The following is a 104,954-nucleotide window of genomic DNA, read 5'->3' on the forward strand; positions in this document are numbered from 1 at the left end:
GCCTAGGGTCTGGTGGTGTGACCTACTGGCAGGTGCTTCTGAGCTGCCGTTTGAAGGCTCTGCAGACCAGGACGGGAGGAAAAAACCCAGGAGCTCAGAGCTGTTGAAAAGAGCACTGGACTGAGAGTCAAAAAATCTGGGCTCTGCTGTTAAACCATTCCACAGTATTGTGAGGACTAAATTAAAATGAAGTTGGTGAACGGTGCTTTGTAGATTCCGAACATTGTAGCAGATGTTACCAATTTGATTGGTTTGACCATGCTGTCTTGTATCTTGAAAAATTATTTACCAAATTAAGCATAACAATAATGGGAAAACAAATTATATTTAATCTCAACACAGCTTAGTCAGAACCTCGATGTAATGTGGATCTGATACATTTCTAGCACAAAACAAGGAAACCTGGCAGTTAATACCGCCCCCCCCCCAAAAAAAGTGCAATTTCTGGTAGTTTTTTGGAATATCAAAAATTGAATACAGATTTTCATTTTCCGTTTTAAGGATCCTCAAGATTCCGGGGGATATAAATTAGAAACAACAGGGTAATTTTCGGTGCCCTTTCCAGCTCTGTCATCCTGTGGTTCCTAGAGGGAAAGATCTCAGATTTAATTCTGTCCTGTGAGTTAAAGACCTTTCCCTAGGAACCTTTATCCATGCTGAAGGGACAGAACCAGGGAAGGGCCTAGATGAAGGCCCAGCAAAAAGACGTAGCCTTTCCTCTGAGCAGTGTTCCATCAAAAGGCTGTCTTCCTCAACTTTGACTTTACCGCTTACCTTCCTATTACCAGCTCACGTTTCTGCTCAGAATATGATATAGGAATGAGCTTATCAGATCTCCAAGAATCACCCTCTTTGTGTGAACACTGCATTACCTAAACACTTACTTAACGTCACTTTCAAGACCCATCTGAAATATGAAGCCTTAAGGACACCTCAGCAGAGATATTTACATTCCACTTGGTGCTCCTAGGGTTTGTTGTTGTTGTTGTTGTTGTTGTTGTTGTTTTTGCACTTATAACATTATTATTTTCCTGGTTTATATGTGATTCTCCTCTGCTAGCTTATTAGCTTCAGCTTTGTATTCCCAACATATAATATACCTATGATAGGTGCTTATTAAATATTTCTTGACTAACGAATAAAGCAGTTGGTCTCATTTTTAGTTTAATTATTTGCTTATGGTCCATTTTTTCAACTAAATTGTAAGCTCTATCAAAGACATGACCATATTGGTTCTCATTGGGAAGTCAATAATTTCTTGATGAAGGAATGCATTAATAAGTAAGTGTAAAGAATCTGATGAATATTTATCAAGTACTTAGTATACATAGACCTACACTGGGCAAGGAAGAGATAAAGAAGTTTATAAAACATTGTTCCTGCACTCAAGAAGCTTAAGGAATAATTGAAGAACTGGAAAAATGAATACAAAGATAAGTAACACGACCAAAGAACACATACTAGGTGTTTAATGAGTGAAGTAGAGAAACACCATAGGAGCAGAAACAAGAGCACTTGCTAAGGGCCAACTGTGTGTGGCACTGGAGGAATGTTTACATCAAATTCAGATACCTGTTTTATAGGGGAGGAATCTTATTCAGCAAAAATTCATCTGGGGACCAGACTGTGAAAGCCTCAAATCCACTTCAGGAAATAACCTACAGGCAATTGGAAACAATGAAAGCATTGCAAGGAGGTAAAATATATTCAAAGTGTTGTTTTTAAGATTAAGTTTTCACCAGATTAATCTTTCAGAAGAGGTTGGAGATTAGGAGCAAAGAAACTAATTAGGAATAAATGATGGCAGTCCAAACATAGGTGAGGAGATTCTAGATTAGTGTGCTGACAAAGAAAGGGAGTATTCTGAGAAAAACACAAAAGAATCTATAGGATTAAGTTACTCTCTGTAGAAGAATCTTCACCATCCCTGAGGGCATGACCCATGATCTGTCTTGTTCATTACTCTTTTCCCCAATACTTGGCACAAAGGCCATTAAGTCAATTAAGTAAAAAAATGATGGAATACAGGGACACCTGGCTGGCTTAACCGGAAGAGAGTGTGACTCTTGTTTTCGGGGTCATGAGCTCCAGCCCCAAGTTAGGTATAGAGATTACTTAAATAAAACTATTTGTTGGGGGGCCTGGGTAGCTCAGTGCGCTAAAGCCTCTGCCTTTGGCTCTGCTCAGCAGGGAGCCTGCTTCCTCCTCTCTGCCTGCATGTCTGCCTACTTGTAATCTCTGTCTGTCAAATAAATAAATAAAATCTTTAAAAAAAAAAAACTATTTGTTAAATGATGGACTACAAAGAAGAATGACCCTAAAGATGAGTCCAGGGATGAAAGCATGATGACAGAATTGGAGAAGGCCAGTGGATCTTTTAGTTTTGGACATGTTCAGTAAGTGGATGAAAATATATTCAAGGGGGCACCCCAGTGACTCAGTGGGTGGAGCATCTGCTTCCACTCAGGTCATGATCCCAGGGTCCCAGGGATGGAGCCCTGCACTGGGTTCCCTGCTCAGGGGGAGCCTGCTTTTCCCTTCTCCGTGGACTCCAACTAGTGCTCTCTCTCCCCCTCTCTCTTTCTCTCTAATAAATAAATAAGATCTTTAAAAACACATGTATGTGTGACTATATATACATATATGTATATATATTCAAATAAACAAATCCAGGCAGCGACCAAAAATTCAGGTTAAGACACAGGAGAAAGTTCAACACATGAAAAATAAAACTGCAGGTTCCTGAGATTCTGACTCTAAGTCTGGGGTGGGCCTATGAATATGTATTGTTAACAGCACCCAAGTGAACCTAACACTTTGAGAAACACTCATCGTTTTGTAGGGAATGCCTGAGAAATATGTAAAATGGTCTCTTTCTTCCAAGTAGCTTATTGAAGAGAATTCTTAGCTGAGAAGCCTCCTAGGAAAAAAATCATCAGTGCCTAGTATTACCTCTTTGGAAACTAGGTTCAGTAAAATCTAAATTTAAAAAAAGAAATGGAGGGGAAAGGAGATGTGATGCAATGGAATTTCCCTTTCATATCAGTTAAATCTATAAAGACTGTTCTCAAAGTACACAGCCCTTATTCTTTTCTACAGGCAAAATGTTCTGGAAAAGCAGACGAGAAAAGAGGAAGCATGGCAAAACACACACACATACACACACACACACACACACCAAGAAATTCAGACGTCAGGAAAAGAAGCAAATAGAAGACAAGAAAACATTATGAAAATGAAAGTAATGTAAAATAAAAACTAAGCCTTAACAATTGAAAGAACTCCATCACATTGCTAATTAACCCTATAAATGACAAAAATGACAAGACAAAATCCAAGTCTTTTATGAAAATGCTGCTACCGAAGTAAAATCCAGAGGAGTTAAGATGGAATGGAATCACCAAGAAGATTAAACTTCGAGACATATTTCCAAAGGGGGGGGCCTGGCTGGCTGAGTCAGAAGAACATATGACTCTTGATCTTGGGGTTGTGAGTTTGAGCCCCACGTTGGGTGTAGAGACTACTTAAAAATAAAATCATAAATAAATAAATAAATAAAATCGATCAATCAATCAGTACAAAGTAACTTATCCAAGTATAATCTGTTAGGGCAGTAAGACGGCTGGTTTCTACGTCCAGCTAGTCCTGCCCTTTGCTAACCAATCTCTCAAAAAGATCCTTTCTAAAAAGCTTTATCTGCCTGATTCACCAGAAGAGTTTGCCACCTGTTTGCCCTTTTTGCCATCCAAGCAAATCTCTTAGTGAATAATAGTTTCCTGTTTTTTCTTTTTAATTTAATGGGATTGCCTGTTTAAAAAAAAAGAAAAGAGAGATGTGAAATAAACATGGCATTTAAAAGCTGAACTGATGGGAGAAAGGAGAAAGAGAAAATATATTTTTTTGTTAGTGTGAATGGACAGGAGAAAAATAGAAAGGTTTCTATAATGCAATAGCACAATAATACATTTAGAAGAAAATAATCCATCATCTGCTGGTAAAATGAAAAGCTCCAATTTATGAATTAAAACCAGAGATAGGCGCGTCAGGGTGGCTCAGTGGGTTGATGCCTCTGCCTTCAGCTCGGGTCATGATCTCAAGGTCCTGGGATCGAGTCCCGCATCAGGCTCTCTGCTCTGCCTTTCTCTCTGCCTGCTCATGATCTCTCTCTCTCTGTCAAGTGAATAAATAAAATCTTTAAAAGAAATAAAAAATAAAACCAGAGATAGACAGTTACCTGTAGAGAACTATAATTTCTTAAGAGTTACTGTTCGCAAATGACTTTTTTTCTGAAAACGTGTATCACACTGTTTTCTTTGCTAGAATGGCATTGTCAGCTTTGATTCTGTTCTTCCAGTCTTCTGTGTAAAATTGTAAGCACTTTTTAAGGAAGATAAGCTAATAGCACTGATACCTTGGTAAGTCAATCAACATATTAAAAGAAGTTCATTTCCTGGGGCACCTGGGTGGCTCAGTGGGTTAAAGCATCTGCCTTTGGCTCAGGTTATGATTCCAGGGTCCTGGGATCAAGCCCCGCATCTGGCTCTCTGCTCTGCAGGGAGCCTGCTTCCCTTCCTCTCTCTGCCTGCTTCTCTGCCTACTTGTGATCTCTGTCTGTCAAATAAATAAAATCTTAAAAAGAAGAAGAAGAAGAAGTTCATTTCCTTTATTAAAGCACCTCTTTGGCAAGCTACTGCTAGCAATTTTAGTCAAGGCAGTTGTAAAAATATGTCCTGGGCCAATCACAAGTACTCTAACAACAAAAGATTATAGGCAGACCTGTGTGAAGGTGAGTGCAACTTACTGAATAGAGTTAGTTTCAAAAAAAAAAAATTGCCCGAGACTGGGGAAAACCATCTTGGACTAGAAAAACTTTTACTTCAGGTGCCTGGGTGGCTCAGTCAGTTGAGCCTTCAGCTCAGGTCATGATCCCCAGGGTCTTGGGGTCAAGCCCCTCATCGGGGCTCCCTGCTCCAGCTCTCTGTCGCTCTGTCTCTCTCATTCAAGTAAATTAAAAAAAAAAAAAAAAAACCCTTAAAAAAATTTGCTCACCTGATATATGGCAATATGTATGTATTTTATGAATATATGGGTAGGTTTAGATCTACTTGAAAGTAATAAAACTAAACAAAATGAGGTCTATTGAATTCTAATGAATTCAAAAGAGAACAATTGGAGTCATCTTGAGGTGGAAACCAGGTAATAAAGGGCAAAAAAGGAAGAAAAAAAAACCACTTTGTGTTGAAATTAAAGCATGTAACATAGTCAATCTTTTGCTCTGTGGGTTTAACCACTCATGCATGCAATGTAGCATAACTAAACAATCTGGGAAAGCGTATATAGCTAGAATCAAGCACTGTTTAAAAGAACAAATTATTGGGGCCCCGTGTGGCTCAGTGGGTTAAAGCCTCTGCCTTCGGCTCAGGTCATGATCCCAGGGTCCTGGGATTGAGCCCCACATAGGGCTCTCTGCCCAGCAGGGGGCCTGCTCCCCACCCTACCCCGACCCCCCACCTGCCTCTCTGCCTACTTGTGATCTCTTTCTCTGTCAAATAAATAAATAAAATCTTAAAAAAAAATACAGCAAATTGTTCACTGTGACTTGCATCAAGACTCCTTCCTGAAAGAATAAATGAAACAAGATGGGATCCGGAGGGAGACAAACCATAAGAGACTCTTAATCTTCTCACAAAACAAACTGAGGGTTGCTTGGGGGGAACGCGCGGGGTGGGGGTGGTGTTATGGACATTGGGGAGGGTATGTGCTATGGTGAGTGCTGTGAAGTGTGTAAACCTGGCGATTCACAGACCTGTATCCCTGGGGCTAATAATACATTATATGTTAATAAAAAAAAATTAAAAATTTAAAAAAAAAGAATTTGAAAAAAAAAATAAAATAACCTCCTACCTAGACTGCAACTTTCTGCCTAGTACCCTGGGCATTTGGGCAAGTCATACTGTGATATCCACTGCAACACATGCTCCTATCATCTACTAAATTCTGTTAAAAAAACTAAGAATGCTAAAGTAGCTCTGGATTGTGAAATTGTGTAACCAACCTAGAATAGTATTTGGTTATAATCATTGTAATGAGATTTATACCAGGTTGCAAGAGAAGTTAGTGTGGGAACCTATTGTTAACCTTATTTTTTAAATTTTTTAAAAATTTTATTTATTTATTTGACAGACAGAAATCAAAAGTAGCCATGGGGCGCGTGGGGAAGCAGGCTCCCCGCTGAGCAGAGAGCCCAACTCGGGGCTCTATCCCGGGACCCTGAGATCATGACCTGAGCAGAAGGCAGAGGCTTTAACCCACTGAGCCACCCAGGTGCCCCTACTGTAAACCTTTAAAGGTGAGGTCAAATAAAACAAGGATTCATTCTGACCTATTTCCTCTTATTTCCTGAGTCCACATGGTATTTCTTACATTTTTAATTTGCTCTATTCAGGTAACAACAGGTATTTCTTACCTCAGCCTGAGTCCTCCCACCCAGAGCCTCAGGCACATATCTACCATTAAACCAGTTCATAAACTGCCTTTGCATTTATCAATTCATTGTGAGATAATAGAAACTGGTATTATCTCATCTCCAGTTGGGAAAAATGAGGTCAAAGCAGTAAAGTTGCTGGCCAAAATTCTAGCACTCCACCCAGTGTTCAAGGACTGAGGGTTGCCCAATCTGGGTAATCTCTGTCCAACAGTAGTTCGACAGATAGAAGAGCATATGTTAGTTCTGAGTCATTACACCAAAGTCACAAGTAAAAATTGAGTATCACACACCACGCCTCCTTCTTTCTTCCTTCACTGTTTGATACGAACTCATTCTCAAATACTTGGTTTATACCAAGATATAATCAGTGTTAATAATACATCTGAAGAAATTACGAGTTGAATCCCATCCTAAAAATTGAATTCTGTATTGATATCCACTGCAGTGTCAACAAAAGTGTATTACTTTCCATTGTTACCATAACAAATTACCAGAAATGTAATAGCTCGAAACAATAGAATCTAGGCTTGCTGGTTTCACTGTTGAATCTCACAAGATTCAAATCAAGGTCTCAGGGGAGCTGCTTTCCTTTCTGAAGGCTCTGGGGGATAATCTGCCCCTGTGCTCCTTCAGATTGTTGGCAGAATTGAATTTTGTGGGTCACAGGACTGAAGTCTGTTCTCAGCTTCTATGCACCTGCATTCCTTGGCCGGTGGCCCCTTACCCCTCTCACCAGCAACAGTGAGTCAAGACCTTCTCACACTGCATCTTTCTGATTCTTCTGCCTTCCTGCTCCACTTTTATTTATTTTTTTAAAGATTTTTTTTTTTTATTTATTTGACAGAGAGACAGTGAGCAACAGCATGAGCGAGGAGAAGGTGAGAGGGAGAAGCAGGCTCCCATGTAGCTCGGAGCCTGATGTGGGACTCCATCCTGGGACTCCGGGATCATGACCTGAGCTGAAGGCAGTTGCTTAACCAACTGAGCCACCCAGGCACCCCCTGCTCCACTTTTAAAGGGCCTATGGTATTACATTGGACCCACCCAAACAATCTGGGAAAAATGTCTCTAAAAGTTAGCCAATTACATCTACAAAATATCTTTGTCTTGTAACATAACATATTGACATGTTCCAGGGATTAGGGTATGACATCTTTGGCAGGGCTTTTCATCTGCCACCTGGGTGGCTCATTTGGTGAAGAGTCTGCCTTCTGCTCAGGTCATGATCCCAGGAGGCTCCCTGTCCAGTGAGGAATCTGCTTCTCCCTCTCCCTCTGCCGCTCCCTTCTTTATCTCTCTCAGTCTTTCCCAAATGAGTAAATAACATCTCTACAACACTACAGTCTTGGGGTGCTTGGGTGGCTCAGTGGGTTGAGCCTCTGCCTTCAGCTCAGGTCATGGTCTCAGGGTCCTAGGATCGAGCCCCACATCGGGCTCTCTGCTCAGCAGGGAGCCTGCTTCCCCCTATTCCTCTTCCTGGCTCTCTGCCTACTTGTGATTTCTCTTTGTCTGTCAAACAAATAAATAAAATCTTAAAAAAAACAAAAACAAACCCTGCAGTCTTTAGTTAATAATATTGTTTCAATATTCACTTCATCAATTATGACAAATGTAGCATACTAATGCATTATGTTAATAATAGGAGAAACTGCTGGCAGGAGGGCAGATATGGAATTTATGTGTACTCTTTGCTTAATATTTCTGCAAACTTAAAACTGCTCTAAATAATGAAGTCCATCAATTTAAAAAAAGATGAAAATTTTAAAAATGAAATTTTCAGAGGTTTGAAGAATAAAGGAAAACTAAAGGGAGAAAATAGAGGAAGAAATGTTTTTTTGTTTGTTTGTTTTAAAGATTTTATTTATTTGACAGACAGATCACAAGTAGGCAGAGAGGCAGGCAGAGAGAGAGGAAGGGAAACAGGCCCCCTGCTGAGCAGAGAGCCCAATGCAGGGCTCAATCCCAGGACCCTAGGACCATGACCCAAGCCGAAGGCAGAGGCTTTAATTCACTGAGCCATCTAGTCGCCCCTCTTTCTAAGATTCTTATGTTGAAGTCCTAACCCCCAATATGATGCTACTAGGAGGTGGCTCTTGGGGGCTGATTAGGTCAGGAGGGGAGAGCCTTAGTAAATGGGATTAGTGCCCTTATAAGAGACACGAGAGCTTGCTGCCTTTACCTGTCCTCACTGCCATGTGAGTATACAAGGAGACGACCATCTCCAAGCCATGAAGTGAGTGCTCCCCAGATAGGCAATCTACCAGCGTCTGGATCTTGGACTTCGAAGTCTTCAGAGCCGTGAGAAATAAATGTTGTTTAAGCCACCCAGTCTGTGGAGATGGTTATGGCAGCCAGGCTGACAAAGGCAGATGTATTATAAGCAACACTAGATGTTAATAGAAAAAAATGCCTACACTGTTCTGAGGGAAAACTTTTTTAGGCCTAAAATTTTAAAACCAAACTATGAGTCAAGTTTGAGGGCAGAACAAAGTTATCTTCATACATAAAAGTACTTAAAATGGTTCCCACCTATATCCCAATTCCTGACCCAGTCACCTGGTTGCTGAGTACAGTCCGCTAAGGCCTCGTTCTCCAGACGATCGCCCTTGGGTGGCTGGAGCTGGGAGTCCGCTTTCTAGCCTGCTTCTCTCCTTCAACCCACCTCCCAGGCCGATAGCGAACAGCCGAGCACTGACACAAGGCTACCCAAAACTCCAGCCTCCTTGGGACCAACCTTGCTGAGTGGTTAGGGAGCCTTGGCCCCCCGGAGAACTAGACTGCGATAGTCTCCACGTGAAACCTCGTTCTGGCCCAGCTTCTACCCCAAGCCCTATCTTGCTTCCCTTGCTCCCCCTTCCCCGGGGAAAACCCTCATTAAATCACTCTCCTAAGAATTCCCATCTCAGGCTCGTTTCTAGGGAGTACGATCAAATCCCCTACACATTCCTCGAAAAAGACTGCTTGAGAATGATCTCCAACTTACAAAATAACAAAAAAAAATCCAAGGGACCTCTACTTCTTCTTCTTCTTCTTTTTTTTAAAGGAGATTTTATTTATTTATTTGACAGAGAGAGAGACAGAGAGAGGGGGAACACAAGCAGAAGGTGTGGGAGAGGAAGAAGCAGGATTCCCACTCAGCAATGAGCCTGATGCCTTGATCCCAGGTCCTTGGGATCCGAAGGCCGATGCTTAACGACTGAGCCACACAGGTGCCGACGGGACCTCCACTCCTGACCAATATGGAGTAACAAGGACTAAGTTTTCCCTCCCACATGAAACCACTGAAAAATAGGCTCACTGTGTGAAACTGTACTTTGAGACATTGGATAGCAGGTAACACAGAACCGTGAACCCTGCAAAAAAGGGGGAAGAAATGAGGCGAGCCCTAGAATTACTCCAGCTGAGTGCTTGAAAAACATCTCCAGTCCACGCCACCAGGAAAGGGGACCCAGGAAGTGCCAGATGGTCTCTCTCGTTTGAGGAAACGTAACTGGAAGTCTGAGAAGTGGCTAAGAATGCAGTGGCTAGAGTTTTTAGGGCAGAGCTGCAGAAAGGAAAGAGCTATACAGAGACAGAGTTCCAGAGACCTAAAGAGTATCTTTAGGAGTGCCTGGGTGGCTTAGTGGGTTGAGCCTCTGCTTTCTGCTCAGGTCCTGATCTCAGGATCGTGGGATCGAGTCCCAGGCCCAGCTCTCTGCTCAGCAGGGAGCCTGCTTCCCCCCTCTCTTTCTCTCTCTGCCTGCCTCTTTGCCTACTTGTGACCTCTGTCTGTCAAATAAATAAAATCTTAAAAAATTAAAAAAAATAGTATCTTTAAATCTTCACTGAATACTGATTCATGACTGCATGTGAAGAGAAAGCCTGAAGTTGGGGAAAGAACCACCCAAAGGGGCAGGAGGAATCATTCCCAAAGTTCGTCCTGAGCTAGGAAAAGTCACTGAAATGTGAGGACTGTTTTGTTGCCCCAACTAGTGCAAATTACTCTAGCTAACTCACAGGAATTTCATTATGGTCTTTAATTCCTAGCAAGCACTGAAAAAAATTTAAAAAACTAGACATATACATATTAGACAAAGAGACAGTGCTATCATTATTTAATAAACAGTGCTAGAAGCATTCTCCATTTAGAAAAATTATAAATTAAACCTCAGTTTGTGGCATGCAAAAACATATATTCCAAATAAACTAGAGTTTTAAATATAAAAGAATAATGTTCAAGTAATATTTCTGAGCTTTCTTATTGAGCCTAATATAATCTTTTCCACATCTTTATGAAATCAGTATGCTATAACATTTAGATCATAGTGGAGTGGGATGCAGGCTTAGGAATAAGACTGTGTCTGTCATTCCCCACCTCCAGCCCTCATTCTCTTTTAGCACTGAAACCTAAGATCATGTCCTTTATTCATATCTCTTTTGTTTGCCCCTGTAAGGGCCTTTTCAATCTGAGTTATTTTTTTTCTTTTATTCTGGGAAATGAATCTTCACATCATATTATTTCATCATATAGTTCTTCCTTTTTCTTTCCTTTTGAGATTTCAATTAATTGGATTTGGCACTTTTGTTTCTCTTCACTCTACTTTTTAGTAATACACACACACATATACATAAACATACAGATAATTTAAATTTGTGTATCTATTTGTATACACACATTATATATATATTTATATATGTAAAGTGTATATGTTTTGTATATATCTATAATTTACATATTTATATAATTTATATATTTATATTTTTCATTTTTTAATTTTCTAGTAGAGTTTCTCAATCTTATTTCACTAATTTGCATTCATGTGCCTTCACGTGCTATTAGCCTATCAATTATTATGTTTTCTACCAAATAGTTTCATTTGTTTTGTTTTCATTTTTTAAAAGATTTTATTTATTTATTTGACAGAGAGAAAGAGAGCACAAGCAAGAGGAGCAGCAGAGGGAGAGGGAGAAACAGGCTCTCGACTGAGTAGGGAGCCAATGCCAGGCTTGATTCCAGGACTCTGGGATCATGACACTAGAGCCCAAGGCAGATGCTTAACCAACTGAGCCACCCAGGTGCCCATGTTTTTGTTTTAGTTTTTTAAACATTTATTTATTTATTTGAGAGACAGAGAGAGAAACTACATAACGGGGAGGAGAAAAGGAAACGGAAAGAGAATCCAAAGCACGGGAAATCCATGACCTGAGTCAGACACTTAACTAACTGCGCCATCCAGGTGCCCTCCACCTGTTTTGTTTTGTTTTTTAAGATTTTATTTATTTATTTGACAGACAGAGATCACAAGTAGGCAGACAGGCAGGCAGAAAAAGAGAGGAGGAAGCAGGCTCCCTCCCAAGCGGAGAGCCGGATGTGGGGCTCGATCCTGGGCCCCTGGGATCATGACCTGAGCTGAAAGAGGAGGCTTTAACCCACTGAGCCACCCAGGCGCCTCATTTTTTTTTTTTTTTTAATTTGTTCCATGGGCCCCTGACTGGCTAAGTCAGAAGAGTACATGACCTTTGATCTCTTGATCTCAGGGCTGAGAGTTTAAGCCCCATGTTTTACTTAATAAAAGTGAAATAGTAATGATTTTTGGTTCCTGAGAGACATATGATTAGCAGATAATATCCAATCATAAATTATTTACTCATTTGTAGGAGATTCAGTGGGTCAGTCTTCCTCTATTCTTCAGAAAAAAAAATTTATTCATTTAACAACCATTTATTGGATACTTCCCAGGTATCAACAACTGTATCTAGTTCTAGAGACATGATCGTTACAGAAGTTCCCCTCCTCCTAAGCTTTATTTGCTAATAAATATATTAAGTCAGTAGATAGACTGTGAAACAAAGTTCACTGTTGGTGTTATGCCCAAATTCTGAGACCCCCCAAAGACGACCACCAGAGTCCAGAGTCAAAGCCAAACAGCAATGGTCGTTTATTACGAGTTCAAACCTGGACCTCCGCGCACTGGTTGCCGGTGACACTAAGAGGTCCCGAGCTCAGGATCACAACACTTTTTATACACTATTTTCGGGGAGGCAGGGACTTAGCATACATCATAGTATCTTGTAACAAATCGCCACATACCGCAGGAAAATCAAAATGGAACTCTGTAATATGACTGGCGCGCTACAGAGCGGGGAATAGATTATTGGTTAGGTCAAAGGGCTGTCGTTCTTAAAACTGCTTGGTTGGCACCACTAGGGGATGTGTCACCTCAGGATTGGCCGGGGTCTCCCTGTCAAGCCGCGGGGGGCCAGATGGTTATTATCTCTTGGACCCAGAGCTGGGTGGGGGGGTCCGGGAGCAGTCATTTTGTCACGTCCAATTCTGGGTGGGGGTTTCTCTGGTGCCAGATGACTGTTATCTCTCGGCCCAGAGACGGGTGGGGGTCCGGGAGCGGCCACTCTGCCAGGTTCAATTTTGGGCAGGGGTTGTGTGGTTACAGAGTGCTTATAGAAAGTCTGCTGGTATTTTTCCATCTCTTCATAAGATAGCAAGCAAAGGTACAGAAGCAGAAATAGCAGTAATGGTTATAATTTAGGCATCTCATTGGAAGTGATACTTTGATTAAATTGGTCAAAACCATCTCTGAGACTAATGTTTGACCAGAGACCTGAATGAAAAAAGGAAGTGGGCCAAAGGAACTGTAGGGGAGGATCATTCTAGGCAGAGATTATCATACATATATGCAAAGGGCCTTTGTAGGGGGAATGCTTGGTACTTGAAGCTCAAAAACCAATGTGGGGGACACCTGGGTGGCTCAGTGGGTTAAAGCTTCTGCCTTCAGCTCAGGTCATGATCCCAGGATCCTGGGATTGAGCCCAGCATTGGGCTCTCTGCTTGGCAGGGAGCCTGCTTCCTCCTCTCTCTCTGCCTGCCTCTCTGCCTACTCTGATCTCTGTCTGTCAAATAAATAAATAAAATCTTAAAAAACAAACAAACAACAACTATAAAAATACCCAATGTGGGGGTGCCTGGGTGGCTCAGTGGGTTAAGCTCTGCTTTTGGCTCTGGTCGTGATCCCAGAGTCCCCAGACTCTCTGCCTACTTGTGATCTCTCTCTCTCTCTCTCTGTTAAATAAACAAAAATCTTTAAAACACACAAAAAAACTAATGAGCTAGAACACCCTGTGGAAGGTGTGGGGGGAAGGGAGGGAAAGAGAAAGAAAATATAAAGTCAGAAAGGTGGTGTTGGGGCACCTGAGTGGCTCAGTTGGTTAAGTGCCTGCCTTTGGCTTGGGTCATGATCTTGGACTCCTGGAATTGAGCCCCATGTTGGGCTCCCTGCTCAGTGGGGAGCCTGCTTCTCCTTCTTCCTCTGCTCCTCACCTGACCCCATGCTCTGTCTCTCTCCCTCAAATGAATAAGGTAAGTGGCACCTGGGTGGTTCAGTGGGTTAAGCCTCTGCCTTCAGCTCAGATCATGATCTCAGGGTCCTGGGATCGAGCTCCACATGGGGCTCTCTGCTCAGTGGGGAGCCTGCTTCCCCCCCCCCCCCCGCCTGCCTCTCTGCCTACTTGTGATCTCTCTTTGTCAAATAAATAAATAAATAATCTAAAAAAAAAAGAAATTAGTAAGTAAAATCTTGAAAGAAAGAAAGAAAGGTAGGTAGGTGGTGTTACAGGCTAAATTGTAACACCGCCCCCCCCATCGCCCGCCCCACACTCATCTACTGCAGACCTTAAGCTCCAGTCCCTCTGAATGTGACTACCTTTGGAGATAGGGTCTTTAAAGAGGTGAGTAAATCAAAATTAAGGTCTTTAAGATAGGCTGTAATTCAATCTGACCAGTATTTTTGTAAGCAGAGGAAATTTGGACAACAGAGGGATACCTGGGGCATGCACAGACCAAAGACCATGTGAGGACACAGCAAGAAGGTGGCCATCTGCCCGCCAAAGAGGTAGGCCTGAAGAGAAACCAACCCAGTCAACATCTGGATTCCAGACTTCCAGCTCCCATAACCATGCGAAAACAAACACCTGTTGTTTAAACCACCCAGTCTGTAGTATTTTGTTATAGCAGCCCTAGAAAACTAATACAGGAAGCCAGGAGCCATTTTTAACTGTCAGCTGTTGCAATTTGAATTGAAATTTTATTCACAGAAACTATATAAAATGATATGTCCTTGTTTTAGTGGTGCACTTAGTGAGACTTTCTTGAGAATAATATTAAAACTCTGTAGGGGCCGAGGGCAGGCTGCCCCCAAATATGTCACTTTGACATATTGATTATTTTAAATAAAAGTTACTTAAGAGATAAGTTATGCCAAAAGGACACTCAGACCTTCCTCTATCGCTCTGAATGCAGGAAATTAATTTCCCACGTGAAAGGTACTCTCCCTGTACCAGGAGGTGGAGAGTCCTTCTTACCAGAGATAGGAAACAGAGAACTCAGAAGGTTGTATTAATAACTCTTATTATTATGTTTTTTAGAAGCTTTTTAAAAAAGATTTTATTTTTAATAATCTCTACACCTAATATGGGTCTTGAATTTATAACCTCAAGATCAAGGGTCACATGCTCTACCAAATGAGCCATCCAAGCACCCCAACTCTTGTCACTCTTTACTAATTTACCACCCCAGCCCAAATTCTGTTTACAATTTCTTACTAGGCAAAACTCCCTAAGTGAAGGTTTTTTTTTCTTTTTTTTTTTAATCCTGTCAATTCCTCACAGATTAATTGTTTTTCTGACTAAAAAGTATAAAAACTGCTTGCCTTGGTCATTTCTTTGGGGCTTGATGTCATTACTGGGCCTCTGGGTACACCTATTAAAACGTTTTTTTTCTCCTGTTAATCTGTTTCATGTAAATTTTATAATGTTCAGTCCAGCTGGAAGACCTTGGGAGTAGAGAAGCATTTTTCCTTCTCTTCAACTCATGGTTTGTTTCCATTTTTTCCCTGTGAGAAAAGAAAACATAACCAGTAGTGTGGTGAGAATTGGCTAAAGGTCCCGAAGTAATGACAGAGATTCGCAGAGACTCACAGAGAAAAAGATGGATGTATTTAACAACAAGAACAATACAAATTTAACTCCTATGTTTCAAAAATTAAAGTAAAAAGGCCAATATAAAAAGGCAAACCATAAACTGTGGGTAAATTTTTGTAGTAACTAAGAATGACAAAACATAGACAGTCTGGGGACGCCTGGGTGGCTCAGTTGGTTAAGCAGCTGCCTTCGGCTCAGGTCATGATCCCAGGGTCCCGGGATCGAGTCCCACATCGGGTTCCAAGGAGCCTGCTTCTCCCTCTGCCTCTGCCTCTCTGTCTGCCTGTGCTCGCTCACTCTCTCTCCGTCTCTGACAAATAAATAAAAATCTTTAAAAAAAATGACATAGACAGTCTGTAATCTACAGTGATTGTGTTTTGAATACCATCATCCATTTACCTTACCTCTGGTGACATGGGGAGAGCTGTGTCCATTCTCATTTTCAATCCTTGTGATTCTGGAGAGAACCCAAACCCCAAAACTCCAAGTTTAACATAAAAACCAGACTTAAGCCAGTCAGCAAGTCACATTCTTAGCGTCACTCCCTTCCCTCCAATAAGTATGATTCGTTCAGGAATGGATGCATTACTGAAGAAAGAGGAGATTTTGCTGGGACATCTGGGAAGGAGAGCTTGTTGTTGTTTTTTTTTTTTCTTGATGGCTCTGAAGTCAAAGAGGTCATAGAGAATGAAACTGTTGGCACCATGTTAGTACCATCTTGTTATCATGTGGAATTGAAGAATTAGACCAGTATAGGGGAATGTAGTATTAATACATGGAGAGAAAGGAAATTCTGACCAAAGCATTTCAGTCTTGAATCCAGCCATGCCTGGTATCAGCACTAACCCCAACTATTTATTTACACAGACAATAAATCCCTTAGTGGTCATTGCTCTTAACGTTGAAATTGTCTATCTTTCAACTAGATTGTTGGGTTCTTGATTGCAATGACACTCATTTCTGATCTATTCCTAGCATCTGGCAAAGGGCCTGGTATATTGAGGACAAGGTACATATATTTTTACTAAGTGGATATTAAATTAAGATGCTGTCATTAAAAAAAAAGATACTGTCATATTTTATTTTTTTATAAACATAAAATGTATTTTTATCCCCAGGGGAATATTTTAAAGTTGCCTTAAAGACTACTGCAACTTCCTACGTGATTTTGACTTTTCACAACATCATGAAGATATTTTCTAGTCTAAGGTAAATGCATGACTCACAGAGAACTCACTAATATCCTCTTAGTATCACGACTCCATATTTTTGGTGGGCGATACATTTGATACATTTCCAAACACCCCCATAGCAACTAAAGTTTTAAAAATACACTCAAAATCATATTTTTATCCTTGTCAGCTCATATACTATATATCATCTCAGATCGGAAGTCCTGGTTTGCCTTCCTCCTACTTAGGAAGGAACACAATCTCTAGAGTTTCATTAATAAGTGAACATTATTCATTTGTTCATTCTTGCCTTCATGTGTTCACTGTATTATTAATCTACTGCTGCTATAATCTACTACTGCTAATACCCACAAATTTAAAGACTTATAACAAGACCACTTGGGGTACCTGGATGGCACAGTGGGTTAAATGTCTGTGGGTGAATTAAGCTGCTCTATAATGATTGGCTGGGACACCAACAACCCATTCTCACTATTCTATCCTGAGCATTAACTCAAAGTTAACCATATAATATGAAATCCTTAGGTTCAGGATATCACAGGGTAGGCAATATCAGGAGAAATTAGTGATAAGACTGGAATAAAAATCAAATGTGAATTTAATGAAGGTGAGACTGTATTCAAAAGTATTATTGTGGGGTTCCTGGCCAGTTCAGTTGGTAGAGCACATAATTCTTGATCTCAGGGTCTTGAGTTTAAGCCCCACATGGGACATCTGACCCATTTTATTTAGTTAGTTAGTTAGTTTTTTAAAAATTTTACTTAAAAAAAGGAAGAAAAGGATTTTACTTAATTATTTTATTTTATTTTATTTATTTTTTTTTTAAAGATTTTATTTATTTATTTGTCATAGAGAGAGAAGCGAAAGCAAGCACAGGCAGACAGAGGCAGGCAGAGGCAGAGGGAGAAGCAGGCTCCCCGCCAAGCAAGGAGCCCGATGTGGGACTCGATCCCAGGACGCTGGGATCATGACCTGAGCCGAAGGCAGCCGCTTAACCAACTGAGCCACCCAGGCGTCCCTACTTAATTATTTTAGAGAAAGAGTGCACAGGAGCAGGGTTAGAAGGAGGAGTGGCGAAGACGATGGGAGAGGGACAAGTAGATGCAGCGCTGAGCACGGAGCCCTATGTGCGGCTTGTTTCATGACCTTGAGATCACGACCTGAGCCAAAATCAAGAATCGGATGCTCAACCAAATGAACCACCCAGGCATCACTAGCCTACTTTAAAAAAAAAGAAAAAGAAAAAGAAAAAGTGTTATTGCAAGAGAAAGAAACAGACTACTGCAAGTACGGGAGGGTGATTATTGCAACATGGGGAATGTTTTGACCACAAGGTGTGCAAAGGACACTCCAGACTTAGGAAGAAGAGAAGAGTAAACAAAGCTAGAAGGGACTAGCTGTGGGGACATGGGGTGAATGGGCGATGTCAAATACAATCATGAAAACTTCACTAAAAAGGCATCAGGAGGTTTCGGCCCCACCACTCACGGTCAGCTGCAGACCCAACAGGAGGAGAAAACTTGATTGTTAAGACCTGACCATTCACAGACTTGACCTTGCACGTGCATACTACCCTACTACTCCAGCCAGAAGAGATGCTTTCCTTCCCGGTTCCCCTTCCCTTGCGACAGCTCAGTCAATGAGAAGCAGCCACACTTTGAGCTCCCATTTTATTCCAATGGATTTTTCATTTATAACAGTCTTCCCATCTTAAGCCCTTTCTCCTTAAAAAAAAAAAAAAGTGCATTGAGTGCCCGAGTGGTGGCTCAGTTGGTTAAGATACTGCCTTTGGCTTGGGTTATGGTCCTGGAGTCCCAGGTTTGAGTCCTTCATGGAGCGCCCTGCTCAACAGGCAGTATGTTTCTCCCTCCTACCCTTTCCCCTCTCATGTTCTCTCTTTCTCAAATAAATAAATCAAATCTTAAAAAAAAAAAAAGAAAAGAAAAGAAAAGAAAAAGAGAAAAAGGTGCCTCTCTTTTATTCCCTGGAATAAACCTTGGGTAAAGTGTTGCTACAGATTGTTTGTTCCAGATTGTATTTTCCAAATAAACCCATCTTTGGATGGTAGTAACTGGCAGTTTTGATTTTGAAGGTTGACAGTGGCACATTCAAGTAGTAGATCAGAGAATAAGCTATTTTATCCTCAAGGGAATGTATACTGGTCAGGCTGAGGATGGCCCAAAGTTTAGGAGCCTGGGGTAAGGAGACAGAGTAACAGGGGAAAAAATTGTTTTTAAGTTATGTTTTAATTACCTAATGGGAGGCCCTGAAAGATACAAGACTCAAAAGGGCACTAAAGGATTAGGGCTTTATACACCATCATGAGCCAAGGAAAGGTTTAGGGGTTGGGGCTTCAAAGACAGGAGGGTGAGTCACAGGAAGTTGAGAAAAAGTGTTTGATAAACAAAGGTTGTCCTGCCAGGCAGGTAATAGCTCTAGTAATAGCTCTCTTCCTGGTACAGACCCCCTTTCTTATATAAATTACCTTTATAATGTAGCTTTCTCTTACAGAAAGGTATTTCAGTTTTCAGAGCTCTCCTGGGCGGGAAATAATCAGTTCAAAATAATCCTTCTGCCCAAATAGCACATTTTGAGATGGCATATTCTGCCCTTCAAATTGTTAAATTGTTTTTATCAAAATAAATCTCAGAAAGTCTTATCTTTTAGGGATGGATAAATACGATAAAGTCTGGAAGAAAGGTGATCCCTCATTCTGGTAAGTAAAAGCTTTGCATGTCAGTGAAGATATGATTATTTCATACTTTCCAAAGGAAAAAGGAACTTCTTCCAACCTACATAAGCATTTTTGGTTGTGAGGAGGGAATGATTTTTAAATGTGGACATCCTGATGGCAGTAGGCAGAAAGAGAATGAACTAAGATGTTCTATTAATATCAAGGGAATGTGTGTGGGTGTCTATGATCCCGCTGTGAGTTAAAGGACTGCTAACTTGGGGAGGGTAGAGGCCATCGGGTGAGTCAGGTGTAGTCTTGGACTTCCGTCACAGCATGCTGAAAGGACTGGCACACCTGGGGAGCAATGGTTCCATGTCCGGAAAGGCAAGCCAAGGGGATCTCAGGCTGCTGCTTTCCCCACTTCACTGAGCACACAGCACCCACAGCAAAGCTGGCACTTTGAGAGAAACATGCACTGTTCCTAACCCCAGCTCAGAAGTGTTGCCTGGGAAGAGAAACTTGTTCCTCATCTCCTCCTCAGGAGGAGCTGGAAGCTCCCAATCTGTTTCCAAAGGAGCTGACTGCATTTCTTAACAGGGCTTGCAGAAGTTCAAGCCTAAGGGCTTGAACAGTGGAGGTTGTGGTGAAAGGCACCTGGAAAGAGATTCGTGCATTTAATGAGGATACAGACTAGGCTTGTGGGCTGGCTAGTTTGTGAGAGAGAACAGAACAATTGGACAGCTGGGAGGAATTCTCTTGGAGACAGAAAAAGATATGGAACACTAACTTCAGAAACTATGCCTTTAAAGGAGGCACAATTTGGGACACCTGGGTGGCTCAGTTGGTTCAACACTGGACTCTTGATTATGACTCAGGGTCCTGAGATTGATTCCTGTATCAGGCTTTGCATTGAGTGTGGAGCCTTCTTGAGATCTCTCTCTCCCTCTCTCTCTGCTCCTCCCTTCCACAGTCACGATGTGTGTGCTCTCTCTCTCTGGCTCTCTCTCTCAAAACAATAAATAAAAGAGACACAATTTTATTGGATTACTTTGCAGAATAATTTAAGCTCATGGGCAGACCAAAAAAAAAAAAAAAAATCAAATAATTATAGAGTAATTGGCCAGAAATTAGTGTTTAGCAGCTGCATGTGGCAGGGAAAGAAAGGAAGAATGCAGGTGATTGTAGGCTGTACCTCCTCCAGGAGCAGTATGAGAGGTTCAACACTGTGTGTATGTGTGCATTGAGGGGTGGAGTGGGGACTAGACTTCCCTAAAATGATCTCGCTAATCATTGAACAAATCAAGGGAGAGGTGCTTGCTAGACTAGGGTTGCTGCTAGCAACCTGGTCCAGCACCGTGACTGAACTTCATGCCCTTCTAAAGGTAAAAAAAATAGGGTACAAATACATGACAAGTGGGCAGAAGGAGAAATAATAGCTGAGTATCAAAGAATGCATAAGTGGGTTATGAAATGAGAGAAATCCAGCATTGTATTAATGTCTTGAGAGAGAGGCTCAGGGCAAGAAAATAGTATTATCTCTTAGCATGATTATACCAAATGTCCCGAAAGTCGAAGCTATGTTTGAGGCTACCCCTACTTTTGGAACCTGACCACGTCAGGTGAAAGTCTACAAACCTGAGTCTGGGAGACATTATAACTAGAGCAACTGTTAATGACTACATTGAACTCTAATAGTGAGCTCGTATCTTTTGACTAGTATTTTCAAGGCAACATCTACTACAAAGGACATCATTTGGCAGAGAATTTCAGAGAACCGCTTCCTCTGGAGACCTTAAGCTATGTGGTCTGTTGCTCCCAGCAGGATCAAATGCTTGCAAGGGTTTCTGGTTATAAAGGAAACAATGTAATGGTTGTGCCCAACATGCTACAATGTGTTATGCACGGGCACACACACACACACACACACACACACACACACACAATATCATCCTTATTTGGGGGGTTGGAAAGCTATTAATTAGAATAGAGGGAAACAATGGGCTCCTTGAGAAGATGATAACAGTGGGCATCTGAGATCCCCTAAGGAAGGGCCCCACCCTGACACCTGAAGGCCTTAGGGCATACTCAAACTAAATTACAAATGGTTTTGACTACCACTCATTTAACCTTTGCATGGGGTCCCCAACATTTTGGGACAGAAAATTTGTATGCTAACCACAGCCAGCCATTAGTATGTAATGGCAACAACCTACACGGTGTCTTCTACAATGGCCCACAAGTTAGAAAAGAGCCTTTGGGGAGATAGATGCCAGTCTAGGTATCCTGGGACAAGCAGAATTTGCTTTTAATGAAAAGCAGCAAAGGAAAAAAAAAAGCAACAGTCAGAGGGAAAGGATTAACTAGAATTCGCAAACTAGAGGATGTTTTCTTCTTGGAAATAAGTGGAGGATAGGAATCACCCTGGAGATACAATGAAGCATTAGCAGAGCAGGTCAGGCAGACTCAAAAAAATAATGCTGGATAACACTAGAACATAGCTTTGGGAAAGGGCCTATAAACTGATCCAAAAGGTCCTCTTGACTAATTTAATACAGCAAAAAGCTGGAGTGGATGTGGGGAAATGAATCCTAGTCTGGGGTTTAATGGGTGCACTTGTGCAAATCTTAGGACCTCCAAGCTTATGGAAGTTCTCTAGAGGCACCTGTAATTTACATGGATATGTCATGACGGCTCATGCCCCCAAACAGGTTGAAATAAAACATATCCTGCAGGATAATTAGTAGGGATGAGGTAGTTTTGGAATGTTGGTGAGGTCAAGAAGCTATTGCCAAGAAAGAATTCTTAAGATGTCTTTGGTACAATGAGGTGATTTTGTTAAGCTGCTGCACTGAGGGGTATGAGGAATGGCTGATTCTGTACTATGGGGTTGGGGGAGATAAGGAAAACGGGAGGTTTTCAAAAGGACTTTGACATGATAAAGAAGATCCTCAGGATACTGGAGGCCTTGCTATTATCAGGCTTAGGCTGTTTTCCCTATAGCAAAGCATTAAGAAAGCTGGAAGTTTCCTGGAGGAATGTCATGCATATCCTGGAGAGAGGGGTTCCGGCTGTCAGCCTGTGCTCTGTCCTCAGCTTGCCTTCTGTTCCCTCATGAGGAATAGGAAAACTGCTATAGAAAATGTAAAAATGGGTCCATATTAAGATGGACAAACTAATGCTTCAGGAAAGCTCAACTTTAAAATGAATGAATTTTTCTCTGCCTTATTCTTGAAGCCCCCCCTCCCCCTTCACTTGCTTTTCTGTAGAATCCTTTGTTCCAGGTACTTGGTATTAATGTTGATACTTAGTAAGGAGACTCAGATGGCTGGTGGCGCCAGTCAGGAGACCATCGCAAAGACACAAGGAGCCTGGTGGGCAGCATGTACCAGATCCTGTTAAAACTCCCCAGGGAAACCTGGGTGGCTCAGTTGGTTAAGCGTCTGCCTTTGGCTCAGGTCATGATCCCAGGGCTCCTTGCTCAGTGGGGAGCCTGCTTCTCCTTCTCCCTATGTCCCTTTCCCCAGCACACTTTCTGCCAAATAAATAAAATCTTAAAAAAAAAAAAAAACCCAAAAAGCAAAAAAAAAAATCTACCCAGATCCTGTATTGTCCGGGAAAATCCTTCAGCCTTTTAGCTTAGGCTAGCTTTCCATCTTACAGGCATCAGCTTGCTCCGGTCTCCTTTGCCTGGCACAGTGACAAACTATCTTTTTTTTTATATCCAAACATTGACTTCATATTACATATGTGAGCTCCGGATAGAGAGGCCGGTTTCACAACGGTAGGAACTATTTGAATTACTACATATATCCTACTGTTGGAGGAAGGTGGTCCTCACTGTATTTACATACGAAAACTCGTCTCAGTGTAAGTCTGTGAGATGAGGGTGATTGACTTTTTCTTAATTAAATTGAATTAACCCATGTGAAGCTGAATAAGGAAAACCTCATTTAAAAGGGATTCAGGAGGGTCACCTGCCTTCAGCTCAAGTCATAATCTCAGTGTCTTGGGATCGAGTGCCGCATCGGGCTCCTTGCTCTGTGGAGAGCCAGCTTCTCCCTCTGCCTCTGCCTGCCATGCTGCCTGTCTGTGCTCGCTCTCTCTCTCTCTCTCTCTCTCTCTTACTCTAACAAATAAATTAATAAATGCAATCTTAAAAAAAATCTGTTAGGTGGCAAGGATAGATTCTGCTGGAAACACAAAGCAGGTACCTCTTACTGATTTGTTTGGTAATGAACCCAAATCACATATGACCATGTTATTAGGGTATAATGTGGCTATTGTTGGGAAGATGTAACTACCTCAATTAATACTGACTGATGGTATTGGGAGATTGAGTCAAAGCCTACTCAAATTGTAATATCTATGGAAAATGGCCAGAAGAAGGAAGGAATTAGACCTAGGAACCCATCAGTGGATATCCATGCTAAACAGTTCTGCACAGGTTTAGGCGTGGAAATCAACTAGTACAAGAATATGAAAATGTTTATAATAGCTTTGTAGGACAAAATAGATAATTCTTTTCTTCTTTTTTTTAAAGATTTTATTTATTTATTTGACACAGAGAGACACAGCGGGAGAGGGAACACAAGCAGGGGGAGTGGAAGAGGGAGAAGCAGGCAGGCTCCCTCCAGGCAGGGAGCATGATCCCAGGACCCCAGGGTCACGACCTGAGCTGAAGGCAGATGCTTAATGACTGAGCCACCTAGATGTTTCTTTAAATCTATCCCTGATCCACTATCCCCATCCCCAAATGTTGGGCATATTTGTATTGGTTCTATTGCTAGATCTGTCCTATAAATGCTACACCCAATATAACTGTTCTGATAGGTATGGCTCATTTTGCTGTCAGGAATATGTGCTAAACAAACAAACAAATAAACAAACCACCCAGGGCATGGTCTGTGATACTGTTTCAACCTTCAAGTATGTATTTTGTCTTCATCTGTGGCTCCTGGCTCATAGCTCACAAGACCCTTGTTATTTCCCAAGAGGTTAGAGCAGTCAGGGGATCTTGTGTTATGATTATTTGTTTTTTGTCTTTGGTTCCTGAAACAGTTTTAGAATAGTGAATTTTATTGTTGTTGTTGTTATTCATAACAAACCCTTTCAATCAGACGTGAGTTTATGTTAATGAGGTGATGTTTGGAAAGCCCCTAGGTGACCTAAGGGTAGGAACTGTTGTCAGGGGAATCCACCAGTGTGATTAGAGGGTTGGAACTTTTTTTGGGGGGGGTTGTTATTTATTTGATAGAGAGAGGGCGCACAGGCAGGGGGAATAGCAGGCAGAGGGAGATGGAGAAGCAGGCTTCTCGCAGGGCAAGGAGCCCAATATGGGACTCAATCCTGGGACCCTGGGATCATGACCTGGGCCGAAGGCAGACGCTTAACTGACTGAGAGCCACCCAGGTGCCCTAGAGGGTGAAATTTTAAGCCTCACCCTCCAACCTCCAAGGGAGAGAACAGGGGGTTGCATCCTTTAATGGCCAGTGATTTAATCAGCTGTGCCTCTGTAAGAAAGTCTCCATGAAAATGTTAAGGAATGAGGTTCAGAGAGCAGGTTGGTGAAAAAGAATGCATCCGTATGTCAGGAAGATGGTGTATCCCAAACTCCGTGGGTACAAAAGCTCCTGAGATAAGGCCCCTTCAAGACCCCACCCTATGTATCTTCATCTAGCTATTCATTCATATCCTTTAGTATCCTTTGCCATCAACTGTCAGTCTAGCAAGTACATGATTTTCTCAGTTCTGCGAGCTGCTCTAGCAAATTAATTGAACCCGAGGTGGGAGTTGTGAGAACCTCTGACTTATAGCCAAAGCCCTTAACCTGTGGGATCTGATGCTACAGTACGTAGATAGTGTCAGCGCTGACTTGAACTGTAGGGTGCGCAGCTGGTGTTGCAGAATTGCTCGGTGTGGGAAAAACTCCCACATACTTGATGACTGGAAGGGGGGTTGTACCGACAATACAGGAGTATTTTGTGAGTAGTAAGAAAACAGTGTTTTCTTTACACAAACAAACAAGCAGATAACAATAACAGGCCTGGAAAGGGGGCAGAAGGACCAGTATGAGAGTTGCTAAAATGTATTACCAAAAATGTCCATTTGCAGGGTGTCTGGAGGGCTCAGTTGGTAGAGCATGTAACTCTTGATCTTGGGGTCATGGGTTCAATCCCCATGTTGGGGCTAGCGTTTACTTAAAAAATAAATTAGAAACCATTTAGGGGAGACCAGGTGGCTCGGTGGGTTAAAGCCTCTGCCTTTCACTCAGGTCATGGTCCCAGGGTCCTGGGATCAGGCTCTACATGGGGCTCTCCGCTCAGTGGGGAGACTGCTTCCCCCCAACCCCGCCCCTGCCTGCCTCTCTGCCTACTTGTGATCTCTGTCAAGTAAATAAATAAAATCTTAAAAAAAAAAAAAGAAAAAGAAAAGAAATTTTTTAAAATGTCCATCTTCCAACAGAAATTTTGAGGCATGCAAAGAAACAGGAAATCGTGATGCGGGCCTGTAACAGAAACTGACTATGAGACCTACTAGATGTCAGATGTAATAGAAAAACACTTCAAAGTGGCATTGTAAATATGTGTTGAAGGAAAGCATGATGAAAGAAGGAGGGCACGACAACAATGTTGCATAAAATAGAGAATATCAGTCAATAGAATGTAAAAGAAAAATGAAATGCAAATTCTGGTTGAAATTGAAGTTGAGGGGCGCCTGGGTGGCTCAGTGGGTTAAAGCCTCTGCCTTCAGCTCGGGTCATAATCCCAGGGTCCTGGGATGGAGCCCCACATCGGGCTCTCTGCTCAGCAGGGAGCCTGCTTCCTCCTCTCTCTCTGCCTGCCTCTCTGCCTACTTGTGATCTCTGTCAAATAAATAAATAAAATCTTAAAAAAAAATTGAAGTTGAAAAGTTGAAAGAGTAATTAAAAGATATAATAATAATTAAAAAAAATTGACTACAGGGACTCAAGAAATTTGAATGGTAGAATAAAGAATTAGCAAAGTTACAGATTCTTGGTTCATAACCCTCCTGGGATCTTCCCTGGTGTAATCTGAAACCGGCCCTCATGTTGGAGGGCAGGGAGAGATGAAGAATGAGTGGTACTTGGCAGTTCAAGAAGCAAAGGGAACTTAGCTATAAGGTTTATACTGGGCAGTAGAGAGATGAATGGATCTCCCTACCTGCCCTCCAAATCTTAAGTTGTTAAAGAGGCCCTAACTCTTTCAGTCACATATGCAATGCAGGTGTTTTCAGCATGTCGCCATCTCAAGGCTCTGTCCTTGGAGCAGCCTCTGGGAGCAGGAAAGGCAAGTGCAACAGGGACTTCCAGGGACAGGGGAAGGAGTTAGGAGCCTCCATTCGAGTGCCCAAGCCCAAGTGATAGGTCAGTCAGTGGTCACATCTTTTTGATGACCCTCCCCAACAAAGATAGATTGATAAACTTCCTGTAAGTACTTTATCTAAAACATTTGATATATGTTTACTACTAGTTTCAAGTACTTAACTAATTTTTCATATGGTTTCCTTTCAGGCTATTTAGAAATTTGTTGGGGTACCTGGGTGGCTCAGATGGTTTAGCGTTTGCCTTTGGCTCAGGTCATGCTCCCAGGGTCCTGGGATGGAGTCCTAATTGGGTTCCCCACTCCTTGGGGATCCTGCTTCAACCTCTCCCTCTGCCTGGTGCTTGACCCCCTGCTTGTGCTTTCTCTCTCTCTGTAGAATAAATTTAAAAATCTTTAAAAATATTTGTTGTTTAACCTGTAAATCCTTGAAGCTTTTAAAAATATCTAATTGTTATTGACTTTCTGATTTAATGTGGTTGTGTTTAGAGAGGATATTCTATAAAATTGCAAACTTATAATATACTGAGCTGTTTTATGTCCCACCCAGCAGAAGGTCTATCTCAATTAATGCTTTAGGTACATGTGGGAAGAATGTGAATCCTGCTATTACTGAATAAATTATTCTCCAAAGGTGAGTAATGTTAAAGTGTTCAATAATTATTTTTAGATCTCCCACATCCTTCTTGATTTTTATTTAGTTATTAAAGGGGAAATTGATATTTCTGCTTCTGATTATAATCAGAATCTATAGATTTGTCTATTTGTCTCTTCAGTTCAGTCAGATTTGCTTCATTTATTTTTAAACTCAGTTATTAGCCACCTACCTTTTAGGTTTGCTATGTCCTCTTCATTTATCATTATAAATGTCTCTCTATATCTCTGATCATTCTTCTTGTCTTAAGTCCATTAAGTCTAACATTAACATGACTCTCAGCTTTCTTTTGTATACCATTTATTGACGTACCTTTTTTTTCATCATTTCCTTTTTTATCTAGTTATGTTTTTGTTTTCCATTTCATAAAATCATGGATATGGTTGGATTTAGGTCTATTCTTTTCATCACTGGTTTTCAATTTGCCAATGTTATTATTTTGTTTTTCTCTTTCTCCTTTCCTGACTTCTTTTGGGTTAAGAGAATACTAATTAAGTGTTCTAGTGTAATCATCACTCTGTTGGCTTTTCAGCTATATTTTATACATTATTTTTTAGGGTTGCCATCAGAATTATAATATGCATGCCAATCATAGTCATCTTGCAGTGACTATTATGTGATACTTTATATAAAATGTATGAACCTTGTAACAAAGTAGTTTCTGTTTTTTAAAACTCCTGTCCTTTGTATTTATATATTTATGAACATACAAATAGCTATTATACGAACATTTTTTTTTTTTTTAAGTAGGCCCCATGCGCAGCATGGAGCCCAGTGTAGAACTTGAATTCACTACCTGGAGATCAAGACCAGAGTTGAGATCAAGAGTCAGACACTTAACTGTCTGATCCACCCAGGTGCCCCTATGTGTATCTATTATAATAGATTGTGGACGCCATGCTTTTGACGGCCTGGATTATCACTTTTTCCTCTATAAGGAATACTGAATTAGGAATACTGAAGGAATACTGAATAAAATTATTTTGCAATCATTTCAATGACTGGTAGATATTTTTGGTCTTGTCAGGCATCGGTTTTCAGTTTAGTCCTAGGATGTGTCCCTTACTCTGGATCATGGTTCTTTGAAATAGGAACCTTCTGAAGTTCCAGGGATGCTTCTGAGAAGGCTGGGTGGGGTCTTCAATGTAGGGTTGTGGTTTGCCTCTCAGCTCTGTGGTAGGTAACCCTTGCTAGGCCTTGAGCAGACTTGTCCTGTATTCGTGAACCCCTAGCCTGTGGCCCTGGCCCCATAGTGAGTCCCACACAGACATCTGGGCTCCCTCATCTCAGATACTTTGCTGCACAAATTTGAGCCACTTTGGAATCTCTAACTTTTGTCTGTTTCCTCAGCTGAACAAGACCACTGTTCTGCCAGGCCTCCACTCCTTCTTCTCACTGAGCAAAAGTGTCTCCTGACAAACATCTGAGGTGATTGTGGGACCCCCTTTAAAAGTGTCTCTTTTGGGGCACCTGGGTGGCTCAGTGGGTTAAAGCCTCTGCCTTCGGATCAGGTCATGATCCCAGGGTCCTCAGATCGAGCCCCTCGTTGGGCTCTCTGCTCAGCAGGGAGCTTGCTTCCCTTTCTCTCTTTCTGCCTGCCTCTCGGTCTACCTGTGATCTCTGTCAAATAAATAAATAAAATCTTTAAAAAAAGAAGTGTCTATTTTTGCAATGTTCAGTCATGTACTGTTCATGCCTGGACACAGGATTCTGTCCATATTTGGGTTATATTTGGTAGTCTGGTATGGCTAGAAGCAGAAGTTTCTCTGTGATATTTTAGAAATGTAATGGATTTAACACAATGTGATATCTTGGATTGGATCCTGGAATAGAAAAAGGGCATTCATTTAATTTAAATCTTTTTTTTTTTTTAAGGATTTTAGTTTTAAGGAATCTTTACACCCAGCGTGGGACTTGAACTTACCACCCTGAGATCAAGAGTCTCTCACTCCACTGACTGAGCCAGACAGGTGCCCCAAGGGTATTACTTAAAAAACTGGTAAAATCAAAATAAAGTTTGGAATTAATTTAATAATAATGAGATTAATCTTTGAGTTTTCACAAATGTACCATGGTTAAATCTGTTAAGAGGGAATTGAGTGAAGGGAACAAAGGAATTCTGTTATTTTAAAAAGATTTTATTTGAGAGAGAGAGAGAGAGCGCAAGAGAACCAACATGAGTGGGAAGACACAAAGGGAGGGGAGAAGCAGATTCGCCCCTGAACAGGGAGCCCAATTTGGGGTTGATGATCCCAGGACTTGGGGATCATAACCTGAGCCGAAGACAGGCACTTAACTGACTGAGCTACCCAGCTGTCCCTCTATTATTATTTTTTTAAACTTTATATCTAAAGTTATCTAAAAATAAATGGCTTATTAAAAATATAGCATTGGATGCTGTGGCCATTAATAACAGTAGCTAACGTGGCACTACTATATGCTGGGTATTGTTTTAAGTTCTTCACATATATTAACATACTCCCTCCTCACCAGAGAAACAACCCTATATGGTGTTATTCACATCTGCATTTATGGAAGAAGAAATTTCAGCACAGAGAAATTAAGCTAGTAAATGCAGAACTACAATTTTTTTTAAAGATTTTTTTTCACTTATTTGCCAGAGATAGAGAGAGAGAGTACACACAAGCAGGCAGAGAGGCAGGCAGAGATAGCTAGAGAAGCAGGCTCCCCGCCAAGCAAGGAGCCTGATGCGGGACTCGATCCTAGGACCCTGGGATCATGATCTGAGCTGAAGGCAGTGGCTCAACCAACTGAGCCACCCAGGCGTTCCAGAACTAGAATTTTTTTATTTATTTGAGAGAGAAAGTGAGAGAATGGGAGGTCTGCTTCTCCCTCTGCCTTTGCTGCTCTCCTTGCCCATTCTCTCACTTTCTCTTGGGTCATGATCCCGGCCCCCTGGAATGGAGGTCTGAGCTCCCCAAGCTGAAGGCAGACGCTTAACCCACTGAGCCACCCAGGTGCCCCAGAACTAGAATTTGAATTTTGCAATCTGGTTCCAGGAGTCAGGCTTCTTACTTCCTCGGGTTACAGCAGGAAGTGCTGCTTTCTCATACCAACTGCCAGACCAGAACAGTGATGCTTCAGTAGATGCATAAATTGAAAATGCAGTATGAAAAGAGATTTACACAAAACAAGAGCCCAGAGTACCTAAGGAAGGTATCTGGACCACACATGTCTACTACCAGACATCACATAAGTCACCTAGAAATTTTGTTCCCTCCTAACAAAGGAGCAGGGCAGGAAAGGAAGAGGGGAAAGAAATACTAAATATTTACTCAAAGAAGCCGAGTTAATTGGAAAATAATTAAATTTTTTCCCCCAGAGCAATTATTATGCTTAAAGATGTGTATTTCTAAGGGAAGACTTTTAACCTAGTTGTGTGACAGAAAATTAAGTTTTATTTTTGCAATGCACCATCCCGTATGAATTTCAAATCTGCTACAAATGCACATCTGGTTGAAAACTAGTGTCTTCCCATTCCTAGGTAAAGCTCAAGTTCTTTCATAGCCGGAAGGACCTTCTTCCTAGTTCTCTAGCCTCCTGCCATGTCCTCTTTGCTCTCCGTGCTCCAGTCATTTCTTTAAAAATTTCTTTTAAGTTTGAATTTGTTAAAAGAAATATCCCCTCTCCAGTTGTGTGCTAATGGTGCGGTGGGGGTGGCAGTGTGTGAATCTCCACCCGGAGAGGGAGAAGTTGTATTTGTGTTTCATTTTTCTCCTGCAAAAAGCTTGTTTGTTTCCATTTGGCCCACTGCGCCGAAGAGGGTGCAGGGTGGTCACACAGCTCCCCTGCGTGGCTCAGGCAGAAGCCCTGGCTCTGTGGAGTCCCGCCCCGAGGCTGCTGGGCTCTGGGGCTCCTAGCCGTGCTGGAAGGGGGCCTCTGGAAGAGAAATCCGCCCGCCCAGGCGGAAGAGGGGTCAGGTGTGGGTCATCTTCCTGATGAGCAGCACCTGCTCGTGCCGGAAGTGGCCTTCCGGAAGTCGGCGGCTCGGGGCCTGCAGGTCCAGAGGGTCTGGTTCAGTCCTGCCCCGGGGCCGCGCTTGCTCCGGCCTGCAGGGTGTGACCCCGCCCTCGGGAGCCACCTCGTCGCTGCGGTCGAGTGGAAGCCCTGAGACAGGTGGGTGCGAGGCCCGCAGGTGCTGGGGAGCGGGCGGTGGGGCCCTTCCGGTGAACCCGGGAGCTCGTGGTCTAGGGCGACGAGGCGGAAGCTCCAGATGCTCTGCTGGCTGCTCGCGGGGGGCAGAGGATGGCGAAGGGGGTTCTGGAGGCTGCGCCTGGGGAAGAGGTTGGAGGCTGGTGGGAGGCGGGAAGAAGGGGCGTCCCTGGGTCGGTGCCGTCCAAACTCTGGAGGAGCCAGAGACAGGTCCGTGGGTCTGCTCGGTGCTTTTTTTTTTTTTTTTTTTTAAATTAAATTTTTTTAAAAAAGATTTTATTTACTTATTTGACAGAGATCACAAGTAGGCAGAGAGGGGGCAAAGAGAGGAGGAAGCAGGCTCCCCGCTGAGCAGAGAGACCGATGTGGGGCTCTATTCCAGGACCGTGAGATCATGACCTGAGCTGAAGGCAGAGGCTTCAACTCACTGAGCCACCCAGGCGCCCCTGCTCGGTGCTTTTAGTAAACTTTATTATTTAGAACTTTATAATTGATTATTAGTTTTAGAAAAATTTAGAAAAAGTATAACGTAAGTAGAGAATTCCCATGCACTCTACACGCAGCTTTCCCTGTTATTAACATCTTACATTGTATGGTACTTTTGTTATAATTAATGAACTAACACACACACATATATATATATATATTTTTTTTTTAAAGATTTTATTTATTTATTTGACAGAGAGAGAGATCACAAGTAGGCAGAGAGGCAGGCAGAGAGAGAGAGAGGAGGAAGCAGGCTCCCCGCTGAGCAGAGAGCCCGATGCGGGACTCGATCCCAGGACCCTGAGATCATGACCTGAGCCGAAGGCAGCTGCTTAACCCACTGAGCCACCCAGGCGCCCTGATATATATTTTTTAAATTTTATTTTATATCCCTGCAGATAAACTTTTAAGTTTTCTCTCTATGCAATCCCTGGTACTCTCTCTGGCCCACTTTAGCCATTTCATTTTTCACAACCCTCCTTTCCATTTCCTCAACTCACAGAGTCCAGCAGGCTCTGCAGAGCAGACCTGGTAACTTCCAGGGAAACGAGCTGGGACAGTTTTGGAGAAAACGTTTTCTGTTGACGGTCTTTCAGGGTTACTGTCCTTTGCAGTCTGACGTCTAGTGTCTTTACGACCATGGTTTCATTTATTTGAAATCTTTGGTTGTTCAGGCAGGAGAGTAAATTGGTCTCTGTTTACTACACTGACCAGAAGTGGGATTTCCTTTTTTTTAAAATATCATTTTAAGCATTGTAAGCATAACTTAAAAAAAAATTATTTATTTGAGAGAAATCACAGGCAGGCAGAGAAGCAGGCAGAGAGAGAAGGGGAAGCAGGCTCCCCGCAGAGCAGAGAGCCTGATGTGGGACTCGATCCCAGGACCCTGAGATCATGACCTGAGCCGAAGGCAGAGGTTTAACCCACTGAGCCACCCAGGCACCCTATAAGCATAACTTTTATAGTCTGTGTTGACTCATGCTGTTAACTGAAATTTTGCGTATCTCTTTGCTGGTCTGTTTTCTTGCTTGTTCTTGAACCAAAAGCTCAAGTGGTGCGAGGATTCACCTGAGGCAGAACAAAGGCGATAGAAACATGGGGCATACTGCAAGGGGGTGGGGTAGGACAGCAAAAGAGAGACTGTCTGCAAGGAGGCTGTGAGTGGAGGTTGTTGGTAAAGGGGGAAGGTAAGGAGGTATGGGGATTATGGAATTTTATCTTTTTTTGGTAACTGTGCCTGGTTTTAAGTAGCCCATTGGTCAGTTAGGGCCTGTGGATACTGCACCTCAAAGTATCACCTGATGGGCCACTTTTCAGCCAGGTGGTCACTCTGGGCCCGTTAGCCTTGATCAAGTTTCCATCGATCATTCTATTTGTTGCCTAAAAGCAGCTCTGCACATACTTTAACAAGTATCTGTAGCAATACCTTCAGGCTGGGGTGGTGTCCCCTTCCTCTAGAGAGGATTTCCATGTGCCTCTGCCACAGGGAGTATTTGGGGGATCATTTGGGGGTATTCTCAGTTGATGACAACCCTAAATTTTAAGGCTTGGGATTCCCTACATATCAGGCAAGTAGAATGTGGGTGAAATTCTGTGGGAGGGCTGTGCCACATCCTACACCCTGGGATGGTTATGTCCTTTTGGGGTATCAGCTTATTTGATACATTATTATTAATTGAAGTGCATGTTTATTCAGATTTCTTTCTTTTTTTTTTTTTTAAAGATTTTATTTATTTATTTGACAGAGAGAAATCACAAGTAGATGGAGAGGCAGGCTGAAAGAGAGAGAGGAAGAAGCAGGCTCCCTGCCCAGCAGAGAGCCTGATGTGGGACTCGATCCCGGGACCCCGGGATCATGACCTGAGCCGAAGGCAGCGGCTTAACCCACTGAGCCACCCAGGCGCCCTCTTTTTTTTTTTTTTTAAAGATTTTATTTATTCATTTGATGGACAGAGATCACAAGTAGGCAGAGAGGCAGGCATAGAGAGAGGGGGAAACAGGCTTCCTGCTGAGTAGAGCCCGATGCGGTACTTGATCCCAGGACCCTGAAATCATGACACAGGCTGAAGGCAGAGGCTTAACCCACTGAGCCACCCAGGCGCCCCTTATTCAGATTTCTTAGTTTTTACCTAATGTATTTCTGTTCCAGGACTTTATCCATGGCACATTACATTTAAGCATCGTGTCTCCTTAGGCTCTTCTTGGATGTGATGATTCTCAGACTTTCCATTTTCCATCAAAGAATTTTGATAACTTTGACAGTTTTGAGAAGTAGTGGCCAGATATTATGTAGAATATTCCTCACTTGGGATTTGTCTGAAGTTTTTCTCATGATTAGATTGAGTTTGCAGATGTTAGGGAGCAAAACCACAGAGAAAAATTACCTTTTCCATTACATTATGTTAAAAATACTTTCTAGGGGCGCCTGGGTGGCTCAGTTGGTTGAACGTCTGGCTTGGGATTTTGGCTCAGGTCATGATCAGGTTGTGGGATGGAGTCCTGCCTTTGGCTTCATGCTCAGCGGGTGGTTGCTTGAGTTTCTCCCTCTGCCTTCCCCCACCTCTTTCTCGCCCCCAAATAAATAAGTAAATCTTAAAAAAATATATACTTTCTAGAAACTTTGGCTGAGTAGCTGTTTGTCAAATATCTCCACTGTAAGTTTCTTCCTCTCATCACCCCTCTTTCCATTACTATAGTCTATGGAAACTAAGTCACTTTACAAAGCTCATACTTAAGGAGTAGGGATCTCTGCTTCACTTCCATAAGACAGAGTATCTACATAAATTATTTGGAATTCTTCTACACAGGAGATTTGTCTCCTCTCCACCATCTATTCAGTCAGTCCGTCTGTTTTTTAAATATCTGTTTGGGTCATGGATATTTATTTTATACTTTGGGTTATAATCCAATACTATTTTATGTTGTTGCTTCAGTTGTACCAGCTTTGGTCATTGGGAGCTCTTTCAGTTGGCTCCTGTGTTCCTTTATACATACCCTCATCATTGTGATTTTTGTTTCTTTGCTTTTAGAACTTCTTGTTTTCTGGCACTGAAAGACAGGCCAGGTTCATCTCAGATATTTCCTCCCCCAGTTCTGGATTCAGCTGTTTTTCCCAGGCACCTTGGTTCCTTTTATTAGAGAATAGTACTAAGATCCAAGATCTGAATGCTAGGTGTACTTTTTGATACTGGGGTGTCATTATCCAGCTGACAGATCAAGTGTATGTATACTAACCAGTATGTGTGTGTGTATAAAACTATTCCTCTATGTAACTATTCAGTAAGCTAAAGGTAAGTTATACTTTCCAACCCTAGTCCATTATTACATGGATCTCCTTCCCTTGCTTATTTGTAAACTTCCATTTCAACAGTGAGAAAACTGACTCCCCGCCCCCATCACCTACATTTACTTCAATTCCAATGCATTGATTCTAGTATATAAGTAGCAATATCAAAAATCACCCCCCCATACTTGCTCAGTGGGGGCAATACCACGATCACAAAAGTGGTTTTCCCAGGGTGAGGCTCGTCCATTGCAGTCAGGATGTGCTGACCCCAGTGATTTCCCCAAATGTGGGAGACTCACCTGCATGATTTATGGTAGTGGGGGACTGTTCGTGTTCTCCCCTGGGAAAAAAAATTAACCCCCATGGGGATGAATATTATCAATTAGAGTATGGTGCTGTGGATAGTTTCCTTCGACTTTAATCTTGCAGACTACTCATTTCCAAAGTTAAATAGATTAATACCATTCCCCTCCATTAGTGAGGCTGTTTGTTAATTTGTAATACAATTAGATTATTTTGTCAAAATCTGGGGTGCCTGGGTGGCTCATTTGGTTGAGTGTCGAACTCTTGATTTCATCTCAGATTGTGATCTCGGGGTCGTGAGATCAAGCCCTGTGTGTGGCTTTGAGCTGGCCATGCAGCCTGCTTAGGATTCTCTTACTGCCTCCGAGCACCTATAGGTGTATGCATGCACTCTCCCTATCAATTGATTTCTCTTTTAAAAAAAAAAGTGTGTGTGTGTACATGTACATGTGTATACACACACATTTTATTCTAGGATCTCTCCCCCTTCTAAATAATTTTCCTTTAAATTTTCATACATTAAGATTCACTCATTATGCTATGAAGTTCCATGAATTTTGTCAAATACATAGTATTAGATATCCGTAGTTATAATATCATAGAGAACAGCTTCGTTGCTGGGAAAATAATCCTTTGCACTTCATCCATTTAGCCCTTCTCCTCATTTCTGAATCTCTGGCAACTACTGATCTTCTTACTGTTTCCATAATTTCTTTGAGAATGTCATACAGTTGAAATCATACAGCATGTAGCTTTTTCAAAATGGCTTCTTTCACTTAGCAATATACATTAATGTTCCTCCATGTCTTTTCATGATTTGATGGCTCATTTATTTTTATCTTTAAATAATATTCCATTATTTAAATAATTTATATATTTAAAAAATTTATATATTTATATATATATAAATATATAAAAATATAATTTATAAAAAATTTATATATTTATATATTTAAATATTTAAATAATATTCCATTATTATGTAGATGTAGCATAGTTTATTCACCTATTGAAGGAGATCTTGTTTGCTTCCAGTTTTGGCAATTATGAACAAGATGCTGTAAATATTCTTGTGTAGGGTTTAGTGTTGACAAAGTTTTTCAGATTAGTTGGGTAAACACCTGGGAGCACAATTGTTAGATCATATAATAGAATGTTTAGCTTTATAAGAAATTTCCAAATTGTCTTCCAAAATGGTTTCACCATTTTGCATTCCCGTCAGCAAAGAATAAGTGTACCTGTTGCTCCACATTCTTGGCAGCATTTGATGTTGTCAGTGTTTCGGATTTTAGCCATTCTTTTTTTTTTTTTTTTTTTTTTTTTTTAATAAGATTTTATTTATTTATTTGACAGAGAGAGATCACAAGTAGGCAGAGAGGCAGGCAGAGAGAGAGGAAGGGAAGCAGGCTCCCTGCTGAGCAGAGAGCCCGACGCGGGACTCGATCCCAGGACCCTGAGATCATGACCTGAGCCGAAGGCAGCGGCTTAACCCACTGAGCCACCCAGGCGCCCGGATTTTAGCCATTCTATGTGGTGTGGTGGGAGGCATTGTGGTCTTAATTTGTACTTCCCTAAAGGCAAATCGTGTTGAACATCCTTTTTGTCCTCGTTTACCATCTGTTTATCTTCTTTGGTGTGGTGTCCAGATCTCTTGTCCATTTTAAAAATTGAGTCCTTTTCTTGTTGCATCTTAAGAGTTATGTATTTTCAATATAAGTCCTTTCTTTTTTTTTTTTTTAAGATTTTATTTATTTATCAGAGAGAGAGAGGGGAGAGAGCGAGCACAGGCAGACAGAATGGCAGGCAGGGGCAGAGGGAGAAGCAGGCTCCCCGCCGAGCATGGAGCCTGATGTGGGACTCGGTCCCAGGACGCTGGGATCATGACCTGAGCCGAAGGCAGCTGCTTAACCAACTGAGCCACCCAGGCGTCCCAATATAAGTCCTTTCTTATATATGTGTTTTACAAATATGTTTTTCTTAGTCTGAGGCTTATCTTCTTTTGAGTATCTTATCAGTGTCTTTCAGAAACCAGCAATTTTATTTTGTTTTTGTAGTATTTTATAGTCAGTAGAGGTCTCGTAATTGTTAAAGCTGCTAAAAATGGCTCGTGGTCTCTCTGTATTTTTTTACTTGGTTTTTTAATTTATTTATTTTGGGGGGTGGCAAAGGGAGAAAGAATTTTAAGCAGACTCCATCCTGCGGGCAGAGCCCCATGTGGGGCTCGGTCCAGGGACCCTGAGATCACCATCTGAGCTGAAACCAAGAGTTGGACACAAGGAACTGCACCATCCAGGCTCCTTGCTCATGTATTTTTTAAAATAGTTTTTTTTTCTATATTCTGTTACATATTTTTTCTCTTCATTCTCTGAACATTATTATGTTTTTATTAGTACTTAATATAAACCACAATTGCCTAAAGAAACTTTTGCATTATTTTATGTGTAACTTGTAGTTCAGTGCTTCATGCAAGATTATTTTTGTCATTATTGTTACAAAAAGTAATACAAGTTCATTGGGGAAAAAATAAAACTATAGAAAAACATCAAAACCTGAAGTTTCACAATGAACTTTTATAATTTCACTCTTATGGATATTGTTCATTTTGTGTTCCTGCTCTCCCCGTGTAAGTTTTGGTAATGTATATTAATATCTATAAGAATGGATATTATATTTATATCAAATGTCTTTTGGCATCTATCAAAATAACCATGTAACCAAAATAACCAAACAACTCTTTATTAATATATTAAGTCAAAGTAATGGATTTCCTAATGGGGAACCATTCTTTTTTTTTTTTTTTTTAAAGATTTTATTTATTAACTTGACAGAGAGAAATCACAAGTAGATGGAGAGGCAGCCAGAGAGAGAGAGAGAGAGGGAAGCAGGCTCTCTGCTGAGCAGAGAGCCCGAAGCGGGACTCGATCCTAGGACCCCGAGATCATGACCCGAGCCGAAGGCAGCGGCTCAACCCGCTGAGCCACCCAGGTGCCCTGGAACCATTCTTTTGTTCCTGGAATAAATCTTACTTGGTCATGAGGTGTTATCTTATCTTTTTAATACATTGGTAAATTCAATTTACCTGTCTTTTTTTTTTTAAAGACTTTTTTTTTTTTTAAAGATTTTATCTATTTGACAGATAGAGATCACAAGTAGGCAGAGAGGCAGGCAGAGAGAGAGAGAGAGGAGGAAGCAGGCTCTCTGCGGAGAAAAGAGCCTGATGTGGGACTCGATCCCAGGACCCTGAGATCATGACCTGAGCCGAAGGCAGTGGCTTAACCCACTGAGCCACCCAGGCACCCTACCTGTCTTTTTTTTTTTTTTTTTTTTAGGATTTTGTATTTATAGCCATACCTGAGGTTGGCTTTCTTTTCTATTTTGTGGTATCCTTGCCATGTTTTTGTATCATGGTTGCAGAAACTTCTTAGGATGAAACATAAGTCATTCATTGTACTTTATTCTCTGGGGAAATTTAAATGACATAGGAATAATTATGTCTTTTTGTTGGACTGAAATTGTCCATAAAACTATCTAGGCCTGGGTGCTTTTGGTCACAGAGGAGTAAGTCTTATGGTTAATTTTTCTGTTTATTTTATGATAATCTATCTATGACATATATATATATTTTAAGATTTTATTTATTTATTTGACAGAGAGAGATCACAAGTAGGCAGAGAGGCAGGCAGAGAGAGAGAGAGGGAAGCAGGCTCCCCACTGAGCAGAGAGCCCGATGTGGGACTCGATCCCAGGACCCTGAGATCATGACCCGAGCCGAAGGCAGCGGCTTAACCCACTGAGCCACCCAGGCGCCCTATCTATGACAATATATTTAATGAACTCTCTTCCTCTCTTAATTTTGACTGATTTTTTTTTTGAAGGGAACTACCTGTTTCATTTTTCTTTTCTTTTTTTAAAGATTTTATTTTTTTATTTGAAAAAGAAAGAGAGCACAAGCTGGGGGATAGAGACAGAGGAAGAAAGAGAAGCAGACTCCCTGCTAAGCAGGGAGCCGGATTCAGGGCTCAATCCCAGGACCCTGGAATCATGACCCAAGCTGAAGGCAGACACTTAAGCAACTAAGGCACCCAGGTGCCCCTCATTTTTATTTTCAGACATTTAATATTAGAAAATTACAAAGGTGATCTCTTAAATTTTAAAAATCAGTGTACCTGTGGTTATATCTTTCTCATGTTCAATGCTTTTCTCTTTATATGCTTATTTTCTTGGGTTTATTATCAGATTTTCCAAAGATTTGATTGTTTTATTGGTCATTTTATAGCACCATCATATGAATTTATTTGTTCATGTGTAGGTTTTGGTTGACATACAGTTCTTTTATTTTTATTTTTTAAAAAATTTTATTTACTTATTTATTTGAGAAAGAGAGAGATCACAAGTAGGCAGAGAGGCAGGCAGAGAGAAAGGGGGGGGAGCAGGATCCCTGCTGAGCAGAGAGGCCAATATGGGGTTCGATCCGAGGACCCCAAGATCATGACCTGAGCTGAAGGCAAAGGTTTAACCCACTGAGCCACCCAGGCACTGCAACATATAGCTGTTCTTCAGGAGACTTTAAAAAAACTTCTTAATAGAATCCAGTTTATCAGTTTTTAAATGGATGATGCTTTTGTGTTGTAAAAATCCATTGCCAAATCCAAGGTCACTGAGATTTTTTTCCTGTGTTATCTTGTAGGAGCTTTCTGGTTTTGTATTTCTCATTTAAGTTTATGATTTATCTTGAATTAATTTTTGTGAAAAATGTAAGTTCTGAATCCAGTTCCTTCCCCCTCCCTTTTTGCATATGGACATTCAGTTATTATTATTATTATTATTTTTTTTTTAAAGATTATTTATTTATTTATTTGACAGAGAGAGATCACAAGTAGGCAGAGAGGCAGGCAGAGAGAGAGAGAGAGAGGAGGAAGCAGGCTCCCTGCTGAGCAGAGAGCCCGATGCGGGACTCGATCCCAGAATCCTGAGATCATGACCCGAGCCGAAGGCAGCGGCTTAACCCACTGAGCCACCCAGGCGCCCTATTATTATTATTTTTTGACAGAGAGAGATCACAAGCAGGCAGGGAGGCAGGCAGAGAGAGAGAGAGAGAAAGGGAAGCAGGCTCCCTGCTGAGCAGGGAGCCTAATGTGGGGCTTGATCCCAGGACCCTGGGATCATGACCTGAGCCGAAGGCAGAGGAATTAACCCACTGAGCCACCCAGGTGCCCCTGGACATTCAATTATTGCAGCAAAATTTGTTGAAAGACTTCTTCTTCTTCTTCTTTTTTTTTTTTCACTCAGTTGTCTTTACTTCTGACAAAGCCTCTCTCCTTAACCGAACTTCAGTCAGGCTCCTCTTGGCCCTTTATTCTACTAGGCCTGTCCTTGGCCTGCTCAGTTCAGTTTTAGCAAGAATCGTATCAGCTTAGAGCGAATCCCCATTCTTAGTAGTAATCACTCTTGATAGCTCATCAAATTCCTCATTTCCCACCTTAGTATCTTATCACCATGACCTGCCTGTAGCAAGAATCCTCCTTTTCCTTGATGTTTCCTTTTCGTAATTTTCCGTCCTCTGACTCCCACCTGCTCCTTGGCTATAAATCTCCGCGTGTTCTTACTGTAATCAGAATTCAGACTGAGCTCTCTCCCCTCTGCAAATCCTGTTGCAATAGTCCCCCTCAGATACCGTCTTGCTGTCTTTAACAAGAGTCATGAATAATTTTTCTTTAACATTCTGTTGTCAAGATCAGTTGACAATATTGTATCGGTGTATTTCTGGTTTCTGGGCTCTCTGTTCCTTTCTATTGCTCTATGTGTCTTTTTTTTTTTTTTTAACAGATACCATATCGTCTTGATTACTATAGTTTTACTTTAAGCCTTGAAATCAGGTATTGTGAGTTCTCCAGCTTTGTTTTTCAGTATTATTTTGGCTATTCTAGATCTTTTGTTTTTCTATGTAAACTTTATTTTTTTAAATTTAAACTACATTAGCCAACATACAGCACATCATTAGTTTTTGATGTGTTCAGTGATCATTTTGTCACTATCTACAAAATAGCTTGAAGAGATTTGGGTTGGAATTGCATTGAATCTATAGATTATATTCTAAAAGTTAATATCTTAACAATATTGAGTCTTTAAGTTTTTTTTCTTTTTAAAGATTTTATTTATTAATTTGTCCAAGAATGAGAGCACAAGCAGGGGGAGCAGCAGGCAGAGGGAGAAGCAGGCTCCCTGCTGAGCAAGGAGCCCAATGTGGGACTCAGTCCCAGAGCCCTGGGATCATGACCTGAACCAAAGACACTTAACCGATTGTGCCACCCAGGTGCCCTGAGGTCTTACTTATTTAAATAAATAAAACGTCAGAGTGAAAGGGAGAAGGACAAGCAGGCTCTGCACTGAGTGTGGAGCCCAATGTGGGGCCTGATCTTACCACCCTGAGATCACGACTTGAGCCAAAATCAAGAGTCAGGCACTTGAGATTCTGGGTGGCTCAGTCAGTTGAGTGTCTGCGTTTGGCTCAGGTCATGATCCCAGGGTCCTGGGATCGAATCTCACATCAGGCTCCTTGCTTAGCAGGGAGTCTGCTCCTCCCTTTGCCTGATGCTCCCCTGCTTTGTGCTCTCTCTCTTTATCTCTGTCTGTGACAGATAAATTAATAAAATTAAAAAAAAAAAGAGTTGGACAGTCAACTGACTGAACCACCCAGGAACCCCAGCAGTAGAGTATGTTTTAATTAATGCATGTACATTGTTCTTTTAGACATAATGCTATTGCATACTTAACTATAGTTAGGTGCAAACATCACTTCATATGCTCTGGGAAACAACAACAACAAAAATCATTTGACTTGTTTTATTGTTATATTTACCTTACTGCAATGGTTTGGGATTGAACCTGAAACATCTCTGAGGTATGCCTGCAGTTCCAGAAATTTGGGGTTTTTTTTTGGATTTTCTATATAGGCAATCATGTCATTTGCAAACAAAAATCATTTTATTTCTTCCTTGCCAGTCTAAATGCATTTTATTTCCATTTCTTGTTTTATTGTAGTATCCAGGACTTCCAATATAATATTGCTATGACTTGAATATTTGTGTCTTCCCCAGATTCATATGTTGAAACACTAATCCCCAGTGAGATTATATTTGGAGGTGAGGTCTTTGGGAAGTAATAAGCACATTCGGTTATGAAGGTGGGGCCCTTATGATAAGATTAATGTCCTTATAAAAGAATAAAAGGCACAGCATCTCTTTCTCTGCTTGTATGCACCAAGGAAAGGCTATGTAAGGATATAACCAGGAAGAGAGTCCTTACCAAGAATCTTACCATGCTGATAGCCTGTTCTCAGACTTCCCAGCCTTCCGAACTATGAAAGATAAATGTTTCTTCTATAAACCACCCAGCCTATGGTCATTTGTTACAACAGCCTGAACTGATGGAGACGAATGTTAAATAAGAGTGGTGAGAAAGGACAGGCTTGCCTAGCTCCCATTCTTAGGATAACAGCATCTGGAAACGGGATGTGGTGTCAGCCCTGACATAGCTCTTTTAGTGCCTTGTTTGGAGCCTCCCCTGTTCTGTTCGGGCTTCCCGGAGACTTCCTCATGGGAGAGAGTCTGCACCTTGCTGCTCTTCCAGCTGTCATGCACCGTCATTACACGGGAGGCCTGTGGGTGTGTGTGATATGCCGCCAAGGAGAACATCTTGTCATCTTGGGATTAAACCTCAGCCTTTCAGGGGGCTTTTAGTGCATCTCTAGGTTATGACCTTCCCGAGTTTTTCTTAGCTCTTTTCCTCTTTTGGAAGAGGTAGGAAGGGTGGGTGGGGCTGGAGTCACACAACTGCCTTTGTTGTAGGTGGGATACCAGGTTCCATGGTCTTTTCTCTTGGCGAGTAGCCTGCTGCATTAGGGAGAAAGCTCTGGACTATACAGTAATCTTCCTTTCTTCCCCCCACACCTTTCCACAACCACAAGAAGATCTTTCTTGGGTCTTTACTTTGAGAAACTGGTGGTGCTACTGGAGGTAAAAATGTGTGAAAACATGGTAGTCTCCTCAAGACTGCAGCTCCCAGGATTTTCTCACTCTCATGCTGGCCCGCATACAGCCTGGCAGCTTGTCTGTGTAACCATGTCAATGCTTCTAGCAGCTAACGGTTCCAACAGATTCAGCTTCACCTAGACGGATTTCAGCCGTGTCCCTGAATGAGCCAGTTTCTCCAGAATTTGGGGTGCTGATTTGTCCTGCAACCTTAGTTTTCTTTAAGGAGTTCAAGAAAAGTCACTTATTTTCAGTTTGCCCAACTATTTCTTGTACTAAGTACAGAGTGACAACTTCCAAACTCTTTACGTGTCCTAGCTGAAACTGAGAATCTGGGAAATGTTTTATCACTGATACTGTTTAGAATTGCTGACTCATACTGCTGATAAAACGTAGGCTTTTCGTAGGTTTTATTTTTTGTTTTAAATTCTCTACAGGAGCACCTGGGTGGCCCCAATTGGTTAAGCCTCTGACTCTTTTTTTTTTTTTTAAGATTTTATTTATTTGACAGAGAGAAATCACAAGTAGACGGAGAGGCAGGCAGAGAGAGAGAGGGAAGCAGGCTCCCCGCTGAACAGAGAGCCCGACGTGGGACTCGATCCCAGGACCCTGAGATCACGACCTGAGCCGAAGGCAGCGGCCCAACCCACTGAGCCACCCAGGCGCCCCAAGCCTCTGACTCTTGATTCCGGCTCAGGTCATGATCTCAGGATGGTAAGATTGAGCCCTGTGTCAGGTCTGCGCTGGCTGTGGAGCCTGCTTATGATTCTCTCTCTCCGTCTTCCTCTGCCTCTCCACCCCGCTTAAAAATAAATGAATGAATTAAAAGTTTAAAAAATTCTCCACAGATAAACTTACTCCTTATCACTTCATCTGGGAGGACTACTCTCTCTCCCCACAGGAAGCCTTTTGTGCACCCTGGATCATTTCTGGTTTTTCTACCATTTTTCTCTCTCTCTCATCTTTTACCTGCTGACTCTTAACTATCCTTCAGTCTCAACTTAAATCTCATCTCTTCAAGAATATTTATTTCCCTCTCCCTTCAATCTAGGTTTAATCTAAACTTGGTTAAATTACTCTATTTTATATTCCTTTAGGCTCCTGCATACCATTTTTTGTATATTTAACTCCTTTGAAATTACTTTTTCAAAGTCATTCCTATAAGGGCAGGGATCATTTTTGTTTTTCTAGTACCTGGCACAATGTAAGTACTCAAAAATATTTCATTTGATTAGTAATTGACTGAAAGATGCGACCCTAGGATTGTATATCTTGCTGAGTAGTCTTTAATGTGCAGTAATAACAGAAAGTCATTAAAATGCAATATTTGAAAAACATTTCTTGAATTTGTAATCCAGGATAAGACCAAACAAGTAATCATGCATAACTAGAGAAGATGTGCTGTAAATAGTGAGTTGTCAACATTAAGTCCAGTAAATCAGACATTTTTCTTTTTTAAAGCACAGAACAGATTGCATTTGTTAGGATCACTGAAACAAAAACTCTATGATGCAAAAATAATAATTTGACAATAATAGGATGATATAAAAATTATAGGGCATGACCAAAAATTGAGAAGTGTCAAATCTGTACTGTTTAGTTCTGAAGTTAATTGATTGAAAAACATGTATGTTTAAGAATTTATTGAAAATCATAGACATTGTCATTGGTTGAAGAAAAAAAGAAAACAAAAAACAATTTGTAACTTCCAAATTTCTTTAGCAAAGGATGGGATTGGGAACAAACAAGGTAAATAGAAACTGCATAATGAAAAAAGTATGAAAAATTAAAGTTGTGGAATAGTACAGAATTAGGACCTACTTGGAGTGCCTGGCTGCCTCAGTCAGAAGAGTGTGTGTTCTTGATCTTGGGGTTGTGAGTTCAAGGCCCATGTTGGATGTAGAGATTTCTTTGGAAAAAAAAAAAAAAAAGAAGAATTAGGACCTACTGTCTACACTGAAACATTCATACATGTATAACTTAAAAGGGGCATACATGTATAACTTAAAAGGGGCAAAGTTATCTAGTAAAGACAAAGGTGCTCAAATCAAGTAAAAAGATGTATACACACATATATGCTGTCTGTGAAAGCCATAATTTTGAAAAATGACTCAAAAATTAAAATGAATATTTTTAATATTCATTAAACAAACAGGGCACCTGACTAGTTCAGTTAGTAAGCATGTGATTCTTGATCTTGCGATTTTAAGTTCAAGCCCCACTTTGGGCCTACAGCTTACTTAAAAAAAATGCGCAAAGAAGTGCAAAAAAGGGCATGTGAAAAATGTAATAAAAACTTATAGTGAGCCTGGGTGGCTCAGTGGGTTAAAGCCATTGCCTTCAGCTTGGGTCATGGTCTCAGGGTCCTGGGATCAAGTCCCACATTGGGCTCTCTGCTCAGCATGGAGCCTGCTCCCCACCCCCCAGCCTGCCTCTCCATCTACTTGTGATCTCTCTCTGTCAAATAAATAAATAAAATCTTAAAAAAAGAAAACAAACTTATAATGACAGAAAGATTGAATTTATTTATTTAAAATTTTTTTTAAATTTAAAAAAGATTGAATTTAGTTATTTAAAAATTAAAAAAAATTTTTTTTAAAGTAGTCTTGTCCAATGTGGGGGATTGATCTCATAACTCTAAGATCAAGAGTCCCATGCTCTGGGTGCCTGGGTGGCTGAGTCAGTTAAGCATTTGCCTTTGGCTCAGGTCATGGTCCTGGAGTTCTTGGAGTCCTGAGGAGTCTCAGGATGGAGCCCTGCATCAGCCTCCCGAGTCTGCTTCTCCCTCTGCCCCTAACCCGACTCATGCTCTTTCTTGCTCTGTGTCTCTCAAATATATATGTAAAATTTTAAAATGGAAAAAAAATAGATTCCCATGTTCTCCTGACTGAGCCAGCCAGGTGCCCCCAGAGACAGTTGAATTTAGAGGAAAATATCACTTGTGTTCTTTAAGGATATAATACAACATGAAGATATAGCTAAAATATATAAGCCAAAATGTTCTTTTCAGGAGTGTGAAGAAAATAATAGAAAATATTATAGTAATGGAAAATGTTATAATCTCTCTTGATCCTTGAATGATAAAGTCGACAAAAAATATGTGAAGCTACAGGGAAATAGAAGTTGGATTAATAAGATTAATTTAATTGATATGCATTTCTTCAGCTCTATATCTAGCAAACAGGTGATGCACTTTTTTCTCACTTTTAAAATATTTATAGATTTTGTCCATATAGTAGGTCAAAAATAAACCTGAATTAATTCAAAGTAATACAAACCATGTTCTCTGATTATGATGCAAAAAAATTTTCGATATTGTTCTTTATAAATGTAGGTGTGAATAAGATTCAAGTGACTGGAAATGAAATTTTTCTTCATACCCTTCATGTTAAAAAGTTGAACTCAGAAGGAGGATCTGGCTGGCTTAGTTGGTAAAGCATGTAACTCTTTTTTTTTTTTTAAAGATTTTTATTTATTTATTTGACAGACAGATCACAAGTAGGCATAGAGAGAGAGAGAGGAGGAAGCAGGCTCCCTGCTGAGCAGAGAGCCCTATGCGGGACTCAATCCCAGGGCCCTGAGATAATGACCTGAGCCGAAGGCAGTGGCTTAACCCACTGAGCCACCCAGGCGCCCAAAGCATGCAACTCTTGATCTCAGGGTTGTGAGTTGGAACCCCATGTTGAGTGTAGAGATTACTTAAAAATAAAATCTTAAAAAGGTTGGACTTTGAAGAAAATTCATACACTTAAGTACTTTCATTATCAAACAAGAAACAAATTAATATTGAACTCAGATCTTGGGAAAAGAACAATGAAATAAACCTAAGGAAAACAGAAAAAATGAAGAGAGAAGTACTAATTAATGAATAAGAAAAAGCCAGAATAAATATATGATTTAGGAACTAGTTCCTTAAAAACAAACCTGATTGGGGTGCCTGGGTGGCTCAGTGGTTTAAGCCTCTGCCTTCAGCTCAGGTCATGATCTCAGGGTCCTGGGATCGAGCCCCACATCGGGCTCTCTGCTCAGCGGGGAGCCTGCTTCCCCCTCTCTCTCTGCCTGCCTCTCTGCCTACTTGTGATCTCTGTCTATCAAATAAATAAATAAATATTAAAAAAAAAAAACCCTGATTACATAATAGACCCACCAGTTGAACTTTATCAAGAAAGAGTGAAAATGTAAATACAGGGGCACCTGGCTGGCTCTTTCAGTAGAGTATCTGACTCTTGATCTTAGGGTTGTAAGTTCAAGCCCCACATTGGGCATGGAGCCTCCTTAATTTAAAAAAATTATAAATACACAAAACTGGATAAAAAAGGGAAATAGCTTTGGGGGAAAAATGAAAGAAATTGCTAGAAAATATTTTGTGGGGCACACTTTTTTGTGTGCTCAGTTAAGTATCTGACTAGCTCAGGTCATGACCTTGGGGTCCTGCTCAACAGGGAGTCTGCTTCTCCCTCCCCCTCGCCCCCCTCATGCCCTCTTTCTTTCTCTCTCATTTGACTAAATACAATGTTAAAAAAATAAAATATTTTTCAAGTCTTAATACATTTGAAAAATATGGAATGGTGTTGAAATTTATATGCCACTGTTCAAGTTTTATAAAACTCATTTTTTAAAAATTTGCTATAAGTGATCTGAATATTTTCATGAACTCACACCCCAATGAATGATAGAAAATTAAATGTGTACTTGACAATTAGAAATACCTCATTCTCTTCAGGATAAGAGTCTCTTTTCTTTGAAACTGTTCCTTTGGGGTAAAAGCTCAGTCTTTGATTTCCTTACCACAGTTCTTCCCCAAAATAGGGTCTGGATGTGGTTGACTGGAAAACTGTTTGGTGATGGGGTAGGGAATAGCTTTGCACTGGCTCTTCAGTGGCCTCTGTGGCTGGGCTCTGCTTTTGATGAAACTCCTGGTCTGCTCTCTCGATCTGGGGATTATTGGGAGGCACTTTGGTTGGCTTCCATGCGAGTAGCCTTTCCTCAACCTTTGCTAGTGCTTCTGACCATCTGAGATCTGGCTCATAAGACTTCCATGTGACTACTCTTGGGGCCATCTGCCCAGAGGTTCTCAACTACAGTTTTTGCTCTGCCTCTCCTGTAGCAGTCCCTTGGCAAATTCACTAATCAACTACATTCTGCATCTTTCCAGAGGGCACATAGAAACTTCTGGATCCTTTGGGATCTTAGCATTCTCTCTGGCTATTTGGTGTATTCATTTTGTAGATTTCACTCTGGAGTGGTTGTCTTATTTCAATGCGGCAACCTCTGGAGCCCATTCCTTGCCCTGACCTACGCTGATTGAGGACATCTATGCTTTCCACCAAATCCTGAGCTTCCGTTTTGGGAGGAGGAACAGGATAAAGGGAAAGGAGATATTTTAAATGGAAAGAGAATATTTTATTTTATTTATTTTTTAATTATTTAAGAGAGGGAGTGCACATGACAGTAGGGTTGGAGGGAGAGGGAGAGAGAAACTCAAGCACCTCTGTGCTGAGTGCAGAGCCCAGTGCGGGGCTTGATCCCATGACCCTGAGATCAGACCTGAGCCAAAATCAAGAGTTGGGTGCTTAACTGACTATACCATCCAGGTGCCTCAGCAGAGAATATTTTAAATCAGAAGAGAATAGACTACTTTAAACTGGCTGCTTTATCCTCTTCTCGTACTGCTCACTTGGATGGGTACCCATGAGCGACATGGGCTTAGATAAAATAAATGATAAAATAAACCTATTTGTTTTTCACATCTCATTGGCAGTTATTAAATTTTTGGGCTCTCTACATTTGAAGTATTTTGGGATGTATTCTCATCTGTTTGTAAATCTTGTTGCCCAAAAGTTTTCCGTTCAGGCTTAAGTCAGAGTCTATCTAGAACAAAGGAGTCAAGGAGCTTGAAGTTTCACAACTGACTTTTTTGGGAGTCTTTGGTTAAATACTAGTATGATGGCCAGAATTTATTAACTGTGTGAAGAGATTTCTTTTTTTTTTAAAGATTTTATTTATTTATTTGACAGAGAGAAATCACAAGTAGGCAGAGAGGCAGGCAGAGAGAGAGGAGGAAGCAGGCTCCCTGCTGAGTAGAGAGCCCGATGCGGGGCTCGATCCCAGGACCCTGAGATCATGACCTGAGCTGAAGGCAGCGGCTTAACCACTGAGCCACTCAGGCGCCCCAAGTGTGAAGAGATTTCTAAAGAAACACATCCTTTATATATCAAAAGCTAAGTTTAGAGCTCTGACTGGGAGTTCTATCATAAGTGTAAAATGGAGAAAATGCCTGGATGGCACAGTCAATTAAAGAGTCCTACCCTTGGTTTTGGCTCCGGTCGTGATCTCAGGGTCTAAGATCAAGCCTTGTCAGGCTCCGCCCTCAGCATGGAGTCTGCTTAAGGCTCTCACTCTCTCTCCCTCTGCCTCTCCCTACTGTGCTCTCTCTCTTTCTCTCAAATAAATAAAATTTAAAAGTGGCATTTTGCAATTTCTTTATAAAATGTCTACATGTATATTTCTTTTTTTGTTATCCAGCATGGGATTCACTGGATTTCTGTATATTGATGTTTTTTATAGTTACAGAAAATCTCAGGTATTATCTTTTTAAGTATTTGTATAAAAGAAATCAAATAGAAAATCTTCTAAAGCAGCTAGAGAAAAGAATCAGATTACCTTAAGGAGTTAGGTTTACAGATCTCAAAAGGAGCAATGGGAAGCAGAAAACAGATGATTGATATCCACAAGGTGATGAAAAATATGACAGCCAACCTAGAAGTCTCTACAAAGTGAAAGAATCCTTTGGCTATAAGAAAAAATATACATAGAAATGTTTAGATAAACAGAAACCGACTAATCACACAAAAGGGAATTCTCATACATATTCCTGAGATTGAAGGAAAAAGACCCTGGATGTATGTCAGAGGTATAGAAGGAAATGAAGAGCAACAAAAGTGGTCTGTTTAAATGAACGCTGTATAAAATGACAATAAAACTTTTGTGGTGTTCAGGATTTAGATAGCTAGAGAAATAAAATACATGACAACATTGAACAGGTAAATTGGAATAAGGGTGTGTGTAGTAAAGGATTCTCAGGACTTTGCATTGTCCTGGGAGTTAAAGTTATTGATTTTCGGACTTTGGTGAATGAAGGATGCATTGGATGCATTTTGTAATGTCTAGTGTAACTATTAAAAAATACAGAAAGAGAGTCTGCTTCTCACCCTGCTCGTGTTCTTGCCCTCTCTCTTGCCCTCACTCTCTCACTCTCTCTCTCTCAAATGAATAAATAAAAATCTTTAGAAAAATATAGAAACAATATATAATTTACAACTTAATAGAGTGATAAAAAATGGCAAATATGTTCAAAAGAAGGCTACACCCTTCTCCTGAACTTTGTAGTATACCTTTTATCATGAACTCATACCAGTATTTCTTGATCATTTACAGGAAAAGTAGGGTGTGTTACCTTAAGGAGAAGAAAGAATGTCTTCGGGGCTCCTGGGTGGCTCAGTGGGTTAAGCCTCTGCCTTTGGCTTGGGTCATGATCTTAGGGTACTGGGGTTGAGCCCTGTGTCAGGCTCTCTGCTCAGTGGGGAGCCTACTTCCCCCTCTCTCTGTGCCTGCCTCTCTGCCTACTTGTGATCTCTCTCTCTCTGCCAAATAAATAAATAAATAAATAAATAAATAATCTTAAAGAAAAAAAAGGAAAGAATATCTTCAAATAGCATTGAAGAGTAAGGAGAACACTGATTTGACACATAATTTGGGGGTTACTGCAGTATGAGAAACACTGATTTGTGAAGCATTCGAGAGAAGGATGAAGGGTTTAAGAAAAGAAATGTCCATGAGGAATATTAACTGCTGATAATGTAAAAAAAAAAAAATTTCCATGGCATGGAGGTTTCTGCGGGCACAGGTGAAAGGTTTGGGAGAAAGGATGGCAGTGGGCATGGGATCAGCAAGGAGGAAGCTCTGAGCAGTAGAGAATGCAGAGATTACCAGAGACGCTTCCTAGGCAGAGAACAGCGTATCAGGGGTGGGTCACATACTGAGTTTAGCTCACTGAAAGATTGTCTGGTGATGGACTCCAAAACCCCTTGGTAAATGTTAAGACTTGTCAGATCAGAAACCTCAGCCAAGTGTTGGGTAGCTGGTCTTCTGAGATAGTTCTGAAAAATGGCCTTCAGACAGTCTTGGTGGTCTCCATGACTTGTGCTGTGGAAACAGCAGCAACTGTTTGGACTTCACGTGACATCGATTATGTATCTGACTTGAAAGTTTGGAAAATTGTACTTATTTCTTGAAGTAATATGTCTGTTAAACAAATTGAATTTACCCTTCCTCAGAAGCTAGATAGTTTTGGCCATATAGGCATTCCAGACTCAGAGTCATCTTTCCAGAGAGAACAGAAGAGTCCAGTAAACAGCCAGTTGAATTATGTGGCTCTAGAGAGCTATATAAATCAGCATAGAATCCAAAGTCTGTTCGGCATGCATAGTAGTTTCTTATCATCTCTTCCTCCCTTTTGAAATTCTGGTTTGTGCTCTGTGTTCAGTAATGATGGACTTACCTTGATTTCCCACAAGTCATCTCATAACTCAGTGTTTTAATAAATTCATCCACAAAGCTCATTTTAGAAATTATGTATTCTATCCAATATATATTCTGATTCTGTCAATGGCAAAAAGTACAACATGAACTTCACTCCTCTGGGATTTGAGTCTTTGGAATAAATGGTGAGACTCTCAGGTAGGGTAGTTAAGGAAAACAAAGGGCATACTCCTGTGGTCATTAAATGAATTTGGTATGGATGGAGTTTTGCCTTGGGAGTGACAGCTGTTGATACCATGATTAATCATTATCACCAACTCTGCAGTGGAAGCTAATGAGGCATTTGAATGGTTTTAAATTCTTATTCTAAAATAAAAACATTTAATTTGAAGTTGAGAATCACAAACTGTTTGAAAAACAGCTGGCAAAATGTCAAGGGTCCGGTTTCTCCTGCTATATTTTATCTTCTAAATGGAAATGGAGCTGAGAGGTGGTGCATGGAAAGAACATAGATCATTTTACCACTCCTTGAAAAGCTAACTCCTCTTTCCCAATGTATTTTTTGTTTTCTGCTTTCTGTGAATCTTAAAATAGAGGCTCCCAACGGCAAAAACATGGGACAGTGAAAGAATTTATTTCATAATGGGAAAAAATTACGTGTGAATAGAAGAAACTTAATATGTGTGTGTACACATAACCTTGTAGTCTTTGGAAAGGCTCAGGAAATTAACCTAATATCACTGTTGGGATCAATGGAGGAGAAAGCAAACAGGCATGCAGATGTTCATCTGTAAGTGGAACTTGGTAAACAGGCAGTGTCACCGTTTGAAGGTAGGTGTTCAAGATCCCTCAGGTAGTTTGTTTTGTTGTTTGAGCTGCTTCTCCAGCTCTGTGTAGGTCTAGCTTGGACTTGGATTATTTTCTTCCCTTTTAAGCATTTAAGAACATTTTTTGTACTAAAAACATTTAAAAATAAAAAAATTTATATTAAAAATAATAATGATTACAGGGTAGAAAATTATAAAAGTACATAAAAATATAAAATGCCTTATAATGGGGCATTTATACCCAGTTATAGCTGTCTTAACATTTGGAGTGTTCTTATATTTAAAAAAAAAATCTTACACACACACACACACACACACACACACACACCCCTACGTATTGGAGATTCTCAGTCCTGGCTATGTATCAGAAATCATCAGTGTGCTTTATGTAAGAGAGAAGAACTGAGCCTCCTAGTCATATAAATAATGCTTAAGGAGTAATCATTATTGCTACCTCAAAAGAGTCATAATATATACTTATTTTAAAGTTAAATTTTTGAGGGTGTATATATGTGAATATGCATGTATAAAATTGTTTATGAAAAATGTATATAGCTTCTCCCTTTGATTTTTCGCCTACTATTTTAAGTATTTCCATGTCATTAGAATTCTTAATAGTCATTACCCATAATGGCCACAAAAATTCCATCCTATGAAAACAGGAATTCCTGGGGCGCCTGGGTGGCTCAGTGGTTTAAGTCGCTGCCTTCGGCTCAGGTCATGATCTCAGGGTCCTGGGATCGAGTCCCTCATCGGGCTCTGCTCAGCAGGGAGCCTGCTTCCCTCTCTCTCTCTCTCTGCCTGCCTCTCTGCCTACTTGTGATCTCTGTCTGACAAATAAATAAATAAAATCTTTAAAAAAAAAAAAGAAAACAGGAATTCCTATTACTTTTTATTTATTCTCTTATCACTGAACATTATTTCCAATAAATACACAATGGTGAGCATCATGAACTAAATGTGTATACATTTATCTGATTGTTCCCTTAGGATAGCTTTCCCTAGATGTGGATCTAAAAAAGGAAGGGGCAACATCTGGATCAAGAAAACATGGGGGTGGGGTGATGGGCTCAGTCCCTTAGGCATCTGACTCTTTTTTTTTTTTTTTTAAAGATTTTATTTATTTGACAGAGAGAGATCACAAGTAGGCATAAAGGCAGGCAGAGAGAGAGGAGGAAGTAGGCTCCCTGCCAAGCAGAGAGCCCGACTCAGGACTCGATCCCAGGACCCCGAGATCATGACCTGAGCCGAAGGCAGCAGCTTAACCCACTGAGCCACCCAGGTGCCTGGCATCTGACTCTTGATTTTGGCTCAGGTCCTGATCTAAGTAAGGGTTTTATACCGCAGTATGGAGTCTGCTTATCCCTCTCCCTCTGCTCCTCCCCTAGTCTTGCACTCGTGTGTGCACTCTCTTTCTCTCAAATAAGCAAATAAATAAAATCTTTTAAAAAAGAGAGAGAGAAAAGAAGAAAACATGTGGGGTGCCTGGGTGGCTCAGTTGGTTAAGTATCTGACTCTGGATTTTGGCTCAGATCGTCATCTCCAGGTTGTGGGATGGATTCCTGGGCTCTGTGCTAGGGGTTGAAACTGCTTGGCATTCTCTCAATTTCTCTTTCTCTTCTCTGCCCTCCCCACCCGTATGTTCACTCACTTTCTCTCAAAAAAAAAAAAAAAAAAAAGAAAAGAAAGAAAGAATGGAAAAGAAAACATGTTTTACAGGGGCATCTGGCTGGCTCAGTTGGTAGACCACGCATCTCATGATCTCAGAGTGGTTAGTTTGAGCCCATATTGGGTGTAGACATTACTTAAAAATAAAATCTTTAAATTAAAAAAAAGAAAAAAGGCTTTCCTAGGAATACTACAGCAGATTCCCATTTATATCTTACTGGCCAGTGTCAAAGGGACATTCCTGAGTAGTTCAGAATGGAGATAGTGTTGAGTGAGCCAACAAATGGAGTCCATCCTTACTGCTGTATAATTTTTCTACACATTATTTGTCTTTTTTTTTTTTTTGGTTTTGTAAGCTGTGCCTCAGTATGTATGGGTGCTGGGGCTTGCCCAGGGTGCTCTTTCTTGATGTGTAATGCACAGAGGTTCTGCCAGTTCTTCTTCAATAGTGACAAGGAAATAGAGAGCTCAGTGGACGTTGTATACAAGTTCATCGTCTATCTTCATGTGGCTGAGGGACCATTGCCAGACACAGCACCTTCTTCATCTGGAACTTGATCATGGTATTCACTTTATTGACTTTGGCCATCATGTTTTCATTATGGGTCAGCAAGGAAGAGAGCTTGCTAGCCTTCTTCAGGCCTGGGCCTGGGGTTTGTGGGATTTGTTTGATCAACAATTCTAAGACCAGGGCGCCTGGGTGGCTCAGTGGGTTAAGCCTCTGTCTTCGGCTCGGGTCATGATCTCAGGGTCCTGGGATCGAGCCCCACATCGGGCTCTCTGCTCAGCAGGGAGCCTGCTTCCTCCTCTCTCTGTGCCTGCCTCTCTGCCTACTTGTGATCTCTCTCTCTGTGTCAAATAAATAAATAAAATATTAAAAAAAATTCTAAGACCAAAAATGCATCATACTTCTTGACCAACTTCTATTCTTATTGAGTTCTTTCAGCACCTCAATGTCCATGTGGGGGATATTCTTGTGGATACAGCCTTGGTGTCCTCACAGGGCTTCTGGTTTCCTAAGACACACGTGGAGAACTTAGGGAGGGGAGTGAACTTAAGCCTGATGGTGCCCAAGAAATGTTTGTCCTTGTGAGTGTCATACTTCTTCAAGCTGATCTGCAGTTCCACTGTCTCCAAAAACCTTTAGTACTTTTGCAGGTTCCTACGTAGGATTTCCTATATAGTCTCATAGCACTGTTATTCTTTTTCATGAGTCACAGTCATCTCTTCCCCAAGGTTTTTTTTGGGGGGAGGGCAGAGGGAGAGAGAGAGAATCTTAACCAGCAATGGACCCTGATGTGAAGCTTGATCCCACAAAACTGAGATCATGACCTGAGCTGAAATCAAGAGTTGGACACTGAACCACCCAGGTGCCCCATCTCTCCCCCAAGTTTAACAGCCCTGAATCAATTACTGCTTCCATCTTGGAAACCTTGATCTCTGAGTGGTAATTCTGTCTGGTCTGTATGGGGTTTAATTCAGTAGGTCCAGAGTCCAGCCCACGTTTTTATTTCTTTTCCTTTTTTATTTTATTTCTTATTTTTTATTTTTTTTATTTTTTTTATTTTTTTTTTTTTTTAGATTTTTTATTTATTTATTTGACAGAGAGAAATCACAAGTAGATGGAGAGGCAGGCAGAGAGAGAGAGAGGGAAGCAGGCTCTCTGCTCAGCAGAGAGCCCGATGCGGGACTCGATCCCAGGACTCTGAGATCATGACCTGAGCTGAAGGCAGCAGCTTAACCCACTGAGCCACCCAGGCGCCCTATTTCTTATTTTTTAAAGATTTTATTTATTTGACAGGCAGAGATCACAAGTAGGCAGAGAAGCAGGCAGAGAGAGAGGAGGAAGCAGGCTCTCTGCTAAGCAGAGAGCCCAATGCGGGGCTCAATCCCAGGACCCTGAGATCATGACCTGAGCCAAAGGCAGAGGCTTTAACCCACTGAGCCACCCAGGTGCCCCTTTTCCTTTTTAAAAAGAGATTTAATTATTCGTCAGCTTGAGAGAAAGAGGGAAAGAGAAAGAAGCCAAGCAGGGGCAGTAGCAGACTGAGGGAGGAGTAGGCTCCTTGCCTAGCAAGGGGTCCGATGCAGGGCTCAATCCCAGACCCTGCAATCATGACCTGGGCAGAAGGCAGATGCTTAACCCACTGAGCCATCCAGGTGCCCCCCAAGTTTTATTTTTAACAAGATCCAGGTAATGCCGCTGGTCCAGGAATCATACATATTATCTGTAGTATGATATCATAATCAATAAATTGGTACTAATATAATCTATTGACCTTATTCAGGTTTCACCAGGTTTATACACTCTCATGTTTGTGTTTCTGTGTATATGTGTAATTAGTTCTGTGCAGTTTTATTACTTGTGTAGATTTGTGTAATCATCACCTACAGTGAAGATGCAAAATAGTTTCATCCAAGAAATGGCTTATGTTAAACTTTTATAGCCACCAGTATCTCCCTCCTTCACCCAGCATTTGACAACTGCCAATCTGTACACCACCTCTATAGTTCTGTCATTTCAAAGATGCTTTCATAAATGAAATCATAATCTTAAACTCATTTTCCACTCCTCCCAGACCCTGCAACCACTACTCCACGTTCTGTTTCTGTGAATTTGAGTACTCTGCATACCTTATGTAAGAGGAATCATGCACTGTCTTTCATAACTGACTTTTGCATTTAGAACAATGTCCTCCAGGTTCATTTAAGTTGAAGAATATATCATACTTTTCTTTTTAAAAGCTGAATAATATTCTATTGTATGCATGTACTACATTTTGTCTATCCATCAGTGGACTCTTGGGTTGTGTCTACTTCTTGACTATTGTGAATAATGCTGCTTTGAACATGTGTGTAATATGAATATCTTTTCAAGATGTTATTTTCCTTTTTCTTTTTTTTTTAAAGATTTTATTTATTTATTTGACAGAGAGAGATCACAAGTGGGCAGAGAGGCAGGCAGAGAAAGAGAGGGAAGCAGGCTCCTCTCTGAGCAGAGAGCCGGATGCGGGGCTCTATCCCAGGACCCTGAGATCATGACCTGAGCCAAAGGCAGAGGCTCAACCCACTGAGCCACCCAGGCGCCCCTCAAGACGTTATTTTCAGTGCTTTGGGGCAAATGTGCAGAAATGAAATAGCTGAATCATATGGTAATTCTACTTTGAATTTTTTGATGAAACACCATACTATTTTCCGTAATGGTTGTGCCATTTTATGTACCGACTGTACACAGGGTTTGTAATATCTCCATGCCCTTATCAGCACTTGCTGTCTTCTTTTTTTTGACAGTAGCCACCATAATGAGTGCGAGATGGATCTACTTGGGGTTTTTGTTTGCATTTATCCAGTGATTAGTAATATTGGACATCTTTTCATGTGCATGTTAGCCATTTACATATCTTATTTGGAGAAATGTTTATTCAAGTCCTTTGCCATTTTTCAGTCAGGCTTTTTGTTGTTGTGATTGAGTTGTAGGAGCTCTTTATGGGTTCTGAAGCTTAATCCCTCATCAGATACATGATTTGCAAATATTGCTCCCATATCATAGGTTGCCTTTTTACTGTATTGTGTTTTGGTGCACAGTTTTTAATTTTGAAGTAGTCCAATTTATTTTTACTTATGTTGCCTGTGCTTTTGCTGTCATATTCGAGAAATTATTACCAAATTCAGTATAATGAAAGTTTTTCCCCATGATTTCTTTTAAGAGTTTTATTTACGGTTTTAGCTTTTATATATAGTTTTTTTGATCCATCATGTGGTATCTTCGATTTGTTGAACCCTGTGAATGTATCACCTCTAAAAATTTCAAATAGAAAAACTGATAAAGGAACAACTTTGAGGCTTTTATTGTGTTAGAGTCAAATACAAACATTTGGAAAAAACTGGCAACTCTGTAGTATTCAGACTTCACATATAAGAAATTATTATGTAAGTTTATTCTTAGTTTTTTTTTTAAGATTTTATTTATTTTTTTGACAGACAGAGATCACAAGTAGGCAGAGAGGCAGGCAGAGAGAGAGGAAGGGAAGCAGGCTCCCCACTGAGGACCCTGAGATCATGGCCTGAACCGAAGGCAGTGGCTTTAATCCACTGAGCCACCCAGGTGCCCCTATTTATTCATACTTTTAAAAAATGTGGCTGGTTAAATATTTGAAAGATTTTCAAGCAGAATTTGCATGTTTCACTATTATTCCTAGGTACAATATATTTAATTTCTATTCTAAGTGTTACATGTCCCTGTTATGTTTTCTCACTGTTTTTTATTGACTTTAAGGAAAACTATGTTAAAAAATTTGTATCGTGTATTCACTTCGATGAACTCTATTAGTTATAATATTTCTAATATATTTTCCATTTGTTTTTATAGAATTGAATGCATGCACTGATCTCTGTTTCCAGATGATATGTTTATCTACTGGTATAACCCTAGAGCATCAATTTAAGATTATGGGAGAGATCAGTAAGTTGGTTATCTCTAAAACGAATATAAGCATAAATGATTTTTCTTCATATCTAGAAAACATATTAGAAAATCCCCTGCCAGTCATAGGAAAAATATATAAAAACTAAAAATAAAATATTCTCCTTCCATTTAATTTTATTTTTTAAATCTTTCTTGTATTACAGAGCTTAGGTACTGAGAGCGCAGACTTTATACAAACCTGACATTTAATCACCATGTAACTCTGGGCAGTTAACAACCACTGTGAGCTTCGGTTTCTGTATCTGAAGAGTGTTGTTATAGTCCCTACCTTATGAGGTTATTGTGATGGCTGAATTAAATAATCTTAATTAAATGGTTAGTTTAGTGTATGACACATAATAAACATTAAATACTGTTATTCTATGAGCAAGACATCTAGAACAATGCTATATAGTGAGGTTATACCAGGCATTCCTTTATTCTCTATGGCACTAAAGAGGATGTTAGTATTTCAAAATTAAGCATCATGCTTACCAGAGATGGATTTACCTTGAATGATGCTTATGTTTCCACTTACCCATGTCACTTCCAAGGGTTTTCACTTACCCATGCCCCTTCCAAGGTTCTGGACAATGTGTTCACATGATCACATGATTGTATACTTTGATAAAATTTGCAAAAGTAAAATATTTATTTATTTATTAAAAATTTTTTTTAATTTAAATTTTATTTAGTTAACATACAGCAGTATTGGTTTCTGGAGTACAATTCAGTGATTCATCATTTACATACAACATCCAATGCTCATCATAACAGCAAAAGTAAAATATTTAAGCAGTTTGCTAAGATTGCCACCATTTCTTTTCGTTTTGGCTTTCCCTCCAGCATAATTGTGCTACTGCCAGTTGGCATTGGAGTTACTGTGGCATATCAGTTATTTATTCTATGTACAGATACCACCTTCCAAAATTAAAACACAATCATTTATTAGTTCAAAATTCTGTGGGTGGGCAATTTTGCCTGGTCTCTACTGGATTGCTCTGCTGGTCTCTCCAGGGCTCGCTCATGTGGCCACAGAGACTGGTAGGGCAATGAAGAGTTTCTCTTGGCTTTCCTCTTATGTCTGGGAAGGTGAGGAAACTGGACTTCATGTCTCCAGCATCTATCAGTTTATCATAATAAATATATTCTTTTTGCCAACACCACACTGACTTGTTTCATTATGATTTTGTCTCCTCCAACTTTGCTCACCTTTTCAGAATTGTTTTGGCAATTCTAGTTCCTTTGCTTTTCCATACAACTTTTAGAAGAAGCATGTTAGTATCTATCACATAGCTTGCTAGGTTGTCTACTAGGATTGCACTGTACCTACAGATCAAATTGGAGAGAATTGGTATCTTAACAATATTGAATCTTCTAGGGGCACCTGGGTGGCACAGTCAGTTGAGTGTCTCTTGATTTTGGCTCACGTAATGACCTTGGGGTTGCGAGATCAGGCCCTGCATTGGGCTCCATGGTGGGAGTGCAGTCTGCTTGGGATTCTCTCTCCCTCTCCCTTTCCCCCTCCAGCTTGTGCACGCTCTCTCCAAAATAAAAAAATAAATCTTTTCTAAAAATTGAGTCTTCTAGTCCTTTCCTGTGATATATCTGTCCATTTATTTAGATCTTTGTTGATTTTTTTTTTTTAAAGATTTTATTTATTTATTTGTCAGAGAGAGAGCAAGAGTGAGCACAGGCAGAGTGGCAGGCAGAGTCAGAGGGAGAAGCAGGCTCCCTGCGGAGCAAGAAGCCCGATGTGGGACTCGATCCCAGGACGCTGGGATCATGACCTGAGCCGAAGGCAGCTGCTTAACCAACTGAGCCACCCAGGCGTCCCGATCTTTGTTGATTTTTAATGATGATTTATAATTTTCAATATACAGAACCAATTACTGTTTTGTTAGATTTATTCCTAAGTATTTCATTTCTTGTGTGATATGGTCATTGGTATTTTTATTAATTTGAAATTCCAGTTACTCATTGGTGACAAATAGGAATATAATCTTTAAAAAAATAGATTAAACTTATATTTTATAATGGGAAGGTTGGTATGTACAGTTTACTATTTTTTTAAAAAGATTTTATTTTATTTATTTGACAGAGAGAGAAATCATAAGTAGGCACTGGTGTTAGATCTAGGTTTAACAGTTGGGTTCTATGATTTACCAGGGCATAAGATGAAATTTTTTTTCCTGGTATAATGTGGGATGAAAAATTCTATCTCCAGTAGGGTTTTTATTTAAACATACATAGGCAACTAAAAATGATTGGATATAATATATCTCCTGATACCCTGTTTGCTTTCTACTGCACTGAGCACTAGAGATGGTAGTCCTTGAATAGATATAAAAAGAAAAGAAATAATAAATAGAAGAATAAAATACATGGCTATTTTTTATTCCGGCTTTGGCTGATATAGTTGAAATATAGTCATTTATTTTGCTTGTTATTATATTCCTTGTATCTCAGAGTTGGAGACACATAATGAGAGAGAGGCAAAGCCTTTTCCTCCCTTTTTTGGCATTTTTATGATATTTTATTTAGATTGTGGAAAATGTAATTTATAGTTCAAGAATGTTTCTTAATCCATTTTGACTGACAATGCAGCTAGTGGAAATTCCCCTTGGAAATGTCATGTGGTCTTCTTATTTTTAGCTTACAGTGTTATAGCCAATTTTTATCATTTTGTATATTGTGATGGATTTTTTAATGGTGAGTTGAATGTGAGTTGAGTTGTATCAGACAATGCCAGTGTGTTGCTATACCAAGAAATAGCCTGAGGTTTATGGAATGACTCTTGTAAAGTCATATGGCCTGTAAATATGAAAGTTTATATTTAAAGTTAGTTTTGTTTTCTCTATAATCCAAAGTTCTGGGATCGTAATGAAGGTTAAGAGAGTTCAGGGATGCCTGAGTGGCTTAGCCAGTTGGGCATCTGACTCTTGATTTTGGTTCAGGTCATGATCTCAGGGTCGTGAGATGGAGCCACACATGAAGCTCTGTGCTGGGCATGGAGCCTGCTTAAGATTCTCTCTCCCTTTCCTTCTGTACTCCCCGCCCCCTGCCCTGCTTCCACACTGCTCTCAATCTCTCTTTAAAAAAGTTCAATACAAGTGAGGGAACGAAAATGTATAGAGGAAACCCAGATTTTATGAGTTTGGAGCCATTTTACAAATAAAATCCGAAGTGTGGCTGTGCCGTCTTATAACCGAAGTGAAGTGTTAGTGGAAGCATTGGAATCAAGGAATTTTGTAGCCAGAGAACTAGGTGTTAAGTCAGTCAGAATAAGAATGGGATTGGGTAGGGATGATCAAAGTCATCAGGAATGGGCGTATGACCTGTAACTAATGGTAACAAGAGTGGTAAAAAGCTGTCATGAGTTGTTGGTAGAACGGTTAGAGCAAGGAACATCTGAAGCCATATTTCCTCTTTCCTGATTAATGAAAGGGACTTTGAAAAAGAATGGCTTCCACTAATGGAAAAGGTTGAGCTTGTTACGTTATCACAGCAAAGCAGTGTTTCAGTTGAGGCAACATTTGTGGAAAGTTCTGAGATTTTATGGAAGTTTCTCATAATTTGAGTAACTCCTAAAGGCCTCTTTGATTCCTGTGGGGGTATACCCTTTGATTTCAGGTCAAAACTATCTTAAAGTCAATGGAATCCTGCACTCAATTCCTGTCTTCTTGTGAGTCTATCTACATGGAATGAACTTCTTTCCATTTCCTTGGTATGAAAAAAAATCAGATCCCATGAATTCCTTTATTTTTGTTCAGCCTATCTTGGCTATACCCAGCTAGCTTACTTTTTCTGCATCCCTTGAACCTCTTTCATTTTTTGAGGAGTAGCAAAATCCCCTAGCTTTTGATTCTTTTTGGAGGAAGGTTGCATAAAAGAAATTCATCTGCAAAGCCATTTATAGATGGCTACAGGTATTATGGACTTTTTAATATTATAGATTTATGAATTCAGAGTGGAGAGATGCTGGTGCGTGGGGGATGGAAACAAAGTAGAGAAAGTGTGTTTTCTCCACCTGCAGAATCAATGACAAGCTCCCAATTTACAAAAAATTTGGTAAAGGGTTTTTTGTTGTTGTTTTTCCCATATATTAAAGCTTAACCATCCCTTTTGTCCTTTCTCCAGGAAAGAAAAGTGGAGAATGAAATTCCCATCTGTTCTGCCTTCTAATAAGTTGAGAGTTCATATAGTGATGTACTTTGAAAATATTTCCCAACTTTATATATGAGTATGTCTTTTAAAACCAGCATTAAAGTCTTTTTCTCTTCTCATTCCATCAGTAATGCCTGGCAGTCTGTCATGGGCTGATACCACATAGGTCTGACTGATTTATCCTTCCCAAAGTCCTGCTGACTATTCACCAGCACCTTGTGATCTTTTAGTATTTTATAAATGAAATGCTTGATGAGTTTGGTCTTTTCAGGTATCAAAGTTAAGGGGGCCAGGCTATAATCTCTAGAGTTACTAGTTTATTTTCTTTAGAGGTAGAACTTACATGTGTCCTTTCTCTGTTTTTAGGCTTCCCAGTTGTCCATCATGTGTTCAGAAAGATTGTTTCTGTGGTAAGTTGAGGATATGAGGACATGTCTTCAGTATTGCTGGATCCATGCTACCAGAGCAAACTGATACGAAAACAGCTACTATCTTTCATCTTTGACTCATTTATCTCTTATTCTGGAGGAACTTTGTATCCTCTGGCAAAGGTGGTTGAAACTTTATTTGGTCACAGTTGAACTTTTTATAGGTTTCATACTCAGAATCAGCTTTAGGACAAAAAAATTATTCAGCTAGGAGCTCTGTAATTCACAGGTCGCAATCTCCCTGTTCTGAGATTAGACACTAGAAGGAATTAGAGGTATTTGGGAAAACTTGGGGAAGATGCTGAATAGTGTAGCAAAAATTATTATTTTTCTGTGAACCTCTAATCTTCTGTTGCCATAGATAATTAGAAACTGGTCAAGGAGGCATCATTTCACATCAAAGAATCCATAGCTGTGTTACCCTGTTCTCCCAGTAAATCTAATTCAGAAGTTTTCCTGTGAATTTCTAACTTATGAAAAGCTAAACTTAAATGAAACTAAACTTATTAAATGAACTGAATAGAGTGAGGCAGAAAGCCCTTCATTTTTCACTTGATTGTCTCTTAGACAATCAAGAAGTGAGCGAAGAAGTGTCTTTGATGTCCACTGCAGTATAAGCAGCAATAAGGCAGGCATTTTGGTCTGTTTTGTATATTCCTATATCAGTAGGTTTTAAAAGAGGGCCTAGTAAGCACTCAGGAGTTGTATGTTGAACATATGAAGGAACGAATGAAGAAGTAGTCAAACACCTTGTTTTATGATGTATATATGAGATCTGTTGTATAAAAAAAAAGAAACCGAAAACAAGAAATGTCAGATTTAATATCCTATTAAAACAATTTTAAAATTGTGTTTACAGAGAAAATAAATGGCCAAGTTTTTGGGTTATCACCCAATTGCAATGTCCAAAAAATATATTTTTTTTTTCAGAGAGCAAAGTCTATAAGCTCAAAGCTAAAAGTTTAACTAGTTGTAGGCAGTCCAGAATGAGTAGGAAATTTGGTTTGTTTTAGTAATTTATTCCATCCATTTGCAGATTATAAATTCCAGCAAAAACCTTAAGAGTCTGTGAAGAGTGTGCTCAAGTAGAACTTAAACTAGACTGTGGCTCACAGGTGGAAAGATGCTTTAGGGTTAACATCTGATATAATGTTCTCTTAGATTTCTCTGATATGTGTCTGTGCTTTTCAGTCAGAGGATTTAAAACGTGTACTGACTGTGGATCATATTGGAAGTAAAGACTAGGAATCAGGGTTGTGAGTTCAGGCCCCATGTTAGGCTCCACGCTGTTCATACAGCCTATTAACAAAAAGGCATTCTATATAGCAATAACTGTTATAAACAGTCAAAAGACAATTGGCAAATTGTAAAAATATATGTGACATTTCAGGCAAAATACTAGCTTTCTTAATACAGTATTCTTTTTTTTTTTAAGATTTTATTTATTTGACAGACAGAGACCCCAAGCAGGCAGAGAGGCAGGCAAAGAGAGGGGAGAGCAGGCTCCCCGCTGAGCAGAGAGCTCAACTTGGGGCTCGATCCCAAGACCCTGGGATCATGACCTGAGCCAAAGGCAGAGGCTTAACCCACTGAGCCAGCCAGGTGCCCCTACAGAAGTATTCTTATAAACTAATAGGAAAAATGCAAGTTACACACAGAATAAATAATTAGCAAATAATATAACCAGGTACTTTACAGAAAAATATATGCAAAGAAATGCAAAAAACATATCAAAGTGCTCAACTTCATTTTTAAACAAGGAAATGCATATTGAAACAAAAGAATACAAAAGGTGTTATTTTTTTACTTCCCAGATTATTGGAAAGGATTAAAAATTGGGTAATATAACATTAATGAGGCTATGAGCAAGGAAACTTTTTCTCTTTTTTAAAGTTTTTATTTAAATTCCAGTTAGTTAATGCAGTGTAATATTAGTCTCAGGTCTACAATATACTGATTTAACCCTTCCACACACTGGTGCTCATCACCACATGTACACTCCTTAATCCCCATCACCTGTTCCACCCATCCCCTTGCCCCCTCTGGTAACCAACAGTTCTCTATAGTTAAGTGAGTCTTTTCTTGGTTTGCCTCTCTCCTTCCTTTTTTCTTTTCTTTTCTTTTCTTCTTTCTTTCCTTTCTTTCTCTCTTTTCCCTTTGCTCGTTTGTTTTGTTTCTTAAATTCCACATGTAAGTGAAAGCATATGGTATTAGTCTTTCTCTGACTGACTTATTTTGCTTAGCCTAATAATCTCTGGCTCCAGCCACGTCATTGCAAATGGCAAGGTTTCATTTGTTTTTATGGTTAAGTAATATTCCATTGTATAACTCTATCACATTTTCTTTATCCATTCATTAATTGATGGACACTTGGGCTGTTCCCATTGTTTGGCTACTGTAGATAATGCTGCCCTAAACACTGGGGTGTGTGTATCCCTTTGAGTTAGTATTTTTGTATCCTTTGCATAAATATTTAGTAGTGCAATTGAGGATTGTAGGGTAATTCTACTTTGATCTTCCTGAGGAACCTCTATACTCTTTTCCAGAGTGGCTGTACCAGTTTATATTCCCACCAACAGTGCAAGAATGTTTTCTTTTCTTCACATCCTCACGAACACCTGTTTCTTGTGTTGATGTTAGCTATTCTGATGGGTGTTTGGAGATATCACATTATGGTTTTGCTTTGCAAGGGAAAGAGGTACTTCCATCCACTGTTATCTTGAGGACAGATACGTGCAAATAACCCTGGAAAGGACCGTTTAGCAATATCTATTAAAATTAACCAAACAGGGGCGCCGGGGTGGCTAAGTGGGTTAAGCCACTGTCTTCGGCTCAGGTCGTGATCTCAGGGTCCTGGGATCGAGTCCCACATCGGGCTCTCTGCTCAGCGGGGAGCCTGCTTCCCTCTCTCTCTCTCTGCCTGCCTCTCTGTCTGCTTGTGATTGCTCTCTGTCAAATAAATAAATAAAATCTTTAAAAATATATAGATAAAAAAAATACAATTAACCAAACAAAATTTCTCATGCGGATATTCTACTTTTAGGAATTTATCTAAATGGATATAAATTCTCAAGTAGGAAAAGAGGTGTAAGTTGTAGCATAGCATGTAAGTTGTAGCATAATTTATAATGATAAAAAATTTGAGAACAACCTAAATATACAATAGGGAAATATGCAGCTTTTAAAAAATGAGATAGATATATTGTTAAAAAATACAGAATAAACCACCGTCCTCCATTTGTGTCCAACAACAGAATTAGATAGATTACTACTGTTAAAGCACATACACATCTATAAATGCATGGAGATTCTGGAAAGTAACAGATTCCTACTGGAGGTAATTTTGAGAAAGAACTGCCCAAGGGCTGTAATAGGAAGGAACTCCTCGTTTTGTTTAGTTTCCCCTCTTGCATTTGTACAATTTTACTATAAAGAAGAAAGAACAGTAAATTGCCCCTAACAGTACTGATCATCTAAAAGTCCAGTGTCCTGTGGGGAGAAGCCATCCTGCTGACCTTTTCCGGAATGGCCGCTCTCCAAATAAAGCACACCATAAAATATCTCAGTGACTCATTTATACCTTTGTGGTTCTAACCAAGTTTTTCTGGTTCACTTTCTACTTGACCAAATATGCATTTGGGTTTGCCAGAAATGGACTTTGGAGTCTAAGACCAGACTTTTTACACTAAGCCCGTTTCCTCTCAGACTTGTAGAATAAGCTCACATTTGGTGTGGTTCTGCAGAGGAGAAATTCATCCAGATAAGATGATTAGAAGGTGGGGCGAGAGTGCTAGTGATAGAAAGAGAGAACTGAAGAAAGTCTGTATGTTAAGTGTCTTTTTCTGACCCTTTGCTGTCAGCCTATGGGAGGTTATTTCAGGACCCAAGGCGGGGGGTTGGCCATTGGACTGCAAACATTGCTCCATTGTGAAGGGAGACTTGAAATGAAATTTGAAATAGAGATGATGGGGGGCGGAAATGCATGTATTTTAGGGGTATGTAGATATGGTGACATAGCCCTCTCTTTTAGTGTGAGGAATATGAACTCGAAAGAGAGGGAAAAATTGGCATTTGACTGAAATCAGCATCTAAAAAATGGAATTTATCTTAAACAAGTTTTTTCTTGTAGGTAAATCCTTTTGCCGTTGAAGGCTTTTTTTTTTTTTTTTTTTTTAAAAACAAGGGCATATGAAAAAAAAAATGCAGTCATTCAGTCAAAATAGTTTGCAGTTTTAGATTTTGTATTTTTTTGCTTTCTGCTCCCTAATCTTCCTCCAAGTGCAAACAGTACAGACATACCTTTCATTTTTTTAAACCAAAATATAATTGACACACATTTTTAGATGTGCAGCATGATGATTCCACAGATTTGTACTTTGTGCTATGCTCCCACGTGTAGCTACCATCTCACGCCATACAGTGCTATTACAATATATTCCTTATGCCATACCTTTTATCCCCATGACTTATTCATTCTGTTACTGGAAATCTTTACCTCCCTCTCCCCTTTATCCATTTTGTCCATCCTCCTGGCTCTCCTCCCCTCCAGTAGCCATCAGTTTGTTCTCTGTATTTATTGGGTTTCTTTCTGGTTTTCATTTGTTTGTGTATTTATTTGTTTTTTACATTCCATATATAAGTGAACTCATGGTATTTGTCTCTCTCTGGCTTATTCCACTTAGTGTCATACCCTTTAGGTCCATCCATGTTGCAAATGCAAAATCTCATTTTTTATGGCTGAGTAGTATTTTATGGAATGTATAGACCATCTCTTCATTATCCATTCATCTATTGATGGGCCTCTGGGTTGCTTCTATATCTTGGCTGTTGTAAATAATGCTGCATTAAGCATAAGGGTATATATATCTTTTCAAATTAGTGTTTTTGTTGTCTTTGGCTAAATACCTACTAGTGGAATTACTGAATCATGTGATATTTCTGTTTTTAATTTTTTAAGGAAATTACACACTGTTTTCTGCAGTGGCCGCCCTAATTTACATTCCTACCAACAGTATGTAAGTGTTCTTTTTTCCCCCACAGCCTCACCAACACTTGTTATTTCTTGTCTTTTTGATTCTAGCCATTCTGACATGTGTAAGGTGATTGCTCATGTGGTTTTAACTTGTATTTCCCTGATGATGAGTGATGTTAAGCATCTTTCTATGTATCTGTTGGCTATCTGCATGTCTTCTTTGGAACAATGTCTATTGAGATCCTCTGCCCATTTTTTTTTTTTTAAGATTTTATTTATTTGACAGAGGCAGAGACAGCAAGAGAAGGAACACAAGTAGGGGAGTGGGAGAGGGAGAATCAGGCTTTCTGCTGAGCAGGGAATCCAATGCGGGGCTTGATCCCAGGACCCTGGGATCATGACCTGAGCTGAAGGCAGACACATAATGACTGAGCCACCCAGATGCCCCTCTCTGCCCATTTTTAAATTAGATTGTTCTTTTTTGTGTGTGTGTTGAATTGGATACGGTCTTTGTATATTTCAGATACTATCTGCTTATTGGATATATTATTTGCAGCTGTCTTTTCTCATTCAGTATGTTGTCTTTTTGTATTGTTGATAGTTTCCTTTGCTCTGCAAAAGCTTTTTATCTTGGTGGTCAGTAAAGTTTATCCGACATACCTTAATGAATGTATTCCTGGTTCGATTTTCTTCTGGTAGAATGCCTCCTTTTTTTTTTTTTTTTTAAAACATCAAAAGATTATTTATTATCCTGTTTCTAAACCATCTGTCTCTTTTGTTATTTATCCTCCCCTAGAGTCACTCTCTACACAGAGGAGGTTATTTGGAGTGGGGTCACAAATAATTTGAGATTTGGAATCTCAAATCTGAAAAAGGGAATCCCTTCCCTTCACTTTATGGCTTAGGCGGGGCCTGAACCATTTAGAACCAGTATCTTCTCTTGGGTACTGCAGAAAATGACCTAAAGATAGCTAAACCTAGAAGGGTATGGCTGGTCAGCAGACCACAGGCCAAATAACCCTGATTAAGGTGCTTTTAGCTCAGTAAGGGGCTGGTAGTTGGCACGGAGCATTGTTGGCAGTGGAAGGAGTTATTCGGAAGGAGGAGTTACTTGGGGGTTGCAGAGAAGTGAGGGCGTTAGCTTGTTGTTCATCATCTGCAGTCAGTGGAGGCTACTGTAAGTTTTTTTCCCATAGAAGAGTAGAGTAGTCATCATGGCCAAAGAGGCCCTTGGTGATAGGTACCCTGGTGACAGTTTTGGAGGGGTTCCCTTGTTTACTGGGGACAGCAGTGGACATGGTCAGCTCATGGTTCACAACAATGAGGATTCAGAAAAAAGCGCTTCAGGGCTAGTAGATGAACTGCATTTTGATGTGCAGGTCGTACATGTATATGACAGAAGAAGGTGAGGACCATCTCAACCACTGACAGGGAGTGCCCTCAGGGCTGCGTCAAGGCACTGAAGCAGATGAGAATCACCAGGCACAATATAATATCAGCAAGAAGGAAAGTTCTTTCTGGGTGCACAGGAAGTTGGTACGGAGAGGCTCTTGGAATTCTCCTTAGAGCTGGTAGGAGTGCCTGGCAGTGCCTGGCATCTGCTGGCTTGCTCTAGGTTCAGGGACTTACCAGTCCACCAGCAGTGCTGACCATCTGCCCAGGATGTCTCTCTCTCTATCTCTGCCTATGCCTTTGTCTCTTCCTTTGTGTCTCCATCTGTATCTCAGTGTCCCTATCTCTGTCCCTTGTCTGCGTCTCTGTCTCTATCTGCCCATCCCTTCATCCATCTCTGGATCTCTATCTATCTCTGTGTCTTTATCTCAAATTCTATCTCTCTGTCCTTCTCTCTGTCTTCATCTGTGTTATCTAGGTATCTATTCAGTGTTAAGACCAGACTGTACAACATATCTATCTTCTTGTAACCTATTTTGGGCCATTGTTTACAGACATATAACAAACTACCATATTAGGATGTAAAATGCTTACAACATCTTCCAGTCACCAGATAACTAATGTGGTTGTTAACAAGCAATTGCTTTGAATGGATTAACATGTACAGTTTATGGGCTATACCATAAACTTTATGTTCACAACAAACAGCAATAAAAACAGCCATAAGTAAATTTGTTATAAAACGCAGACAACATTTTACAATGAAAAAACAAGACCGTTTTTGATAATGAACTGTTACTTTTCAAATATAGTGGAGATTTGAGGCTTAAAAAAGATTGAGAAGGAGAAATGGGAGGAGAATTCGAACAGTCATTATTGTTCCCCAGTAACCAAAGGCAATGATATGAGTGTGCTTCATAAAAAAGGAGACAATTGCAGGCAAATTATCATGATTCAGTAAAGTCAGTCTGGTCTTGGAAGCATTATTTTTTCTCCCCCTTCTAGATAAGTATGTAGGATCATATGTGTTTCCAAAATAATCCCATCTCATCTCTACTGAAAATTGTTTTAGTGAATAGCTGCCCTAATTCCATGTGGATCACATGGGGGAGTCGATGGATTCAGGAGTACAGAATATCAAATAACGGGAACCAGCACATCAATCCAAAACCCACAATTTCTTTCGTATAAGGAACAAAAACATTTTGTTGTGCTATCTAGGACTTTGAATACAATGTTGAGTGAAAGTGATGAGAGCAGATATTGTTGTCTAATTCTTAATCTTCCAAGGAAAGCATTCAGTGTATCCCTATTGGATTTTAGTAGTTGTCCTTTATCAGATCAAGAAGATTATTTTTGATTCCTAGTTTCTGTGATTTTTAGCAGGAATAAATATTGAGTTTTTTCAAATGTTTTTTCTGTGTTCTATTGAGATGGTTATGTTTTTTCTCTTTCTTAATCTGTAAATGCACTGAATTACATTGATTGATTTTCTCATGTTGATCTAACTTTCCATTCCTAAAACAAACTCTACTTGGTTATGGTATGTTATATTTATTCTGTGTTGTTGAATTCCATTCGCTAATACTTGATGAGAATTTTAAAATCTGTGTTGATGAAACATACTGGTTTGTAGTTTTTTTTTTTTTTAAGATTTTATTTATTAGACAGACAGAGATCACAAGTAGGCAGAGAGGCAGGCAGAGAGAGGGAAGCAGGCTTCCCGCCAAGCAGAAAGCCCAATGCAGGGCTTGATCCCAGGACCCCAGGATCATGACCTGAGCTGAAGGCAGAGGCCCAGCCCACCAAGTTACCCAGGCACCCCTGGTTTGTAGTTTTTTTTTTTTTTTAAATGTGCTCTTAGGCTTTTATCAGAGCTACACTAACCTCATAAAACAAGCTGTTATGTTTTTTCTTCATTTTATGGAAAGGGTTTATGTAAGGTTGGTATTCTTTCTTCCTGGAATATTTGTAAAATTCAGCAGTGGGGTCATCTGAATGTGGAGTGTTTATTTTGTGAGATGGTTTTAAATGGCGTATTTGGTTATTTAATAGACTTGTGCCTCCACTTCTTACTCTCTGTAATGCATTAATCTTTTTCTTTTATGATTATGTCCTCTTTTTTTTTTGAAGATTTTATTTATTTATTTGACAGAGAGAGATCACAAGTAGGCAGAGAGAGAGGAGGAGCAGGCTCCCCCGCACTGGGGCTTGATCCCAGGATCCTGGGATCATGACCTGAGCTGAAGGCAGAGGCTTAACCCACTGAGCCACCCAGGTGCCCCTATCATGTCCTTTTGTTTTTTTTTTTTTAAAGATTTTATTTATTTATTTGACAGAGAGAAATCACAAGTAGATGGAGAGGCAGGCAGAGAGAGAGAGAGAGGGAAGCAGGCTCCCTGCCGAGCAGAGAGCCCGATGCGGGACTCGATCCCAGGACCCTGAGATCATGACCTGAGCTGAAGGCAGCGGCTTAACCCACTGAGCCACCCAGGTGCCCTATCATGTCCTTTTTAAAAAAAAAAATTTTTATTGGGGCGCCTGGGTGGCTCAGTGGTTTAAGCCTCTGCCTTCAGCTCAGGTCATGATCTCAGGGTCCTGGGATCGAGCCCCACGTCGGGCTCCCTGCTCAGCGGGGAGCCTGCTTCCCCCTCTCTCTCTGCCTGCCTCTCTGCCTACTTGTGATCTCTCTCTGTCTGTCAAATAAATAAATAAAAATCTTAAAAAAAATTTTTTTATTAACATAACTGTAATCTTAGTTTCAGAAGTAGAATTCAGGAGTTCATCAGTTACATACAGCACCCTGTGGTCATTTCAAGTGTCCTCCTTAATGCCCATCATCCAGTTACCCCATCTCTCCACCTACTTCCCATCCTGCAGCCCTGCCTTTGTTCCCTATAGTTAAGAGTCTCTTATGGCTTGCCTCCCTCTCTGTTTTTCTTATTTATTTTTCCTTCCCTTCCCCTATGTTCCTGTGTTCTGTTTCTTAAATTCCACTTATGGTATTTGTCTTTCTCTGACTGACTTATTTTGCTTAGTGTAGTACCTTCCAGTTCCATGCATGTTGTTGCAAATGGCAAGATTACATCCTTTCTGGTGACTGAATAATATTCCATTGTATATATAAACCACATCTTCTTTATCTATTCATCTATCATTGACATCAGGGCTCTTTCCATAGTTTGGCTATTTTGGACATTGCTGGTATAAACATTGGGGTACACGCACCCTTTTGAATCATTATGTTAGCATCCTTTGGGTAAATACCTAGAAGTGCAATTGCTGAGTTGTAGGGTAGCTCTATTTTTTTTTTTTTTAAGATTTTACTTATCCATATGAGAGAGAAAGAAAGTGAAAGAGTACAAGCAGGGGGAGCAGTAGAGGAAGGGGGAGAAGCAGACTCCTCTCTGAGCAGGGAGCCCAATGGATCCCCCGGGATCACGACCTGAGCCAAAGGTAGACACTTAACCATCTGAGCCACCCAGGTGCCCTGGGTAGTTCTATTTTTAATGTGTTGAGGAACCTCCACACCGTTTTCCAGAGTGTTGCACCAGATTGCATTCCCACCAACAGTGTAGGAGGGTTCCCCTTTCTTCACATCCTTTCTAACATCTGTTGTTTCCTGAGTTGTTAATTTTAGCCCTTCTGACCGGTTTGAGGTGGTAGCTCATTGTGGTTTTGATTTGTATTTCCCTGATGGCAAGTGATGTAGAACATTTTTTCATGTATCTGTTGGCTATTTGGATGTCTTTTGGAGAAATGTCTGTTCAATCTTTTGCCCATTTCTTGACTGGGTTTTTTTTTTTTTGTTTTTTGGGTGTTGAGTTTGATAAATTCTTTACAGATCTTGGGTACTAGCCCTTTATCTGATAAGACATTTGCAAATATCTTCTCCCATTCCATGGTTGCCTTTTAGTTTTGTTGACTCTTGCCTTTGCAAAAGCTTTTTATCTTGATGAAGTTCCAATAGGTCACTTTTGCTTTTATTTCTCTTGCCTTTGGGGAAGTGTCTAGCAAGAAGTTGCTGTGGCTGAGGTTGAAGAGGTTGCTATTTGTGTTTTCCTCTCGGATTTTGGTGGATTCCTATCTTACATTTAGGTCTTTCATCTATTTTGAGTTTATTTTTGTGTATGGTGTAAAAAAGTGGTCCAGTTTCATTCTTATGCATATGACTGTCCAATTTTCCCAACACCATTTATTGAAGAGACTGTCTTTTCCCCATTGGATATTCTTTCCTGCTTTGTTGGAGATTAGTTGACCATAGAGTTGAGGATCTATTTCTGGGTTCTCTATTCTGTTTCGATGATCTATGCATCTGTTTTTTTGCCAGTACCATACTGTTGTGATGATTATAGCTTTGTGATACAGCTTGAAGTCTGGGATTGTGATGCCTCCAACTCTGATTTTATTTTTCAATCTTCCTTTGACTATTCAGGGACTTTTCTGGATCCATACAAGTTTTAGGATTATTTGTTCCAGCTCTGTGAAAAGTGTTGATGGTATTTTGATAGGGATTGCATTGAATGTGTAGATTGCTTTGAGTCGCATAGACATCTGAACAATATTTGTTCTTCCAATCCACAGGATATCAAATCAATGTACAGAAGTCATTTGCATTTCTATTCACTAAGAATGAGGCAGAAGAAAGAGAAATCAAGGAATCAATCCCATTTACAATTGCATCAAAAAGCATAAGATACATAAGAATAAACCTAACTGTAAAGTTAAAGGATCTGTACTCTGAAAACTATAGAACACTTATGAAAGAAATTGAGGAAGACACAAAGAAATGTAATGCATTAATCTTACTTATTTACCCAGCATCTAACTTTTTTGAGGAAACCATTGTTTCTTATTCTGTGAGGTCCTGTAAGAACTTTCAGCCACTATGTTTTATGCCCCAACTTCCTTAGAGGGTTTGGTATGTTGACGAAACTCATAAGCCAAATTGGGACTTCTGTCCTAGGGGAGGTTGGGGAAGACTGTTTCTTTCCTTTGCTTTAATGTTATTAGGATATTGTGAGTTTGGTGGTGCCAGGGTCCATTTTTCCCCAGTAACAGGGAGGAAGATTGTGGTTAGAAGGGAAGACCAATTTGTAGAGGGAAGCAGAATCAAATGAAAATGCCTGATGATGTGTTTTGGACTTTCAGGTTAAATTATGCCTAAAACTACTATTTCTAGACTTTTCTGGTACACAAGCCAATGTATTTTTTAAAACATTTTTGTTTTGGGATGCCCCGCTGGCTCAGTCAGTAGTGAATATGACTATTGAACTCAGGGTTGCAAGTTCAAGCCCCATGTTGGACATGGAGCCTACTTAGTTGAAAAAATTGAAAATTTTTTGTTTCAATTTAGGCTAATTTGAGTTGGATGTCTAACTTTTGTAATGAGAAGAAACTTGGCTAATACAATCTTTCTCAAGAATTTGTACACTTGGGCTTTCAACCTTAATCTGTGGAATCATGAGCTGTGGTTTGACATTAAGGTACTTCTTTCTCTTTTTGCTCATTAGGTAGGAGGTGAAGAAAAGAAGTGAGGTGTAGAGATGATCAAGAAATATTGGGGCACCTGGGTGGCTCAGTGGGTTAAAGCCTCTGCCTTCGGCTCGGGTCATGATCCCAGGGTCCTGGGATTGAGCCCCGCGTCGGGCTCTCTGCTCAGCGGGGAGCCTGCTTCCTTCTCTCTCTGCCTGCTTCTCTGCCTACTTGTGATCTCTGTCTGTCCAATGAATAAATAAAATATTTAAAAAAAGAGAGAAATATTTATTGAAGTAAAATGCATTGAAACAGTGACTGCAATCTTACATCAGAGGTACAATGGGGAAACATGTGACCTTGACACTGAATGTATTTTACCTTTAAAACATTATGACACATAGCAGTTAGGATTTACTAGAGGCATTTGGTCTTGGCTTTAGGATCGTTATCTATTTCTTAGATGGGATTTGTGGACTGACTGGCTTCTCCATTTATGGATCCCCTTCTCATGTAACAGAGCATCTCAGTTCCAGAATACTATCTTCGCCATGACTATTTTTTTAAGGCTATTGGGAAGTCTGGGAGGTTTTATACTTTTCTATTTTAGTGATTGTTTCCTCCATTGTAATGAAATGTGACATAATAAGGGATGACAAAGGTAGGTTTTGTTCTAAGAATAGATGAGACATACTTGTCTCTTATGGCAAATAAAGTAGTCAGTAGCATCATACCTGAATCTCTGAACACTGAATGATTTTAAAAAATTAATAAATCTACAAAGGCTTTGTATTTAATTAACCTTCAAAAACTTCTGCCTGAAATCTCTTTATAACTTAAGGGTTACAGAAATTCAGTGAATTTAGGAGAGTAGGTTTTAAAAAATCAGGGAGATTGTTACACAATTATTCAAATCATCTGAATAGATTTTTTTAAAAAATTACAGTATGTTGTAAATAAATTTGGTATTTTATTTTTAGGAAAGAAAATTTATGTGAATCTACTTTGGACCCTTGTGTTTGAAATAACAAAAAGAAACTTACGTGTAATAGACTCAGTGTTAAGATGGCTCCATCACATGGATCCTGAAACAAACTGCAACATCACTCGTCCTTGCACATCAATAAACATTCTGTTTCCAGACATAATGGGATTTACTGGTTTGGAAACTACACCTTAATATGAAAGAATGTCACCTATGTTAAACATCTCTTGGAGGTCCCATGACATTTGCTGACGAATTTGCCAAGTCGAGTAGAATGGGATGTTCGTCCTCAGGCACCGTATATGCAGGTTTTAAAGTTAGACTGACCTGGTTCTGGTTTCTTTCACTTCGTGTAATCTTTTCAAGGTTCACACATGTTGTAGCATGCTCTAGGAATCCATTCTGTTTTACTGCCTGAATAATATTCCTTTATATGGATTTACTGTATTTTATTTCTCCCATCATCTGTTGGTAGACATTTGGGTTGTTTCCACTTCTCAGCTATAATGAATAGTGCTGTTGTGAACATTAGTGTTCAATTTTTTTTGTGTGTGGACGTCTGTTTTCATTCTTTTATGTATATGCCTATATATACAAAAGTGTATGGAAGTGAAGTGGAGTTGCTGGTGTGGTGCAGTTTCGTATAGTAATATTTTGAGGAACTGCCAAACTGTTTTCCAAAGCAGCTGAACCATTTAACATTCCCACCACCAATATATGAAGTTCCTGCTTTCTCCATATCCTCACCAATACTTGTTATTGTTTGTTGCTTTGGTGATAGCCACCCTGGTGGGTGGGTGTGAAGTGGTATCTCAGTGTGGTTTTCTTTTCTTTTTTAAAAATATTTCATTTATTTATTTGACAGACAGAGATCACAAGTAGGCAGAGAGGCAGGTAGAGAGAGAGAGAGAGAGGAGGAAGCAGGCTCCCCGCTGAGCAGAGAGCCTGACATGGGGCTGGATCCCAGGAACCTGGGATCATGACCTGAGCCAAAGGCAGAGGCTTTAACCCACTGAGCCACTCAGGCGCCCCTCTCAGTGTGGTTTTGATTTGCATTTCTCTAGTAACTAATGATGTTAAACTTATTTTCGTGGACTCTTTGGCCTTTTATATGTTTTCATTGGGGAAATACCTATTCAGATCCATTGTCTATTTTTTAATTGGGTTGTCTTTTAAAAAAAATATTTAATTTATTTATCTGACAGATCACAAGTAGGCAGAGCAGCAGGCAGAAAGAGAGGGGGAAGCAGGCTCCCTGCTCAATTTAGGGCTCAATCCCCGGACCCTGGGATCATGACCTGAGCTGAAGGCAGAGGCTTTAACCCACTGAGCCACCCAGGGTTTTTTTTTTTTTTTTTTTTTTTTTTTTAATTAAGTTGTAAGAGTAGCTGGGCACATGGGTGGCTTAGTAGGTTAAGCACCTGACTGATTGACTTTAGCACAGGTCTTGATCTTAGGATTGAGAGATCAAGCCTCATAACAGGCTTTGCACACGCTGAAAGAGTAGTAATTATTTAAGTAACTACTTAAATATCAACTTTTTCTGAAACACTTATACTTTACACCAAGTGGGGTATTCATAAATTGTTATTTTGATGCTTTCAGGTCTGTCATAAGAGGTATAGGCAGTACACATTTGTTAATATGAAGCTATAACAATTAAATTAGTGTTTTATAATAAATGTGTTTTTTCCTAAATCTTTTATTAAATCTTAACTGTTAATATTCTCAGTCTAACCAACCTTAGGTAACATAGAATCAAATGGGCTAGATTTTCTATTCGACTTGTATAGGGTCACTTGGCTATCATAGTATCAGTCAGTGCCCCCAAATATTAAATGCTTCTATTTTCTGCTTTAACATTAATTAATGAAACATCCTTATGAAGGCCCATAGTCTTTGATTGACAAGAAAAAGGGATGTGACCCTCACCTTCCTTGAGAGTCAGAAATCACTAGAGTAGGGGCACCTGGATGGCTCAGTTGGTTAAGTGGCCAATTCTTTTGATTTGGGCTCAGATTATGAGCTCAAGGTTGTGAGATCGAGTTCCATATTGGGCTCCATATTAGGTGTGGAAACTGGTTAAGAGTCTCTCTCTCCATCTTCCTCTGCTCCCCCCTCCCCCTTTTTTTTTTTTTTTTAAAGATTTTATTTATTTATTTGACAGAGAGATCACAAGTAGGCAGAGAGGCAAGCAGAGAGAGAGAAGGAAGCAGGCTCCCTGCTGAGCAGAGAGCCCGATTCGGGGCTCGATCCCAAGACCCTGAGATCATGACCCGAGCCAAAGGCAGCGGCCCAACCCACTGAGCCACCCAGGCGCCCCTGCTCCCCCCTCCCTTAAAAAAAAAAAGAAATCACTAGGCTAAAATGCTCATTTACTCCAAATACCCAAAGTTGTTCACTAACTAGCTCTCATAGCAGTATTACAGGTTTATGCCTCTGTTCTCTAGAGGTCATCCAGGTCAGGAATGATTTTTTCTCCCCAAAATAGGGTGATGACAGTAGAGTTGAAGGGACATGAGAAACACACAGGGAAGATTTGGTGAATGATTAGAAAAGGGAAGGAGAAGGTGAGAGAAGAGTAAAGGGTGTTATTTTATGAAATGTGTGGCTGCTGGATCATGGTGCCTTCATTAGAAGAAGGTACTGGAGATGATGGGCTAGGTGTGCGGCACATGCCAAGTTCCTGCTTGGACACGGTCCATTTGAAGTGTTTCAGGGAAATTTATATGGTGGTCTTGATAGATAGTTGTATGCCCGGATTGACCTTGAGAGAAAACTGTCTGCAGTAGCGCTATCGCACGGGAGAGGAGGACAGCACCAGGAAGGAACGAAGAGTGTGGAGAAGAGAGCGCCTACTTCAGAATGCCGAGAGCCCTCAGTATTTGGAAGACAAAGAAAGGGAAGAACCTATAAAGATGACTGATAAAGAACAGCCAAAAATATAGAAAGAAAACAAAATTTCTTGAAAAAAAAAGGAGTTGTTATCTGCACCAAATGATTCAGTGGTCCAATAGCACAAGAACTGGAATATGCCTATTGGATTTTTGGTTTTTTTTTTTTTTTTTTTTTTTGGTGCTTTTAATGGGAGTGGTTTCAGGGGTATGCTCACATAGCTAGTTAGTTGAAGACCTGAGATTTGAAGCCACGTCTGTCTAAGTTTAGAAGCCACATACGCTCTGCCTGGAAGGGAACATTCCATTTCCTCGACTTTCAGATTCAATCAGCAGATGTTATCAGACCTCCAAGAAGTTTCTAACAAAAGTAATATTCTTGTATATTAAGGTGAAAATAGTTTCCAAATCAGTAAATGTCATTATGTCTTGAAACAGATTCTTTATTGATGCGTGAGGATGAGTAATGCTACGATTTATTTCAGGATCCATGTCACGGAGCCATCTTAACACTGAGTCTATTACACAGGAATTTCATTTTCTTATTTCCATCACAAGGACCCAGAGCAGATTCAGATAATAATCTATTGCAGCCGGGAAAAGGATGCAGAGTGCTGGAGGAGCCTACTGCCGGGGAGATGCTCTTTGGGCAGAGACATGAACGCAGTGAGGAACAAAGCCGTGGGCACATTCAGTGTGAGGGTTTTCTGGCAGAAGGAATTCAAGTGCAAAGACTCGAAAGTGGAAAAGGATTTATCAAGCGGAAGGCGAAGCAAAAAGACTTAGAGACATAAGGCTTAATTCTGCAGTGGAACCCTTCAAAAGCCTCAAAGGAGGAAGTTTCTAGCCTGTCTTTTTTCAATATTAAAAAAAATCTATTTTGAAAAAGAAATCTTACATAGAAAAGGTTCAAGTACAGTACAGCAGTTTTTTCCTTTGGAACATTTGGGAGTAAGAAAGTTGTTGATGTGGTCCCCCACTTTTTTAATGTGTATTTTCCTCAAAAATTGGTCTCAGGGACAACATTTTGAGAAAATGTGAGATTTTCTCAAGAGTTTTATTACTGAGGGTGCCTGGGTGGCTCAGTCATTAAGTGTCTGCCTTCAGCTCAGGTTATGATCCCAGGGTCCTGGGATCGAGCCCCATATGGGCTCCCTGCTTGGCGAGCCTGTTTCTCTTTCTCCCTCTGCCTGCTGTTCTCCCTTTTGTGCTCTCTTTCTGTCAAATAAATAAATCAAATCTTTAAACAAAGTTTTATAACTGTGTTCATTAAATGTATCTAAGAAGAATATTTATTGAACTTAGATTATATAAGAAATAATATATCAATATTTATCAAAAGTGGGTATGTTACACTGTTTTATTAATAATACTTAATAATACTAGTCGAATACATGAACAAATGAAGTACTTTTATTTCCTCAGATTTTATAACATAATGTTTTTAGCTCAGGCAGTTTAATCTGAATGCAATATCCCAGATGTCCTAATTGTAGTATCACATAATTCAGCATTATTATTACTTTTTAATTACTTTTATAAAGAAATAAATGTCAGAATGATGGCGTATTACCTTAGTGGATTCTAATCATAAGATATTTATTGTTTTACATTTTTATTAGTTTTTTACAGTCACTAGCATGAGTAAGGGACTAAATGCTAGAACACTGCAGTGCTGAAGCTTCAAGTGTGTAGATTTGTTAAAAATAAGAAGCTTAACTGTAATTTTCACTAGCAACTCATGTGCTATTTAATAATGGTGTTGTTTGAGGTTATGGTTACATGTTCTGCTTATCTTCAAGTGTCTTTATATTGGTTCTAGATGATTATATATGTTTATAACATTTACTTTCCATTTGGAGGATTAATTTAATTTTTGATTTTGTATTTTCCTTTACAAAAGTAAATCAATATTAGTGAAATATTTGTAGATCTTATATATAAAATAGGTTGTTCATTTATTTATTTAAAAAGATTTTATTTATTTGTCAGAGAGAGAGAGCACAAGGGGAGCTACAGGCGTTAGGAGAAGCAGACTCACCCTCTGAGCAAGGGTCCTGATGTGGGACTCAATCTCAGGACCTTGAAATTACAGCCTGAGCCAAAGGCAGACTACTTAACTGAATGATCCACCCAGGCGTTTCTACAAAACAAGATTTTTAGCTAAGGCTCTGTATTTGTTCAGTTGATTTCCTCAGAACTGAATAGGTGAGAAATGCTGTATTTTATGTGATCATTCCATTGACTGTACCATCCGACTATATCTCATAAAGTCGGCAATCCCTTTCATTTATAATCTTGGATACTACCATGGACATTTGGGTATTGTTATTTTCAGTGTGAACTATAATGATGGCTGTGGCATTTCCTGTTGCTGAAATAGTTGAACTTAATTATTTAATAATATCCATAATCTTGGGGCACCTGGGTGGCTCAGTGGGTTAAAGCCTCTGCCTTCGGCTCAGGTCTTGATCCCAGGGTCAAGGGCCCCACATCGAGGGCTCTCTGCTCAGCGGGAAGCCTGCTTCTCTTCCTCTCTCTCTGCCTACTTGTGATCTCTGTCTGTCAAGTAAATAAATAAAATCTTAAAAAAAATAATATCCATACTTTTGAGTCTGCATTAGGCTTCAAGCATTGGTTTTTAAGTCATGATCCCCTAAAACTGGCTCCTTGAGGTAATTTCTGAAATTTTGATTGTTTCTCTCACGTTGATGCTAACACATGGTAGGATTCACCAATCCAAGCAGGTCTAAGTACCTCATCTAGGCGTACCTGATTCAAGCAGGGTGCCTGTCTTCTAAAAACTGTGTGTCATTAGCACGTATGGTAATGCATGAGAAGAAAGAGCAATAGACAGGTAGGAAGTGATGATGCTAGTAAACAAAGCCACAAAGAACACGACTAATTAGCAATGGAGCTTGAATCTCTTCTCACTGATTATGGCTCCTCCCATTGTCTGAAGGCGTTTTTGTGCTGGTCATGGATATAGTCCATTAATTTTTTTTTTAAAGATTCATTCATTCATTCATTTATTCATAGAGCAAGCAGGGAGGGAGGGGCAGAGGCAGAGGGAGAGAGAGAGAGGATCTCTAGCAGACTCCTGGCTGAGCAAGGAGCCCGACTTGGGGTTTGATCCCATGACCCCTGAGATCATGACCTGAACCAAAATCCAGATTGGGACCCTCAACTGACTGAGCCACCTGGCCGCTCCTGTCGTTCATTAAGCTTAAGAAATGAATAACTTTGAAGGAGTTGTGATGTTCCTAAAAACACCCCCAGTCCTTCATGATGTTGTGATGTTAGTTCAGTGGTGCCTTGTTGACATAACTAATATTTTTCATTTCCTTCCTTGAGTCCCTCTTTGTAGCTGATATGCCAAGGAGGATATATCCAACTCCCCCTTGAATGTAACTGAGGAAAATTCACACTGCAGTGTTTGTCACATTTCTTAGGAATTTGATTTGTTCATAACAAACGCGCAGTTTTTTTCTGGATGGCTTTTAGTGGCTTCCTATTTAGGTTGTCGTCGAATATCTCCCTTTAGTGATCATGCACGTGTTATACCTGTCGTGGCAACAGCTGCCTATACTGATCAAACTCGTCCATTGCCCCTTTGAAGTTTGCAGCAACACAACACCCTGGATTGGGATCATTTTCCTCCTCCTTGTGCGGTGCTTCTTGAATGTTCTGTGACTTTAAGATATCTTTCACTAGAGTTTGTAGACCTGGTTTGTACCCCTTAGGCAGACAGTATAGTGGTTAATAGTGTTAATAGTGTGGATCTTGGAGCCGTTAATCCCTGACTTTGAATCCTGGCTTCACTGCTTAGCCCCTCACTGTTTGTGTGATTTGGGGCAAGTAGCCTATTCTCTGGGTGTCTGTTTCTTCATGTGCATGATGTTTAATTAAAAACAGTAATAGTAGCTTATCACCCACGACCTTCCGTGAGGTTCCTTTTTTCTTTCTTTAAAATATTTTATTCATGTATTTGAGAGAGAGAGAGAGCATGAGCAGGGGAAGCAGCAGAGGGAGAGGGGGAAGCAGGCTCCACCCTGAGCAGGGAGCCCACAAGGCTGGATCCCAGGAGCCTGGGATCATGACCTGTGCTGAAGGCAGATGCTCAACTGACTAAGCCATGCATTTATTCCTGCTGTGAGTTTTCTATGGCTGATGTGTTAAAGGACGTTAAGCAGTTCTTGGCACATAATAGGTATTAAACAAATACTGAGTAATAAGCTCTAAATATTATTAAGTAAATCAGTATTAGTGTTACTTGTGTTACATGCACTGGTACTGAAAAAAATACTTTCTAGCTCTTTGCACCTGCCGTTGGGATTGAGGCTGCATGATTAACCTTTCCTTACATGCTTCCTCTTGTTTCTGATTTATGCTCCAATTTGTGTAGGGTGTTTTATATCATGTTTAAAGATGATCTTGTGAGCAAGCCACAACTCACGTTTGACTCTCACGAGCATCCGTGGGCTGGGCGAGTGTCCGCGAACATGCATCTCTCTATTTGGACCTGTGGGATGACTCTTGCGCTGTTTTCTAATGTCGGCAAGCCTACCTGGAGGTAGAGGTTGGTGCACTTCCTAACAGTTTTCTGTGTAACCTTCCCACACATCAGGTTTCTAATTTTAAGGGCTCAAAGAAGGGTGAATATTTTAAATTTCAAAGAGTTTGCAAGTAGCAAATATGAGTTTATTTTTTATTTTTTTTAATTTTTATTTATTTATTTATTTATTTTAAAGATTTTATTTATTTATTTGACAGAGAGAGATCACAAGTAGGCAGAGAGGCAGAGAGGAGGAAGCAGACTCCCTGCTGAGCAGAGAGCCCGATGCGGGACTCGATCCCAGGACCCTGAGATCATAACCTGAGCCAAAGGCAGCGGCTTAACCCACTGAGCCACCCAGGCACCCTATTTTTATTTTTTTAATATTTTATTTATTTATTTGACAGAGAGAGATCGCAAGTAGGCTGAGAGGCAGGCAGAGAGAGAGAAGGAGGCAGGCTCCCCGATGAGCAGAGAGCCTGATGCGGGGCTCGATCCCAGGATCCTGAGATCATGACCTGAGCTGAAGGCAGAGGCCCAACCCACTGAGCCACCCAGGTGTCCCGAGTTGTTTTTTCTTTTTTAAGATTTTATTAATTTATTTTTGCAAGATAGGGCGTGGGGGGCAAGCTAACATAAGCTCACTAACAAGGAGGGGGTAGAGAGGCAGAGGGAGAAACAGACTCCCAGCTGAGCATGTAGCCCAACAAGGGACTTGATCCCAGGACCCTGGGATCCATGACCTGAGCTGAAGGCAGATGTTTAACTGACTGAACCACGCAGGTACCCAAATATGAATTAATTTATTATCATCACAAAACATCTAAACTTTGGGGCGTGTGGGTGGCTCAGTTGATTAAGCACCCAACTCAGTTTCAGCTCAGGTCATGATCTCCAGGTTATGGGATTAAGCTCCACATAGGGCTCTGCTTCAGATTCTATCTCCTTCTCCCTCTGCCCCTCCCTATGCTCATGTTCTTTCTCAAATAAATAAGTAAAAAAAAAAAAAAACCTAAAAAAAAATTTAAAGAAAAAACCAAAAAACCTTGATCTAAACTTTGTGCTAGGTAAGTGGACCGTATTCATGAAATGGACTAGGTCTGTTTCTGAAAACAATAGTTCCCAGTCTGTTAGGAGACACAGCAAATTTTGGTATGTTTTGTGTCAAGAAATACTATTGCCCAGTATTTATTTCAAAAATTTAAAGGTAAGATCATATTAATTTAGTTTTAAGAATTTTATTCACAACCTAGGTATGAAAAAAATCAACCTTGGAAATCACTGGTCAGTTTGTAGCCCCCCATTCACACTGGTCAAAGAAACAAAATAAAGGCACCAGCTGTACTATCCTCCAACGATTTCGTTCACTTCTAGATCTAGCAAGAGATATTAAAGAGCAAGTTGAACTAAAAAGGACATACTTCTGTGTTACAAGGCCAAGAGTAAGCATAAGAGTAATACAGAGAAAAAAAGCACGAGATTAAACACTGTTATTTTTTATGGTCAGAGGACTCACTGTCATCACATGTCATGAAAATTCTTATTAAAGTGTATTAGAGGGGCACCTGGGTGGCTCATTGGGTTAAAGCCTCTGCCTTCGGCTCAGGTCATGATCCCAGGGTCCTGGGATCGAGCCCCGCATCGGGCTCTTTGCTCAGCAGGGAGCCTGCTTCCTCCCCTCTCTCTCTGCCTGCTTCTCTGCCTACTTGTAATCTCTGTCTGTCAAATAAAATAAATAAAAGCTTTAAAAAAAAATAAGGTGCATTGGAAAGAACTTAAACTACTGAATTGGCTGGTCGAGACTGAGTGTGTGCAGGAGAGGAACAAGAAAGTGGAATTTGGCTTGATGAGGATGTCACTGGCTTTGTACTAAGTAACCCCTATCAGCTCAAGGGATGAACAAAAGCACCTCTCCTTCTGCCTTCATAAATCTCTAACCTACTCATGTCAGATTCCCCAACTAGGGCAGCAGAGAGGTCACCCTGACATAAGCCCAGGGACAGGAGGCTCTTTCAGATTTATGTAGGTTTGAGTAGGTTCTGTTTTATCTTTTTTCCATCTCTTTTCCCCAGCTCCTATCAGAATGCCACAGGGAGGCCTGGCTGTGTCCCAGGAGCCAGACAAGGGACAACTGAGCTTAACATGACAAAATTAAGTCCAAGTTTATTAACTAATCGTGGCAATTGGCATCAGAGTTTGCCGTTCTGGCTGTTTCTATGTGGATCGAACACCAGTAATTGATACATTTCTCTTGCCATTCCATAGCACTAATCCTATGATAGGTCTACTCTTCTGGTTAATTTCTAGCTAAGGTGAAATCACGTTTAGAACTTGCATGGCACCTCATGCAATAGCACTGTTCATTCATGTAATAAATTCTGAGTGATACTGTGCGCGTGTGTGTGTCCGTGTGTGCTCATGCATGCAGGTATGTGTGCACGCTTGTGTTGTCTGTGTATGTGACAAAAAATTTTTGAAGGCTGATCCCATAACTTTTTTCCACTCCATGGAGAGGGCTGAAGTGTGTGCACTGGCAACTCTCACATGGGCCTCGAGGCTATAAATTTTCAGTTGGACGATGAAGATGTATAGAAGGAGAATATCAGCCTTCATGGAGGAAGCCATATGCCAGTGCACAAATGCACAGTGAAGTTTGGATGTTTATGGGAACGATTTCACTCATTTATTCATTCATTCCCTTAATATTTTTTAAAAATATTTTATTTATTTATTTGAGAGAGAGACACACAGCAAGAGAGGAAATACAAACAGGGGGAGTGGGAGAGGGAGGGGCAGGCTCTTTGCTGAGCAGGGAGCCCCATGCAGTCCTGGGATCATGACCAGAGCTGAAGGCAGATGCTTAACTGACTAAGCCACTCAGGTCCTCCTCATTCCTTTAATATTTATAGAGTACTCCCTTTGTGACAAATACTGTCCTAGACTCTGGGGATACAGTGCAGAACAAGGAAAAATCTTTGCTCTCATGAGGTTTTCATTCTAAGAGGCAAAGGGATAGACAGTAAAAGAATGGGAAACATTTGATAGCATGGTCAAGGAGGAATTTGGTTTGACTCAGGAATAGAGTCTATGATAGGACTGGGGAATAAAGAACTGGAAAAGTCACATATCGGGGATACCATGAAACACCTTGAATGTCAGGCCTGCTAAGCTCTTTTGGAGCATTTCTAGGAAACACTAAGTACTCTTTTTTATTTATTTATTTATTTATTTATTTTTAAAAGATTTTATTTATTTATTTGACAGAGAGAAACCACAAGTAGATGGAGAGGCAGGCAGAGAGAGAGAAGGAAGCAGAGAGCCCGACGCGGGACTTGATTCCAGGACCCTGAGATAACGACCTGAGCCGAAGGCAGCGGCTTAACCCACTGAGCCACCCAGGTGCCCAAACACTAAGTACTTTAATTTTCAAAGAAATGAGAACTGGTACTCACTTTCCCGACCAAGGGTCTTTTCTAGAACCATGTATGGAAGCACACTTGAACTCATGCTTGACAGCTAAGTGGAAATGGTCATTCTATATTTAGACACTGTTGCATCTTGAGTCATCATTTAACTTTATTTAATTTCTAAATGTCCAAGAGGCTAATTTTGACAGGAGGTCTTTAAGAATTGCTTATAAAGTACTTTCAAATCACATTTAACTATTATTTTTCCTGTTTTACTAATGTATCTCACTGAAGTCTGTCCACAAAGGAAACTACAAGATTCATCCACTTTTTAGTTGTTTTTGTCAAAATGACTAAATACAGTTTAAAAAAAATGTGTCATTTCTTTACTTCTATATTAAAAAAAAGTCAAAATAGATTTATCTGAAGTATTCTCAGCTATATAATATTTCATTAAATGCAAATTCAGAATATTTTGTCTCACAGAATTTTTATGGACAGCTTTTTTAAATATTGTAATTTTTTTTAAAAGATTTTATTTATTTGACAGAGAGAGATCACAAGTAGGCAGAGAGGCAGGCAGAGAGAGAGAGGAGGAAGCAGGCTCCCTGCTGAGCAGAGAGCCCGATACGGGACTCGATCCCAGGACCCTGAGATCATGACCTGAGCCGAAGGCAGTGGCCCAACCCACTGAGCCACCCAGGCGCCCTTAAATATTGTAATTTTAATTTTATTTTTTTTCAGTGTTTCAAGATTCATTGTTTATGCACCACAACCAGTGCTCCAAGCAATATGTACCCTCCAAAATACCCACCACTAGGCTCACCCCACGCCTCACCCCCTCCCCTCCCAAATTCTCAGTTTGTTTCTCAGAATCCACAGTCTCTCATGGTTTGTCTCCCCCTTTAATTCCCCCTAACTCACTTCTCTCCATCTCCCAATGTCCTCTATGTTATTCCTTATGCTCCACAAGTGAGTGAAACCATATGATAATTGACTCTATTTGCTTGATTTATTTCACTCAGCATAATCTCTTCCAGTTCCATTATGTTGATATAAAAATTAGATATTCTAATTTCTGATGGAGGCATAATACTCCACAGTATATATGGACCATATCTTCTTTATCCATTCGTCTATTGAAGGGCATCTTGCCTCTTTCCACAGTTTGGTGACTGTGGCCATTGGCAGTATAAACATTGGGGTACAGATGGCCCTTCTTTTCAATACATCTGTATCTTTGGGGTTTAATACCAAGTAGTACAATTACAAGGCCATAGAGTAGCTCTATTTTTAATTTCTTTTTTTTTTAAGATTTTATTTATTTATTTGACAGAGATCACAAGTAGGCAGAGAGAGAGGAGGAAGTAGGCTTCTTGCTGAGCGGAGAGCCTGATGTGGGGCTCAATCCCAGGACCCTGGGATCATGATCTGAGCTGAAGGCAGAGGCTTTAACCCACTGAGATGCAAAGGTGCCCCTCTATTTTTAATTTCTTAAGGAATCTCCACACTGTTTTCCAGAGTGGTTGCAACAACTTGCGTTTCCACCAACAGTGCAAGAGGGTTCCCCTTTCTTCACATCTTCTCCAACACTTTTTGTTTACTGTCTTGTTGACTCTGGCCATTCTAACTGGTTTAAGGTGGTATCTCAATGTGGTTTTGATTTGAATCTCCCTGATGGCTAATGATGATGAATATTTTTCATGTGTCTGTTAGCCATTTGTATGTCTTCTTTGGAGAAGTGTCTTTTGCCCATTTTTTTTGACATGATTATCTGTTTTGTGTGTGTTGAGTTTGAGGAGTTCTTTTTTTAAAAAAATTTTTGTTTTTTATTAACATATAATGTATTATTAGCCCCAGGGGTAAAGGTCTGTGAATCACCAGGTTTACACACTTCACAGCACTCACCATAGCATATACCCTCCCCAATGTCCACAGCCCCGCCACCCCTCTTCCCTACCCCTCTCCCCCTGGCAACCCTCAGTTTGTCTTGTGAGATCAAGAGTCTCTTATGGTTTGGAGTTTGAGGAGTTCTTTATAGATCTTGGATATCAGCCCTTTGTCTGTAGTGTCATTTGTGAATATCTTCTCCCATTCCGTGGGTTGCCTCTTTGTTTTGTTGACTGTTTTCTTTGCTGTATAGAGTTTTGATCTTGATGAAGTCCCAAAAGTTCATTTTTGCTTTTGTTTCCTTTGCCTTTGGAGACCTATCTTGAAAGAAGTTGCTGTGGCCGATGTCAAAAAGGTTACTGCCTATGTTTTCCTCTAGTATTTGATAGATTCCTGCCCCAGGTTGAGGTCTTTTATCCATTTTGAGTTTATCATTGTGTATGGTGTAAGAGAATGGTCGAGTTTCATTCTTCTGTACATAGCTTATAGACAGTTTTAAGGCATGTGAGCTGCAGTGGAAATTCTTGTTTTGTTAAGATTTTTTATTTTTTTTAGAAAGTGAGAGCAGGGGAAGGGACAGACAGTGAGAGAAAATCTCAAGCAGGCTTCCTGCTGAGTGTGGAGCTCAACACTGGGCTCAATCCCATGACCCTGATATTATGACCTGAGCCGAAATCAAGAATCAGATGCTTAACTCACTGAGGCACTCAGAAACTCTTGTTATCTTAATCAGTGATTTTTTTTCCTTGATACAAAAAGTATTCTTTGAACAATACTAGCTTTTCTGTAGCTCTAAGCATCTGTATTTATCCTAGAAGATCTTACAGTTTGGAAGTCTTATAAGATAGCTATCTGGAGTATGTCTTATGAGAAGAAAAGAGTTTGCATAAACTAAACTGACAGCAAAAAATGGGCAATACTGAACTTATTTGCTGACCGTGGTAGGAGGGACAGGCCTGAGTATGGAGTGGTGGGGCTGGATTGTGGATGATATTACAGATTAGAAAAAAGAGAAAAACATGAAAACAAAGCAAATGAAGTAGAAATGGTTTTTTTTTTTTTCAGTGTTTGATAAGGACACACTGTCCCATGAAATCAAGTTATAGCACCACACTTGTCAATTTTGACAGTTTTATAGAAGCGGCAATTATAAAACTGGACATTAAATATAAGAAGGAAAAAAGTTGTCATTGCCTTTTTTTTTTTTAAGGATTTTATTTATTTATTTGAGAGAGAGAATGCAAGAGGGAGAGAGAATCTGAAACAGACTCTGTACTGAGCATGGAGCCTGATGCAGGGCTCAGTCTCATGATTGCGAGATCACGACCTGAGCTGAGACCAAGATTTGGGTGCTTAACCGACTGAGCCACCCAGGTGCTCCAGTTTTTAAATTTAAATGTGCCTCAGCATACTTTTTTTTTTTTTTAAAGATTTTATTTATTTATTTGACAGAGATCACAAGTAGGCAGAGAGGCAGACACACACACACACACACAGAGAGAGAGAGAGAGAGAGAGAAGGAAGCAGGCTCCCTGCAGAGCAGAGAGCCCAATGCGGGGCTCGATCCCAGGACCCTGGGATTATGATCTGAGCGGAAGGCAGAGGCTTTAACCCACTGAGCCACCCAGGCGCCCCGGTGCTCCAGTTTTTATGAAATTACAGAGGGTACTCTTTAAAAAGCAATAGACAAGGTTGAATATAAAGTTATAAGTATAGGTTGAGTGTAGCCTCCAAATTATTGCGCTGTTTTTATGTGTTTTAATTTCATTAAGTGTATGGAATAATTTTTCAAAAAATTTGAGACTGGGGGGTGGATGATGGGAGATGCTGCACAGTGGAGTTTACAGCAACCAGGTCTGAGGGACTAGTTGCTGGGCAAGCTGTCAAGAGTCCAATAAGGAGAGAATCGTCTGTGTTAGTGGGGCTGCCATGACAAAATAGTGTAGGTTGGATGGCTTAAACAGCAGAAATGTATTTTCTCAGAGTTCGGGAAGCTAAAGGTCTGAGATTAAGGTTCTAGCTTGTTTGGTTTCTGGTGAGAGCTCTCTTTTTGGGTGCCTCCTTGCTGTGGCCTCACATGGCCTTTCCTTAGTGCCGTGTGCAGGGAGGAGGAGGGGAGGAGGGAAGGGGAAAGAAAAAGAGAGCAGGCTAGACCTCTGGTGACTCTCCTGTAGGGACACTAATCCCATTAGCTCAGGGCCCCACCCTAATGACCTGCCTTGACTTTAATTATTTCTTCAGAGATTCCCAACTCCAAATATAACTACACTGGGGGGAGGGTTAGAGTTTTAACATATGAATTTGGGGGAGGGGCCCAAACGTGTAGTCCATAAAATATAGTAGAAGGAATGATGCATCTAACTGAAGCAGAGGAAAGAACCATTGTACTACACCTGGATAATAAATTGGGCTCTTAAAAAAAAAAAAAGGGAAACAGTAGGTAATATGAATTTAAGTCAGCAGGTAATCTCTTCAACATCTTAAGCCTATTCTCTCTTAATTGGTGTTTCTGTTTGTTAAAGTGGTGTCAGACCAGTGAGGGCAGGAGATGGGGAGAGATGTAGTCTGGGGGCTAGAACATCTGCTGTACTTTGTATCACACTCTAGATTTTTTCCCCCCTACACTGAAGACTGATTTTAAACACCACTTTTTATCCCTTGATGCCTGGCTGGAAGAAGTCACAAAGTGTGAGTTCTGGACTGGAGCTGGATTTAATGGCACTAGAACTACAGACTGGGTTCTTTGAACTGTCAGCACATATATAGGAATAATAAAAAAAAAACAAGTGGAAAAGTCACAAATCCTGGAAGCAGATTGTTTTAAATATGAGAAGGAGATGTAAACCTTATTACTGGTTCAAATTAATAACATAATTTTCCCCCAAAACTGCTAAAGAATTTTATGTTAATTCCTTTTGTATTCAAGTGAATTTAAAATGATTTTATCCTGAAAATTACCAATATCTTTGGGATAAATGGAGGCAGCTTATTGGTCACAAACCAAGGTTGGTATTTTTATATTAGATGTTCTGCTTTGGTCCATGTAATGTACAAAGAGCAAAGGTCACAAAATCATTTGGATGATGATTGTATACATCATCGGTACTCTGTTCTTAAATGGTTTGTGCCATTCTTCAATTCTTTGTTTCTTTTCAATCATGCCATGCTATCTTTTTAAAAAAATGGAGATGTAGTTGATACACAATGTTCCATTTGTTTCAGGTGTGTAACAGAGTGATTCAGCAAGGCTGTATGTTACACTGTGCTCACAAGTGTAGCTATTATCTGTCACACATACAGCACTATTAAAATACCATTGAATGGGGTGCCTGGGTGCTCAGTTGGTTGTACGACTGCCTTCAGCTCAGGTCATGATCCTGGAGTCACGGGATCGAGTCCTGCATCGGGCTCCCAGCTTCACGGGGAGTCTGCTTCTCCCTCTGATCTTCTCCTTGCTCATGCTCTCTCTCACTGTCTCTCTCTCAAATAAATAAATAAAATCTTAAACAAAACAAAATAACCTCCCCCCACCCCCCCAAAAAAACCATTGACTGTATTCCCTATGCTGTGTCTTTCATCCCCATGACTTATTCCATACCTGGAAGCCTGTAGCTTTCACTTTCTTTCACTCATTTTGCCCACTCCCCTCCCTCAACACCTCCTCTTTGGCAGTCCTCAGTTTGTTCTGTATTTATGGGTCTATTTGTGCCATATTATCTTTAATTAAGTACAAAGACCTTTCAGTTCACATCACCCAGAGATCATTTCACCTACTGTTCTGTTTGGCTGCCAGTCTCTTGTCTCTCCTTCAGTAATGTGAGGGAAGAGATCTTTGGTTTGTTGCCTTTGCCAATAATCAGAATGTTGGAGAGCTGAGAGGCAAAGCTGTCATGGCATCTTTCATATGAACCACATCAAAAGAACCAGGGTGGGGGTGCCTGTGTGGCTCATTCAGTCAAGTGGCTAACTCTTGATTTCGGCTCAGGACATGACCTCAGGTTCTAAAGTGAGCCCCGCATCAGGCTCCACATTCAGTGGTAGTCTCCTTGAGATTCTCTCTCCCCTTTCCCCTCTCTCTGCTCACGCACACACTCTCTCTCTAAAATAAGTGAATAAATATTGTTGTTGTTTTTAATATCTCTTTTTAAGAGATTTTATGTATTTATTTGGCATAGAGAGATCACAAGTAGGCAGTGAGGCAGGCAGAGAGAGAGGAGGAAGCAGGCTCCCCGCCAGGCCTGATGGCAGAGGCATAACCCACTGAGCCACCCAGGGGCCCCATGTTGTTGTTTTAAAACAAAAAAAGAACCAGAGGCACCTGGGTGGCTCAGTGGGTTAAAGACTCTGCCTTTGGCTCAGGTCACAATCCCAGGGTCCTAGGATCAAGCCCCACATCGGGCTCTCTGCCTGACGGGGGAGCCTGCTTCCTCTTCTCTCTCTCTGCCTGCCTCACTGCCTACTTGTGATCTCTGTCAAATAAATAAATAAAATCTTAAAAAAAAAAAAAAAGAACCAGGATCTCTCTTTGTCGATTACTGCAGCAGTTCTTTCCATGTTAGCAGCTCTCATCACTATACACAGGGCACCAGAGTCAAACTTGATGAAATCAGTAATTTTTCCAGTCTCCAAATCAACCCAAATGGTTTCATTTACCTTGTGAGGCATCATCCAGGGTCAGCAGATGAGGGACTCATTTTGTGCCCTAAAAGACTTTCCTCACTTTGCACAATTTGTACTTGGCTTCCTAGGGTATAATACAAGGAACAATGGAGGACCTTCCGTGTCATACATGAGATAGGAATTCTCTTCAGTGTTGCCGGCGCTGGCAGCATCCGTATCGGTTCGGACCTTGCTGCAATCTTACTGGACTGCTGAATGCAGACCTTCTTCATCTCCTGTCTGAGCATACTTCAATTGTGTTCCTTGGAAAGCGATGAGGGGAAGACCTTCTCTGAGCCTGTGGGAGCTGGCAGGTGGACGAGGAGCAAACGCACTGGTCCGATTGTCAGCAACTGCTGCTTTAGAGCCCCTGCGCGTTTCAGGTTCTTCTGGGACCATGAGCCGTGGCTGTGCTGACCGTGAAAAGAGCAGTCTTCAGTTTTTTCCTTGTGTACCTTTTCTTTTAGTTCAGCTTGGTTCTTAAATCTACTTTGTTTTCTCAAAATGGTAGAAAGGGGAAAAAATAGCTCCCCATCATTGAGATCCTTTCAAAATGGAAAAATCAAGAATTCTCAGTGTCCTAAAGTGTAACTGGACGAACAAGTATAAATGCGAACTTTTCTTCCTTCCTTCATCCTTTCATTCCATCGTAATATGATCAGTTTTTATTGAGTACTTTCCACGTACTGAGCTCTGGATAAAATGCGGTCTCTTGGAACCCCCATGAGTCTACTTGCATGTCGTACTGTGACAGCTGCCATCCTGGAGATATGCACAGTACTCCTGGAATGCTTACGGAGCATTTTTCTAGAGGAGAAAATTTCAATCGGTTTCTAGAGAAAATGGCGTATGGGGTGAAAGGTGAATAGAGTCAAGACACTCAAAGGCTGGGAGTTCAGAGATGACATCGTGTGCTTGGGAGCAGCTGGTTCAGAGGCAGAGAAGTAGCACTGAGTGACACCTGAGCAAGTGACAGGTGGTGCAGAGGAGGGTCGTGTGAGGTGAGAGGAACGGTTAGGATAGGATTGTTGCATGCCGTGCTAATTTGGCATTTTCTCTTGAAAGCTCTCCTAAATTGTTTAAAGGGTTTTAACCATTGGGTCGGGGTGATCCGCTCTGTTTTTCGAATGACAGTGCCGGTAAGACTGTGGCAAATGGACTGAGGGTGGGGTGTGAGAACTGTGGTCTGGGATCAAGTTAGAAACTATTGTCACAATCCAGGCAAGAAGTGAAGAGGTCCTGTGCAAGACTGCTAACTGTTTCCCAAAGACATGAAAACAAATCTCTTACACAATCCTGGGCCAGATGCTTTAAACAGTTATTTAGAGGAAAGCAGATAATATCTGCTTGCAGGCGGTTTAGTTACTTTTTTTCTTTCTTATTAAAAAAAAAAAAACCACACAATAACTCGTCAGTACGATTTCCAAGCCATATGATATTTTCGAACTCCTAAAGAAAAAACAACAGATAAGCAGACATTAAATCATCCGTGCTTTCCGATCATCTACTCCCTTTTCAGACAACCCTATGCAGATTAATCAGAACCAAACCCATAAAGTTTAATTGTAACATATGTTCTGTCATCTGCCAGTGTATTTCCAAGTCTGTGCAGGTATGACCATATGCCATGATGAACAAATGAACTGGAAAGATCAAAGTTATTGGATCTGGTCCCATGATTTAAAATTTCCAAATCAACACGAAGAGAAAACAGCAGGCATCAAACATCCGTCTATGCTTGTACCAGGTCACACACTGTAATTCTATCCAAGTACAAGTTTCCATGGTAAACAGGGCAAGACTCGCCAACACTTCACAGGTTTCCAAAAAGCAGCTATGTCCCTCTTGGGAGAACTTTGTAACTGGAAAAGAAAATCTTCACAGATGAAATCTCCAGCAAAAGAAAGTCACAGACTGTATTTCTGCAACAGGCCTTTTGCCAGATGTCTCATCAACAGGTATGATGCTGGCAGTGACCCGTCCTATGGTAGAGGTGGTAAAATGCTCCCACCAAACCTTGTTTTCATTTGCTCACAGCTTCATAGGGGGAAAAAAATGGTACTTTGAGTTGGAATTTTCCACATTTCATCTCAGTCCAAAGGTGACTTAAAAAAAATTTTTTTTTAAAAAGTTGAATTAAAGTCAAGTGAAATTTGTAAAGTTTAGTCATTTGGGGAGCTATGTGTACACAAAGATCTCACTGGGTAACACCAAAAAATTACATTTTCCTTTTCCTTGTGACTTTTGGAAGACTAACTCCTTTTGGCTATTTCTTTTGAAAGGATTTAACCCTAAGTTACAGGGGCAGGAAACCAAACATTTTTGCAATTTATTCAGAGTTTTGCCCTTGAAGAACTAATATAATAAAGTAAAACTTTACATATTAAATCCACTCATAGTTTAACAAAAGTTTAGAACATTTCCACATATATTTGATAGAAAAAGTATTTAAAAAGAATGAGTTTAATTCAATTAAATTCAACACATGTACAAAGCACCAGGCACTAAGTGAGTGCTCAGTGTTAAAGGTATATAAATATAAATAACGTGGGGCACCTGGGTGGCTCAGTGGGCTAAAGCCTCTGCTTTTGGCTCAGGTCATGATCTCAGGGTTCTGGGATCGAGTTCCGCATCAGGCTCTCTGCTCGGTGGGGAGCCTGCTTCCTCCTCTCTCTCTGCCTACTTGTGGTCTCTGTCTGTCAACTAAATAAATAAAAAATATATGTAAATAAGGCAATTCCTGTCCCCAAAGAATGTTTGATTTGGTAGTAGAGATAAGAGTAATGAAAACAGCACTAATTAAAGGAAGAATATGAGTGTTAAAGTAGACGTATATAAGCAGAGTGATTAAGGAGCTCAGAAGTGGGAGAAGTTAATGCTGTTGGGACAATAGAAATAGTTTATTCTGGGTTTTGAAGGGTTGAGGGTAGTAAAGATGGGCGAACTGGGAAGGACATTTTAGACTTGTCTGGGCACAGCCATTGAGGTCGGAAGTGGGACTAGAGAAGGGGGTCAGAGTGTTGGATATGACAGAGGAAGGAGCAGAAAATTAATAGGAAATATTAAAAAGGTAGGCGCTGAGTTTTTCAATGGTTTCAGTAGTTTTTCAAAATAGTTTTTCAATGGGTATGCCATTAGTATTTTGGGGTACATGGTTCTTTATCACCTCAGGGAGTATGTGTTCCCAGGACCAGCCTCTAAAGCCAGTCATGTCAGTTTGATCACTGGAGAGAATGCCCCAGCGTTTTCAGACACTCCCCCTCCCCCGGGCGCAGTACCACTTCTGTAGAGAGTGACTCTTAGAGGGATTGTGCGATACCAGATTTGAGGCAGTCTTTAGTTCTGTAGGTGATAAGGGTTTACTAAATGGTTCTGACCAGAGCAAGGGCATGATCAGGCTTGGGATTCAGGACAATGATTTCTGGAGAATGAATCAGAGGAGGGAAAAATTGGGAAGCAGGATAATCAATTCAGTCTTTTGCCATAGTTTAGGCAAGAGTCAATGTGGACTCAAATTAGACAATTTCATCACTTTCATGCCTGAAAACATTAATAGACATTATTATTTTTTTAGCTATTCCTTTTGACGCTGAAACTCCATAGCACCGCATTGCGAACTCTTTGTGCTGTGGCTGCTTTCCTGTGTTTTTCTTTCCCCAAATTAATATCATATGGTAAATTCAGTGTTACAAAAACAAGATTTTTAGAGGGTGATCATAACACCCTTTCTACAACATACTTTCTAATTACAGAATAAACACATGGGGGATGGAAAGCTCTATTTAAAAAACAAGACCAAAAGAATGCTGTTTCTTTGTTTGATTTTAGATAGTGTTTGGATTCCTTTACTTCTTGACTTCTCCCCTACTTAATTTTTTTTTTTTTTTAAAGAAGACTCTGTTGACCGTAGATTGAATAGTTTTGAATCCCACACGTCAGTGCCGTGGAAACTCAGAGTGGATAGGCAGATGGCGTCTGTCCGAAGCACAGTAGTTCCCGAAACAGAAGATGGTGCCCAAGGCAAGGGAGGCAAGGAGGTGATGCCACCGCCCTGATGTGGGCAGGGAATCCTTGGGACGGGGGCACGGGGCGGAGAGCACTCGTCTGCACCCAGCCGAAGGACGTCCTGACGACTCAGCAGCTGTGATCCCGGCTTGTAATGTGTTCTTCTCTCCTAGCTGCTGAAATGTCGCTGCCTTCTGTTTTCTCAAGGAACTTTGGAAGGGGCTGCACTGACAGAAGTTCAATCGCAGACGTGTGATGGTTAAATTTTCCCTAAAAAAACCCTCTTCAGGCAACGTTTAGGTGGTTTTTCATTTGACACAAAGTGGCATTTCAAGTACATTAAAACAGCTAAAAACTTGTACCACGTCTTTGCAGAGGCCTGAGTTGAGATCACAAATTTGATTCTGATTCAATACATTAATGAGTCTCTCATTCTCCAAACCACAGTTTTGCAACCAAGGTTGCTGTTGGGGGGCTCCAGAGCTGGCTTGGGCCCCTACTCAGATGTTCTGGGGCTGTCTCCCCTTTAGGCTCCCTTGTGCAGATCTTACTATTCATTGAGGAATATACTGAAAAAAATAATAAAACCGTGTTTTTTATTTTCCTGGTACTCTTTAATGTTATAAAGCATTTTTGTTGTTGTTGTAAAGCATTTACGTATATATAGGCTTGTTAAATTCTCTGAAGCTTAGACAAATAAGGGACTTACCCAAGGTCACAGAATGGAAAATTCAGAACTCGAGTCCAGGTCTTTTGACTCTGAGCCCACGCTGTTGCTTCTACAGCTTACTGTTCAGTGACCAGCATTTTGATCCCCTGCACTGATGGTGAGGAGAGCCAGAACTTCTGAGCGAGGAGATCTTCCAGTTCCCACCTAGGGTCTGCTGCTTTGAACCATGGACGTCAGTTCCATTGGCAGTCCCCAGCACTATCTTTTTGAAATTGCTGTTGACAGCACCTCCTTTTGTGTCTCATGACCCTCAGTGACAACGCGTGCCAGAGGCCCCCAGCCCTTGTCCTGTTGCAGGTGGTGACTCCGTGCTGGCCATGGTGACTCCCAGCTGCTCCTGTCAACAGTTTGGGAAAGGTCCTCCGGGTCATTCCCGAGTCTCTTGCTTCCTGGAGTCAGTCCTTGGCAAGCAGATAGCACAGCATCACACCTCTAGGGACACAGCTCTGCAGCTCCAGGGCCCTTGGCTTCATCCAACTAGCCCCTACAGGGACTAATGTGAGCAAGATTGTGTAAGGTCCCTGAGTTGATACTGCTAGCTGCTCGGGTTTGGCTGGATGTGAGGCAGGTCTGGGTCCACTGGATATCTGTTGGTTCAGAGTGAGTGCCTTAATATCCTTCTTTCCGAAGTCACCTGCTTGGCCCGCAGCATCTGTACCTGTCCATTTTTTCCTTGTGCATATTTGTGAAATGCGTCCCAGAAGCTGCCCTAGGTATCTCCAAATTCTCAAGCTCTTGTGATTTTCTAACCCTGGATTATGTAGAAACTCCAACTTAGTCCCGATAACCACTTAGCAATAATAATAAGGTAAGATTTATTTATGGCTTACCATATGCCAAGACCAGTTTTAGGTGCTTTCTATTAACTTTAAAATCCTCAGAACATACCCCTGAGGAAAGCCTTCTTATAAACCCATTTTACAAACAAGGGAAAGGAGGCTTATGGGGGTGAAAGCCCTGCTCAGGAGGTCATGAATGGGAGATCCATCTTCTGGTCCTTTCCGAATTCCAGAAGTTTCTTGGATTAGAAGTCTGTATAATACTGGGATGCCTGGGGGGGGGGGTCTCAGTCAGTTGAGCGTCTGCCTTTGACTCAGGTTATGATCTCAGGGTCCTGGGATCAAGCCCCCCATGAAGCTTTCTGCTCAGTGGGGACCCTGCTTCTCCCTCTGCCCCTCCCCCTGTTTGTGCTTTCTGTCTTTCTGTCTCTCTCTCAAATAAATAAAATCTTTTTTAAAAAGTGTGTATAATGTTAAAAAATTCTAATGTGTATCCTTTATCATCCTTGCAGAATGCTACATTTTCCCTGAGGCTAGACTGTTTAAAGCCTCAGGTGGTCTGGGAAAAGCTAAGACTTCGGTGGCAGACTCTTCCTTTCTTGCCTAACATCCATCCATTCCTTGTGTTTCATTGCTAACGCCTCTGATTCTGCACAGGTGGTTGTCACACCCCAGGGCATCGATTGGCTCTCCACTGGCCTCACTGAGCCATACCCATCCCCTCCTCCTTTGCACACTTGGTATAGGGACAGGTTTGGATGAGCCAGGGGAACCTTCGGGGAGTTTCTAGACAAGAGACTTCTGAGGGAAGCAGAGCCACATGAGGAGAAAATCCATTTGCCCTCATTCTTCCCTTCCTGCTTTGGAGAATGTTGAGTGAGGAGGTGATATCTGGGGCTCTGGAAGCTTCTGGCCATGAGATTACAAGCTTGAAGATAGAAACCAGTATCCTCTGGATGACAAAATGGGATAATAATAATAATAATAACAAATCTGGGTCTTTTTAAAAATGACACAGAGCCTTCAAGTTAACTCCAGGATGACTTTTGAATTTCTCATGAAGTCGGCAATGAATGTCGTGAAATTTATGCAATGCTATGATAATGTAATATGTGCCAGTCTCACTGCTCTGTGAAGAGGTAAGAGCAGAAATTGAGAATAAGGGTTTAGATACCTCTACAGTACTTCGATATTGTTTTAAATAAACCAGTGACAGATTTGACTCATTGAACAAGTTATCGACTAATCCAAGATAGACTGGAAATTGAAATGACACCATCACCGTAGATAATTTAGTTGATTTTTTTTTAACTCAGTATCAGCCATGAGTATTCCTGACTTTCAGATGTCATAAGAAAAGGAATTTATGTCCTCATAACTGATACTTCTGAAATTTAAACAGATTTATTATGTCACATGGAATAGACCTAGACACAGCAGGCCTTCTGCTCAGGGGCTGTCTTAATATGTGTGACCTAAAATGTGTCTTTCTATTTGATCTGATTCTTCTGCCATTGTCACACTTTGAGGGAAAGCCAAACCACTTGAGGTAAGCAGGATGGCACAGACTAGTCACTCACTAAATGTAGCAGAAGTTGGCAACCTTTAACTCGGGATGGTCTCCCATGGCCCTTCAGAGCGCCCCGCCCGCCCAGCCAGCCTGTGATTCCTCCTCTCGTCTCCCCTACTCTTATGTTTGCTCTCAGCCTGACACCAATTAACCTTTAGTAAGGTTTTGGCAAATAAAGTCCCAGAAGGCCATTTAAGACATTGTAGCTTTAGGAAAATTGCTAACTTTTCTGTGTCTCTGTTTTTTTTGTTTATAAAATGAGGATAATGTGACCCTCCATTATATAAATAATAATCATACCTGACATATATTGAGCCTTTACCATGTGCTCAGTACAATTTACATTCTTTGTAGGTATTACCACATTTAATTCTCTTAACAACTTTACGATGTATGCACTGCAATTTTATCTTTATGATGTGAATGAGGAGATGGTGACAAGGTTGCAGAGCTAGTAAAAGAGGCATGATTTGAGGGGCGCCTGGGTGGCTCAGTGGTTTAAGCCTCTGCCTTCAGCTCAGGTCATGATCTCAGGGTCCTGGGATCGAGCCCCACATCGGGCTCTCTGCTCAGCGGGGAGCCTGCTTCCCCCTCTCTCTCTGCCTGCCTTCTGCCTACTTGTGATCTCTCTCTATCAAATAAATAAATAAAAATCTTAAAAAAAAAAAAAGAGGCATGATTTGAGCTGGGACGTGACTCCTGGACCCCTCCTGCTTGACCGCTGTGCTGCGGCTCCTCATTGTAAATGTAAGAAATTATCAATATTATGTGATGAAAAAAACCCTTTGGATCAAAAACTAGCTTATTTAGGAATTTGTCTATGTGAATTGCCCATTGATATAATTGTGCGTTAACATGGTTAAGTGTGTAGCAGTGAGCCATTTTAGAGGCCCCCCCACCAAAAAAAATCAGAACATCTGGTTTCTGGTTGGTTTCCTATTCAGGAGTTTCCTAAAAGTAAACTTAATTCTAGTGTTAATATTAGTAGATTAGAACTAGTGAATAGCTTGGAAAATATTGCCAATTGGACCAGTCCTTTTCAGGTTGATCATTCAGCAGCCAGAGGCAGTGGAAAGATCTGCTTCATTCCTGGTGATGAGCTTGTTTGATGGAAGGCAGGGCTAAGTCCAGGAAACATACAAGACCAGGGTTGGAGGAGTTGGCCTCCAGTGCTGGCTCTCTTAACCAACTGGCTGAGTGACCCCGGGCAAGTCACTTAACCCTTCTAAGTGTCTGCTTCCTGTGTGCTGAAGCTCAAATGAAAGAAGAAATAAAGTGTGGTTGCATTTCTATATTACACACCTGAAGCTAATTGAACACTGAGTGTTAAAGAACTAGAATTAAAATTTAAAAAATTAAAAAAGAAGAGGTGTACATTGCTTGTAAGCAAGAGGTGTAAAGCCTATGAATATAACTTTTGTATTTTATGTTTAGATGAGTGCCTAACCCCTGATTTTGCCACTGTGGTATATTTAGAAGTAGCAGGGTTTAGTGAAAATTCCTCTGTCTCTGGGACAAGCAGAACCAGTGCCCGTTCCAGCCCTACTCCGTCTCCAGCCTGCTGCAGCAGTGTTTTCTTACATGGAAAATGAAGAATGTGTGTGGTGACAGGGTTTCTAAGCCATCTCTGGCACCCTATGCCATTTGATCATCAAAACACTTGAGATCTTCTCTTAAAGTGTTTTTTCAGAGACAGAGAGAGGGGAGTGGGGGCAGAGAGAAGGTACCTTAAAAAAAAAAAGATTTCTTTAATTTGTTTATTTTAGAGAGAGAGTGAACAAGTGAGCATGAGCAGGGGCAGAGGGAGAGAATCTCAGGCAGACTCCCTGCTCAGCATGGGGGCCTAAGTGGGGCTCAACCTCACAGCCCTGAGATCACCACCTGAGCTGAAATCAAGAGTCCCATCATAATCAGCAGAGCCACCCAGGGGCCCCTTCTTCAAGTATTTTTTTTTCAAGTATTTTTTTTTTAATGGATTTTTACTGTTGCACTTCCATATAGGTGAAGCACATCTTCAATAGACCCCAGACATTGCTCTTGTTACACAAAAGCAGACCACACAGCCAAGGGTCAAGCAAGGGTGTCACACGGACACAGCTCACGTGCTGTCTGCCAAGGGTAGGAGCTGCTGTGCATGTTTGGAGAGCACCCAAGTCCCTCACTGGAGTGGACCCCGCATGAGGACAGTGTTGTGAAAGGATTTTCGAATCCCAGAAGGCAATGGTTAGGCAATATCAGCCCTGCTTGGAGTACCAGAGCTCCAGAGTTCAGGGCGGAGAGGGAGGAAGCTGGGGCTCAGGAAGGACGCAGACATTGCTGGAGGTTGCACAGACACTTCCCAGGCCAGCACTTGCTCTCTTGTCCTGTGCAGCCTTGTTTACAAAGAGGACTGTTACAATGATCTTGAGGAATTGCTCAGAAATCCTCACAAAACACTGAGCCACACACAGCCTCTGGAAGGCTCAGATGACTTATGTATATTTCACTCATCTCCTGTAAGATAGTCTAGTCATACCTTTTCCAACCGCCCTAGAATATGCACACATACCATTGTTCCTGAGAGTTCTCTGTAAATGCAAAGATAATGCACTACCAAGCCAAAGAAACCTTGTATTTGAGAGATTTTTCTTTCCGATGTCCTGTTTCATAGGCATCTGAGGCAGTTCTCAGGAAGAAGTCTTTTGTGGGGACGCCTAGGTGGCTCAGTTGGTTAAGTGACTGTCTTCGGCTCAGGTCATGATCCTGGAGTCCCGGGATCGAGTCCCACATCGGGCTCCCTGCTCAGCAGGGAGTCTGCTTCTCCCTCTGACCCTCTCACTTCTCATGCTCTCTTCTCGCTCGCCCTCATTCTCTCTCTCTCAAATAAATAAATAAAATATTAAAAAAAAAAGAGGTCTTTTGTGGTGTGTAGCACAGAATGAAAACACTTGGCCCACATCAACCAGAAGGAAATCATACATAGCAGGAAGAAAGCAAGAGCAAGACCTGAGGGTCACCGTGTGCTATTAGCCAAATACAAGTCTACGGTAGTTTATTGTGAAAAAGCAAATATTATCTTTGGATATTGCAGATGGAGTAAGCTGTGTTCTGGCCAGGATTACAGTAATTTTCCTATTATCCTCCGTGTTTGTCAGTCTGCTAATTTAGCACTGGGTCTATTTTTGTTCTCTTTAAGTTGGATAAATGGCAAAGGGACAGTAGGGAAGAAGCAGCTTGGTGATTAAACCATAAAGAAGAAGGCCTTTCAATCATGAGATAGATTATTATAGAGGACACTATTAGCTGCTGGAAGAGGAGGGAAGGTCAGCTCAGATATCCGAAAGAATATCTAATTAGAAAATTTATTGAGAATTGAATGATGCATTAATAGCTAACATTTAGTGGATAGTTATTTTGTGTCAGGCACTGTGCTAAGTGGCTGTTCATGAACAATCCTATTTAATGCTCACGAAAACCTGGATGGTCGGTACTACTATTATTTGTACTTAGTAGATAAGGAACCTGAGGCTGGGAAATGTTCAGTAACCTCTCCAGGATAACTTGGCTAGATAGAAGGCAGAAAGAAGCTATTTGTTACCCAACTGGTAGTTATTCTCTTTCTTTTGCAAAGTGAACCCCAATATTTTTCACCAGTGGGGAGCAGTGTCCCTCTTCAGCCACAGGGGTGATTTTTAGTTGGTCTGATTCAGTCCTGGTGATGTCCTTCCCCTTGCCAATTAATTGGTTTAGGCATGAGAATGAAAGACAGTTTTGGCCAATGAAACAAGAGAGGCTATGCGCTGTGAGGCTTCTGGAAAGCTTATTCTTGTTTTTAAAAGGACACTTTGCACTTTCCCTGCCTCTGGGTGCCCTGGTGTGAGGCTTTGATGCACGGGGACACTTGAAGCCATCAAACAGATGTTAAGGGGGAAAGCAAAGAGCAGAAGTGATGTAATGAAGATGCAG

General features: G+C 40.6%; 1 non-coding gene and 2 pseudogenes across 1 annotated transcript; 1 reads left to right on the forward strand and 2 right to left on the reverse strand.

The window, feature by feature from the left end:
• Positions 1–31,259: 31,259 nt before the first annotated feature.
• On the reverse strand, positions 31,260–83,020 carry LOC123389020 (annotated as a pseudogene).
• On the forward strand, positions 35,449–35,610 carry LOC123389059. The gene has a single exon (XR_006603597.1). It is a non-coding gene; the product is annotated as a U1 spliceosomal RNA (small nuclear RNA).
• Positions 83,021–93,032: 10,012 nt separating the features above from the next.
• LOC123389021 lies at positions 93,033–94,324 on the reverse strand (annotated as a pseudogene).
• Between the last annotated feature and the right edge of the window lie 10,630 nt (positions 94,325–104,954).

The sequence above is a fragment of the Mustela putorius genome, unplaced genomic scaffold, assembly GCF_011764305.1.
Source record: "Mustela putorius furo isolate JIRA1106 unplaced genomic scaffold, ASM1176430v1.1 tig00003942_pilon_pilon_pilon, whole genome shotgun sequence".
NCBI classification, from domain to species: Eukaryota; Metazoa; Chordata; class Mammalia; order Carnivora; family Mustelidae; genus Mustela; species Mustela putorius.